Source organism: Acanthochromis polyacanthus, chromosome 17 (assembly GCF_021347895.1).
Source record: "Acanthochromis polyacanthus isolate Apoly-LR-REF ecotype Palm Island chromosome 17, KAUST_Apoly_ChrSc, whole genome shotgun sequence".
Lineage (NCBI taxonomy): Eukaryota > Metazoa > Chordata > Actinopteri > Pomacentridae > Acanthochromis > Acanthochromis polyacanthus.
In genome coordinates, this window is record NC_067129.1 from 19,236,260 (window position 1) to 19,342,295 (window position 106,036).

Sequence of the window (106,036 nt, forward strand, 5' to 3'; positions counted from 1 at the left end):
TAAAGAAACGTTTTTTGCACTTTTACATTTTTTAGTAACAACAACATGGCCAAGAAAACAGTTTCCACCCATGGGGACCTCATTTTAGGTCCCCACCGTGAGACGAGTCCCTGCCGAGATAGCAAATAGTCAGGTCAAAGTCCCCACCGGTATGTATAAACACGTACACACACACAAACACACACACACACAATGATTTTGCACATTACTGATTGATCTCAGATAAAATAAAGTTAAAGTTTAAAGTGATTCTACATCAGTCAAAAAAAAAAAGACTATACTTGATTCTACATGCTTGCTTGAGGCAGACAGGACCGACCAGAGATGCTGTGTTTTCTCACCCTTTGTGTTTTCGTGCTTCATAAAGGCTAAAGCGGTGTGGCCCCGAGGGTGCTCTACAAACAAAACTAGAACAGGCAACTTGAGGATCTGAAGAGTTGTCTAAATGTGAAGTGACAGGAGAGAGCCGTGGGACACAGGCAACCCGGCACCCAGACCACCTTAATTAACAGAATAATAGTTCCTCCGTGAAGCAGCAGACGGTTAGACTACAACTCAGAAATTATACTGAAAATAGCAGAAATAATAATAAGAATATTGAAAGGTAGACAAATCTATCATTGTTTAGTATTAATTCTACATTTCATTTCTAATCTAAATGGTTGCACAAAGACTACAGCATGATAGCTACTAATTGTACCCTATTATTATCACTATTATGTTACAAATAAACAAAACGTTTCACCGAAACATAAAGGAGGGCTCCGTGAAGTATTCATTTATGCTATACTGTATAGGCCTCTATGTTATTTATGCATACTGACCCGGTGTGGCCCTAAAATCCAGCGATCTCCCTGCAGTTTAGGTGGCTGAAACCCCGCCCAGTGCTCGGTCATTGGTAGGGACAGTGAGGCGCTTTCAAAGAACTTTGTCTCATTAGTGCAGGATACTATGTGTAGAGGAGGGCAGACATGCAAGCACCGTCTCTCTTCCTCCCTCTGTCCTCACTACATGTGCCATTGCAGTTGATCTTCAGGCTTACGCATGGTGCCAAAGGGCGCAGCCCCCCTCGGTTGGTCGACCGGCGGATCCTCGCCTCTGCTCCAAAATCTGGAAATTTGCATTTTCTGTGAAGACCTGTTTTTTCCTCATGCTACACGTCAAAAAGTAGTTGCAGCTTGGATGTAGACGCCCATGCGCCTGCAGCAAGTGGGTTAATTGAGGGCTTGCCTGATCGGATGCACTGATGAGAGATCCAGTTGGCACGGCGGCTCCCATGGCTTACCATCCTCTCCGACCGGGCGCCCTGTCCCTGTCTGCCTTCCTCACCACCGCTCAGCCCTCGTTTTTCCCTGCGCTGACTTTCCCGGACGTCTCCTCCCTCTCCGAGCCTCTGTCGGGGCAGGCTGCTTCTGACGGGGGGGTGCATGCAGCTCTGGGACGCCAGAATCGCTCCTTGAGGAACTTGCAGCCCGAAGAGTGGCTGGATGATGACCCGAAAGTTACACTGGAGGGAGAGAATTTATGGAATGAATTTCACAAAATGGGAACGGAGATGGTCATCACGAAATCAGGAAGGCAAGTTATAAAAATGCGTAATTAGACTACCACAGAAGTGCCAATACTGGACTCGTGTTGTTTTGAAATTACATTTATTTGTATCTTTCAAAGTGATATCACGACTTTTTTTTAAGTAGGCAATTTATGTTAACAACTATACAAACTTTGTACTCCTTAAATTAAACTGACACCACTTCTATCTATTGCAAACATAATGGTACCAAACATGTTGTTTTTGAATTCACATTTTTACAGTAAAATCATCTGATTCTGTTAATAATCTTAACAAATTCATACACCCGTGATGACCCAATCCAGTCATAATATTGCATCTCTGATATTATTAGACTTTTAAATCCTCCATTACGCATCTTTCTACTGCAGGCGTATTAAAACCTGCTCCAAACAAAATGCATCCATGCTCCCTGCTTGAATGAAGTCAGTTGTTTTGTTTTTTTTATGCCTATATATTTTTTCATTAATTAACTACTACAGGAGGATGTTTCCACCCTTCAAAGTGCGAGTAGACGGACTGGATGAAACTGCAAAGTACATCCTACTGATGGACATTGTTGCTGTGGATGACTGCCGCTACAAGTTCCACAACTCCCGCTGGATGGTGGCTGGAAAAGCGGACCCGGAGATGCCAAAGCGCATGTACATCCACCCAGACAGTCCGTCCAAAGGGGAGCAGTGGATGAGCAAACCCGTTGCTTTTCATAAGCTCAAACTCACCAACAATATTTCGGACAAACATGGATTTGTGAGTCATCGAAAATTGTAGCCTACTGTCATTTGCGCATGACTTGCTGGGGCCTCCTGCCAGGTCATCATTGTAAATGAGAAATTGATCTCAACTGAGCTTACCTGGCAAAATAAAGAATTAAAAAAAATACATTTGAGCTCAACCAGCTTGAATTTTTTAAAAAAAAAAAGTTCAACCAAGTCAGTTTACAGTGTAGTAATGTACTTATGCTCCATCATTATTTCGCAGAAATACTTTTAACAGTTGACTAATTGTGTTTTTATTGGTTATCCAACAACATCCAACTGTTCTGTCTTTATTTTTCAGACCATTTTGAACTCCATGCATAAATACCAGCCCAGGTTTCATATTGTGAGAGCCAACGACATAATGAAGCTTCCATACAGCACCTTCCGGACTTATGTTTTCCCTGAGACGGAGTTCATTGCTGTCACTGCCTATCAGAACGAAAAGGTACCTCCATCCTCCACACCTTTTTGCCCACAGGAAGCCTAACTTATGGTGGAAATTTCACAGCTCGCGCTAGATGGAGAGTTTGCTTGGAGGCCTGTGGAAAATAAAAAAGCAGCTGTCTGGCTTCTGCTGAGCTGGCTTGAGAGGCATATTTTGGGACATTGAAAGATGCTACAAAATGGGACTGGATTATTTCCACATCATTTTACGAGTGTTGCCCATTTTCTTCCACGTCTAACAGATTTCCCTTCTTTCCGTTAAGATTACGCAGCTAAAAATCGACAACAATCCCTTTGCCAAAGGATTCAGAGACACAGGGAACGGGAGACGAGAAAAGAGGTATTTATTTTAAGCTCAGGACGCTTAAACTAACTACTCATCATCTTCATTACTTTGCCCTTTAAAGCAACCCCAACTATTTCTAGTTTACACACCAAACTGTACTTCTGTGTTAAAACAGGCATCTAAATTATCAGTCCATTCATTTGCTTATTTCATTCATATTCTGTTTTGCATTCAGTATATGCGGAATTTATTTTGTTAGTGTATAAATGTTTTGCTTGAGCTTTTATTCGCAACTGACACTTGCCCAACACACTAGAGGGATTCTGATCAAAGTGTTCAGACACACTTGTAGAGGGTTATATCTACTTTCAATCCTCAGGAATAAACTGTTTGACACGTCTCCTCTGCACGAGAACCAAAGAAAAGCAGACCAGGACTGTGCTGATTCTGATGACTCATGTGAACAACCCGGCACCAGCGAGCCTTTTCATTCCCCTCAGGTACTGCTGACCAGCCCTCTGATGTCCATGTCAGCCTGTCCAGGTGGGTTAAACAACAGTATCAGTGATTACTGCATGTTGTGCATGAAACATAGTGTTGATCTAACTTAATATGCACATAATGTTCACTACAGACAGGAAATTTTATGTTTTTTGAACAGCATTTTACCAGCTGATTTGCAGCTTAAATGTTTAAAATTGTTCAGAATATTCAGGGACTGTTAGAAAATGTCTAAGGTGCAGGAAATCGTATATTTAATGTGTTTGAAACTCCATTTTTTGAAAATCAAATTAAGCATGAATTAAGTTTGCTCATACAGCACACTTTAAAACTACCCGAGTTGACCGAAGTGCTGAGCATGCTGTAAGACAGGGAACAAAGATATGTGCAAAAAGGCAATACAGAGAATAGGATAAAAGCTTTTAAAATCAGTACAAAACACCAAAATAAGAAGGAAAATAAGAGAACAACTTGTAACATCCAGTCCTAAAATAAATTGAAAATACCAAAACATTAATAATACTAAGACAAACCAAAAGTCTTTGTGAATTTCTGTCGTTGAGCATTTTCTTATAAGTGCCACTAAAAGATAAGAGGTAACATTTAGTGTGACAGATGGTCATTTGCAACTATTTGTCTGTATAAATTTCCTTTTATTTAAATAGTCCCACATAGGAAAGCTGTGATTTTGAATTTCATGTATTCAAAACTAAAAAAAAAAAGAAAAAAAAGAGTACACTCCCCTCAGCTTAATGAACAATACATAACCAATGCATTAAAAAAATCCCACGCTATTAATTTGTCTGCAGTGTCTTAAATTGCTGTTTCACTTTGATAAAAAAAATAACTAGAGCAGAATGTCAAACCTGTATTTATTTGTAATGCTTAAAGCTAGTTCTAAACAAAAATATTGTATAATGCCAATTTCAAGTGCATATTTAGTTTTCACTTTTTTCTTTGTTCTCTTTAAAATAGGGCCTGTGAAAATTTCAACTTGTTTTAGCAGGTTAAAAGCAAAGGTGTCACTAATACCGCTAATGATGGCTCAGCTCATTGTGAACACAGTGATCCATGACGGTGTCACTGTAAGCCTGTGTGCTCAATGCCAAACCCCTCATACTGAGGCAGTGAAACGGAATTCAGCCATTCTACGTTTCATTATTTACGCCCATGATTTTCCCATCTATGGAATTTCAGATTGTTTACATTTCATCAGTGTGATTCATGCAGACAGACAAAACTGCTCCACTTTAATGGATCAGCGGATTCTGTCGCTTTGTTGTTAGTTGCACATGAAATGTTTCATGTATAGCTCAAGATGTTTGCACAAAGTATTCTCCTTTAATTTTTTCTTTTTTTTTTTTACCATTGCCATCATTATATTATTTCCCACAGATGAGCACGCTAGTGATCCAGATGTTGATCTGAAAGACGATGGCCTATCTGAAGCCAGCTGTTCTGGGATGAGTCTGAAGAGCAAGGAGACGCTGCAGAACATGTCTGAGCTCCGAAAGAACGAAAACAATCAGCAAGCAACGAAAGAAAGAGTAATGTTCAGAACGCCAGACGATGAGTATTCTGTAGAGATGGACTCTTCAGATGGGCAGATGAAGGAAATCAAAGATTGGGTCCTGCCTGCGATGTTGCAGCCACAGAGCTCATCATCCCTCAGTGCTGGTCAATGTCAGACTTTGGATTTCTCAAGTGCGCACCACCAGACGTTTACTAAGCTCGGCGCACCTTTTTTGTTTCATCCTGGACAGCTGTCAAAGAAACCAGAAGCTTTTTCCACTTCGGGTGTGGGACATGTATTTTCCTCTTTGCCTGGAGTAAGTGACTTAGAAAACGGAGGCCTATCGTCCAGGAGCAATCTCTCTTCATCTCCCTTCATGTTTCATCTGTCACAGCACATGCTGGCATCTCAGGTACACTTGAACAGGAGCACTGCATTCTAATGTTACACTGATCCAAACAACACATTGTGAATAGATATAGTAAGCTGATTCTGTTGGCTCCTCAAAAGAGTTCGCCCACGTATAAGAGCACTGCACATATTTTCTCTTCTCACAGAAACATCTGCCACCACTCTGGAGTGAATAGAATTTCATTTCTGCTCATAAAACTACTGAAAAAAAGCACTCTGAAAGTATCTTTCCAGAAAAAAGTCTTGTCAATATGATCTCTTGACCTCTTTGTCAAAAAACTTTTTTAGGATTATTTATTTGGCAAAAGGCAAGTTTCTAGTGCAAAGCGTTCACAGTTAGATCCCTGGATTAAACACAGTAACTCTTTAAAAATACTTTGAGCACAAAACAAAAAATCACATATCACTGAACAGTGGAATCGTCAGAGCGGTCATCTCAAACTGAGCTAATAAAACTGAAATCAGCTACATGGCTTGTGCCATGAATGATTCTTTAAAAAAAAAAAAAAGTATCTTTAAATGTTATAGCAACATACCAGCATCCTACCATAGCCATAATATCATGTTTTTAATCGACTCTTCACATTTTCGGCAGTGGGTACACAGCTTATGGAAAGAAATGTGTGCATGTATAAGATGACACCATAGAATTAGTTATTAAAGTGGTCTAAAGTGGGTTTGGGTCCCTCACAAGGGACCGTAAGTTGATTAATGGGGCAGGGAATCTGTTGCAAAAAAAAAAAAAAATTCTGCACATTTTTCTGACTTGTTGCCAATGTAAAGCAACACCTCACCCCAACTGATAACAACTCATAGCTCCTACTTTGTTTTAAGGTATCAGAAGCAGAAGAGATTCCTCAATGCGTATGTCAAACAGCCATTCAGTTGGTGGTATATCATTCCCACTTCCCCTATAAAGAATGAATCAAATTTGGACTTTTTGTCAGCATGTTCTTTTTCATGGAATTTTGTTAACAGCAGCTTTATATAAAACTTGAATGATTCAACCTCAAAATGAGTCTATATGAAGGCCAGTGTACAGTAAAACATCGCTGTTAAAGCCTCACAACTTAATGAGATTTGACCTTTCACGATGTCATTTCCTAATGCCTTGGAAAATGAAGGCCATCTATATAAATGTTAGGAGATCAGAAGATCTATGGTGTTGTATTGCTGTATGTTAACAACCTGACTTTCTTGTGTAGGGAATCTCGCTGTCACCTTTTGGAGGACTGCTCTCGTATCCGTACTGCTACATGGCAGCGCCGGGGGCGACTGCTCCAGCTCTTCCCGCCTGCTCTGCAACGGCGTCGCTCACCAGAAACCACCGTTACAGCAACTCTCGGCCTTGGTTGCGATTCAGCCCTTATCAGATCCCCACATCTGTCGCCTCGCGCCAAAATCTGCAAGCAGCCAGATTGCTTGGCAGGTCACGTTCACAGTCTGAGCTGTCCAAACCTGGGAGCACGGAGTCAAGTCCAGCATCTCTCAATCACGGTTACAAAACCAAAGTGAAGCAGATGACTGCTCCACCAAAAACCATTGCTACGGGTTCCACCGATGAACTGGAAAACAGTTGGAGGACTTGATAAACCACTTCCTCTACAATAGTTGTTTTTATTGTACACTTGGTAAATACCGGAAGATAGTTACACAGGCAAGTTCATGAAGTTGCACATAATATTCACCTGAAATAAGTAGTTTGTCAAAAAAATGTATGGGTTGCTGCTATTTAGCCCCTTCCAAAAGAGAAACTTGAACTGGGACCAGAAATGATCTATAACAAAAACACAACTGCTGCCATTTTTCAGAAACTACCCAGCATGGCACACTGACTGAAGGTTGCCCGGTACTGCTATGACTAAGATGGATGTAGTGTTATTCTGCATAGTTTCAGTTGGAATTAAATTTGGTGCCGATGTTTCAGAGCAGGTTCCATTACATTGGTGACTCATTGGTAAAAGACAAATATTTACTCTCCAAATCTCTTTTCTGGAGTCCTTCAAATCCCACTCTGGTCTGAAGATAAAGAGAAATACTGAATCTCAAAACTCATCCAAGTGTCCCTTATCCATAGAGGCCAAGGTTGTTCATTTGGCCTTACAGTTTGGCACCCGTCACTGACTAAAGTTGTGTGGGTGGGAGATGTTCAGGTGGAAATTTTAAACATTGTCGAGGGTTTATTGGGTTGACTTGTCAGTAGTTCCATAAGGCTGCCTATTAAAACACCAATTTAGTGATTTGCGGGTTAAATGACACCCATGTTAAAACACAGTCATTTAGATGCCTTTAAAGTTGCGGTTATACATACAGTGTATAGGTCTAAAAAGAACAGAAAATCCTTTTACTTTCTTAACCAAATTTATCCCAATTTTAATCGATACTTACATGTCTGTTCATCTGCAAAAACACCAAATCAGGGCTTCCTACAAGTTAGATATTTATTAACATCGATGAAAATGAAATGTGCTCATTGGACTATCCACAAAATGAGCTATGCAAATGTCAACGTCCAGAGTAGGATATCAATGTGCTTTAAACACGGTTAAAACATTTTTTTATTTCTTTCTTCCGTGTATGTGTGTAAATATTTTTCTCTTGTCATTTCACATACTGTAAGAAAAATGAAGCCTTTTGAGACTGACAACTGATCACTATTACACCTGCCAATGAGACAAGAGGAAAGCATTTACCAACTGTTTCACATTTCGTTAATGTACCAAAGTTGCACCGCGCACTTGAAAGGAAAAACTCAGGATTTTATTTTCTTTCTTTTGACGCAGCACTTAAACAAAGTGTCTTCAGAAAACATAATCTGAAATGTTGTCAGCCAGATTATTCAGGTTAACAGGTTTTTTCACAATTTAAATAAAGATGTTGTTCACATTTCCTGCAGTTGTCTTGTTTTAAATTTTCCATGTAATTTTGATTTTTTTTTTTTTTTGTAAAGTTGCTGTAAATTGCACTCCAAAAGATGGCTTTAAAACTTTCCTAGATATTCAGCCCTATTCTCAGACTTCGGAAATGCTAATATCCTGTTATATGTAATGCAGAGACATGTGGATTTTAAAATGCTAGGAGCTGAACTGGATTCAAAAGGTGGGCTGTTAAAAAAATAACTCACGATTCTATCAAACAAAATTACAACTAGTTGCATTAAAAGGTGAAGAGAAAATAGGACAACTAACTAAACATTATCATCAGCAGCTATAATCCAGTGTAATGAAATAATGACAGAACAGAATTGAATTCCATTACTGTCAATGCACATTATACATCAGAATTAAACAACAATTCTACCAGTGCATTCACACAGACAATTTTGAAAGTGCAATGAGAGATGTGCAAAAACAATATACAGTATAGAAGAAAAAACTAGTATGTGCAGGTCTATCTACGAAAACAGCAGGATGGCTTACTCTTACAGAAAAAGAGGATATTGCATAAAGTAGTAGTTAAGTTGCTTGTATGATGCTAGCATACTACATCTCCTGGCAGGTAAATCTTTGATCAGTGTTTTATTAAAAAGAATAAAAACTAAATTTTGTTGTTTTTCCGCCATGTTAATTCACTGCAACACCGTTTCTTGTTGAGCTACTAGCGCTGCACTAAAAAGAAAGTCAGCTCTCTCTCAAGGGTACAATTGATCTGAAAAGCTCTCCCTCTGTGCTGGGCTCCTCTCAAACCTCTGCTTCGTGCATTTTCTCCTTGGCTGAGCGCAGCTTCATACTGAAAGAGCATCTCCACCAGCTCAAAAATGTGGAGGGGAGGTCAGCTGCGAAGTTTTACAGTCAGCAGAAAACTTCCCTACCTCTCCTACTGTTGTGAAGCGTCAAACGGGACTGGCGAGAGAAGACGCCTTGAGCACAAATAGGAAAGGAGAGGATTCCGCTGTCAACAACATCCTGCCTCACCTCTATAGGCCCGTGTGACAGGAAAGAAACTGTACGGACATGGCACTGAAAGCAGCCATCTCACACTTTATACTGTGAACACTTACTCAAAGACAATTACAAATGATAGAATATTCTAACCTCACCGTGTCGAGTAAAGGCAATGCGCTTCTTCATGTCTGTACAGCTCAGGTGGGATTTTTAAATTAAACATTATCCGTTGCATGACATAGTGTCAAAGCAACGTGGTGCATCAAGGGGAACATATTCCTAGATGCTGGTAGAAGGCTCTCTGGTACTCTAAATCTCCTCTGCAAGTAAGTGCTGAGATAAAAATGTCAACACAGATGGCTTAAAGAGATGAGACAGTCATCTGTAGCATACATTATGAATAATTCACCTAACAGAAGTACCATCTAAAAGCCGGCGTTCCTGTGAATAAAGCACTGCGGTGTATCTTGATGTTAGAGCGAAGACGCAGAAAGGTGTGCAGACGTCTCGGGAGTCCCGTGAATCCGACCATAAAAATATAACAAGTGGGCACACTGATGATTCTGTGTAAATGACGTTAAGTTGGGGGCAAAATAAATGCCCTCTGGATCACCTCGTCAGAATATAGGAATGGAATATGGTGAGTTACCGTTTAGTAAAACCAAAAACGCAAGGATTTAATTTTCATGTTAAGTTTTATGGCTGATTTGAGAAAATGTTTTGTGTCATTTGTGTAATTAACAGATTGTCCTTCAAAAGCCAAATTGATATAAAACAGGCACGAAGTGTTAAACATAACAATAATAATGTAATTTAAAACCAAGGAACAAAGAGGCACCGTTGAGTAACAGAAAAGACATCTTGCCTTTGCGTTCACAATTGGCAAACTAAAGGCCTGTGAAGCCATCTAGTGGATTACAACCGCAATATCAAATTTATCCTCCTTCTTTGACAAAAACTGGGCGTGACATGTCATTTCACTAAATGAAACTCTTTAGGAAATTAATCTGGTTTAATTTCAGTTTTGGGTTCACGTCTTTGTAGTTCCGACAGCAATTGAAAATGTACCTTAAATGCAACAGAGCGTCTTCTGAACTACACAAAACTGAAACTAGTAGTGTGTGAAAACATTAATAAGACTCAGAGGTAGACACGTGCACATACATAACAGAGTCTTCATCAGAAACTAAAAGAAGCAATCAGGAGACAGAAGGTGCATTAATGGCTCCTCATGCATATCCCTCAATTAGCTGAAATTGTTTACTTAGCCCTATGAAAACGCACTAGCTAAGACGTGTTTGTGCAACACTGTGAGTGAAAAAAAGCTGTATTTGTGAGAGATATAATAAACATGACGAGCTGGAATCTCTGGATTCTGAACCAGATGACTTGCATTCACACCTCAGTGCCAACAGGAACACCAGCTAGGAACAGAGCGTCTGCGTTCTACAGCCAAATCTACTGTCTACCTTTCTGCCCTACACCAGAAAGGAAACTTCAGGTTCAAATTAATTGTTAATTATCAACATTAGTTTTGAATATTACTTGAAAAACACAATACTGATTTGTAGCAGCAAACTTATTAACAGAAACACAGAGCAAGTTTGTTCAGAATTTTTAGTATAATACGTATTGCTGAATTATATATTGATGGGTGTCTTTAGTGAAAATGACTTTGTTTTTTTATGCTTCTGAACATATCCGCTTGGCATTATGTAGACATTAGAAGATATCATGAACAAAATAAGCAGTAAACACCATGGCTGAGCATTTCTACCTTCAAACTGCAGTGACAATCTCAAAAACCACAAATTCAGGCTGTAAAAAAATGTAACTGAGCCATTTTAAGGCAAGGTGGTACTACTTGCATGAAATAAAAAACCCTAAATATGTGACTCTGATACAGGGGTTTGTACATGGGGTTTAAACGACGATGAGAAAGGGACTTTAATTGTTGTGATCTTTGGGAATTGGCTTAAAAACAATAAGGCTGCAGAAAAATACCTTTGAATGCCAGTTTTGTTTTGGTTTTTTGCAAATCATCTAAGCATCTTAGCCTTCAGGCTGCATGCCTGCAAAATGGATTGTGTCTGCTTCAAATATGTGATAAGCTGAGGTTGTGGTGCAATGCCTGAAATGCTAATTTGCCTGAGCAAAGGTCAAGAAACAGCATATGAAATCACATTTCTGTTAGGTATTAACATATGTTATGTATAATATGACCATTGTCACTTATTATATAATCCCTACGGCCATAGTGCACTTGAGAGTGAACATAACTTTCAATGTGAACACCTTGAGTCATTGAGCATAATGATGTTTGACAAGACATTAGTCGGTGTTTGTAGTAACTGAACTGGTGGAGATGTAAACTCACAGGCTGCTTACTTTGCTGTCGTCCTGGCGGGGGTGTAGATTTAAGAGCGGTCTAAGTGTGTTCACTACTGGCTTCTACCACCAGTCGTTCACTCGGGATTAAAAACACTCTGGACCATTTTTGTTTCTTGTAAATTACCGGCTATGCTCCACACGTCCGCACGTGTTGCTACAGCACACGCGGAACATGCACGATAACGAGCCTCCTCTTCCGATCCCCGCCTCCCCGCTGGTTACACCCTAAACCCGCCCACTGAAATTCCAGAAATTTCATTGGTCCTTCGCGAATGACCTCTCCCTAGATCTAGTCGCAATAGATAGACAATGCTTATCGTTAATCTTCTCTGTAACACCTGCTTCTGTTCAATAGACCAGTGATAATATTGAATGCTTATCATTCTCAGACTGGATAAGAAGCCTTCACCTGGAATTTTGCACTTAAAGTCATAATAGTAAAAGAACAAACAACATGGTGGCCCTCAAGGAAGTGGATGTTGAAATTACAAAATTCTTGTTTAGATATGCAAACTTAAAACAATATTATGATAGGCAAATATTTGGTAATACTTAGTGATTTTTAACTTCAAGTACACAAACAAAACCTACAGATTGACAGTAAAATAGTAAAGTGCACAAAGAACAAAAAAATACAAAAAAATGCAACAAATATACAAGAATGAATTTAAATAAGCACACATTAAAACCACTCAGGAGAATAATTAACATTGAGCTGCATGGTGACATTTTATTTCGATTTCTATGTACTTTTAGATGTATATTTTAGTGGTGTATAATTGCTGCTTATTTTTTATTGTTGTATTGTATATTTTGCTGCTGTCTCCGTTTTAAGTCACTGCATTGTTTTAAATGTATTATCTTGTTTTCACTGTGAAGCTCTTTGGTCACCCTTTAAACTTTGAGTAATTGATTGATTGAAAAGGCCTTAAATAGTCGTTTCAAAAAGGAGAATTTTCAGTAATATTTCAGACAAAGAATGCCATTTTAAAATCTTCTAAGAGAGATTTCCATATTTAGGGAGCACAGGGTAAGATTCAGGAACGGTCTCATAAGGAGTTAAAATATCACAAATGGAAATGGGTGTTTGGCCATTTAAGGCTGTTAAAAAAAAAAGCAATAATATCTGAATTATTTTTGAAACCAACAGGTAACCAATTAATGTTTCCCTGACTGATACTGAAGTAAAATGGATGCTTTAAAAATATAATAAAAACATACAGAAATGGTCAATTAATTTGTAAGAGAATTGGGGAAAATTATACTAATCTCAGCATATTATTTTGTTAAAAAATTGAATTTGTGTTTACTTCTAACTTAACTACCTGCACATTTTTTAACACATGAAAAAAAATTAATTTACATTTTTTAAATTAAAAGTAATTTATTATATGCAGTCAGTAGCTATTTTTAACTGTACTTCCTACACATTACTTGCAGGCTTGTTGCGTCTCTTCTACCGGATGTACTTCTATGTCGGAAGCTACAGTCAGAGGTCAACGTCCAGGAGTAACCTCCCTGCGCATCATCACATCACCCCACTGTCTGCTGTTGGAGAGTCTGTCGGAGCTGTGTGACCTCAGCATGATGTGATTTTTTTTCGTCACCACTGGAAACAGAGATGTCCGACAGACATTTTTAATTTATCGATCTCGTTCACTGAACTTTTCCAGGATTTCGTGTCGATTTTTCTCCACCGGTAAGTCAGCTAGCATGATAACGTGTTTATCTCAGATTATGCTACTGTAGCCGGTAGCGCCCATGCTGCGGTACAACACACCGGTACAGTCAGCGCTACTGTAGCAGAGCTGTTACCGAGGCATTATAATTGTATTAGCCGCTGCCGGTAAGCTAGCTTTATTAGCATCCGCGCCGCAGCTTAGCCGTGGCTGCTGTGTGGGCAGCTAGCTTGACAGGTAACCAGCCGACTCAGCGTTTACTCAGAAAGGCAGCTAAAGTAATGATATTGAATAAAATGATCTGCATCAGAAGTTTCGCTGTGTTTACAAGCTAATGCTGCCGTGCGTTGGTGTCGTTCTGCCATGCTGCCCTGGCTCACCTTTGCCGTGTGTCTGACGGCAGTGCTCGGCTTGTTTTTCTGGTCCCGCAAGCAGCTATCGATAGGTAAGGTGTGCCTTTCTGTGAGTGTACTCTTTCCGCAACGGTCTGACAGGTGGAAAAGCCGTAGCAACTTCACAGGTAGGTTGACAGCAGCATTGCAGGTTAATGTCATCTTTTGTTTCTCCGGTCTCGTTACTTAACGTTGTATCCGTTAATGGCAGCAAAACGTGCTTTAAAATGAATGTATGCAACGTACAGATGTAGCCATGCAGCTGTCTCCACTGTTCACTACATTTCCTGAAAGTGTCTGTTTTGTTCGCAGCTGTTTTAAGTCACCAGTTAATGAGAGTGCACAATTTAGAACACATGCCTTTTCAAATAGATGCCACGAGATGTGTGATTGCTGGTAACAGTGTGGCCGACCATCATTTCATGTAAATTGCTCCAGGGTAACAGGTTTGAATATCCTAAATGTTTTTTTCTGACCGATGGTGGCGATTTAATGCACAATATATTTCTTTAAAGTTAGCCTTCAGTTCAAAACTCACTGTCTCGTAGATTTAATTTAACACAGTGAGGGGAAGTGATGGAGAATCGCCACATGAGATGACATCAAACAAATGAATTTGTGAACCTATTGACATAACCGTCTAAAACCCTGGATCACAGGCAGAGCAGTACATATGTACAGCCTAAATTGCAGCCTTTGCAGCTTGCTTCTTGCATTATTTTAAACTGCAATTTTGATTTGAAACTAATGTAAATATCATAATTTCATCATCCCTGGATTGTTATCTACCCCTATTTTGGGACATTCAATATTGCTGCTTTTTCAGAGCCTTGATATAATGTACTGAGGGTCTCAGTACAAGTCCAAGTGTTGCAATATTGTCTGTATTACAAACAGTATTAAGTTCATGTAACCCAATTTTGCAATACGACAAACAGCATCACGTTCCAGCCAAGCCAATCTTGTGTCACAGTGTGCGCTGACATTTGGACCCTCTACCTCCTTTATAACAGCTGCTGTCCATGTTCTGTTCCTTATCAGTGATCGCAGCCTGCTCGTGTCGTCCAGCCATGGCACAGCAGGACGGTGCTGCCAAGAAGAGCCCCGCTGTTGCGGCGTTGCACTCTCACTTCATGGTGGGATCAGTGTCGGAGGAGAACTCGGAAGATGAAAACCAAGGGAAGCAAGACATCCAGCTGGAGGAAAAGGAGACTCGCTCCTGTTCCCCGTCCTCTTGTAGCTCCGACAGCACCTTTGAGATGGGATTTGACCACATTGATGGCCCCTCGCACAATCTAAGGTTAGAATGCAAATCTGATCTGTCTATTCGTGTTCAGTTACAGCTTTTCTTCGCAATAATACCGCTAAACTGCACTGCATTTCCACTGAATAATTTCATTCTGATATGTTGGTTATAAATTGATACACATTCCAAAGATATTCTGTCTTTAGGAAGCAGCTCTTTCCGAACCTAAAAAAAAAACTATCAGCTTCTTTTTTGTGTTGCTGTCAATAGTCCCTGTTATTATCCTTTTTACTTTTATTCAGGGATTAATCAAAGCTGTGTTTAGTTAACATATTATGATAACATTACATAGGGTCTAAAACTGCAAACTTTACGTTCTTTCTTTATTAACATCTGATGCCAACAGTCCTGTGGTCCGAAATGGAGCCTGCTCTGTTCAGACTGTGTGCTTTTCCTCCGTGTCGCCCCTTTCTGCAGCACTTGTGAAAAATGCGGTTTCTCCAGTTGCACCCTGTTAAAGGGCTTCTCTGTGTCCTGGACTGCAGGCACGGACTTCAGAACGGTGGTTTGGGAAAGTTGTAAACTGTTCGCACACAGAAATTCCTTATCCTGAAGGACCTATTCAGCACTAATAGAACTTTGTTAAATGCCTGCAGCAGCCTTTAGTCTCTCTGCCAACCCCGAGTCGTTCACTGGGCTCCCTCGGTTTCTCAGTTTTGCCACTGTGTAAATGACATTTTTCTCTTAAGACTGATGTAAAAATTGAAGTGTCGGGACTTGAAATTGAATTTCAGTGAACTCTCTGATGCAGATATCAACCTACAGAATATGCTCCTTACAATTACTCGCTTGTTTGTTTTCACATGTGTTAAATAAATATTGTCACAACACGCAACAAGTCTCGAAGACGGGGATGCTGTTTGCCTCCTGGCTCACTGTGTGCAATAGTCAGGGAGCTCTTTTGTATTTCCAACTTGCTATTTTAGGATTTGCCCGATCTCAATAGTTAGGTTTTGTGTGATCTTCAAAGAAAAAGAAGGTGAGAGACGTTGGGGGTACTAAATGTAGATGAGACGGCATTTTTTAAAACTAGAAATACTGGCTCAGGATGTCTGCCTTCTCCACCGTTACAATGTCCTCCATCATTTATCAGAGCCAACTCTTAAAGTTCTACAGCTGGATTGAAATGACTAGAAACTCATTTGCCTTGTGCTGGTGCAGTGATGCAACAACCCAGTGTCAGGCCATAGAAGCCAGCCAGCCAGCCAAATGAGACCAGTCTCTGTCACACCCTGCAGCTGACAGCCATGCCCCTCCCCCTGCGCTATACACTTCCCTGATGGTTGCTGTTGGGGTGGAGCTTGACTCACAGCACTTGTCTAAACACGCTTGTAGACTTGTGCACAATACGCTCTGCTCTTTTCGTAGGTACGCTAAAAGCAGACTGCTTTATTCTCAGCTCTCATATTGTTCACCCTTTGCCATTGTGCTATTCTTTTACATATGCCCAAACCTTTATCGATTTTCCTCCCGTTATTTGTTTTTTAGGTACTGTTTGACATAAACTTCTGTCATAGATTGTAATTCATGGATAGAAGGTTCAGGCCATTTCTGTATCTCACTGACAAGCTATCAAGTTTAAGATAAGAAACAGTGGTCAAATACTTAGCTACTGTGGCGATAGGCTTCCTATCAGTGTGAGGTGATATCAGGGCCATTTTATCCCCTTGGCTGTAAACATCAACTGATTTTTTTTAAGGCCCCATATGGTGAAATTCCATTCTTGTGAGGTTCTATGGTTGTCCTACATTTTCAGGTGTAAAATGAAAGCTGTTAAAATATGAAGGTGTTGACTTCTGCAGTTTGTCAGCTTTCCAGCTTTACAAGCCAATAAAAATTTGACCCAGGTGCTATTTATCACCTAACTAACCAGTAGCCATCCAGCTCTATGCTGTCAGTCACAGACACAGACCGCGTGTTCTTCATGAAGGAGGCAGGAACAGCAGCAGTTCATTTTGGTTTTCGGAGCAAAACAGCACAATCAGAACAGCTCTAAAACCAGGAGTTATAAAGTCATGGTGAGCTGGACTATCACTGCAGTATTTTGATCTCAAAAATGGAAAGACACACTGTGGGGACACTTGGATTCATGAGCGTAAAGGCGCACAGGATTAAAACTCTACTGATCTTCATGTCAGACAGTTTGCTTCCACCACTTTAAAAGCTAACCATTTATATTCCAATACTGGACATGTTATAAAACACCATTTTTGGCATTTGTATGTCTTCAAACAGATCAAGCATGTCAGGGCTGCACTTGGTGAAACAAGGCAGAGATCGCAGGCGAATTGATCTCCAGAGGGACTTCACCGTCGCTTCACCTGCTGAATTTGTCACCCGCTTCGGTGGTAACAAGGTCATTGAAAAGGTAACGGATTTTATTTGTTGCCCTCCTTTAAAAGATACTGAAAGTGCTTCTGACAAAGTAAACCCTGTCATGTTTGGAAGTGAATTTCAATGTTACATACTAATGAGAATTTTAAAAAAAAACATATTAATAAAGAATTCTTAAAAAACTCCCCACAGCCAAGAGAAATAATGATTTGCACAGCATAATATTATCACACATATAGACAGAGCAGCGCCTAACTGTTCTATTGAGCAAATGTGACAAAATGTCCCATTTCGAAATTGACCAATCCAGTTCAAAGATCTGACATCTGTAGTGAAAACCATTAGAAACTGATGGACAACTTGTGCAGCCACAAAAATGAAAAGGCACAGTATATTTGCATGCCACGACTTTACTGATGTGATATGAATAGACCAAAGCAGCATTACTATCTCGCCTATTTTGTTTACACAGGTGCTTATTGCAAATAATGGCATTGCAGCAGTTAAATGCATGCGCTCCATCCGCCGCTGGGCCTATGAGATGTTTCGCAATGAAAGGGCAATTCGTTTTGTTGTCATGGTGACCCCTGAAGACCTGAAAGCCAATGCAGGTGAGCTTTAGCACGATGTCTGTCACTCCTGAGTAAGTAGAACCCAACTAGAATTCCTGAGACTCACATGGAAACACTGGAGAGTTGATGTTTTTTAGCTCTTGTTCAAAAGACAATGCCCTGGCACACATTATATTGGAGAAAGATATGTATGTTTGAAGAGTAAAATTGCTTTCTCTCAGCGTTGGCAGTCACTTTTCAATCTAATCATGTTGTTCGACACATAGAGGGGGTAAAGTCAACATATTAAACTACCTGGTAGGAAGTTAGTGAAGCAAGGTCATTAATCTGTATGTTTCATGATTTCTTCTTTTTTTGTTTGTTTGTTTCACAGAGTACATCAAAATGGCAGATCATTATGTTCCTGTGCCAGGAGGGACTAATAACAACAACTATGCCAATGTGGAGCTTATTCTGGACATTGCTAAGCGGATACCTGTTCAGGTACCATCAAGCTCTTAATTTGTTTAAAGGTTTCCGCTGTAATTAATGACTTTTGATTGAATGTCTGCTGTTCTATTGTTGTAAATATTATAGGCAGTGTGGGCTGGATGGGGCCACGCCTCAGAGAACCCCAAACTCCCAGAGCTCCTTCAAAAGAACGGCATTGCTTTCATGGGTAAGGAAAGTCGGTCGTCTTGTTTGCATTTTATGTGTCTTTCCCACATTAGGCCATTTTATTTAATTTAATTGTTCTGTCTTTTCCCAGGTCCCCCAAGTCAGGCTATGTGGGCTCTCGGAGACAAGATTGCTTCATCAATCGTGGCTCAGACAGCCGGCATACCAACTCTGCCCTGGAGTGGAACAGGTAGATCATTGATTGTGAGCTGTTTAGGATTTGCTTTAGAAAAAGCATTTCCTTTATTATTCGTCAGTCCATATTTCCTGCATTCCTGCTGACTTGCATGTTTATGTAGCTGGTGTTGGTTTAAATATGTCTCTTAAACATGTTCCTATACCTTTGTTGTAAATGTCTGATGTTTCAGGTCAAATTTCTGAGATTTCAAATGGAGAAAAAATAAACCACACAAATGAACTGAGAAGCTTATTTGCTGAATATATTATGTATTTGTTTTTCCTCAGGTCTGACAGTAGAATGGACCGAGAACAACCAAAAGAAGAAACTCATCAACGTTCCCCATGACTTGTACGAGCTCGGTTGCATCCAGGACGTAGAGGACGGCCTGAAAGTAAGCAAGTCATCAAGCTGGCAGTTCATACTGTCAAATGAACGCTGCACATGCTTTGGTATAGTGTGCATACTGACATGTATAAACCTGTATGTTTACATGGCAGGCAGCAGAGAACATTGGCTTCCCTGTGATGGTGAAGGCCTCTGAAGGTGGTGGAGGAAAAGGGATCCGCAAAGTGAACTGCGCTGATGACTTCCCTAATCTCTTCAGACAGGTAGGTGCAAATTTGTATATCTAATCTATAGCATTGCAAAATGTTCTATGCATTTGCTGACTGCAAGAATTGGTTTTCTTTTCGTGCTGTAGGTCCAAGCAGAGGTTCCAGGATCACCCATTTTTGTCATGCAGCTAGCCAAGCATGCCCGCCACTTGGAGGTTCAGATTTTGGCTGATCAATATGGCAACGCTATTTCCCTGTTTGGCAGAGACTGCTCTGTGCAGCGACGTCACCAGAAAATTATAGAGGAGGCTCCTGCCACCATTGCCACTTCTGACGTGTTTGAGGATATGGAAAGGGTATAGGCTCCTCTAGCAATGTTTGTGATTACATAGCTGATAAATGGAGAGCAAACCCAAGAACTTTCAGGACTGATTTGATTTGAGCTCTTCTCTCGCTTCAGTGTGCAGTAAAGCTGGCGAAGATGGTGGGTTACGTCAGTGCAGGCACAGTGGAGTACCTCTATAGCCAGGACGGCAGCTTCTACTTCCTCGAGCTCAACCCTCGCCTGCAGGTGGAACACCCCTGCACTGAGATGGTGGCTGACGTCAACTTGCCTGCAGCCCAAATGCAGGTCAGTCTCACTCACGTGCTTCAGCTGCTTCCAAAAGCTCACTGTTACATCACGTATGGTGTGTTTGGGTCTGTGGCTGTCCTGTAGGAGACAAAGTTAGCACGCTTCAACGGCGTCACCGTTCTGAAGGGCCCCTGTCTCCATGGCAACAGATTGCAAAAAAAAAAAAAGGAGGAGAAACATTGTAGTACATCCATGGGTTGTTGCTCCGATTGGTCACATGGTCTGCTCTGCAGTGTTTAGGATTGTGTGCAAATAGGTCAGTGGCAGTCAAGCTGAAGGGCTGGGAAAGCTTTGCAAGCAAGCTGATTGGGTGTTACCGATGGAGTGACACAGGATGAGGAGGAGAATGAGGTGATCCCTTTCAGTGCAGCGACAATCTCAGCAAAGTGTCGTCAAAAAAGCAAAAAATATAATGTGTGAAACCATAAGATAAGCATGCCAGTGAAAATGTGAGGGGTTCATTCAAAGGAGAAACATCACATGCATAAATGTGTTGTGCTGTTCCCTCTGTCTTTTGTCAGATTGCTATGGGTATTCCTCTTCACCGAATCAAGGACATCAGGATGCTGTATGGGGTCCAGCCCTGGGGAGACAGTCCCATAGATTTCGAGCGTCTGTCAACTACCCCCTCCCCTCGAGGCCATGTCATTGCAGCTCGTATCACCAGTGAAAATCCAGATGAGGTATGATGCACTCGAGTGCGTTAAATATTACCTCTTCTCTTACTGTTCCTTTTATTGTGACTTTTCATTTGGTGGTGAGGCTGTTGTACATTAAGTAAAGACTATTGTTATTACTCCTAAATGTCACCTTAGTCTAAATGTCAAATTAGCTGTTTATGGTTAAGATCAAATCTAGTGTGTGTGTTTTGTGTAAATTCAGGGTTTTAAGCCAAGTTCTGGGACGGTGCAAGAGCTGAATTTCCGCAGCAATAAGAACGTGTGGGGCTACTTCAGTGTTGCAGCCGCTGGAGGGCTGCACGAGTTTGCAGACTCCCAGTTTGGACACTGTTTCTCTTGGGGAGAAAATCGTGAAGAAGCAATCTCGTGAGTAAATTCAGTGTGAACACGCTGCTGTGTCAGAAAGCTCACTGAAAACATTTCTTTTTTACCATATATGTATTTTCCACATGAGCCCATTCCTGTGCCATTGTATAATCAGAGGTTATGTCTCTTCCTAGCAACATGGTGGTCGCTCTTAAGGAGCTGTCTATTAGGGGAGACTTCAGGACCACAGTGGAATACCTCATTAAGCTACTGGAGACTGAAAGCTTTCAGCACAACAGCATCGACACAGGCTGGCTGGATAGGCTTATCTCAGAGAAGATGCAGGTAACGTATGTAGAGGTGTTCCAGCTGTAGCCACTAAATGCACTTCAAGAAATCTATGACGGAATGTCTGACATACTGACTCATAATATCATGTATTCAGCAAAATACTCTGTATTCAAATACTGAGATAATAGCGGGACCGTTTGGTTAATCCTCGTCACATCACACATTTCGTATTTGCGCCTGAATGTATGATTTTCTTTTTGGCTAAGTAGTACAGTGTCTGTTGCATGCAGGCGGAGCGTCCTGACACGATGCTGGGAATTGTGAGCGGTGCTCTGCATGTGGCCGATGTCAATCTGAGGAACAGTGTGTCTAACTTTCTGCATTCTTTGGAAAGGTAAAAATATGACTTGTCATTGTAATCCATTTCAAACGTGCTTGGGATAGAAAACATGAAACACTTTCGACTCTCTAACTAGGGGCCAGGTGCTGCCAGCACACACACTGCTCAACACTGTGGATGTGGAGCTGATCTATGAAGGCACTAAGTATGTCCTGACAGTGACGCGCCAGTCTCCAAACTCCTACGTGGTCATCATGAACAGTTCTTCTGCTGAGGTTGATGTCCATCGACTCAGTGATGGAGGTCTTTTGCTTTCTTATGATGGAAGCAGCTACACTACCTACATGAAAGAAGAGGTGGACAGGTAAGATGCTAGCCTAGCCATGCTAGACAACCCACGGCAACGAATTTAATTCTCTGCCAGGGTGGGTCTAGTTACCCTCCATAAGGCTCGAGGTTGGATGCTCCTAAAACTGGCCGGACCAATCACCATGAAGTGTAGAGTCAGAAGGCAGGCGTAACTAAGTGACGACAGAGGCGCGACGATTCTGACAGAAACAACCGGAAACAACTAGCCTAGCCGTGCTGGACAACCCACGGCAACAAATTTAATTCTCTGCCAGGGTCGACAACAAAAACGACAACAGTCGTTGAGCTCCATGAGCACCGACTCTGAATAATCTTTCTGTTAACGTGTCTGTAATATACTTGAGCTTCACCCATTGACTGTATAAATAAGGCTTCACCGAACTACCGCATCCTCTGATTTCCGGCGCTCTAGGAGCCTATTCGTTGTGCTGATTGGTTGTATACCTACCCAATTGCTGCAGAGTGATTTGAAAGACAACCTTTTAGCCCGCCTCCCTCCCTGTCGAGCGTGCCTCGACCCTTGCGTCTTCAGAGCATGGGTCTAGCACGGCTAGGCTAGTAAGATGCTACAAAGTTTTATGAAATGATCATTACTGTTTAACTTCACCACACAACAGAATAAAAAGTAAAATAAAATGTCATTGAATTGTATAAATTATATGTCTTTGCTTATATGTAGTTTAAAATGTCTTGACTCAGTTGAAAGCATTGCAGATATATAAATATATATATATATGTGTGTGTGTGTGTGTGTGATGCATTTAATCTTTTGATTTCTGATTCTGTTAAGACTAATTATCTTTTTTTTTTTTTTACAGGTATCGCATCACAATTGGGAACAAGACCTGTGTGTTTGAAAAGGAGAATGATCCCTCGCTACTGCGATCTCCTTCAGCAGGAAAACTCATTCAGTACACGGTGGAGGATGGTGGGCATGTGTTTTCTGGCCAGTGCTACGCTGAAATCGAGGTACAAGCTTATTCATATGCTGTCCACAAGAAAGATGGAATGATTTCAGATGTACTTTATTTTTATTACTAAATGTGTGCTGTGTTGTAAATTACAGGTCATGAAGATGGTAATGACTCTAACCGCTGCAGAGTCGGGCTGTATTCACTATGTGAAAAGAGCTGGGGCAGCACTGGAACCTGGCTGTGTCATTGCCAAACTGCAACTCGATGACCCAAGCAGAGTCCAACAGGTACTTTCAAAATATATATATGTGGCATATGTGCTATACCAAGTAGGATTTTTCTTTCTGCTTGCTGCAGAATGAACCATGGTGTTTCTTTGTCCATTCCAAAATGTTCATTTGCAGTCTCAGTTGCAACATGAATTTTTGCTTTAAGCTCGTTTGATCACAAAAAGTTGCTGTCTGAATGAAAAAGGACTGCATTTTTCACATAAAAGATCCGCACTCTGCTGCACTCTGTTAGCACTGTGTATTAGTTGTTTGGATGCGTGCTTATGACAAATCACTTTATGGAGTCAAAACATCAACGAGGCAGGAAATTGCGGCTGCCAGCGAAGATGATGGCTCAATTATTTGAGGGGAAGAGATGCGTGTGAGTCAGCAGTCATCTGGGCCAGGCTAATGCAGGAAAATTGCACGGCAGAATTGATGGAGGAGAAGACACCCACTGCTGGCAAATCTGCTGCTAGTGGTTAGCCAACAATAACTAGAACAAGGCACAAAATACAAACTGGCAAACTTCGTGCAGCAGACATTATCATAAGTATACCCTCCGCGTTATACTAGACCTTGATCTTTGATTTATGCTCAACAATTGCGTTCTATAGGCAGAGCTGCACACAGGAGCCCTGCCTTCTATCCAGGCAGTAGCTCTGAGGGGAGAAAAGCTACACAGAGTCTTCCACAACACACTGGATCATCTCGTTCACATAATGAGTGGTTACTGTCTCCCCGAGCCTTTCTTCAGTGCTAAGGTAAGAATTCATACACAGCTGGGTCATACTAACATTAGCTCTTCTAGCTGTAAGCAGCTTCTGACAAATGCGTTCTTTTGTCCGTCCCAGCTGAAAGAGTGGGTGGAAAGGTTAATGAAAACCATGCGCGATCCCTCGTTGCCACTGTTGGAGCTTCAAGACATCATGACTAGTGTGTCGGGTCGTATCCCCCCTGCTGTGGAGAAGGCCATCAAGAAGGAGATGGCTCAGTACGCCAGCAACATAACCTCTGTGCTCTGCCAGTTCCCCAGCCAGCAGGTGCCCCACCAACACACACATTGTTCTTCCACGCTGCTCACTGTTTATTTCTCTTTGCCAACAGTAATATTGTTCGGTTTCCATGGTAACTCGTGTTCTCGGAAAACAAAGCAGTTGGTTTTCTATAGACATATAGAAAATATGTTTATATACTGGCAGTATTTGAGGGTGCCGCCTTTGATAATTAGTGAAAGAATATTAATGTAAATATGTTGTATTCATTTTTAGTGCTTCGTGTTTTTTTTAAGTAATTTAGTTGAACAGTAGGATTTCTCAACTGTTGAATTGCACTCTCACACTGTGTCCACTGTGAGTTTCTTACGCAAACAGATAATTTCAAAATATGTGTCCAAGTGGCTGTATTTTTGTCTAAGAAAGCAGAATGCAAGTATTGTATTTGTCTGTGTGTGTGTGTATAAAGTATTCTGTTTTTGCATATAGCAGCTAACTTTTCTCTGATTTCTAATCTTTATAATTCCCCTAATGAACAAAGATGTCTGACCTCCAAGGATTTGTTGGGATTATTTGAATATGCTGGATCCAATATGCTATTTCTTGTGAAACATGTTGGACTTCTGCATTTGCATTCATGTTTTATGAATTTGCTATTCATGCATAGATTATGAAGAGCAACGAATGGCCTTTGCACTAATATAAGTAGTATTAAAAGTGTTTTATGGCATTCCTCTAACAATATTTAGCTCTAGTTTTAGTTAAAATGCCATTGCCAGGGTTTTCCCTTCTCTGTTGGTCAGATACAACACAAACACGTTAAGTGAGGGGTCATCAGTGTCATTGGGATTAAATGCTTATGAGTCTCAACTGCTGCTGGGATTAAATGCTTATATTGTCTATCTCCTTTGTTTCCAGATTGCAAACATCCTGGACAGCCATGCTGCTACTCTTAACAAGAAGTCAGAGAGAGAAGTCTTCTTTATGAACACACAAAGCATTGTTCAACTGGTGCAAAAGTGAGCAACATTTATTTCTCAATATGTTGATTTTTTTTAATTTTTATAATTGATATCTCACTTTTAAAATTTTGTCCATAAACCTATGTAATACAATAGCTGCCGTTTGTTTTGCACAAGACTAGCCTGTCTTTGTGTCCAACAGGTATCGAAGTGGCATCCGAGGTCACATGAAGGCAGTGGTGATGGATTTGCTTAGACAGTATCTGAAAGTAGAGATCCAGTTCCAGAATGGTAATGAACAGCGACTGCACACTTTATTACTGGTTTCAAGTCTTCATTGTGGTGACATGTTCCCACATGCAGGAGTAAAATAAATCTAGTTGTGCTGTGCTGAATTTTTTTCACAAAGATTGCATTGACTTTTTCTCTCCATTTGGTGGTGCTCTTTCACCTCAGTTCTCCTGTGCTGTATTTTACAAAGCTTCTGTGTATTATCCCATTAACAGGACACTATGACAAGTGTGTGTTTACACTGCGTGAGGAAAACAAAGGCGACATGGCCAATGTGCTCAACTACATCTTCTCCCATGCTCAAGTCACTAAGAAGAACCTGCTGGTTACCATGCTGATTGTAAGTATCCTGGTCAGAAAAATCTATATTAAACACTGCTCAAGACAAATTCACACCTTTAGCATATCAATTTTAATAATTCGGTCTTATTTCAAGTCTAATTAAGGATGTACTGATATTTCAGTGAGCCACTGATTGTCTGTTTACTGTATGTAAGACAGTATGTCTTGTATATCATGTAACTCTGAACATAAATGTATTCAGGAAAGGTAAAGGCTGTAAGTTTGCACATGCACTAGTAATGTGCCAGATTAGCTGCTCAGTTATGAAGGTAATCCATTACTAATTGTTTACTACACTCCCTAACTTTTTATGGCATTGAATTACTCTTCATTTAGTGAGTAAAATAACTCAGTAATGCAACATTTATCAGAGTAGTGATGTAATTCCTGAATAATACAGCTTCTAAAAAGTGGATCATAACATGTTAAACCTCACCATTTAGTAAAACGTACTACATAGTCTGTGTATAATACACTAAGGTGTCTAAGACATCTATCTGATGATTTTTCTATTATGTTTTCTTTTGTGTCTAGGATCAGCTCTGTGGCCGTGATCCCACACTGACAGATGAACTGATGGCCATTTTGACTGAACTTACCCAGCTCAGCAAGACAACCAATGCTAAGGTGGCACTACGTGCTCGGCAGGTCAGAGGCCAACTCTTCATTTTCATTACAGAAATTGTTTTATGTTGTATTGAAATGACTCATAAATGCATCAGATATCTCCTACATGGCAACATGTGTTGTAAGCAGAAAAAAATGATTTGAAAGTGTGCTGGTTTAACTTAAAATCTGGAAGAAAAAAAAACATATTTCTGTGTAGTGGCTAAAGCTGGGAATGGGCTCAGTGTTAGCCATATTTCATGGTGACTGCTTCCCCACCAGATGTCACTGTGTCCACTCCACTAAAGACTGAAGGAAAGTTGATAGAGACATTCTTTTTTAATGGAAATTAGAAACAGCAAGAAAATCTAGAATAGTAGATGTTTAATAAAACATTAAAGAATGTGAACAAATTCTTTCGCTGAAATTTTATGGAGATTGACACTAACAAATATGAAGGACTAAGAGGAGAACTACTGTGTGCTTGTGCCAAAAAAACAACAACTCATAAATCTCCTTTACGCAGGTATTGATAGCATCTCATCTTCCCTCTTATGAGCTACGACACAACCAGGTGGAGTCCATCTTCCTCTCTGCCATTGATATGTATGGACACCAGTTCTGCATTGAGAACCTGCAGGTAGGCATTAGAGACAGGATCAGCAGTTCTAGCATCATTGTTTAATCTGTCAATGGACTATGTGCTCAAAGCTAATGATTGTTGTTGATTTTTTTTGTTTTTTTATTTAGAAACTGATCCTTTCAGAGACATCCATCTTTGATGTTCTGCCCAACTTCTTTTACCACAGTAATCAGGTTGTCAGGATGGCTGCCCTAGAGGTGAGAGAAATGATGATATCAGTTTGGTCTAATTTAATTTAAAACACAGTCACTTTACATATCTGACCTCCATTGTCTTTGGTTTCATCTCTACTAATCTCAGGTGTACGTACGCAGAGCATACATTGCCTACGAGCTCAACAGTGTTCAGCATCGACAACTGAAGGACAACACGTGTATAGTAGAGTTCCAGTTCATGCTTCCCACCTCACATCCCAACAGGTATCACTCTTGAAAATGCCTGCAACACTTAAATGCTGTGTGTTACTTTTCCGCTCTCCTACTTTTCCCTTCCACGGCACCGTGGAGTCGATATTTTAATAGTTTTCTAATAATGAATTTTCCATTAGTGGCACAGATGCTGACAAATTGACAGCACCACCATACATTTGGCCACAGCTTTATATTAATGTATATCTTAATGACAACACCTACAACCATCCACTCCTGTCTCTCAGGGTTATCAACATGATTCGGTGGCTGCCTGTATTTTTATGTCTGTCTTTTTAACTACAGACTGCTGCATCATTCTCTTATTTAGGTGTTTGTAGCGTAGGTGGATGTGTGCTGTGACTACATGAAACATATTACTCAAAAGCCAAGAAATTGCTGAATATTATTAGATGAATATCAAAGGCACCAGTGATGAATTTTTTTTTAATCTACTTGATGTCATCCATGGTGCCACAATTCCTTCCCAACATTCCCAGCTATGTCATTGTTTATCGTTGTTCTCCATGTAAATGCTCCTCATGTGCAAAAGAAGGCATTTTGCAAGACTGACAATATTTTTATTGGTTTGTCAAAAGTGTGAGGGCCACGAGCACCAAACTCCCGGCCTCGAGAGGCTCGTGTCAGCTGCTCGTCCTTGTGAGTTCCAAGAAAACCACAAGTTCCTAAAAACATGTAAAGATGCCATGTGAGGCCAGAGAATCAGCCAAATTAAAACCAAATCAAGATAAAGTCAGGATTTATCATGTACATGCTCAGCATTTGAGAAACCTTGTAGCAGATACAGTACTGCAGCGTTTCTGTTTCACTCATGTTTTGTATTCTATCTACGGTTTTGTTCAGTTTGTCTGTGCGTGGTTGTGTGTGTGTGTGTTGGTGTATTTTCTTTCTGTCCCTATGCCGTGCTTGTCTTTGATGTGTTGGTTTCAGTTTTTTTTTTATGCCGTTAGTTATCGAAATACTGCGAATGCCACCATGTACTCATTCTGTTGCATGCTTGTGATTTACTGTGTCTAGATTAACCTTCATGTTTGGCTCATTAATGTCAAAACTAGTCTGCATGAGAGTTTGAAGTGATCCTGTCTTTGTCCAAAGCATATATCAGGACAAGGACATCTTAGGATCTCATGATGCATGTTGTAAAAGGAGCAGTCAGGAAGTGAAATGTGTGTTTAGAACTGCAAATGTAGTTTTAACAGTTACTTCATCCTTCATTTTTTACATTTGTTGCATTCATTTAGATATTAAGAAGCGCAAAAACAAATGTTAAGACACACACAAACTCTGTTTCTCACACTGACGTTCAGTTACACACACATTGCTACACTTTGACTGTCTTCCTCTTCTGATGCCTGACACTAACCACTTAGTAATCAATGTTGTTTGATTGCAGAGGGAACATCCCCACTCTAAACAGGTATTGTAAAAATTCTTTTCATTGGGTAAACTGCTGATGACTATTGATTAGCTAGTTGCATGGTCAAAGCCATAATTGAAGTTGAATTTAATTCGTCATCAAGTTGTTGCATATGCAACTGTTTGTTGCTTTGAAATCTCCTAAAATGAAACTGATTTAGTAACTCAAGTTTAGTCTGGTTGATAAGTGAAGCATTTCTTAATTTTACTGACAACAGCATGGCCTGTGGCATTCAACCTTTGTGTCAAATATTTTGTTTGTGTGTTTGCGTCCTGTGAAACTGTGTGTATGTGTTTCGGTATTGGGGAGATTTGTAATAACGTGGGATGTAAAACAGTGTACAATGATCAGATTATGTGTCGGGAGAAATGTTGTACAACATTGCAAAACTCCAGAACTGAAACCTCTGACTGTCCTGCCAGGAAAATGTCCGCTCCAATCCTGGACATTGCAAAAGCCGCGGCCACTAAATTACAAGAAAGTAAACCCCAGGACCTTAAAGCACGAGATAGTGAATCTAAGGATGGTATTGCTGAGAAGAAAAATGCCTCAGATTTGGAATCTGTGGACAGGTTTGACTCACAAAACCTCTTTGGTGCTTACAATGGGTGTAACCTATGGGACGTCTTCTCACAATCAAAGGACTAACACCCGACAAAACGAAACATGCGCATTGAAAGGATCTTTCTGGTGGTTTTATGGTTGCTTGTTCCTGCGAAAGGAATATTTCCTTTGTTTTAATTTGACTAACGTGATCTTTTAAAAATCCATACAGTGTAGCTGCTTTTACTGTGTACACATGCCATGGTGGAGTTTTTTTTTTTCCCTTTTTTTTTTTTTTTTTACTACTTGCTTTTAATTTTTGAACCTCATTCAGTTTTTAAACAGTCCCCCAGAATTAACCTGAAACTTTCAAGCGATTTCGTACAATTAGTCTATCTCGGTAAACTGCTGAAAAGCTGAAGGATCAAAACTGTTGTGAGGTTCTAAAAGGTGAATTGGGGAAATCGGCACAAACTCAGCCTAGTAGTACAGCAGAATTCTCGATTGTAACTGCTCTGTCTGCACCTTAGGATGTCATTCTCATCCAACCTGAATCACTACGGCATGGTGCATGTGGCCAGCGTGAGTGATGTTCTGCTTGACACCTCGTTCACACCACCTTGCCAGCGCATGGGAGCCATGGTCTCCTTCCGCTCATTTCAGGAGTTCAAAAGGTCCGTACCTGTTTCCAAGAATTCTATGCTTGATCTTTTCCATTTGTATTTAAATGGAGTATTAAAAATGTGCCTGACAGATAGTGTGATTTTCTTTATTTACAGAAACATACCAGATGTGTTGAGCTGCTTCTCTGACTCTCCCCCTCCAAGTCCGACCTTCCCAGAAGGAGGCAATCCCGTCCTGTATGGTGAAGAGGACAACAAGGTGACGGGAGCAGACCTACGCCAGTCACAGGCCTGTCATTCATCTGTATGACTGTAACTTAGAATAAAATTTGTGTTTGCCCTGTCATCCAGAGTGTCCAGGATGAGCCTATCCATATCCTGAATGTGGCTATTAAGACTGACAGTGACATGGACGACGATGGCCTGGCAGCCATGTTCCGGGAGTTCACTCAGTCAAAGGTGGGACCTTGTCTGCAACAACGCCTTTGTTTCTGTTGATTTCTAAAGAGAGATTTCGATTCTTGAGAGGGCTTAGAACGATCCCACCACACTGACATTTCGCATTTTTCCTCTACAGAAATCCCTCCTGTTTGAACATGGCATCCGAAGGCTAACTTTCCTCGTAGCTCAGAAGGTGAGGGTTCTAATTAATCTTTCCTGAGACAACTATCTGTCTTCACAATGTGCTGCCTCGCATGTCACCAATTCAGCAGTTCTGAACCGCATGTACATAAATGTTACAATTGAATCTTGCGTCTTTCTTTTTGTACTGACTAATATTTCATTAGTATTCATATGGAATGACGTGACTGTGGTAATTGTAATAATGATTTGCATAATTTGAAATTCAGCTTGTTTTCCTGTCTGTCTCTGTAACTCTTTCTGCATGCCTTGCTTTTGCTGCATTTCTAATAACAGGATTTCAGGAAGCAAGTCAACTGTGAGGTGGACCAAAGATTTCATGTAAGTAGCGGAAGACAAATGAAATCTGGACAAGAATCACTGCATTTGTTTGAAAACGGTTCAAACACTCCCTACCAAAAAAATAACACGAGTTATCCTTGTTTTGAAATTTTCAAACGGTCTGCAGGAGGTGGATTAATTAGATCAAACAGTGCATTAATATGCCTGCATCGATTTTATCCAGGAGTGACTGCTTGATCTTTGCCTTAAAATCTGTGCTTGAACTTTTTTTTTTTTTACATAGACTTTATTGATTATAAATGGCCTGCAGTAATGTGAGCACACATTTTATCTTTGATAGCCAGTCAGAAATTCTTGGCATTTTTGTGATGTTCCCTCCTACTGTGCTGTGAAACCGAGGACAGCGTTTATCTTTCCAAGTTTGACCCAGGGTAGAAAGAAAAGCCTCTAACATTAGGACGACAATAATGACAGGGATTTAGGGCAGGATTAGTTTTTGAGAAATGCCCAAATCTTTTACGACTGCTTGTCATTTCAACAATAGGCTTTGATTTTTCTTTTGTGGCACCCTAGTCTCTGATGAGAGCTAATCATGCTAACTAATGTCCCCATCATTATGCAGCCCCTGTTACATGAAGGGGTTTTTGCACCATTGTGTAAGCTCACCCTGTAAAGACTTTTCCTCAGTTCACTATATATTGGAGGCTGAACAAGATATGCAATCACAGTGTCAAATCATGGCTGTGGAGGTTTCCAGTGTGTGTATTACTGCAGCTCACTCATTATCGTGTGGGCTGTGAGTTGATGAGAGCATCTCCAATTGGTCTGGCATTGTTTTGGCAAGTGGTGTCACTTCATCTGAAGACGTCAAACAGGGCTCCCAGGCATTATTCAGATGATCACATGTCTGTGGGAAAAAAAAGAGATGTTTCATTCATTAGCATAGTGAGCGGTGCTTGTATATGTAGTCTGTTACTATTATTGTGTTGGCGTGCTGTTGTGGTGAATACATGGTGATTCCTTGATGGATAAATTACACCAGTAAAGGACCACATCGCTTCTACGACAAGGTCCTGATCATCATAGCCTAATCCCCCTAAGTTGCATGCTGAGACCAGAATAGCTCGTATTCATCTGTTGTAATTAGGTTTATAGTGGTGCATGTCTAACTGACTTGTCTATCTTGATGCGGTGATGCTATTTTTGCTGCCGAGGTTTTTGTTATGATCCTTTAATGTTTCTTCCTCTTTGCCTTCGTTATTCACAGAGGGAATTCCCCAAGTTTTTCACATTCCGTGCCAGAGACAAGGTACATGTTGACATATGACGTTTCTTAAATCATCACTGTGACTTTAAATGTCTATTTTAAAAATGTTATCCAAATTGGTCATGGCCCATGCAAAAATTACCATATATTGGTGCGTCTGATTATTGTGGCATTGAAATGAAACCCACAAATCTGAAAACAAAACGGACAGACCAGCAGCCTTCAGCGCTGCATGTCCTTCCATCACAATCAGTGATGGCTCTTCTTCTCTGCCTCCTCTGATGGTTTCACTACAATGACGCCACTAAAACCCATTAAAGTAATGAACTCTTTAATTATGTCTCCCATTTAAGAGAAATGACACCCATTAGCAGCTTCCTGAGATTGAGATTGGCTGTGATTTCATTTACTTAATACAGTGTGTGGCTCACAGGCATCTGTCTAAGCTGCACCAACTCAGTACTCATGAAATTGCCAATTTTCACTACCTCTGTTAATGTAAGAGATGCTGGCAGGAAAGTGAGTGAAAAAGTTCTACGGGAAAATTTCAAAATAAACTCACTTTGTGTTGCTGTTTGACTTTTTCGTTTGTACCTCTTTGTCAATAGTTTGAGGAGGACAGGATCTACCGTCATCTGGAGCCAGCTTTGGCGTTCCAGTTGGAGCTCAACCGCATGCGTAATTTTGCCCTAACTGCCATCCCATGCGCCAATCACAAGATGCACTTATACCTGGGTGCAGCCCGTGTGGAAGTGGGCACAGAAGTTACAGACTACCGATTCTTTGTCCGAGCCATTATCCGCCACTCTGATTTGGTCACAAAGGTGAGAACACAAAAGAACAAGGATATTTTTTTCTGAGTAATGGACTTTTGCTTTGTATTTCTGATACTGCTCTTTTTTCAGTATATTTTTCCACAAAGTTCTTTATGTACTTCCATCCACAAAATCAATCATAGCAGCTGCTCATGACAGTTATTTTCTTCTGCTCCTTCAACAGGAGGCCTCCTTTGAATACCTTCACAATGAAGCAGAGCGTCTGCTGCTGGAAGCCATGGATGAACTGGAGGTGGCTTTCAACAACACGACTGTACGAACAGACTGTAACCACATCTTCCTCAATTTTGTCCCCACAGTCATCATGGACCCATCAAAGGTTTGTCAAACAATCACATACACAGATCTGACACTCAGAGCACAGTATTGTCACAGAGTTTGCCTCTTACTAATCCTTCCTACAAACTTCAGATTGAGGAGTCTGTGCGCTCCATGGTGATGCGTTACGGCAGTCGTCTGTGGAAGCTGCGCGTCCTGCAGGCTGAGCTGAAAATTAACATCCGGCTGACTCCAACAGGAAAGCAGATTCCCATCCGCCTCTTCCTTACTAATGAATCAGGTTATTACCTGGACATCAGCCTGTACAAGGAGGTCACTGATTCCCGAACGGGACAGGTGGGGCCCAAAGACCGACAGGTGGGGCACTCATACATCTTCCATCTCATCTGCTTATTGTCCACTCATTGGCAAAAGGCTTAAGCTCCCTCCTGGAAACCTCAGCTCCTACAGTGCAATTTGCCAGACTCTCTTGTAAAACTAAAACGAGAAACGAGAAATTTGTCATTTTTACACATTGGAGGCTTTAAGATTTGTCAGTTTGGAGTAGAGATCCAGTATGGCGTTATGTCTGTTGCCTAGTGGACAGTTCCTTTGGTAATGTGTTTCTTCTCGCAGCAGATCAGGTAAGATATTCATCCATCCATCCATCTCTTTATCATCACTCCCATCCATTCAATAGTGAATGAATGTTGAGTAAATAAAAAAATTCATGAAGAACTAAAGGAAAAAACTGAATACATAAGCATCCATTTCATTTGTTTTTATTCTTTTGCTGGGTGGTTGCTTTATTAGTTCCATTATAAGAAACATGAGAGGTGTCTAGTTTGTTTTCTGTTTAATGACCGTAGACATGATTGAGAAGGAAGTGGTGGCGTTTCCTACAGCTATTATACAATAAAATCATTCCATTTCAGGAAGATCATGAGCAATGTTGGGAGGGTAGAAAGAGCCAACGAAAACAACTTTTTGCAATGCTGCTGGCCTCATTCAATAAAATATATCTGATTGGAGGTGCTTGCTAAAGACATCCCTATCCTTACAGCACTGTTGCACATAGAATCTGATGGATGCATTCAGTTACAATGTGTCAGTGGCTGTCGCACTGTTCATAATCATCGCGACCATCATGCTAAAAATCATGATTTTTGTTATCTTACTGCCACAGTTGTCAGTGTTTTTGTAAAGTGACTCCCTTCATTTCTTTCCAGATTATGTTCCAAGCATACGGAGACAAGCAAGGTCCCTTACATGGTATGCTCATCAATACACCCTATGTCACCAAGGACCTGTTGCAATCGAAGCGCTTCCAGGCACAGTCTCTGGGCACCACCTATGTCTATGACTTTCCAGAAATGTTCAGACAGGTGCCGTATAAAAACTTGCTTGTGGTCTTAGCGTTTGCTCAGATATGCTAGGCAGTAAATAATTTAATTGTGACTATTTTATCTTCCAGGCCCTGAAAAAGCTGTGGCACTCTAGTCAGGCCTATGCCCACTTACCCAAATGCCCTCTTCCCTCTGAGCTGCTCACCTTCACAGAGCTGGTCCTCGACGCCCAAGGTCAGCTGGTGCAGATGAACCGACTGCCAGGAGGCAACGAAGTGGGTCTTTTAAGCATTATGCATGAATACAGACGTTGAAAAATTGACATTATACCCATTTGCTTCGACATGACCTTTTTCTTTATCTGCCCACTTCCTATTTCAAAATGTGCAATTTCCCCTTTAGTCTGTAGGTGTCTCTGTGTTCCCTTGGCTTTGCTGTTGAGTGTTTGTTAAGGTGCTTCTTTATAGCAAAGCCTAAGTGTGTGTTAAGATGTAATGCCTGTATGTAAAAAAACAAAATGGTTCATCATGTATCAGCCACAGAGCATCGCAAAATGAAAAACCTGACACTTAGATAGAATTCCCGGTGATACTTTCGCTGTCAAAATCATAAAAGCACGTTCAACACTGAAGTATTTTCTGTGTATGTATTGTGCAGTTTTGTACGGTATTTATTTTGCTCAAACTCCTCTATTTTGTAATTCCAGATTGGTATGGTGGCCTGGCGGATGACCCTGCGAACCCCAGAGTATCCAGCGGGACGTGAGATCATCGTCATAAGTAACGACATCACACACAAGATAGGTTCCTTCGGACCGCAGGAGGACGTGTTGTTCCTGCGAGCCTCAGAGATGGCGCGAGAGAGCGGCATCCCTCGAATCTACATCGCAGCCAACAGTGGTGCTCGCATTGGCCTGGCAGAGGAAATCCGACACATGTTCCACGTGGCCTGGCAAGATCCAGCTGACCCTTATAAGGTCAGTCAGCAAGTCTGTCACATAATACTGTATTTGAGGGTTTTTTTTTTTTTTTAATGTATGCAATTGTTGTAGGTTTTGTTACCTGAAGTCCATTAGTCTCAATCATTTTGTTTTGATAATACCTTAGAAATTTACCTGGTGATATGTACATGCATATTAATGTGTTTCTTTTCATGGGATGTGTCGCACAAAAACTGCAGTTTTTTTTCTTTTATGCCTTCTAGAACATTTATTGACTATTTGTCTTCTGTTTCATTGTCTGTTGTGATTAAGCTCTCCTTGCTGTATCCCCTACAGGGTTTCAAGTATCTCTACCTCACACCTCAGGATTACAAGAAGGTTTCAGCCCTCAACTCTGTGCACTGCGAACACGTCGAGGATGAGGGAGAATCCAGGTACCTTTTTAATACATATTAGTACTCACCTGTGTATTTTAGGGGAATTAATCTTTAAGCTGCTGGAATATCAGTCAAGTGCGTATTCCTTTGTTGCAACCTCGTCAGCTTCGTATAGCAGAGGTGACGAGTAGAAAGCGATATGGGGGGTCACAGCTGGCTTGGGGTGAAGATATGTGTTGCCATGCAGGTACAAGATCACTGACATTATAGGAAAAGATGAAGGCTTGGGTGTGGAGAATCTGAAGGGGTCTGGAATGATTGCTGGAGAGTCTTCCCTGGCTTATGAGGAGATCATCACCATGAATCTGGTAAGACTGCCCTCGTATTCAAAAGCACAATTATACATGCAGTCTGCTCGCCTTGAACAGTACGCTTGAGTGAGTGATCTTCAAGAACAAAGACTTGCTCTATTCAAAGAGTTGATAAGCTGGGTTGCAGTTGCATTACACGTATCTGAAGCTTTAAGATGATTGCCTTGTCCTACAGGTCACATGTCGAGCCATAGGTATCGGGGCCTATCTGGTGAGACTTGGACAGAGAACCATCCAAGTGGACAACTCTCACATTATCCTGACTGGAGCTGGAGCCCTCAACAAGGTGAAACAATTTTTTTAAAATTTCAGCGCGATATTTGTTGTTCTGGTGTTTTAAATTGAAAACAAGATTCTATTATATGCATCTGCACTCTGCTCCCGCTGTGATACAGAATGAGCACCAAATGAGCTGTCTCTAAATTCACACAATTAATGCATCTGCATTTTAATGAGAAGATCTCTCAAAAATATTCATTAGTTGGCCATTAGAATTTTCAGCTAATGTAGGGGGAAGGTCAAACGGATATGCCCGAGTAAAACAAAAATTCACAACTGTTTTTCTGTTCTTTTTTTTTCTATGAACAAATACAAAATTGTAGCTTTTGTACAAAGAATTGAGAGGCGAATGATGTGCGCGTATATGAAGGAAACAAAATTATAAAAGTGTACTGTGATTTTTGAAGCTTGTTCCAACTCGCTGATCAGGCAATTTTGAAGCCCGTTCCTTCTGCCTTTCTCTGTTCAACTAGGATTCCCGTTCCGATCCCAGCCACAGGCCTGTCTGCCACTCAAACTGGAATAATTGAAAGCGAACCATGAAGTTATATTTGCATAGAAATAGAGTGACATGCCAGAGGCTGCAGTGCAGGACACCCATATCATTTGTTTTTAATCAAAATGAAAAGTTTTGCTGATGCAGATTGTTTTGTGCGTACACTTGATTGGTGTGTGTGTGTGTGTGTATATGTGCCTGTGTGCTTGCACGCCTCACTACCTCTTCTTTTCTTGCTTTCCATTCTCTGTCCTTGTCAGTGCATTAAGATGACTCCATTTGAAATTAGATGACAGATCGCAACATGACAAACCATGCAAATAGCCCCATGATGGCACACCTATTTGCTGGCAGCTCAATTGTTTTTCGATGGCCTCACTGTTGAGCTCCATTTGTGGGAGCAGAGTCATAGTAATGGTTACTGACAAATGTCCACAATGAGGATGTGATAGACTGTAGTATATCATTTGTTGGCAAATAATTGTTTTCATTAGAAACAAACAAAAAAAATACCCCACATTTTAACGACCTACACAGGAAATATGTGGGGTAGTTTTTCTCTGCTCATTTGTCATGTGGTTTCCTGGCTATTAACTGAAACTTAATGGAGAGCAGGAGGCTGCCACCCAGAGATCATCATTTCATTAGCTGCTGGAAAGTGCTCATATTTTCATGGGGACCGGATAGTAACTACTAGCACAAATGCCCCAGTGAGCTGTTACTACCAGTTGGCCCCTCGTTTTTTTTCCTCCCAGTCATCTCCCTCTGTTCCTTCTCCTATATCTCCTCCTCTTCTTTCTGCTGTGGAATCTTAATGAATCCGGCGATGGCCGCAGGCATAGGGGTTTTGTGTATGTCAAGGTGACTGCAATGTTTCCTGGGGCTGCCGGCTTTCCTGACAGCTTTAGGAGAGTGCCCTAGATTTGTAGCCAGATACATAACCATTAATGGTAATAAAGAAAGTAAATGATGGCTGAAAAGGTGAGAGCTGAGGGTAGGGATTGAGCTCCTCTCTTATTTTTATGGAACCATGTTAGGGCCCTGCCACCTGTTCTCGGCTGCTTATGAAAATAGGGTGGGCTGGCAGTGAGACTTTATGACTTCAGCTTGGCATAGGAACAACATGAAGGGAAAAAAAGAAGTTTGGTGGCTTCTGTTTTATGCTGATGGATTATTCAGAATACGTGACAACAAAAATTAATGCAAGTCAGTTAAGTGAATGAAATCTTACATTGAAATTAGTGTTTTAGTTTTAGGCCATATGTTAATGCACGTTGTCTGGTAGAAAATTTCCCAGGAAGAGAAGCAGGTGGCGCCTCCAAGCTGTGACTGTTGTGATACATGAGTGTCTGGCTGCTGATCACCTGTATTGACAATCTTTGTGTGGTCTTATTGAGCCCAGCTACACAGTCTTGCCTCCTGTTGTCAGTTAGCTTTGCCCAACGTTGTTTTGTCTTAATTGAAGAACAGAGAGAGGAGAGTTTTTAAAGACTACATCTACATTCAGTTAAACTGAGAAGTGAACTGCTGTCCCAATGTTTTTAGCAGGTTGTAAGAGCAAGTGTAGATTAGTCAGTGTTGTTTACCCTTTAAAACGTTGCTTACTTCCTTGGTGCAGTTTTATAAATCCACATTCAAAGTGCAGACAGACTGACATTGAACAGAGGACAATATTACTTTAGCACCTTTTTTTTCCCTGATATAAAACTCACACTTTTGTCTTTTTCTTATGATAGGTCCTGGGTCGAGAAGTGTACACATCGAACAACCAACTTGGTGGAATTCAGATCATGCACAACAATGGTGTAACCCACACTACTGTTTGTGATGACTTTGAGGGAGTCTTCAATATTTTGCAGTGGCTGTCCTACATGCCCATGGTAACATCTAGCTGCTGTGGTTAAAATGCTGCTTAAAATCTGTTATTATACATTTGTTATTAAGAAAAAATAAAATCTTTTTTTTTGCAGTGTAAATCGAGTCCAGTTCCCATCCTTCAAGCCAAGGATCCCATTGATCGGCTGATAGAGTTTGTGCCTACCAAGGCTCCTTATGACCCTCGCTGGATGTTAGCAGGACGTCCCAGCCAGAGTGAGTAACCGGTTTGGATAAACAGAGAAACTCATTGATTATTTTTGAGAACATTTTGCCATTATGCAAAAACAGATTACTAGAAATGGAACACCTTGCTCAGGTTCATAATTGTGTAGCAGATTAACGGCTCTGATAGTTTCTGATAGACTGGTAGCTATATAACAGCAGATTTTTGTCAAGTCAATAAATACTAAACATTTTGTAGCTCTAATTAATTCATTTCTAACTACTTTGACCAATTTTTGAAAAACATGTTAAATAGCACAGCGATATACCACATTTCTCTCACATTCTACTGGTACAGAATTAATAGTTCAATAAAAGGAGAACAGTTTTTTTTATAACCAGTTAATTGTCAGAGGTATTTCTTAAGCAAAAAACACCAAACACTTGCTGGTTCTACTGTCTAAAATTTCAAGATTCCCTGATTTTCCATTTTACTCTAAATTCAACATCTTTACATTTTGATTGGACAAAACAGGTTGGTTAGTTGGATAAAGCAAGCAATAGTGAGATGTCAAATTGAGATCTGGGAAATGGACCTGCATTTTTCTTAATTTTTTTTACCAATTTTTTTTTTTTTTTGGACACAATGATCAGGGTTGATAGAAAGGCTGAAGCGATTCGTGGAGTTATTCGAGTATTTCTGTCGCTAAAATTCTCTGAATCGAGGTTCGTTTAATCCACTACATACTAGACCCCAGGTCACTAACTGGCAGACATCATCGTATACGAACCCGGACCTACAATTAGTAAATTATGAGGGGATTTTAAATTGGACAGGACGCTTCTCTTTTAACCGACGTAGCTTTTCTAGTGTTTACACCGTTGGTTTAGCAGATCAGAGGACTGAACTACAAAGGCAGTTTGACATAGTCAGGTTTTCTTTGTGTAAGTCGGATTGACAAAAGCTAAAACCTCAGTCAGACTTAGCAGGTATGAAAGTGGCTTTCAACATTCTTTAACACAGACTTGCTGCTTCAAACTCGTCCACACAAACAGGAGCGTTCAACCCCTCATTTGACTCGTTTTCCGCACAAAATGAACCGATTGCAAACAGATTGTTTTGATAGAGAAAAATAAGGAACATAAAAATTTATGTTGGTAAAAAGCGCTGTGATTGCAAGTTATGATAGACAGAAATGCTGGTAGAAAACTGTTAAACGTGCGCAATGTGTTTATTTTACCGATCAATGCAGCTGATTATTCTCTGTAATAAATAATAATATACTAATCAGTTTTCTTGTTTGTCTTCTATCAGCTGCAGTTTAAACGGACCAAATATAGAAACATGTTTATGTGATTTCTGCATCACCAACTAAATACATGTGGGGTTCACATGGCTTTGAGTTTTAGTTAAACACCTCTGTACTATATATGTACAATACCCATGTACTATACTGCATATGTACAGTGTATGATCAGTCTGCCCGTCTTCCGCCAGGACGCTTCTTTCTGTTACACAGCACACTCGCTTCCACTTTTGATGCTGTAACACACATGCCAAGTGCAGAATCTCATCACACAGTTGATTGCCAGAATAATTGATGAAATACTTGATTACTAAAATATTTGATAACGAGTTGATAATTACATAATCATCACATTATTCACTTAATACTGCTGACGTTGTAGCGCTCTTCTCTGTACCCATACATCCAAACCATTCTGTACCAGTTCTGACTTAAGATTTTAAAAAAAGATATTTCTTTATATAACATTTAAGCGTTGACTATGAAGATAATTTATACACTTTCCCTTTTACTCTACAAACCATCAATAATACTTTAACAGTGGCTGTTAAAAGTCACGCTGCCATTTTTGTTTGTTATTTAAAGTAAATACAAAGATTTATTATTTCAGCCTGATATTTCAAGAGTTAAAGGTTGAAATAATTCATTACAGGAGAGAGGCTATTAAAAAAACTAGGAAAGAAACAGTGAAGCTTAACGTCATGCCGCTAAAGGCAAGATCAGCACCAGAATTGATGCAGTGTGTTTCACACTGCAGGTCAGGACTGAGGAGGTTCCACATCAGTGTAATTACAGCTTGGGATGGCAAAGAGATCAGGGGGACTGTGTGGGAAGCCAGTCGACGTCTCTGATAGTGATGAGTGGCGAGGCTTAATTGAATGGTAACCTCAAAGGCTGAGCATGTTCCTCAGAGTGTGCAGGCAGAAAAAGAGCTGAGCAAGCCTGCTTATACAGTCATCCATCACGGTTGCTGCCAAGATTACAGATTCGGAAGAAAAAAAAATTCCACAAGCTCAGGCAGTGTACACAAGAAAGCCAGGGATTCTAAAAACAGCATGGGGAGAGAGAATTGTTTCTGAAAATAGATTCAATTGGATTTTTAACTTGCACTAAATCACCCCAAATTTTTCCTCCTATGCTCTTTTTTTTTTAAGCGTTTTACATTCTCTTTCTTACCATTTTATATAAAGCTCCGAAGGGTTCCTGTCAGAGTGGTTTCTTTGACCATGGCTCTTTCATGGAGATCATGCAGCCTTGGGCTCAGAGCGTGGTGGTAGGCCGAGCCAGGTAAGTTCCACATAAAACTATAAACCGGATCACAAATGAATCTGTTATCTCATAGATGAACAGCTTTTTAAATTTCTTAAGATAGTGTGTAGACATCAGCATTGAATGGACTCTCTTTACAGACTGGGTGGGATACCTACTGGAGTGGTTGCTGTGGAGACCAGGTCAGTGGAGCTGTCAATCCCAGCTGATCCAGCCAATTTGGACTCCGAGGCAAAGGTACTGGTAGCATAAGGTGTATATATTTAAATGTGAACATTAATAGGATATTTTTTTGGTGTGTATGGACTTATGCAGATTTTCCCTTTTTTGTCTTCAGATCATCCAGCAGGCAGGACAGGTGTGGTTCCCAGATTCTGCCTTTAAAACAGCCCAGGCTATTAAGGATCTGAACCGCGAAGGCTTACCTCTCATTGTATTTTCCAACTGGAGGGGCTTTTCTGGAGGAATGAAAGGTACGTTTATCTTTGCGGCAATCAATCGATGTAGGATTGAACCCGTTCTTCATGTTATAATAATCATAGGGAATTATTCTTTTCAGATATGTACGACCAGGTGCTGAAGTTTGGGGCCTACATTGTGGATGGACTGAGGGAGTACAAGCAGCCAGTGCTAGTCTATATCCCCCCTCAGGCTGAGCTGAGAGGAGGCTCCTGGGTGGTCATAGATCCAACCATCAACCCCCGTCACATGGAGATGTACGCCGACAAGGACAGCCGGTGAGTTTGACAGATAAAAAGCAGATTAAGCGTTGTTATTGTAAAACCAGCTGGGCTCACTTACATCATGCCTCTCTTCAGAGGTGGAGTGTTGGAGCCTGAAGGAACAGTGGAGATCAAGTTTAGAAGGAAGGATCTGGTGAAGACCATGAGGAGAGTAGATCCGATCTACACGAGTCTGGCTGAAAGACTGGGTGAGTCACACACTGATATTCTTCAGTTACAACTCATTACAGGTATCTTTGACCCTTTTCGGCCGTGTCCTCATTTTAGTGAGGAGCAATAGATCAGCTGGGAGCATGCGCGCTTTTATTGTCGTTCTTTATTTGGTGTTGATTGTGTCATCTTCACTGGAATCCCCGAGGAGACGTGTCAGTCACAGCCTCCTCGGATCAATCACAAGCTCTCCTGTCTCTCCTGCGCAGACTATTGATTTTCCTTTGGTCCAATGCTGCATTGGCTTGGCGCTTTGGGCAAGCTAGTGGAATTGAGGTTTACTGCGGTGGGTTTGAGAGCTTACAGATTGGAATTAACAGAAATCAGTCTTAGGTGACAGCAGCAAGGGGTTTGGGGGGAGCTCCAAAGCAAAATGTTGTAGGCAGGAGTTAATTCTCAGCTGCATTCTCATGTAGAACCTAAATTGATGGTAATGGAATACAAGCAACCCACATATGAAAAGCATTTGAGGATAGGATTTCAGATTTTCACACCAAAACTCTGAAGGACACCGTGTGTCCTTTCAGTTTCTTTCCCATGTACTCGGGTTGTCATCAAAACTTCTGCATTTGGTTTTGGGGGTTTTTTTGCAAATAATTTGGAAGCCGTGTTTAATGATGTTATTTGAAACTCCAACAGGAACCCCAGAGCTGAGCCCGCCTGATCGAAAAGAGCTGGAGACCAAGCTTAAGGAGCGTGAGGAGTTCCTGTTACCCATCTACCATCAGGTGGCTGTGCAGTTTGCAGATCTTCATGACACTCCAGGTCGCATGCAAGAGAAGGGCGTTATAACGGTGAGAACGAATTTTTACAATATGAATGTGCAGTACGTGGACAACCTGAAAAAGCCTGCAGGGGAGAATCAGTCTAGCTGCTGCACCTGCCTAGTGAATAATGTTTGGTCTCACCAGGCTGCGAGACTCGTCCTCATAATTATCTTCTGATGACCCTGGTCAATCACCTAGACAACTACAGAGCAGCCTCAGGCAGGCCCCGTCTCATTCTGTGCCTTCAGTCCCATCTTTCACACACACACACACACACACACACACACACACACACACACACACACACACACACACACACACACACACACACACACACACACACACTTGGCTCACATGACCAGAAGGGTGTTTCACAGATGGAATGGTTGTCTGCGTGTTTTTTACACACAGTATGTGCTGGAGAGGGTTACTAACTGCACTGGTCTGATAAGAAGCTGCGATAAGATGGAAGCCATTTACCAGACCATGGATGACCTCAAGACCTGAAGTTCACCAGCCAAAAAATGTGTTCTAGTGGGTTCTGTAGTAACATCCTCAAAGCTTCAGTTCACCCTGTTTACTTAGTTTAGAGAGTTGCACATTTCTGTGTCATGTATTATTCTACTTTAAAAGTGGTACACTGACATTCAGAAATTCACACAATAAGTAACTTTTTGCATCCACAGAGCTATATCTTGGAGCTATGTAATCAGTGTGAGAAAATAAAGAGTCAAATCTGCAACATACACCTTTTTACCGAGTGTGACATCTTATGAAGGGGTTGGGATTGGCTGAAAATGACTGATATTTGAAAAAATATATATACATTTACATGTTGGCATTTAATGTAATTTAAAACTTGTGAGACACCTTTTTTTTTTTTTTTTAAGGATATCCTGGAATGGCAGACGTCTCGTCAGTTCTTCTACTGGCGCCTGCGACGTCTGCTGCTAGAGGACACCGTGAAGAGGAAGATCCAAGCGGCCAACAGTGAGCTGACAGACGGCCAGATCCAGGCAATGCTGCGCCGCTGGTTTGTGGAGGCTGAAGGGGCTGTTAAGGTAAAACCCACAGCACCCATTTTAGTATTTTTTTTTTTCTCGTCTATGGCCTCCCAATCTCTCTATTCAGTGACTCTGAGTGGAAAGTGCCAGAGAAAACCATAATTGATATCTAATAGGGTTTGGCTGTTTATAAAGTGATGGTTAACTTTGAGGACTTTAGAAAGAAAGAGAGAGAATGAGGATTAGGATGAAATTAATTGTGAGAATTTGTGAAGCTTGCTGTTATTTTACACTAGAGGTCAGCCAACATGTTTCTTTTTTAATTGCAGGCAGAGGTAGTGATTATAAGTAATGAAACCCAATAACTGATGGTTGACTGTTGATTAGCTACTAATCATGACGTGTAGCCAATCAGATCATGCTGTAGGCGGGACATTGCTTTAAACCAGTGGATAAAGAGAGATGCCTGCAACAGAGCCAAAGTAGCAAATCTGTAGGTTAGTTTATTTTACTGGGAATCACTTGAAAACGATAACAATACCGATAATCGTAAAAATGCTGACTCTCAGACCTGATAATCAACCGCCCAACAGTTCATTGACCCATATTTTAAAGGTTCCGGGAATTTTAAAAATACTAAATTGTGTAATTTGGTACTTTACCTAATGTCTGCTACAATACCTTGTACAAGTCTATGCGAAGCAGCTAATGACAATATCAGTCTTTCTCAGTAAAACTATAGTGGCCAGTTCTGTTGAGTTCCAGTAATCAAAAATAAGCATAAAATTATTCAAAGAAATACTTTGCATTCTAAAATCCAATTGCCGTAAAAAGAAAGAGATTGAATTTGGACTAAATACCACACTCCTGGACTATACCTTTTCATAATCTCATATGCCAGAGTTATTGACTAGGTCTGAACTAATATCTCTCTTTTTTTTTTTTTTTTTAGTAAAGTGTGTAGCTGCACTAAAGTAAACCCCATATTAGCCCCTGGCTGGGGTAATGAATACAGAGGGAGGTTTGTTTTTTTTCCTGAAACGCTCATCTCTTGTCCACAAGGTGTACTAGATTAAAAGGTAGTAAATATTCCTATTAAATCATCCTGATTAAATACAGATGAACTGATTAAGTGGTAGTCAGTGAAAATAAACATCCCTCAGAGACACATAGCTGTGGTTCTTCTTGGCCCAGCCACATGCTCAGGAGACCAGCTGCAGGGGTGACGGGAGCCCTCTCAATGCTTGAGATTTCTTTTCGAAGTGGCCTTCTTGTTCGCTAATACATTACCCCAATCAGGACTGGCTGTCTTAAGCCACAATTAATCACAGCCCTGGCACGTGCAGATAGGAGAGCAACATGCTGTTTCTTAATTAAAAGCAAACAGATTAAAAATGATTAATAAGGGCATTAAATGTTCTTGTGGACCTCAAGCAGGACTGTTCATAAAAAGGCAAGCCCCCATTAAACCCCTCTACCCTCAAATCTTTGCTAAGCCCTCCAGCCTGGCTTTGTTAGGGATCAGAAATACCAGCACTCATGAATACTAATTTCCCTATCAGGTCCACTCAACAAGACATCAGACTCCCACTTTGTTCCTGCCCAGCTCTTTTGTTGTCATCGATATTTATTTTGAAGTCAAGATGTTTTTTTTTATCTTGACTGTTTATTTGTTTTGTGAGTCTGAACTACCCCCTGGGATGTTTTTATTCCTCTTGACATTTATTCACACTCGCATCATAAGAAAAGCAGGATCTCCAGGCATTATTTAACCGTAACTACTCACAACGATTCACCTTCTGCTCTTTAACGTAACAATGTTGTGCAGGCTTATCTGTGGGATAACAATGAAGAGGTGGTGGCATGGCTGGAGAGGCAACTAGCTGAAGAAGAAGGCGCGAGGTCCGTCATCGATGAGAACATCAAGTACATCCGCCGGGATCACATCCTCAAGCAGATTCGCAGGTGATAATTCTCAACAGTGCAGCTTCACTGTGGTGAACAGTTATACAGTGCAAACTACTGCAGTTAATTAGCTCTTTTTCACCTGTCTTTACTTCCATCTGTCCACCTGAAGAGCTCATGTTTTCTTTTGTCTCCCCGTTCTCATATCCAGCCTTGTTCAAGCCAATCCAGAGGTTGCCATGGATTCCATTGTGCACATGACCCAGCACATCTCACCCACACAGAGAGCTGAGGTGGTGCGTATCCTGTCCACTATGGAGACGTCAACCTCCTCCTAGCGGGAGCCTGGCCTCTCCCCCCCCCGCCTGGCTGAAGCACTGCTCAAGCCACAACCACAGCCAAAGCAGCCTGGTTCAGCCGGATCTGCTCCTAACTGTGGCCTGGGCTGGAAACTCAGACTGGAGGAGCCAACGTGATGGCCCTTGGCAGCTGCCAGGTTACTGATGAACCGTTGGCAATGATTCTCACTTAGCACGAGTTTAGGTGTTTGACATCAGTTATAACATTTTGTAAACTGACTTACATGTAGGTTAACGTTTAGAAAAATTGATGTATTTTGTATTAAAGTGCAATTAACAAATGTCAATGTAGACATATCTAGTCACTAATATTTAATAATGTGTTTGGAGTTTACACAGTTGGCTCAAGAGGATGTTTATGCTTCCATGATAATCAGTGGCCTCCATCCTTTTGAGCTGGAGTGTGCACAACAGTTAATTAATGTTGTTGTCCTGTTAAAATGCACCTTGGTTTGTGACATATGCTTGTTAAGATTTGCAAGTGTTTTGATGACCAGCTTGACAATGACAATACATAGGAGGGAGCTGGCAAAAAAAGGGGGTTTTACACTCCCAAATAAGGAGCACTCAGTTACTGAACAAAGGTGGGGAGCACTGTAACAGATTTGGACAGGGCCAGCCCAGCAGGGAGCAGGGACAAGGTCCCTTTTAGACCCCGACTGTTTCACAGTTACCCTGCAGTGAGCAATGGGCAGCTCGCCTCACAACAAAACCACAGCTGTCCCTTCTGTTCTCACCCACAGTACATGCTGCTTTAGAGGCACTTTAGTGCTTACTGTTCCCTTACATGGCACCTTGAATCAAATCTGCACAGTTTTCACTGTTGCACCTAGTATGCAAACATGCACACGCACACAGTGACACATGCATGTGGAGTGGATAATGGAGAACTGAGCACAGTACTCACACAGAGTGAATAATAGCATGCTTGTTTAGAATGATGTTCTTTGCTCCCTTTGGTTATTTTTGACAGCTGTTGTGTTGCTCTTAAAAGCAGCTGTGTGCTTTTTAACTAAAGAAATACACTTGAGTTAGAAAGCCAAATCATTACGTGTCTGCTGACAGAACAAAGGGTACTGTTCGCCTGATCTACACGTTACATGTTGGATATGGTGTCTAATTTTAGCTGTAGTCCTCAGACTCTGTTCTATTTAAAGTTTGTATGTCATGTATATGAAAAGTTACTTATTTTTATTAATTTTTGAACAGTTTGAATCACATCCAACTTCTCTTGACTACTTGAGTTTGTTACTAATAGACAGGGAAATTCTGCAAACTGTATCATGAAGAGAAGAGTACTTAATGATGGCAAAACAGCAGCATACTGTTGAATTCCATCTTTGAGATCATTGTGTCATGTGCTCTGCTGACAAAACAACAACAATGTGAAATGGCTTCATGGTCAGTGCTGTGCCTTTCATGTGCCCGTATTGACATGTTGTCCAGTTGCTTCATAAGTAACTGGTTGTTTCCTTGTACAGGGATGAAGAATATTTACTGATATGAGCTTTAAATGTGTCTGCAGATTTAATAAAGCTTACTCAACTTACTTTAAAGTGTGTTTGTTTCAAAAATCTCCAATAAAAAAGTCAAAATGTGCTTCTTAACAAAATGTAAGCTTCCAGGAATTTTCTCTAATTTAATTTGTCAATTATTTTTATATATTGATGATCCTGGAGACAGATAATCACATCACTGGAAGCCTCATTAATTTTAGCAGTCAGAACAAAGTCTATTACTCTGGAGAGACATTTTCTGATTACTTGAAAATGATAGTCTTCCCATTCCTCAATCCACAAATGATTAAAATGGCATTTTCTTTTCGGGTTTTTAAACTTCAACAGTATTAAGGAGGATGAAGCACATCAAACAAATATTGAGGGATCCATCTCATCCTTCTTTTTTTTTTTTTTTTGTCTCATTCTTTCATATCATCCCCTTGGCTCTGTCAACTCTATTACCATCCTACCAACAAATATGTAAGACAAATTGAGTTGCATGCACCCAATACCCACCACAATTATAGAAGGCCCAATAAGAAAATGAGTCATTTGGCAGTATAATTGGAAATGTGCCTTGCTTGGTCTCTCTGGCCTCCCAGAGGGTTTTGCTCATTTGTGGTGGCATGCTAGGCTGGCTAATTCTGCTTTTAATCACTGACAAACTGCAGAATCAGATTCCTCCTCAACCACTGAAGTGGAGGGAAGAGGACTGATTGGTGAAACTTGTAGGAAACTGCTTAATGTCCTTTTCTGTAGTTAACAGTGTGGACTGGACTTGCTGATTTCTGATAGAACACATTTAGTCACATCAAGAGTTCAGATAGGCTATGTTGGCCTTTTGTTGGTCCAAAGAAGCGACTGCTGGTTTCAGGCAGAACTGAAAAAAACAAACAAAAAAAAAAAACCATGAGGGAACAGCAAGAAATGTAAATGGGGAAAAAAAGAGAAAATCAGAGTCTGTGATGAGACTGAAATGGAGGCATTAAGATGGCGCAGAGGGGAGGCTCAATCATGCATCTGAGGCAACCATAATTCCACATTCACGCGTCTCAATGACTTGACAGCACTTGAGAGACAATGCCTGTGACCCAGTTGCAGAATTCCAATTAGCAGGGTGTATGCAACAGTTGAGATGAAAAGAGAACAGGGTCTTTACAGAGCCCCAGGGCTGTCTGATTACTGCCTGAAAACAAGAGTCCTTTGCCTGTGACAAAGAGTAGGCCGACATAGAGGGAGCGGCAGGCCCCAGCTGTTCTCCTTCTTTCCAGGCTGAGGATTTTGAAGAGCTCATCTCATCTCCGCCTGCCTGCCTGCCTGCCTTTTTACATTTCAAACATACGGCAAGTGTATAGCAGCCCAGTCACAATGAGATGCTATTCAGATGTGTCTTATGAGTTCAGTAACTCCTAGAATTTTCCTGCCAGTCTGGGATGGAAATAGTTGACCTCTGGTTCAAAACCTGACCTCTCTTTCCTCAAGGCATTTTCAGAATATCTAATGTTTGACACAATCATAATTATGACTGTATAGCTACTTTTAGAATCTTTTTAATCCACAAATATAGAAAATGGTTCACAAATTTACTGCCCCAACAGAAAATGTACATTTGCACATTTCAAATATAGTATTATCTGCAGTAATGTGAGCAAACTTGCGGTAAATTTCTTACAATTATATTAAAGGACCTTTTTTAATTTAACAAAACTATGAGTAAATTAGTGTAGTGTACTGTTTGTCATTTTATATGTGTAACTGAATTTGGATTTGACTTGTACTGTATTTTGAATACCTATTATTAATGTAGTGAAATAAAAAAATATATTGTTCTTAACTGTAAGCTAGGTTCAGTATTTTTATTCTCAATTAGTGTATCACATATTGAAATTACAATCACAATCATATTTAACTTAGAGTGTCAGATTTTCAAGAAATTTTTTGTTTTTGTGTTTTTAAAACTGCTATATTTGTGCATTTTGTTGCTTTTATAGAGTTCACAGAACACTAACTAAGCACATAAATCAGAAGTATAAAATCCTTGTAAGAATTTGTAAAGACTGATATGGGTTGTGGAACAAAAGAGGCTTATATCAACATTTCCAATATACATTACAAGCAACTTACTTCATTGTGAACCACAAAGGTATGGTAAGCATAAAAGCAGCAGTTTCCTATTAAATTTAGCACCCAGAACAATGCAGCCATATATAGTAGTTTGATCAAATACGACATGAATCCCAGTCCAGCTGAAGTGAAGCTGAACCTCGAATGGGAAGTAAAACACTGCTGTCACACTACAGGTTTTGTTTGAATTTACTTTTATGAAGGTGGTGCTCGAGTGAGATTTCCCCATGCGTTTCAGGCCTCTCATGATTTATGTTGTTTGATAGACTTATATAATGAAGGGCAATGTGAATCTCTGAAAAAGCCATTTCCCTGTATAGATCAGAAATTTAAATAAATGATGCATTGTGTCTTTAATGCAACGAGTGCAGAGTTATAGTTAATCTCCCCGGGGGCAGGAAGGCAGCCTGTCAGCCAGCCGCAGGGCGTCAAAGATTACAACACCCTGTGATCATCACCACATAATGCATACATTTTCATTCTGCCAGAGCTTGGTAAATATTGGCTGAACACTGGGCTGTGGTAGAGAAACGCACGTTAACCTTCTGCAGACAGAATGAGGAGGAAGGCATCGAAACAAGACGCAAAGTTATTTTTCACAAAATAAAAAAGCCCGTCATCATGTCGTGTCTTCAAAAGGGAGTCGAGAAAACAACAACTAGCTTATGATTCTAATGCTGCGGCTCAGGCACCTGACAGGATTTGTTACATATATTCAAACAAAGGAAACATAGATTGGCCAATATAAACCATAACATGCATAAAAGCCTCTTATGGCTGGGTACTGCAGACCAGGTGAAGCTGCTCTCTGTAGCATGCAGCTCACCGCCTCCCTTCTCCTTCCTCCCCCTCCATCGCAGCATTAACATTCATGGAGCCAGTGGAGTGTGGCGAGCCACGTACATCGAGCCAACTACGAGATGCAGGATGAGGATGGGGATGGGGGCGGTGGTGGTAGAGGCCCCCACTGAAAAAGGCTGGTGGAAGAAGGGGAGGTGTGATGGTGTGATGGTGAAGGTTGCCCAGTATGGGATTGTGGAAAGGTCAGCAACCAAAGTGCCACACCTTTGGTCATACATCACAATTATTACCGTAGGTCACTGAGTGGTATAGGAATTATAGGAGCGGTGACAGGCATGGTTGAAGAGTGGGCAAGGCCGGGTTAGCAAGAATTCCCTGCCTACTGTTACCTGGTAAATGTGGAAATAGAGTTTCAGCCACACTGGCAACGTGGCTGCAGGGATGACAAACTGTTGGGCCACCACTTTGGGCTATCCTGAAATATCTCAACAACACCTGGGGCAACAGCAATTGGATTTTGTTCGTGATCTCGAGAGAATGAATTCCCCTGACTTTTCCTTTACTGAAAGCATCAGATTGACATTTGTGCTTATAATAACATATCTTTACAACCGAGGCCTCGAGCAGTTTCCCTTCCTCCAGGAGCGCTGGAGGACAACAGTGGTGATGATTGGCCTGACCCTTCTCTGTGGCCCGGAACTGAAGAAGTGATTGAGCATTCTCCAGTCACACAAACAGTGCTGAGCACGTTGGAGAAATTAATGGCTGACCTTCAGGTCATAAAGGACCAAGTCTATGGCCAGTAGAGCACACTGTCACCAGCATCAGAGCTGCACCGAAGACAGTAGCTATTTATTATTTCCCTTTTTTGTTGCTTCTGTAGGACCACACACACAAATAATTACTCTACCAGTGCCCACCCATCCTCTTTATTAACAAATCTACAATAAAAAGGACAGAAAATGGCCAGTGTCTTTAGTCTCCATTCTGACAGTTCGAGCGAGTGTCAAACACCAACCATCTTACATTAAATGTGTGATTGCACACCTACAACAACAACTGAACAAATGAAAACAACATGAAAGTTGGTAAAAATATTTAAGATCTTAAAATGACTTTTCCTTTCCCACCATGTGACCCACAAGTCTGGAGGAGTGCCAGTGAATCTGTAGGCAGCCCCCAGGAGATGAACTGTCATCATTTTGTGAACTTTTAAACATGATGATGCAAAGAAATGCTGTGGCTCAGACTCACATTGCTGCTGGCATTACCTGTGGATTCTTGCATATGCAAAAATTGTTTGGGTTTAAACTATTCATTTAAGATCCTCTCTGGTGAAAATCAGGTTGTTTTCTTTTTTACCTTAACATGTCTATATGGAGGGTTTTTTTAAAAAATGTAACTTAGTCTAAAAATGGTATTTTCAACCACGCTAGTTAAATCCAAATGAAGTCAATTGAATAAATATGCAATTAATAAATAAGAAACGTGGTTGTAAACGTCATAAAATGTACATAGATATATTTGCTATCTCATTGATATAGTTAAAATGTTTTAAGCCAACACAAAGTTTTTGTCCTACTTGTGATAAAAGTTCATTGAAGCAAGTTTGTTGGAAATTTACTAGTTTTCTGTTCACTGCATAAATGTTCATGTCAATGTTTTATTTTCTGTAATTCCATTGAATGCTGTACCTTTGATATGCGCGTATTCCAACATTGACCATGTCACGTGAGAAATCTCTGCGCAGTCAGCTGTGAAGGAAGCAGATGCTATGAGGACTATGTCAGTCTGGTAAAAAAAAAAAAAAAAAAGCCTGTAAAAGAAGTGGATGCAGAGCGTATTGGTTCGTTTTGGATGGTTCCAAACAGATGTAAAGTGAGTACTTGATGTATTTTTTTTTGTGCTAGAACGGAATGTTTCGTACAGAAATGTAAAATGCTAATCGTGTTTAGTGACGTAGCATGCTAACGCTAAGGCTAGCTTGTGTTTTACTCTGGTATGCACAGTACGGAGGTATAAACTCGATTTTAAAACTAAAGAGAGACTTTCAAATGTACGGCAGACTAGGGACACTCTCTTTGGACCCTGCTGTGGATGAGAAGTCCCTTTTGTCGGCTGGGCTGTCCTTCGGTCCAGCTGCTCCCGTGAAGCCTGCTGTCGGCCGCCGCCATCAAGCTCATGGACGTGGTCACTTCTCATGCTGCCGGCTGGCCCTGTCGCCATAGCTACCGATTGAACTAAGGATTCGTGAGTACCATTATAACAGGTGCACGTGCAAATTGGTATTTTGGATTGCATTGGGAGTGAAGCGGCCACGTGGTGTTTAAAGGCCACAACGCACCCAAGCTAGTGTAGCCGCGCTAGACAACCCACGGCAACGAATTTAATTCTCTGCCAGGGAGGGTCTAGTTACCCATAGATATATACAAACACTAGATGTCTCATGAGCGCTGTCAGCCTATGGGGAGCAACGTCGCCACATGGCGGCCATCTTGGGACAGGGCTGCTCGATCACTCATAACATTAAAGTCAATGGAGCATGGATTTTAAAATCACTGTAGATTGCTCAATTTTCAATCGATTTTACAACAGCTTGGTTTGTTATAAACGTCAGAGATGTACTTGTTTACTGCTTACATAAGAATAATTAAAACCATTGAATTCATATAATAATGAACACAGATATCATCTTTTTTCAGCATAAATGGATGTAAATGTAATTTTATTATTTAGCTTTGCACTTCTTTATTACTATCAGCTTTCTAATGCACAGATAAAAACAAAGCTCAACCAAAATCAATGCACAACAAACAGAGATGTTGTCTTTTCTTTTCATGAACCTGGTGCCTCCATTACCCACAATGCATTTCGGCTGCAGGCTAACTAATCCAGGCATAGATGTATACAAACAATAAGTCTAAGGTCTCAATCAAAGTCTCTTAACAAGCAAATAAATACAACCACAACCACAAAGAATGTAATTTCACCTAAAGATTAGGTTCTCAAAAAACGTTGGTCTCAGGAAAACCTAATAATTGAAAATCAGATTGTGAGTAACACCATCTTCAATGTGAGTAGCCAGGCAGAAAAGACACACAACTATGCCGCATTTTTCAAAACGAAATGCTGCGATTTCGGAATTGAGCCCGAATCATAGCCACGTTAATAAGGCTTGTAATAAACTAAACCGTTTGTAAATCAATCAAGAATTGAGCGAGTTCTGAGTGTTAAAGTGAGGAAATCATCCACCTTACCATTGACTACAGTACAGTGCGCCAGAGCAGTCCCCTGTCCTAAGATGGCCGCCAAGTGACGACGCTGCCGACTCCGTCTTGAGACATCTAGTGTTTGTATATATCTATGTAGTTACCCTCCATAAGGCTCGAGGCTGGATTCTCCTAAAACTGGCCGGACCAATCACCATGAAGTGTAGAGTCAGAAGGCGGGCATAACGATTCTGACAGAAACAACCGGCGCACAATAAACAGTTATCTTTCGACTCGGCTTTGGCCACAGCCCTTAAAGATTTGAAGCTAAAATTCAACTTGAAAGATAAACAAAGGACGGCACTGAAGTGTTTCATTGAGAAGAAAGACATATTTGGACTTATGCCGACGGGATACGGCAAATCCTTAATCTACCAGTTGGCTCCGCGGCTCCGCTGGTTGGGAAGCTAATGGGACTTAGCCACAATCCGCCGGTGCTCTCGGAACTACGTCAGCCTATTCGTTGCGTTGATTGGTTGTATACCTACCCAATTGCTGCAGAGGGATTTGATAGACAACCTTTTAGCCCGCCTCCCTCCCTGTCGAGCTTCCCTAGACCCTTGTGCCGTCAGAAACATGGGTGTAGCATGGCTAGGCTACACCCAAGCAACATCAGGCCTGCAATGACATCAAACAGAACTGAGAGTAATTGGGTAACAAAAGGAAAAGGTTACAAATTGCACTGGACTCTAAGACGGGGATCTTGAAATCGAATGTAAAAATGAAAAAATTACATTACATTCTATTTACAAAACATCTACTGTTTTGCATTTAATTTACCAGGTATGTGTCTTACCTGTCTTTAAAAAGAGAAGGTTACAGTGAGAGGAATAGGTTGATAAGCTAAATTTAATTACTCTTAGTGGGATTTAAAAGGAGTTTATTTGCCATTTTCCTACTAAGCGAAGGCACCGTCAAATCATAATTTACATCAAAATTTGAGGATAACTCTGTTGTATCTACTGTTTAACAAGGTTTATTTATTAGTTAGTAAAACTAGGACCCTGCCCATTGTACTACTACCACATTAACAAGAGTGTTTATACTTTAACTACATGGGATGGGTGTTACATTTATATGCTAGAAGACACATTATGATCGAAAAAAACAAAAAAACATTGAAACTGTGGCTGAGTGTTCCCACCACAAAACTGTAGTGTCTCTATGATGGTCATAAAAACATGAACATAGTTTCATATGTAGCAAACCAAAGAACCAGTCCTGTAATTTTGCAGACTGGGACTTTCCCTGTTTTGGCTCTGGTTCAAAATTTGTTTCCAATTGATAATTTCATCCAAATCCATTTTTCTGTTTTTGAATAATGTTGCGCAAAGGAAGACAGACTAACAGATGGACAAACATACGCCGATCGTCTTTTAACTCCGCCGGAGATCAAATCTGATTGACTGATGTCTTGAAGAGAGGACAGACCGTGCCAAAGAAGTCTTCTCATCACAAATGCACATGTACGCATTATGACTACAAGTGTTTAGTTGGATGCAAACATCAGTCCAACAGTGACCTATTTTGCAAAGTGTGCCATTTTATAATGCATGCATTACTGGCTTATCAGTTAAGCATGCAGGGCTAACTCCACATAGAACTGTTGGTTTACTGCCTCACATAGTGCCTGTGAAACGGCTGGGTTTCTGACCACTGTCCTCTGGCTCTGAAGGACAAAGGCAGCCAGGGAGATCACTGGGCTTGACCGTATAGCTTATACCAGTGCCATGTAATACCACTGGTTTACAACATCTCAATGCGACAGCAGAGAGATGAAAAATCTTTTGAGTTCTAAAGAATGTGTCCCAGTTTCAGAGGGATGCTGGAGCAGGTAAAGACTGAAAAAGAAAGTCAGAAAAGACTAGATTGTGACATTTATTGACTGCAAAGTATTGATGAGCACAGCTGTGGTCTTACAGGGTCGCCCAAACTGCAAATGGTGCAGCGTTGGGTTGGATTTCAGGTGAACATGCTTCCAAAGAAGCTCCTAAATGTGTTTAGATGCAGTTTAACTACTAGAGCAAATGTATGTCTTCACTTAAAGCTTGTTGCCTCTGACTAAAACAAGCTGGAAGTAGTCAGTCACTAGTTTGGCAGTGACGAATATGGCTTTCACCATTCCATCATGTATTTATCATGGTAGCACAAAGAAAAAGACCATCGGAGTACAAAGCAGCGGAGGTGTGGACTACAGCTGCTGAGCCCCCCTCTACCTTCACCTCCACCCTCCTCGTGCACCCCATTACACACACATGCACACATACATTTTGCAGAGGAGAGCTTTTTTTTTTTCCACGCTTGAACATTACATGCTTGACTGCAAATGAGAAAAGCATCAACCTTCTGCGTGTCATGTCTTTGTCTCAGTGTTCCTGCTGCCAAATACAAAGTGGTCTGAAGGAATTCAGTGTGGAAAATGTGCAAAAACCTGATTATTTTCCATGTAGGCTTTTAGAATTTTTTTTTCACTCCAATGTAAAGCGCATGAGTGAAAAGAAAGAAGATAAAATTATACATTTCATGGTTCGGCAATGATATTTCACCACATTGGAAGCATGATATCTTGTTATTATGAGCAATGCTAGTAACTGTTTGTCAAATGTGTTACAATTTTCTCAAAATTATATCAAAATAAATGTTAATCCAAGTGAAAAAATAAGATCCCACAATAAAATGATAAATCAAAAATGAATTGTGCTGTAGGTACTTTCACCAACAATAAAACAAAGTGAAACATTGATTGCAATCTTAACAAGCAAATCGACCTTGATTTTTGTGAATGGATGAGTATCTATAACTGGAATCTTCTCGGCTCTTGGCCTCACAGATTAAGCACTGCAGGAAAAGAAAGTAGGTGGGGAACACTCATGATTCTGTCCTCTTCAACTTTAATCAAAAGTACACTGAGGCGCTGCAGCCCCCTCCATGTCTTTCATAATAATGGGCCGCTAAAAATTCAGGAGGCAGGCTCCACATCAATCACTCGCCAGATTTGAGTCCAATGCAATAAATATGTAAATGAGGAGAAGCCAATGTCTCGTAGCTTTGAGATCAGCGCAAGAAGGGGGGAAAAACGAAGAGGGGGGGACTGTATTAATTGCCCATGGCCAGAGGAATCCTATTACTGTGGGCATTGATTATAAAATTGTATGTGTGAATGATTTTCATGCAGAAAGTGGACTACCAAGCCTGGAGCAAAAAGTGAAGAAAGAGTCAAATTAGCGAATTGGGCCAGATTGTGCAAAGGACTAAAAGGAAGCAGCAACCACAAAACAGCCAAATCTAAGTTCAAATAAGATTTAGATTAGACAGTGAAAGGCTTAGATCTCAAATGACAGTAGAGAATTACAGTGATTTGTGTGATTGTATTTTCTCAGTTTTTCGATGTTCAGTTCACAATGTGGTCTTGAAGAATGAGACACAGGGCACCAAATGCTATTAATTCAATTGCAGTAGATTGCATGTTGTCATGATGCAGTGACAAAAAGGTCATACAATAGTGTGTTCATAGTTTGTTATGCTTACACTTCAAGATCAGTCAAATGATATTCTATTTAAACCTGGCAGCACTGCAAACAATATTTATTGTTTTAGAAATTGGTATGAGAAACTGCACTTTTCTCAGTTTAAGAGACCCAGTGTCGTCATAGTAGGCAATATGTCCATCTAACCACTTAGTGGTAGTCATCTGATTAGTGGTCAGTTGTCAGAAAGTTGTCTTTTTACTTCATTTGACAAAAAGCTCTTATAGTTGAGTGTTAAATGTGCAGAAGAGATACAACATAGCATGAATTTCCCGAAAATATTTGCTTGATTTCCTGTTTTATTGGCCTCAGTGCACAGTTTTGTGAGCAATTGAATGGGTTGTGTGATGTGTACAAATCTCTCCTCAGTGGACAAATAACCTTTGTTATTTCATGGTTTGTCCAGCAGTTGCTGTAACGACAGTCAGCTGGATTTAAATTGATTTGCCGGCTTCATGTTTGACTTGCAAATCTCTCTCTTCATCAAGGCATTTTGTTCAGATAAACAGGGATTACATTAGCAGCATAGCATTATCTCCTGCAGAGTATGGGATGTTTAAACATTGTAGGCTTCAGCTCATTTACAGAGTAAATATCAAATTTGAAAATTCATTTCTAAACATTATTTTAAACAATATTTCAAAGCTAAACTTAATACCACTGTTTCACCACAAAGACAGTCAACTATCCAGCATCAGGCAGAATGAAGATGAGGAAGCAGCAGCATTTTTTTTTCTTGTTCCTGGTTTATTTTTCTTAACTGTGGTTCATTTTTCCAATCTACAGTTCTGCAAGTCTGTGGAAACAGAACAACAGGAAGAAGAAGAAGAAGAGAGAACTTCAAAATGTCCTGTGCAACAAACTTGAAATGCCATTCAGCATAAAGCAAGAAAAAACAATGAAAGTTGAATTTGAATTTTAGGGCTCAGTTGATGGAGCAGCTTATCCACCAATCATAAGGTTGCTCTGCCACAGTTACAAAAATGTTTTATAAAAATTGAAAGTAAACGTACCCTTTTCCAAGTGCTCACAAAGTTCAGCGTTACTGGAGAAAAATGTTGGCTGTACATGTTATATTTTACTGCTTACATTTTTACTGCTTCTACTCTGTACATCAGTACTAGAAACAATTTTCATCAGCTGTACCTAATAAAGTGACCAGTGTGTCTGTAAAATAAATAAATTCACGGATGCATACAGAAAAACCACAAGTCAGACATTAATAATAAACGGATTTTCCTGTAAATTTAATGTTAAAGTTACATTTTAGTAATTTTTCTAAACTGTGAGTCAAAAAATCCATCTCTAACATTAATATGAAATGTTAAACCAATAAGACGTCGTCAGCTATGAGAAGCTGTAAACAAACTATCAAACTGTGATGTAATGCTATGATGTAATAATCAATTATCAAACTGTGATGTAATATTTAATTGACAGAAACCGTCTCACTTCTTACAAAGCTGCTGTCAGATTCATCCCAAAGGCCACTCCGATCAGACCGAGCAGGGTCAGAGAGAAGGAGCCTATCGTCAGCTCCAGTTAGAATCAGTTACAACTAGTCAGAACCAGTCAAAACCAGTCAGAACCTGTTCTATTCAGTGGTCCTAACCGGTCCTGACTGGTTGTAAGTGGTTCTAACAAATTCTAATTGGTTCTAACTGGTTATGACTGGTGTTAACTGGTTCCAATGGCAGGTGTGAGTGTGGACAGTGCGTCTCTGATCCTCTCTCGACCAGTCAATCCTGCAACTGCTCCTTGCAAACTGCTTCCTGTTTGGCGTAAAACCAGAAGGTGTGTAACAGGTGAGAGTTCTGTGAGTGTGGAGCATGCTAATGCTCCAATCCAAAGTTTAGAGGGCCGACCTGCAAGGATTGTCCTTTCTGCCTGGGCAGGTGTACGGAGCTCTTCAACTCTATGGAGTGTTGGGTGTCAGTGTTGGGACCCAACAGGTGACATCGGATATAGATTTACCCCAGCCTGTACATTGTACCGCTACACAACACTTTCAGGGATTAACTAGTTTGTGTGCACCATAATTTACAACAAGAAGTCAAAGATAAAGAAACACATTAACCCTATGAACCCCAAAACCTAGTTGTGGGTTTGAAAGGCATTTTAACTTTAAAGAAAAAAACTAGACCATGAAATTTCATCAGAGCCTGTAAAAGACTGGGCATATTGACACATTGACAAACAAGTGATTCAGCTGCTTCAGTCACATGACAAAAAAATCAGGGACTATTTGGCTGAACTGCAGGCAGTGTTTACCCAGAGCAGATAGGACGAGATTATGGAAACAAATCAAAGACTGAAAGGAAAACAAAACATGTTTTCAGCAGTAAAATAAATGCAGCATAGCTCAGTAACACGTCATGTCGGAAGATGCATTTAGCATCAAACATTATTTTAAAGCTAAACTTCTTACCACTGTTTGTTTTTAAGTTACAATTCAGTGAAAACTGACATTGGTCCTAAACGGTACATCCCTGACACTCTCTGGCTACCTCCAGGGTGAAAGTAAGATAAGATTCTTGCAGGAACTGTGCAACTCAAAAAAAAAAAAATTTAGTTTGTGCGCAAAGCGTGCGAGCATCGTACAAGACAGATGTTGATAAATCCTGCTCTTTTCTGACTCCTGTCCACATCCTTGAGTGCATAATGTAAGATGTTAGACACATAATTTAATATATGGCAAAACATTTATTTTCTTTAGGGGAAGTCGGGAGATAACATTAGAACAATAATAACATTATTAGTAGTGCAGTAGCACTACTCTGTGACACCAGCAGGTGATAGTGCTAACCAATGTTTTCCCTGGCCTTTATCTGTTATTTGCACACAAAATAACAGATTGTTGCATTTACGGCACTGTGCCTCATAAATGATAACATGGGAAATGGAATTACAGAGATTTCCACATTTTCCACAGAGGGCTGTAGTAGTTGACTTCCTTTTCTTTATAGTGGCAAGCCATGCCTGGAGTTGAGATGGCTGCTTTCCTTCCCTTGGCCAGCCAAGTCTTCACATAAGGCATCGGACCCCAATGTCAGAGTTATTAGCCTGCTAAAATTAGACTTCTGGCCTATTTAACACATTTATACAAAAAAAGCAGAAAAAATAGTTTTATGTAAAATTTTAACAGCAGTGTTTGTTAGTGGCTTTTTTGGCCTTAATTGTATGAAAGGGAGAAAAAGATAAAATCTGATGGTACACAAAAACTAACAATGCATCAAAGTCAGTTTTGTTACAAATCTTTGTTATATCCAACACTGTGATGACAGGTAAAAAAATTCCCAGGCTCCAATAATTTTTTATATTGAAAATCAGTCATTTTGTGTGTTTTTCCCAAAATCAGTGACACCACTTATAAAATTGGCATTTAAAATATTTAAATTAAAAAAATCCAATTAATGTTTAGTTTGATCAGAACTGCAGTAAATTAACACATTTACGCAAAACAGAGAAAAAATATTTATCTTATATATTTTCACGGCAGTTTTTGTTCGTGGCTGTTTCTGGCCCTAAAGAAAGGATGGGAATTGGAACAGTACTCAAGGGTTAATTCAGTGTTACAAAAAAATGTAGGCTATCTCATGCTGCAGCAGGTTAGCTGAGAGCTGCACAGCTGGCTTACAGTCTAGGCCCACAGTAAATGTAGGCTACACAAAAAAAAATAAAAAATCTTACAGCCTACTTTTGTGTTCTAGTCTATTAACATTGTCAGCCATTTTTGACAGAATGATAGATTTCATGGTCCCTCTCTGGTCTACTGCATAGCCTACCTGCTCCATGTGCTTCCTCTGCACTTTCCACTCTCTTTTCCTCAACCTGCCTGTCATACCTCTTCCTCTTGAAAATATCGTCAATTTTTCTTTGCATTTTTGACCTGTCCTGGTTGTCTCGGGAGGCGGGGACGGGGGGGGGGGGGGGTACTTTCATCACCTAGGCAACCAGCCATCCAATGAAAAGAACGCATTGAGTTTACCTCACTTCCACGTGTGCTTGTTTGCTGAAGGAGTGATGCTGCTCGCATGACAGAGAGATGGAGAGTATTTCACGACGCATGAAACTTCACAATTTATTACTTGTGGATTTATGTTTTGTTTATTTTGCAAAAATGACTACCCTGTTCTCTGCAAAAAACACACAACAGTGGACATTGGATTAACGTTACACTACAGCGAGTGACTGCCTACTACAAGCTGCAACCTATCACGGTAAGCGAGTACTGTATCGTACATATGATAGCCTAGTGCTCGTCAGGCGCATTAACCTTGTTCAACACGTCACAGAAGATGTAGTCTGGAGATGAGTTTTATTTATTCATCAATTTTACACTTATTTCGGTAAAATGTTGCTTGAAAAAAGAAAGGGCTCGCATTGTATGCATGAGCGAAAGTTGCTTTTCAGAGGCGTTCCGGTAGAAGAGGCCAGTATATTTCTTACCGGCACGGCGTTCCGGTGCGTTCCGGCTTACTTTCACCTATGGCTACCTCACAGGACAAGCTCAAACCAACTCCAGTCACAAATCATCAGCTAACTTAACAAGACAGGTAGGCTGTTTTACCTCTTTTTGGTCAATATATTTCCTTTTTTTTTTAGTTGTTGGTGTCGACCAGCAATGAAGAATTGTTGTTTGTCCTTTTCGCGCTCTTTTCATTTCTTCACGGCTCTGCTGTCTCCATCCATGCCAAATATACAGGGTCAGGGAAAAGTGAACGTTACGTCGAGGAGGCGCCGCGGGTTGGGTGATACCAAGTATTCGGTGGGGATGTGGGGGGGGTTGATGATTAAACTTGCTACTGTTTTGTTGGCAAATGATATTAATAATAAAAATCAACAAGATAATTAATGATTTTATTACATTGGAAAAATGTGATTATATTGTGGGGGTTACATTAGCTGAACGTGATTTTTGCGGGGGTCATGACCCCTGTATCCCCGGTGCAAATTACCCCCTTGATTATATGTGTATAAAGACAAGTAAAGCACTCTATTCTATTCTATTCTATTCTAAAACAACTACACGTTGTTATTGTTGCTATGGAGTGGGTAAAATGATTTTTGTTCAAAGGTAAACAACATTGCTATGGATTCTATGTTTTCATTTGGTGACTTGAGCATCGTTAGCCATTCTGCGACTGAACTCAGAGAGAGAGCAGCTATTTGATCAAGAACGAAGGAAAACCAGAGCAACCTACAGGACTACGATTTCTTTTTGCTACCAAGACATGGACAAGGTAAGAATATTAATCACTGATAACATTTAAATGTATTTCATTTATTTGCTGTTTAAGATTTCAACTTGTTTGTATGCTATCTGCTCGTTAGCATAGACTGTAATGCTCTTTGGCCAACTTGTTAGTGTTAGCTAGCTAAAATATAAAATTCTCCCTGAGTCCAAAATGCACATTTATGTGTAATTATTATTATATAATTATTATTTTTGCATTAAGTTGTCTTTAATAATTAAGATACAGTCCACAGTAATGTTATTTTTAATTTTTTAAAGATATGTAGTAGCTTTAATCACATTTCAAATAGTCTCTTTTGCTGTCTGATTTTTTTTTATTATTCTGTTGAATTTAATCTTGATAATACAGTGCTTAATACAGAGTTTTTTTTAACTGTTTAAGGTATTTTGTAGTATTAATCACGTTTCAAATGATCCCTTTTGCTATGTTGTTTTATTCTGTTGTCTTTAATATTTAAGATATAGTCCTCAATAATGTTATTTTTAAAGCTTTTCTGAAATTTATTTCTGGCATTAATCCCATGTTGACTTGTTCCTTTTATTATCTTTTTTCCTGTTATTTTTCATATCTAAGATATTGTACTCAATAATGTTATTGTTCAAATTTTTTAAGGTATTGTGTAATGTATTGTAATCACATTTCAAATTGTTGCTTTTACTAGCTGTTTTTTTTGTCTGTTGAACTCAATTTTTATAATATAGTCTTTAATATTGTTTTTTAAAGTTTTAAGTTATTTTGCAGCATTCTCACAGTTCAGTCAGAATATAGGACTAAAGTCACTTTCTGACAAGTGAAGAAGTGCATTATATGATTTGAATTGGTGATGTAAAGCTTTTTAAACAGGTAAAAAAAATGGACTGGTTCAAATTTAGGGCACAGGGCAGATCAAACAATGCAGAGACATCGCCTAAGGACAGCCACAAAAGAGAAGACTTCTTTCTCACCGTTTTACTCAGATAAAAGTAGTTGTATGTGTATATGAACTGGGTAATCAGTTTATAAAAGATTTACTCTTTTAACTCAACACCCTAATAGAAAATGATCAATAATCACAGTCATGCTTTATTTCTACATCATGTTTAATAACAGAGTTGTAAAAAGTGTGAAATCAAAAATATGTAATATGAAGATGTTGAAACAGGAAAATGTTTTAAATGCCACAGAAATCCTTCTGTGAAGCACCACCTGCTGTCATGGTTTGATCTGAGCTTTTGCTCCCCAGATATGTGTCGTTTAATGATGTAATTTGAATGTCGTTATGTTTGTGTTAATGGTACTGAAGGTTGTTGTTTTGAAAATTAACACTTTTTTCCTGATAAACTGTCTCCCTCTGTTGCTCTGAGACAGACTGCTGACCTGTCCAGGGTGAACCCTCACCCTGATTCAGCTGAGATAGACTCCAGCCCCCCACGATCCAACAGAGGATTGAGTGGTTTATAGATTATGCATAGATGGATGGAATTCTTGATTATTTCAAGAAAAATGCACAAGTTTTTGCTGACCATTAAATAGATTTGAATAGTAAAACATGGAATGCATTGCTATTATATTTGGATTGGATTTAGTAATGTAACAGATTTGTGGAATATCTTTTTCATTTTAGTCTAATACATCTAATGTATACATTTTTTGACAAACAAACCTTTTGTGCTTGAAATGAAATGACAAATTTCCTCCAATTTCTCCCTTTCTTCCTCTCTCAACTCTCTAACCAGCGAAAGCGGGACAGCAGCCCAGCAGCCCAGCAGCCCCCCAGGAGCCTCCAGCCCAGCGGCCCTGCACCACCTCTGGCTCTCAGCGTGGAGGCGAGGAACCATCCCGGCCGGAGGTCAGTCGTCCTAAACACTCTGCTGAAATGTGTTTTCACAGACAGCTGCCTCCTGTGAGGATAGCTTACCGTAACTGTAATAAATACAACAAATGACCAAATGAAATCACCAGTCAGTCAGCATTTTTAGACAACAGTGTTTGACCACAAGTTATCTGTCACAGGTACACACTGCCCAGCCACAAAGGAGCACCAGCCCCCAGCCGTCCACGTCTGGCTCACTGCACTACCCTCCAGACCCTCAGATAAGTTTCATCCCCCTACCGGACACCTCAGAATCAGATTCAGACTATTGTTCTGATTCTGATGTAGAGGGATATGTGGATACTGACTCTGACTCTGATTTCCAGGACGAGAGCAGCTCCAGCCCCCCGATGTCCAACTCTGCTGTGCAGGTGTACCAGCAAGCGAGGACGTCCCAGCGAACCTCCACCCCGGGGGAGGTCAGTAGCACACTGAAATGTCTACTTTGAGACAAGTGAATTTTGTCAAGTTAGTCTATAGTCATTTTTAAAAATACAGGAAAGGACTATTTGAAGAGTGCAATCAGGCTTTTTGAGAGCACAGTGTGTTACAGTCACCACTCGATGGTGTCAGTGACGTTTGCAAGTCATCGTAAATGTGTGTGAAATGTAAAATGTATTCAGGAGCACATGTGTAAATAAGAAGTGCTACAAAATTCAGACCAAGCTGCCTCAGTTACGATGTTGTGTTCACTGATCCGAACCAGCGTTCCCCCAAAACTGCCCTAAGAATTCAGCTCAAACCCTTTCCATCTTGTACACACTCTGCCTCCGTTTGCCAGTTTGGACGAAGAAACCGAAAGAGTGTCTTTTAAAAGAACCAACCTGAAGCGGGAGTAGATTATAAAGCCCTCCAGCACTCAGTCTGTATTGATGCAGGTTTTCTGACCACACTCCTCACAAATACAGCGTCTGTTGTTTCCCACAATGGAGGTCCTCCTCTTAATGATTTCAGATTCATGATATGTGTTTGAAAGCAGCATCTATGGAGTAATGTTTTGTTAGAATTGGTGAAATGACAGCAGGGTTATTTTGATACTAAAAGAGCTGGTGAGTCTTTCTGTCTTTAACACAGCAGCCACAGACCGAGAAAAGTGTCACCTAAATAAATTCTTCTCCAAGTAAAATGATGAATTTACAAACAGTTTACAAGTTGGCCTACAGTAAAATAATGTCATCTTATTTGTTCTCTGTATTGTATTATCTTCATCTACCACCAGTCTGAAGCAGAAATAATTCAACAAAATAGTGTAGCGTTTGTATGTAAATAGATTTTGATTGCACATTGTTTGATACATTTTCAGTGGGCTCCTAAAGGTTTTTGCTTATTTTTCAACTTAGTAACACTTGTGCTCATTAAGGAAAAACATCCCTGACAACAAACTGTCCCTCACAGGAACCTCCAGGCCAGCCAGGGACGCGCTCCAGACCTGAGCCACCCCCCCCTGGTGTGCAGGATGACAGCCCGCTGGTGGTCAGTATTCCACGCTGAACACTGAAAATGTTTCTGCACAGTGAACTGATTTCTGTAAAGGTTTTTAAAATGCGGGAAATAACAGGTTAAAGCACAGCAGTTAACAACAAGCTCCGTGGAAGTTTTTATTGCCTCAAGAAAATATGGGTCATGATGTTTCTGCTAGAAAAGCGACACCACGACCTCTCTCCATACAAATGACACATTTTTCAGTGTGAAGCAGCTGAACCCGTTTCTTCCTTTGACCTCTCTGCTCATCTCTCCACAGGATCCATTCAGTCTGTTCAGCCGCTACGGTGTTCGGGTCGAGGAGACAGGAGGCATGCCCATCGTGCACGTCCCATCTCGATTTTCACCCGCCCAGGCTGTTGAGGTACTGTTCTTTGTTCGGACGCTTTGGACTACTTCTCCTTTTAGACCTGAGATGTAGCCTTCCTTTCAGTGTCTAGCTGGTCAGGCATAGTGCACTTAGTGGCATATTCCATCGCCACACACCTTTTACTGTTAGTTTATAGTACTTTCTTCCCCTCTTTATTAGAAATCGCATGTAGAAGTTGTAATGATAAGTTTAGAATCTTTCATGTTAAGGATAGCTCTTACTTTTCCTCCTTTGAAAAAACAAAAAAGACCAAAAAAAAATCTTTACACTGTAGAAACTGTAATGTTAAGGTTAGGACTCTGTAAGTTAAGGATTTCTAAATCTTTCTGCACAGCTCTTCATTTTCCTCCTTTTAAAAACAAAAAAAGACCAAAAAAAAACCCTTTACTCTGTAGAAACACTAATGATAAGGTTAGGACTCTGTAAGTTAAGGATTTCTAAATCTTTCTGCACAGCTCTTCATTTTCCTCCTTTTAAAAACAAAAAAAGACCAAAAAACCTTTACTCTGTAGAAACACTAATGATAAGGTTGGGACTCTGTAATTTAAGGATTTCTAAATCTTTCTGTGCAGCTCTTTCTTTTCCTGCTTTTAAAATAAGCAGTTTGAAAGTTTGAAAACAGATGGAAAGAGCTTGAAGAGGGTCTTCAGAAATGTTCCATTCAAATCCATTTAAAGCTGTGTTTAGTTTTATTATATTGACTGAAGCACAGAAGGAGAAATTCTTCCATAATCCTCATTTCTAATATTAATTTTACTGTTTCCATCTCCATTTACGATGTGATGAGAAATTAAATTTAAAAATAAGAATTCATAGACCACTTTATACTGTTAGTGTTATGTTTGCATGGAACATTTCAAAAGGGTCAGGGTTCTTCTGCTGCTCCACTGAACATCTAACATGATGGATTGATTGCTTTTTCCGTGTGTGGCTACACCTGTAGCACATTCAGGGATGGTTGTGTTTTTAGTTTCCGGACCCAGCACAGCCCTAGAAAATTTGAAGTTGTTCACTAAAATATCTGTTTGATGCAAACAGTCATTTCCTCTATTTATGAGCCATTTCTTTGTAAAATGTACTTGCAAGCCTTGTGCAAAAAAAATCTGCAAATGTTCGAGGTTCAGTGCAGCAGCAGAGACAGGGTAGGGTGGACCCTCTTCAAGCCCTTTACATCTGAGAAGATTGTAAAAGCAGGATAGACTTTAGGAGGGTCTTCAGGAAATGCTCCATCCAAATCACTTTTTCATTGTTATTATTGTAATTCTTGAAATTACACTTTCAACAACTAATGTATTTTTAACATGTAAACAATGAGAGTCATATTAGGATGGAGCATTTCCAAAGGGTTGAGGTTAGGGAGGATCAGACCCTCCTAAAGTCTTTATCCTCTGTTACTCCTGTTACTGTTACTGAGTGATCTACAGAAAATTACAAACAAGTGTTCAGTTTAAATAATTTCTGTAAACATTTGTAGACACTGAAGAAAATTCATCCAGATCCTAGAAAATAGAGCAAAGTTTAAAATGTTCCTCGGTAACTGTAACAAATTTTTCTGTGACTATTCAGCAAAGAAATTCTAGTACATATCTGAAGAGATTGTAAAAGCAGGATAGACTTTAGGAGGGTCTTCAGGAAATGCTCCATCCAAATAATTTTTCATTGTTAGTATCCTATTTCTTTAAATGACATTTACAATATTTGATTGATTTTTAACATGTAAACAATGAGAGTCATATTAGCATGGAGCATTTCCAAAGGGTTGAGGTTAGGAGGGTCTGACCCTCCCTAACCTCAACCCTTTTTTGTCACAATTTTTGTCACAAAATCTTCAAGGAAAAAACGTGTCAATATACCTCAGACAAAAACAAACAAAAAAACAATGACAAATGTTTCAGATGTTGCTCAGTAATGATAGTTTTAGAATGATTTTTTCTGTGCCTCTTTCACAATTTAACTAACAAACATATTTAGATACAAGGAGTATAAAAGCAGGAGATGACTTTAGGAGGGTCTTCAGGAAATGCTCCATCCAAATCACTTTTTCATTGTTATTATTGTAATTCTACAAATTACATTTTCAACAATTACTCTATTTTTAACATGTAAACAATGAGAGTCATATTAGGATGGAGCATTTCCAAAGGGTTGAGGTTAGGGAGGGTCAGACCCTCCTAAAGTCTTTATCCTCTGTTACTCCTGTTACTGAGTGATCTACAGAAAATTACAAACAAGTGTTCAGTTTAAATAATTTCTGTAAACATTTGTAGACACTCAAGAAAATTCATCCAGATCCTAGAAAATAGAGCAAAGTTTAAAATGTTCCTCAGTAACTGTAATAAATTTTTCTGTGACTATTCAGCAAAGGAATTCTAGTACATATCTGAAGAGATTGTAAAAGCAGGATAGACTTTAGGAGGGTCTTCAGGAAATGCTCCATCCAAATAATTTTTCATTGTTAGTATCGTATTTCTTCAAATGACATTTACAATATTTGATTGATTTTTAACATGTAAACAATGAGAGTCATATTAGCATGGAGCATTTCCAAAGGGTTGGGTTAGGGAGGGTCAGACCCTCCTAAAGTCTTTATCCTCTTTTACAAATGTTTCTGTTTGATGACATTATTGTTCATAATAAGTCTTTTCTTGCAGTTGATTGTAATTTTTGTCACAAAATCTTAAAGGAAAAAACGTGTCAATATACCTCAGACAAAAACAAACAAAAAACAATGACAAATGTTTCAGATGTTGCTCAGTAATGACAGTTTTAGAATATTTTTTTCTGTGCCTCTTTCACAATTTAACTAACAAACATATTTAGATACAAGGAGTATAAAAGCAGGAGATGACTTTAGGAGGGTCTTCAGGAAATGCTCCATCCAAATCACTTTTTCATTGTTGTTATTGTAATTCAACAAATTACATTTTCAACAACTAATTTATTTTGAACATGTAAACAATGAGAGTCATCTTAGGATGGAGCATTTCCAAAGGGTTGAGGTTAGGGAGGGTCAGACCCTCCTAAAGTCTTTATCCTCTGTTACTCCTGTTACTGAGTGATCTACAGAAAATTACAAACAAGTGTTCAGATTAAATAATTTCTGTAAACATTTGTAGACACTGAGAAAAATTCATCCAGATCCTAGAAAATAGAGCAAAGTTTAAAATGTTCCTCAGTAACTGTAACACATTTTTCTGTGACTATTCAGCAAAGGAATTCTAGTACATATCTGAAGAGATTGTAAAAGCAGGATAGACTTTAGGAGGGTCTTCAGGAAATGCTCCATCCAAGTCACTTTTTCATTGTTATTGTAATTCTACAAATTACATTTTCAACAATTAATCTATTTTTAACATGTCAACAATGAGAGTCATATTTGTGTGACTTGTTATGATTCACTCTATTAACTGGTGAGATCTAGAAACTATTTTCTGAAATGAAAACTAATTGTCTAAACAGTAAGAGTCATCTTAGGATGGAGCATTTCCAAAGGGTTGAGGTTAGGGAGGGTCAGACCCTCCTAAAGTCTCTATGGTCTTTTACAAATGTTATTACTAGATTTCATCAATGTTAATGATTATTCTTTCTGATGTTTTAACTTCTATAAAGAAAAGAATACAGAAAAATTGACAAATGGTGAGGATTTCCTGTTATGTTTTGGGTTTGGTTTGGTTCGGTCCGTCTCTCGTTTTTCTCTTCTCTCTGGTTTCCTTTCAGTGTGATCCTGAAGACGTGGCTCATCTCCCTGCAGCTCATTCCAGATCATCAGCTCCTCCATAAAACCTGGACTTTTCTCTTCTCTGGTCCCAGATTGTTCTTCGCGTTTGGTACAACTGCAACTCTCCTGCTTCTCCGGTCATTCAACTGAGTATTCTCCTTTTAGTGACTCAGAGATTCCTATTTTCCTGACAGTTTGTGCTCTCCTGTGTAGATACTACCTGCTGCTACCTCAGTCCTCCAGAGCTCCAGTGTTTCCTGCGCTCGGCCTTCAGCTCTACCTCCATCACTCCAGCCGTCCACCCCCAAACCAGCCAGTCGTCAACCTCCACTTAACTTTTGTTCAAATAAATCACTCTTTTTACCTTACACCCCTCCATGTTCTCATGTCCACCTTAACTAATGTACATATTTTGATAACAGGACTGTTGAAGCAAGAGATGAGGAGAAGTGCCCAACTGAAATTATGTTTTTATTTTTAAGTTTGTCATTGCAAAGCATTGAAACACACTGATTAGACTGATTACTGCTCCTCGGGATTATGCTTACGGATTCTTCTGACACGATTTTCAGCAACAATCTCATGCCACAGCGTTGAGAATGCTCATACAAATGAAATATCAATTCAGTTAGGGTTTGTAAATATACTGGCTTTTCAAAATAAAATGTACTTCTGTAAATTCCACCTTATGCATGATTATTAGCCGGACATATCAGCCGCAGGGTCCAAAGTGTGAGAAAAAAGTAGCGGCTTATAGTCCGGAAATTACGGTACTATCTACAACTTTTAAGTTGTTTGGAATAAATTTAACATACAAGTGGATTTTAAACAGCTGAATGAAACCAATAATACAAGGGTTTTCTCTAAATTCCACACAAAATGTTAGATTTCCTGTGGGATTTAAATCCTTCAACTACCAATACCACTCCAGAATATTCTAGGATGTCTTGGGAAACCCAGCCTTAGTAGACAATGTGATAAGCATGGTCTTGTTGCTGGAAAGCCAAATGTCGTCCCCAAGCATCATCTTATTCAATGTCAGCATGAAATTAGCTTCTGAGATGATCAAATTCATCTAGTTTTCTACTTATTATAGTTTTACAGTACCTGATGAAGCCAAGAACAGCATTCAGCCACCGACATGCCTTACTGTAGATAGGGTGTATTGTCGTCTTCCATCTCCAGCCATATATACTGATAAATCACAGGCCTACAGAAGTTCTTATTTTCTTTCAACGCTTTGGAAAATATGATTACAAAACAGCTATGGATTATGTAAATGGTTTTAAGAAATTTTGAGCCGATTTTTATGCGTTTGCTGTGGATCAATAGAGGTTCCCATCTTTGAGTACCTGAAGAAGCCCTTTGGTGTGAAGTTGTATCTTACTGTACCAACTAAATATCAGTTACTGATTAGTTCCTGATGTCAGAATATCTCATTGTAGCTCTTTTATAGTCACTCAAGCTATTTTGCCACTTGTCTCCATAGAAATCTGGTGGTAGTGGTGGTTAAGTTGTTCTTTCTCCCTGGTCAGGTAGTGTGGCCACTTTATGTAAACCTATTAACTAGCGAACTGCGCTTTCAAAAATATCCTTCGAACAATTTAGTGCACATGCTACCTTTTTGGATCCATTTCATTGCTTATGCTTGGACATTGCCATTTTTCTTATTTTTAGGGTGTTCTTGACTTTGATATGTTCAATTATACAATATTAAACTATAAGATGCAAATCCAAGCATGAAGAAAAGAGAATTTGCAACTGTAGTACTAATGTTAGCTTTCACGCACGTTATTTATTAACAAATACAAGTACAGTTGAATAATCTTTTCAGGCTAGTGTCAATCAATAATGTACAGTAAATACATACTACCAGTAATATATTACCAGTTATAAAAGAGCCATAAATGACTAAATAAGTGGATGATCTTATTGGTGTCTTTCAGGAAAATACCTGGCCGACAACTGACCCATGCTACTGAGAGCAGCACTGTTCAACAAAACGACTGCAATGGAACGAGTTCGACACCGAGGACAGAGGACAGACCGACAAGAGACAGAACCTCCAGTAACCTTTTCTGAACCCACACGACAGGTCCGCAGCCTACCCAGCAGTATTGTATAACCTGCATATAGCATTGTGGAACTGTTTTTGGTCATGTAATTATCGTATTTGTATTCATTTCATAACATCTGAATTGCTGCAGTTAGACAACTGGGTTCTTCTCTCCTCTAAAGTCTGTGCCACTGTCTCCATCCTCCTCTGTGTGGTGGTGTTTTTAAAAGTTTCACTGCAGCTGCCTGACCCAAGCCGTGGACGGAAAGAGTAACGGACAGATTTATCTCTGGATGACCTGTTGTATGTTGTCCTCAGTCTAGAAAATGTGGGCCATAAATCCCGGAATACGATCTTTGCGGTCAGACATGCAGCTCAGCCTCTGACACGTTCAAAGTTAGATTATGTAGAGCTGAGGCGGCACCCACGACAATACATAGCAAGTTCTACACCTTTATTAGCACATAAGAAATCACTGGGTTCCGGGCTCGAAGCCTGAGACAGCTGTGCTTACTGTTTTGCACTGACGGCAGCCATCTGTGTGACAAGTAACTGCTTAAGCCGACACACAAACTCTTGTCACAAAGTGTTAAATCAAAGTTGGTGTTTCTTGTCGGTGCTTATGTGCGATCACACGAAACACAGAATCAAGTAGCTACGTTCAACTGGATTTTTCAAGCATCACCTACTGGTACTACAGGGTCACATGACTTTGGATGGCATCCTTTTTACTATAAATGCACCGCTCAGTCGATCAAACTGCTATTTTATTTCTCTATACACACACGTGGAGAGGTTTTCAGCACGTTAGGCAGCTGCAATGACAAGTCAGTTCACTGGTTGCAAAATAAGAACATATGTTTTCCCGTCAGAACAAAAGAAGTGTACAAAGTGACATTTTAAATCAATAATATGTATCTTAAAGGGCGTTTGGTGTTTTCCTCGTATCGTCAAATAGCCTTTCTGTTGTTCCCAGGACAGCAGTCTTAGACTCCAGACTACATGACAGCATTCTATTTTTATTTATTGATGACAATGATTTGTTGTATAAAACATGTGATTCTGTATATGAATAGAATTTGAATGGTATCACACAACTCAGAACCCTTAAAGGTATAAATATTTGAATTCTCTCTCATTTTTATCTGTGGAGTTGGGTAACCTGTGTACAGTATAAGGTATAATTTTTTAATTTATTTCAGATATAATTTTTTAACTCAAGTGCAACAGAAGAATTGAGCTATATATGCAGGGCTGTGCGGCCCAATAGGCAGAATAGTCAAATGGTAGGGGCGCAAGCCAGCCGAGGGGGCGGCACCGCAGGGTTTTTTGTTGTTGTTGTTGTTGTTGTTTTTAGATTAAGAAGAAGAAAATAGGCACCGGTAGATCCGTGTTGACAGTGACGGATACACCGAACTTCCAAAATGAAGAGGCAAAAGTATGGAGTTAGAACAGTCTCATAATTCACAAATGCACACAGAAGAATTCACAAATGTAAACTGCAATCCACAAATGCACACAGAAGAATTCACACATGTGAACTGGGATTCACAAATGTAAACTGCAATCCACAAATAAATTAAGAAAGTTCACAAATGTATTTCTGCATTCACAAACTGCTTTTGTGTGTGAATCTTTTTTGAGACTGCTCTGCCGTCAGCTCCAACCACAAATGCATTTTTTTCAACACGGAAGTTTCTGTAGCCAATCAGATGTCTCCCTGCTTTCAGCCAATCACAAAAACTCACCCCACGTGGGGGTGGGTGTACTGTATTTCCTTTAAAACGACCTATTCGTGGATTTTATACCGACTTCAAGACATGTTTTGGACAAAATAGTTTACTGGCTTGTGTCGTCTGGATGACCAAGGTTGGATTATGGCCGTTTTTTGTGGAATATTTTCATCTGTGTGTAATAATGAACCCGGAAATGTCAGTCGCCCTGTGTACGTTAAAGCCGTGTACAGAGAAAGGATGGATGGATATTCATTGTTTGTCGGACAAATGTGTTTATATTATCCGCTGTGGTAATCACATCTGAAAGTGGTTTATACCGGCGGATTCATGAGAATCTAAGCTTTCCATCGGCGTATAATGTATATATAATCGCGTTTGCAGCCTTCGGACATTCTTTAAATTCCTATGCAAATTAGTAAGTGTACCGCCGGCGGTACACTGAAGCTTAACGGGTTAAAAATGCTCGAGTTTGCGCTGCAAACTCCCAGCGCAAACTAAATACTCCCAGTCCCGCTTGACTTCTCGCTCAGCTTTTGCCTCCAGCATAAGCCCCGGCCACAAAAAACGTCACAATGTTTGTAAACAAATAAAGGGTCTATTGTCCCCATCAGACGCCATGGTCTCTCCGACGGGCAGCTTCACTCTTCAGCCCAATGACACGGTCAAGTATAACGCTGTGCGGAGGCGTTCATATGATTGGCTGAACAGTACACCCACCCCCATGTGGGGTGAGTTTTTGTGATTGGCTGAAAGGAGGGAGACATCTGATTGGCTACAGAAACTTCCGTGTTGAAAAAAAACGCATTTGTGGATGGAGCTGACGGCAGAGCAGTCTCAAAAAAGATTCACACACAAAAGCAGTTTGTGAATGCAGAAATACATTTGTGAACTTTCTTAATTTATTTGTGGATTGCAGTTTACATTTGTGAATCCCAGTTCACATGTGTGAATTCTTCTGTGTGCATTTGTGGATTGCAGTTCACATGTGTGAATTCTTCTGTGTGCATTTGTGGATTGCAGTTTACATTTGTGAATTCTTCTGTGTGCATTTGTGAATTATGAGACTGTTCTAACTCCATACAAAAGCCCTCTGGAGCTCATTTCAGAAAAAAGTGTAAAGAAGATGAGGAGAAGCAAGAAAGAAGTCGAGGTATGGTGCCATGAAATATTTTGTTAGAAACTGCATGAACACACAGCCGCATATCGGCTAGCTCGTAGCTCGTAACGTTAGCCCTCGTAGTGACAGTACTGTTAGTGCTGCTTTGTTAGCTCAATTTCAGTATGATAAAGTTACTTCTGTGTTGAAGTATCAAAGACAGTGATGTACGAAATGCACGTAGTGATGACATTGCTGATAGAAATCGTTTCTTTTAAAGTTTGTTCTCTGACGCACTGACAGTCTCGTACCGTTGCCTGTGTGTAGGCGATCCTACCGTCATTGAACTTCACTAACTGGCTTCAATTTATTTTAATCCATTAAAATAAATGATCAACTTAAACACAAGTTTAAGAATATTTACATATTTATATGAATGGAAACATGACTCCATACGTCCCAGACGGCCGTACAACAGGAGGGGATTGCATCGTCTTTATCAGACACGTCATTACCAGTGTATCACATTTAATTAGAACAGGTGTACTGAAGCTGTTGTTCCACATACAGTAATTATTTACATGTTACAATTTTGAGATGTTTATATTGACATTAGCTTGCTGCTGTGTTTCGGATGTCCTAGGTCAGGGATGTTATTATGTCAGGTGTTACCATGTATTTACCTTCCCATGTAAACACCCGGTTAATCAGTTACCTTACTGTCTGTTTTTAGATTCACTTCTGAAATATTTATCTTCCACTCCTGCCACTACTGGATCAACAGCAGCCTCCACATCCACCTTGGTACCCAGTGATGGAGGGCTCTCTGACACCCAACCTGGAAGCAGTGAAAACATACCCACAGTCCCCTCTACATCAGACCAGCCTGTTAATCAAATAGGTACACCTTCCTCTATCCCCACCCCAGTGCTGCCTGGCTTCAAAGAGGTAAGACAACCTGTCCCATTCACTTCAGGACAGCTTCAGGATATATCAGCTCCAGCAACAGACCCGGCAGACTAATATTATTTCAATATTTATTTAAGCTATTTAATGTGTGTGTGTTTTTTTAAGTGTGTAATTTATGTTCAATAAAGTGAAAAATGTTTAAAGTTAGTTTATACGTATTTTTTTAAATGTCTTTTTTTGGGCGGGGGGCGTTGGGAGGGTCTCGCCAAGGGTGCCAAATGAGTCAGGAACGGCCCTGTATATATGGGTGGGGAGGAGGGGGAGAGGGGTAATTTAATGAAAAAGATAAATATCTTCCTGGATGCTGTGTTATGCTTTGTGAAAGCAGTGTTGACGTAGAGTTAGCTATACCATGGACAAGGATCACACTCAAAAGAATCAGTTTGACATTTTGGAAGGTGCTCCAGAGATCTGTTATATCCACATTGAGACGGTTAGCTTAGCATAAACACTGGGAACTGTTAGCCTGGCTGTGATTGACACTTATCAGCGCCTCTAAAAATCTCTGATTATACGCTGTGTTTGTTTGGTCTGTACAAGGGTCTGACTGTATAGATTCCAGACTATAACCTATTAATGGAGCTCTGATGGCCATTGCTACCCTCCCACCACCATGGTGTCATTTTCCCCTTTAAATGGATTATGTGGACAAGCAGAAGTGACATGGAAGAGTTTTAACAGAGGAAACTAAATCCTCTATTCACTGGCAACAGGAAAGAAAAAAGTACAGAACAAATTTGTTTAATGTAGTTCTTCAAATGATCACAATATTATCCATCCATCCATTCTCTACACACCGCTTCATCCTCACTAGGGTTGCGGGGGTGCTGGAGCCTATCCCAGCTGACTCGGGCGAAGGCAGATCACAATATTATCTGTGGTAAAAAAAAACAAACACTATGTCGAATTCCATGTTGTTTTAATATTTTGATTTAAGCCTTTGCATATATGTTACTGTAGGGTGAGCTGGTTTTACTGCTTTACTTAAACCTAAAAAGCCATTTGTTTTGTCCTACTTGGTCTGACTTTAGTTACCTGGTCTAACAATTAACATGCAATGTTATGCCAAAGAACGATCACACTCGATTGACTCCAAAATGTAAATTTGCTACTTACTTTGAGAAAAGAAGCTGAATGATGATCACTCTTACCCGGTCAAATTTGGGAAGTTGTAAGGCAACAAGCTAAAAGCTTTCTTGCTGTCGTTTTCAGTTTTTTTCACGAGATTTGAATGAATGTAGGCTTGAGTGAAATGGACCTTTCTTTTCCAACATCAGCTCCACCCATGCTTGCCTCCCTCTCGCCACATTTGCTATATTGTTGCCAAGTGATAAGACAGTAATCTCTAACCGTCTTTGAAAAACATGCCTCTATAAACCTATAGGAAGAATTAGAGATCCACGTCCCTGTTTTCCTGCAGTTGATGGTTCGTGACCCTCCTCGTCTCCTCTACCCCTCCCCCAATCAGCTTCTGCTTCACTGCTCACTGATCCGATATTCAGCGTCGTTCTGTCCTCCTTTCTGCTGCTCTCACCTTCCCCTCATTCACTGGCCTCTTCTCCACTTACAGAAATGCCTCGATATATGACTTAGTGCTGACATTTTTAGAAAAGCTTATTGTTTGCACATCCAAACGTGTGCTTGCAGCAGTGTTTCCCAAACAACTCAGAAAATACAGAGTAAATGGACAAATAGATGACAATGGTCCTCTGCTTGAATCTAATATACATATGCACCAAAACACCCAACCATACAATTTCTGACGTGAATTGATAACTTTCCAACTGAGGAGATTATATAGATTGATTTGGAAGTATATTTTAAGCTGTGATTAGTGCAAATTTGGATCTAAATTTCTGGACGTTTTATTTTTTAAGATTAGCCAAGACAGTCAGCAACACTCCAATAAGCAGGCCTAGTTTTTTTCACACTGGAAAAACAGGAAAATGTATCCATGGAACTGCATTTACAGCCATACATCTCCTCATTTAGCAGTCTGTATCAATAGTAGATAATGTTACAAAAAATACAGTAAATGAAGGACTATTAAGAGCTTTTCATCAAAAATGAATTGCTATTTTTCATATTCTTTATCAGAGCCTACTTATCTTTATTTATCTTTGCTGTTTTACAATATTTCAAGATGCTACCACTGGGTTCCTTAGATTCTAGAAGAGGATAATCACAAAAGAAAAACACCGTTAAATGCATATTTGTTTCCCCAAAAGGTCTCCACAAGTAGTCCTATTTGCCTATTTAAAAACCACATAGAAATATCAGGTGTACCTCAGCAAAACCCTGTTCATTATGCATTCACAAAGTCAAGGAACCCTGAAGGACAATTACTGTATTCCACCCCCCCAAAGTGATTAACCAACAATACTTAATTTGTATTTTAGCATACAGTGAATGGTCATGATGTTGGTCTCGTACACCTAATTGGAGCAGATATATGTCATGAAGTAACTGCTGTTCCTAGCGATGTAGAAAACAGTCAATATAAATAAATTGACATTATAAAGACAAAAACAGTTTGTCGTAGCTAAATGTTTTGCATCCCAGATAATCTCAGAGAATTAGAAAAAATGGACACTTAAAAATGTTGCTCACACAACTAAAAGCGCAGGATTCGAGCTGTGCTTTCATTTGGCAGCGGTTTATTAGTTGTTGTTTTTTTTAATGAGGACATAATACAAACTAGCACAGTGAGTGACCACATAAATAAAACAGCTACAAAATTTTGGTTTCTTTGCATTAAATGGTTTGTCCATCAGGATGATGAGGTTTATTTCAGCTGAAATTCAACCCCCTGAACACTGGAGCCTGAAGTAAACAATTGACTCTTCTGTACATTATTGTCCATTGTTATATATAAGCCTGGACTCAAAGTCAAATCATTTTCTCTGACATATAAAATATTCCGATATAAAGATACTGTTCTGAAGGCAAAATTGTTGGACAGCAAATAATGAAGAAACAGTGTAACAAATAAAAAATAATAATAATAATGTTTCAGCAGTCCTGAGATGTTTTTTGGTCAGATGTATTTAACATCACAATCATAATCTGTTATCAAGTGATAAACTCTGGTATTACACATGAAGTCATGGATGGAGATTGCTGTTTGTCAGCATGTGTAGAACACCCAAAGGTGAAAAAAAAATACTGTCATGAAAATTTTAAGGACAATTATGTCATATACAGTGCTGCGCAAAATTTAAGTACTAAAGGTAAAGTGATTTTTTTAGTAATTTTTATTTTTCAATTAACTTTATACAAAGTGCACTTAACAGAAAACATGTCAAACAAGGGAACATTTAGCGTGACCACAGCCTTTTAACATGCATTTTTCAGGATATGTGGCAGTTAATTTCCAGTTATCCTGAAGAATTTGAAAGTTCTTCTGTGGATTTAGGTTCTCGGTTGCTTTATCTAACCCCGGACTGAATTAATGATGCTGAGATCAGGGCTTTGTGGAGGCCAAACCATCTGATTCAGAACTCCTTGTCCTACCAGTCACTGGAGGTTGTTCATCATGAATCTGACTGGATGTTTGAGCTTATATCTGGGACTGATCACAACCCTCTTTGATGTTATTTAATGATGTAAAAACATGTAAAGTGCCTCAAACTTTTGCACAGTACTGTATGCAGCACGGGGGGAAAAACACTTTGTGCAGCCTATAAATGTATTTGTTTATTGCTTGATCAGTGAGGTCCAGCACTGTGAATGTATGAACGAATTCACATTCACAGAGTTTTAAAAGTATTGATTGGCTAGTCAATAAACAGCTGACATACGAATATAGAGATTTATAAATAGTTAAAATGAAAGCAACAGCAACACAAATAAATAGATAAATAAATAAATAAATAAATAATACATTTTTGAAAATCTAACAAAAAAACCGCATAGATTTGACTTCGAAATCCAATTTGTGCCTTACAGTTCGGCGTTGCCTGGGTCTACCAGACAGTACCTTCGCTCATTTCTGAGGAGGGTTGTGACAGCTGGTTGGTGTATCCGTTGTCACTGAGAGTCACAGTGGTGAAGGGCGTGCTGGGGCCACACATTTCACTGGATATGCTGTGAATGGAACCGGGTCCTCCGGGCTCCGGGCTGGGTGAGTCCGCAGGATGGTGGGACATAGTGTCAGGGAAACACTGGACCTCTCCGGGACAGTGGTGCCCCGGATGGTGGTGGTCTATGGCTCCTAATGGGGTGCCAGCGGGGACCGTGGAGGGCACAAAGCCCAGGTCTGCTGGAGTCTGAGCCTGGGACGATGGTGGGCCTTGGAAGTACTCATAATTCCCTCCTGAGCCATAGTATTCACCAGGATAATCTGCAATCACATGGACATTTGGATTAGAGCAAGACTTGCTTGAAGATTTTAAGAAAATAAGAACCCAATCTTAAACATTTTCTTTCTCTTGAGTTTTTAAATTGCAGCCAAAAAAGGATAACAAACTGCAGAGTGTAAATATTTTTGAGTGGGATATAAACCTGCTCTTCATCAAATATAAATTAAAATTCAAAATCCTTATTATAACAGAGCAAAGCTCACCTCCATAGTAAGAGAAGTGTCCCAGCTCTCCTGGTTCCAGCCTCTCACCCAGAGCTCTCATCCTCCTCGGGCTGCGGAAAAACACGTGTCTCCTAGAGCTCAGAGCGCTCAGCTGCTTCATGCGTCTCTCTTTAGACCTCCGATTTTGGAACCAAACCTTCACGACAAAGCAATAAAAGAAGAAATCAAAAATGAAGAAGGAAATAAAAAAAGATCAGCGTGCATGACACAAGCGGGAAGGCACAGCAGATACAGGCCTAATGCTTTGCAGGGATCATTTCTGGGTTCCTTCTTGCATAATATTTATATTTTATTGTGATATTTGATTGAAACGCACACCTTAAGGATTTTGAAACGGTAAATAAACTGAATTGAAGTGAAAAATACTTGCAGATTCTTTAAAACTTGAAGTAATAGTTTATGCGTAAAAGCATGCGTAAAAACTAATTTGGAGCGTGGAAATTGGTGACCCCCCTCTCAAAAGCTATTCACCATTAATGCATTTCAAAGTCACAAAAGATGCATCAGACCACCAGGACATTTTATCCAGGGAGCTTTTTATATATGCTCATGGACATCTGCGCTAAGTGGGTCCTGCTTTTAAAGGTTTTAGGGGCGCGATGGGAGTAAAGATTAAGATTAAAATCCAGAATTGGGTTTATAGACCTCATCCGAAAAAAAAAAGAAAGAGAGGGTGAAAAGGAAAATCAACGGAGCGGACAAATCCTCTAAGGATGTGCAGGCTGCAAATTATAAGATCCATCAGCCACACATGTTTTCTTTAGTGTACACAACAGCTCGTCAAGGAGTTTGGTTGCGCATAATTTACGCACGCGTCTTTATTCACTGTCACGTTAGTCCTTTAGGAATTGCGTAATGGGCAGGGTGTATGGACTGAAGCGTCCGTTAATGGATGAGCCATTCTGTGAGGAGCAGCTTAAACATCTCGATTTTTTTTTTCTTCCCCCCTTATTTTTCCCTCCTCCTTGCGCTTTTTACCTGGATGACTCTCATGCTGAGGCCGGTCTCCCGTGACAGCTGCTCTCTGATGTGTCTGGTGGGCTTCGGTGTAGCCGCGAAAGCCGCTTTCAGTGTCTCCAGCTGCTTGGCTTTTATGGTGGTCCGAGGCCCGCGTCTCTTCCCGACGGCGCTCTGCTCGTCGTTCTCGTTGCTGCAAGCGTCTTTATCAGATAAATGTCCGCTTTCTGAGTCCTTCCCGTCGTCCTGCGGGTCCTGGGAGTCCGGGGACATGCTGGGGTCGCTGCACGTCGTTACTGTCATGAGATAAACAGAGCAGGTTCATGTATAATGACCCAACACTTTACAGCACTGGGAATAAATGGCAGGAATATCATGTAAAACGCACAGAGCAGTTTGGATTATAATTTAAAGAGAATTATTGGAGCTAATAATGTTTTTTTTCTTTATTAATCACAAACATGACATTACCTGAAAGGAGGATTGTGTCCTTCCCGTTGTTGTTCTGATAGTCCTCTTTACAAACGAACTTGAATTCGTCCAGGATGTAGAGCTCCTCTCCGGTGGACAGCTGTTTGTTGCACATCACACAGGTGAAACAGTTCAGGTGAAACACTTTGCTCTTGGCTCTGCGGACAAGATCGCTGGGTAAAATCCCCTGAGCGCAGCCGCCACATTTGGTGCCAAATCTCCTGTTCGAGAGGGAGAAGAAAAGTCAGGGGAAAGTTTCAATATGGATTTAATAGCCAACAGAAATGCCACAGACGAGGGTCATAGGATGTTGTATTCAGCTGAAGTTTTCTACACTCTCTTAGAAAAAAGGCAAATAAACTACGAATTTGGTTAACTGTGCTGAATGAGTGAAAAATGAAGCTATTTTTACGGTGTTAAATAGTTTCCTTATTCCATAGAGCATTGCAAAATATTCTAAGGTGCGTTTGTAATCATCATCATGCTTCCTTCATAAAAATCACAGCTACTATTTGCAGCTGCTATTATAATGTGTGAGAAAAAAGGGTCTTCCTTATCTACTATAAACAAAAAGAAATTCTAACACATTTTGTTAGATTTTTTGTAACATACACAAAACTAAACAATAAAATAAAAAATAAAGTAAAGGGTATAAATAAATAAAATGTAAACACGGACTAAATAGAACGTCCATCACTGTAGATTAACGTCCATAGTTTTTAGCAAAACCATTTTCCTTGTTTTTGGAACTTACCTTGGATTGTCAATTTCCATATATCTCCAATTTAACCTCCCTCAAAAAGAATATTTTGACAACACACATTCCTTTTTTTCCTCTTTTTGTGTGCATAATCACCAAACCGCCAACACTTCGATGCTTACCTAAAGAAGTCATTCTTACAGTACAGTCTTCCCTCTCGTGAAAAGCACTTCTCTGTCAAACTACATTTGCACTCGCAGCACTGGACACATTTAATGTGCCACGGTCTGTCCAAAACTTTGAGCAAGAACCTATCAAGAATAGGTTTCTCACAATTGGCACACTGCAGCATCGTCTTGCCTGGACTTATTCCCAAGTCCAGCTTGTGAGAAATAAACTCTTTCTTTCTCTCCAACGTCCCTCGACACTGACTCTACTGAGCGTTCTTATATGATCCAGGAAATCCACTGTATCCAAACGGGTCTGAGTGGCACCATCCGTGAGACTAAAGGCAGGACTTCTGTTCCACAGAACAACAATCCACATGCGGCTCCGAACCGCACATTAATTGCGCACAAGAACTATCAGACTGCATTTCTGAAACTGGGACTGGAGATCAGAGGGCCCGCTGAGATGATCCGACGCTGTAATGGGACAGAAAAATGAGCTGCCCATTAGTGTCTGCTGAATCAAAATATCCTCAGTGTTGTCTAAAGCAGGGAAAAATAACAGGAAAAGCTGTCAGTACGCTCAGCATTGTCATTTGTGTTCCATGTTTTCCTCTGACGAGCTCTCGGTGTGAGAGAAGCGCAGTAATGAGCGCACCTTGTGGAGCTCAGCCTATTGCCTATTAACACAGCTCTGACGTCAGACCCAGAATAAACCAATCAGTAGTCTTTGTATTTCACTCCACCACATGTCGGCTACTACCGTTTTATGTAAATGGCTATAAAAATAATAGCAATTCTGATATACAGCAGTGCCAAAAAAAAATAAAAAATACTAAACCGGTCAGGACGAAAAACTAGAAGGAAATCTTTTAACTGTAACCCCAGAGTAAACTTTTTGGTGTTGTGTGAAAACACAGCAGGAAAAGAGAAACATGCAACTAATATTAGGCTTACGAGTTCAGTAGAAATCTTATGCAAGCAGATTTTAATGCAAGATCATTGAAAACAAAAACTCCCTTCTTGATGAAAAGCGCAATTTAGTCTGAGAGGCTGCATTTATAAGAAACAGCACGAACAAATAAATAATAATATCAGTATTCCGTTTTCCCCCTTTGTGTCGCATCATATCAACTTCCCAGCCTGCTGAGAGTCAATGATGATGTCATATGAATAAATGATTTCCTGCAGAATAAGACTGAATCAGTGGCAGGTGACAAACGATCAGCAGGTCTGTCCCTGCGCAAGATGGGAAGAGGACAGATGAACGCGCTGAACACCGGCTCTCCACGCAGATTAATGTTGTGGCCCGGCATTATTCTTCATCCCACTGAAAGGACAAGGATCACTAATGGTTATAATCTGAGACGATAGGCTGTCTCTCACAGATCTTATCTCGCCGTGTTGGCGCGCTGGAGACGCTGATAGCGCGTTTCCACCATACAGTCGCTCAGCTCTGTTAGTCCCTGATATCTAAAGTCCCCAAGGTGTCAAATTCAACGTGAGCTGAGTGGCAAAACATCTAATATTTAAGCTTTAGATTTGTTTCCTCTATATTATTATTATTATTAGAGGCCTGATGTTATATAAAAAATACTTAAAAAACAAATGCCTGAGGTATAATTTTTATTACGTGCTGACAATCTCTTAAATAAAAACACTGCATTGTGCTGATTTCCAGTGTGCCCTCTTCACTTCTTTAATTCTTGTCTTTTAAATTTTATTCTCGAAACAGCAGCTACTGTGAATATTCACAACCATCCAATCAATCAAACAAAATCATTGAAGGGGGATAAGAGGTTATTGATTTACTGAACCTGTGTCTTATCTCAACATTTGATTCATGGATTCATTTCCTTTATGAATGAGAACATGAAAAAACGAACCTCAATACAAAGCTTTGATTAATAGTAATAAATGAAGAGAGCTGCAAATCTTACACAAAATTTCAAATCATTTTTTGCACACAAGTTCTTGTGTTTATGCTAATAATTAGTCGACCAGTTGGCTCAACTATCCTAAAATCTAATCATTGTTATTATTATTTGAAAGCGTACAATAGTAGGATTACTTTGCGAGAATGCATTTTAAAGCTTTCATTAATTTGTAAAGTATTGCTTCAGGTGAACTTCAAACAGTAATAATACATAAAATCTGGCAAGACACATGTTCATTTACACTGTAAGAAGGGTAAGAATCTGCTGTCATTTCAGAAAGACAGAAATGTAGTTGTACAAATTAGCCAAGATTTGCTTTTCTAAAAGAAAAAAATGAGTAATAAATCATATTAATACCTCTGTCAAGTTAGGCAACATTTATTGCTGCAATTTTTCCCTCACACTTAGATTAGTTACTTGCAATTTATTTAGTTTATTGCATTTATTCAATGCTAAATAAAGCTGTTATGCCTATAATTTCTAAATTGTCTCTGCACTGCACTGGAGATACAAAAACTTTTGGGTTTTGGGCTGCTCTGATTAGTGCAAGTGAATGATGAATGCTTTTTTTTTACTGTTTTTGTATGTTTTTTTTTAAACTTTGTAAAGTGTGTTTGAATAGCCACAAAGCTAGTTCAAGCAATAAATGTGATGCTTTCAGCACAGAGCTTTAACTACAAACCACTAAGAGTACAGAATAAAGACTTCTCATACATTCATCCTGTTCATAAACCTGATCGCAGATGTCTAAGTCTAACAGTGGGAGACAAAGAAAAGGCCAGAGGGGAAAACAATGATCTCCAAGGTGTGACTGTGAGCTGGATAAGCACCTCCTTAGTGAGTTTGTGTTTCTCTGTGAGAGGTGTTGATTAGAGGCCTGGCCCCCAGCTCCACTCGCACACAAGAGGTCTCGGTGCAGCACTGGAATCTGGCAGGGTGCACGCTGTTTGTTTTGGAATGAAAAAGGCATGTCATTAGTGTTTGTTAATTGCAGCTAATTGGCCCTAACGAGATGAACAAGGCCACCCACTGGGACCATTCATACAAATAATTTGTCGAAAACAAAATTAATTACTAGATGCTAATTAAAGTCAATTAAAACTGATTAGGCAGTAGTGGAATGAGAAAGTTCTAGACAGTGGGAAAACACCTGGCAACACACAATACGGCATCTGGCAGCTTATGGAGCTTCCTACTGTGAAACAGGATGAATTTCCCTCTTCAGTCCCTATGCTGAAAGGGGCTTAGCTGTCACCATTGTTCCATCAGGATAACACCTTAGAAAAGTGACAACATGACAAGTGTGCGGCCTAAAGACTGGGATGAGGATTACACTTGGCAAAAGTTCAATCAAGAAGACTCAGATGTTGTAAGCCAAACTAAAACTGCTATTTGCACCTTGTTGTACCTCCTTTACCTTTTCTCTATTTCTGCTTAGTCAAGCAGATTTGGAGTATATATCAGTTGAAATTTGTGAAGAGAACCTGATGGACAGTGGATTTGTTTCCACAAAGTTATTCACAGAAAAAAAAATCTCTGAGCACATAACCTGTGTAGGGAGCCATATCTTTTCGATTAGAGGATTTTCTTTTTTACGAATTTATTTTTTTGGCCTTAAGTTAGTAGGGAGAAGACCTGCAGCAAAGGGCCATCTTTGACATGAACCCAAGCTACTGCATTGGGGACTGTTTATGGGTCATCTGCACAACTTGTTGAGCTATCTGGGCAGCCCGAGAGGGTTTTCTAAACAGAATTACACAGATATACTTCAGCGTGTCCACAGTTGAATGTATAATTTGGAATTCTGTTATTTTGTTTGAATACGAGTCAATAATTTTCAGCGTATCACATAAAACGGATCCATCACACAACTCCCAAAACAGGAATGAGCACGTCTGATCTAGCTCTAAAAAGAGAGTTTCACACGTTTGATATGGTGTTTTGAAAGAATGCTGATCAGATTTCAGTTGTTTTTGGTCATTTCAGCTGTTTGGTAGAAGTCCTAAGTGGATTTTCATGCATTCACTGGAAAAAATAAATAAAAAAAGAAAAGAATAATCTAATAAAGTAGGCTGGATTATTCTAACACATCTTGCAGTAGTCGATCATTAAATGTTTGTCTTATTGACATATTAAACATTAAACTCCCCTCATTATAACACAGTGCGATTCAGCAGCACCACAAGCTACACACTGCAAAATGACCTTAGAACTTGCTCAACACACCTTTAAAACAGGAGACAGTAGATATGTTGATGCCCTGTTCTATCAGATTGTATTAATTTCTAGTTTTACCTCTTTGATGAGCAGGATGGTGAACAAATGACAAAATCTGGGACAGAAAAATTAAGCAAACATGAGAACATGAAGCTGGTCACTTGAAGCTGATTCCAAAAGCAAATCGATCCATGTTAAAATGTCCAACTTTATAACAGAAATAAACATGTTTATAGCTAATAGCTAATTATCCCCCATTTAAAACAACTGTACAGAGGACGGATATTTATATAACTCTTTGCCTAAATTTTATTAAAGCTTAAAGTTATGCATTAGTGACTAAGGGATATTTGCATGGCCCATTGCAGTTTCACTCTACAACAGAGTCCATCCATCCATCCATTCTCTATACACCGCTTTATCCTCACTAGGGTCGCGGGGGGTGCTGGAGCCTATCTCAGCTGACTCGGGCGAAGGCAGGGGACACCCAGGACAGGTCACCAGTCTGTCGCAAGGATACATATATAGACAAACAATCACACCTACGGACAATTTAGAGTAATCAATTAACCTCAGCATATTTTTGGACTGTGGGAGGAAGCCAGACTGCCCGGAGAACATGCAAACTCCATGCAGAAAGATCCCAGGGCCACCCCGGGATTTGAACCGGGGAACTTCTTGCTGCAAGGTGAAAGTGTTAACCCCTGCCCCACTGTTCAGCCCCCACAACAGAGTGCTTCAGGAAATCTTTGGGTGGCATCGCAGAGGGTTCCTTCATCTTTATTTACAGTCAGAGGCAGTGAAGCACTGATATCTGTAAACAGTTTTTAAATATTGTTCTATTCTGGCAAAGGGCCATACCATCTGTACCTTCTCCTCTCTGAGCCAACTGACCTCAAAGCCCTAATATTTTTCATAAAGCTGAGAAGTGGAACAGCTCGGCATGACATTTGAAGCAGTCAATATACAAAAGACAGATGCTGTCTTTGAACAGCCAACTCGTGAACGATGATACTGGTTGCACAGAGAAATGAAAGCAACTACAGTGGTGCGGTCACTATAAGCTTGAAAACAGTTCCTTTAAACGTGTTGATTCCCTGAACAGTATCTAACAACAATATGTAAATGTGGTAGTGCATTTCAGAGGTAACAAAGCATATATTCTGCCAGAGAGGTTGCACCTTCAAACTCAAAAATCAGCACTACTAGAGCAGGATAACCTTTCAGTGCCAAAGAGAGAGGAGTACCCATATCGACCAACTTTAAACTGATCTGCCAAATCACATTAGGGATTTTCTCTCAACATTATTAGTGTAACAACTATGAATTTATATAACTGATGGTTTGCACTGACATTGTCCACAGGACATCAGTATCCATAGTGACACAGGCAGAAATGGATGTAGTTCTTCCATACTACACTGTAAAGCCTCCTACAGAGAGCAGTCTATATTAAGTAAAAACTCCCATGTGTGTAATCAAACAGCTACTGTGGATAGAGAGAAATCAATTCTGCAGATAATGGGTCTTTTCTCTTTGAATACAGAACACCCTGAGAAATCATTCTCAGCCAGACCTGTACTGAAGAGGTAAAATGGTTATTTCATGCACAATACTTGATCATCAAAAGCGGGTGAAATCATAGTGCCGTCGAGTGCTGGGGTTCAAGCAGTGCCACTTTGGCTGCTTGAGTGATCGTGAGGTAGAGTCAGCGAGCGCCGAGTGGGAGGCCGACCCTCCGTGAGGCGAGAGAGGGACGGAGCGATCTGCCTGAGGGGCCGTTCAGTGAGAGGGCCCAGGGGACCGAGTGCCCACGGCCCTGGTGATGATGGTGATTGATGCAGGCACAATTCAGACACCCCAGACGCTGCAGCAAATTAAAAGGCTATTTTGTAAAGTTGTAAAGGAGCAGAATGGCAGAGGGGAGCGACCCCCTCCGCCTCCCCCCAGCTCCTCTGTCATACCATCAGCTTCTGTTTGGTTTCCTTGGTGTCATCCGTCCCCCTGGGAGGAAAGCTATTACAAGCCCTTCACGCTCACTCATACTGGATACAGCACTGATGCTGCTTATGCGCATATGGGAGTGTGTATGAGTGTGTGGCAGGAGGGTGGATGACCACTCCTTGAAACTCCTCTTTTATTCCTTGTTATTGATCATATTTGTGCTTCTAATGTTTAAAGACTTCCTCCGGTGCAAGTCAAGGTTTTTTGTTTTTTTTTGCCTTGTTAATCTTGTCAGTTTCCAAAGTATAAAATTCTGTATCATTAATCTTTGCCTAAATTGGCAACCTGTATGTTTAATCCAGATTAATCCACTGAATCAACCCAGTATGACAATTTCCCATTGTGTTGCATAAAGTAGTTCTACAGAGTGTGAACATAATTGTAGGTGAGCTGGTGTGCTTGAGCAGGATTAAGTAGAGAGGGGTGCATGCAGAGACATGCAGGGATGTCAAAGATCTTTACATTCAAGAAAAGCAACATTCTCTATTAAAGGCCATTTGACGGTTTCTGCATAACTGATGTGAGCATTGAAAGACGTGCACAGAGTTCTATTCATACTACAACAGGCACACTTCAGTCTGCCATACAGGTGGTTGTCTTGCCTCTTATGCTGAACACAGAAATACAGACAAAGCTACAAGAAGGTGCCGTGTGACTTCCAGCTTTTCACAGGACATAGCACCTATTTACTGACTGGGCTTTGGCACCATGTCAGGGATGGTGAGGACAGTGGACGGATGTAGCGCGGGATATCTGGAAAATTTAGAGCTACCCATTGTCGATGTAAAGCATGTACAAGTCTAAGCACCTCCAAAGTGCAGCTACTTCAACTTTTGTAATGATAAATATAGAAGTGTAAATAATAGAGAATCTCCTCAACTTGCCTTCCTCGTAAGAAACATTTGTTTCAGGCACGATTTGTTTTCCTGGCACGTGTCTCTCATGTCTTGTCAGTTCGCTTGCAGTGCAGACAGTTTGTGTGGTCACAAATTTTGGGTTGCTGTAGGACGTTCCCAAAAGGGTCTGCCTGGACCCTCGCAAACTTGGATGCTTGACAAAATTATCATGCATCACGTCTGGTCTTACAGACCGTTGCACGCTCATTGCTTAAGACTAAATCATTTTAAGGCAGGAAGGGAATATTTTCAGGTTGAAAAAATCCTAAATGTGTAACTTTGATGCAGTGATGAGTTTTCAGGGACTTTAAATTTTACAGAGCTACTTACTTATTGTGAGTAAGCAGATAAAAGTGAACTAGCAAATACTGTGTCAGCGGATGCTTGATATGAATTTTAGATGAAGTTCTCAACTGAAAAAAGTGAAAGCAGGCGTGCTGCCTCAGTTGTTCAGCCACACATTAGCTCCTTATCTGTACATGATTTACAAACCATTTATCCTCAGTTTGAATTTAATTGACCTGGCTGACCTCAGGATGCACCCGTTGCAGGGCGTGTGTCCTGCCGGGGAGCGATGTGTGTGGGGAGAGGAGATAGACAGACAGACTGTGTCAGACTAAAGGCAGAGCAGCCTTCGGGGAGGACAACTCGCATGCCAGAGGTCAAACCTGTGTCAAGTGGGGAGCGAGGCCAGCTGAGCTGCTTTGGCCCACTCATTGTGCTCATCAATGCAGCTGCTGTCAGTTATCAGGAGTGTGGGCTGGGGCTGGGGGTGCAGGCGGCTTGATAGAAAGGAGCGTGCTTGTGTGCAAGTTTCGGGGAAGTGGATGGGGGATTGTTGGAGCTTGGGGGCATATGGGCAGACACGAGGAAGAGGGCTCTTTTCCACACAACACATGCCTAGTCTCTCACAAGCAGGTCACCTGCCTCACATCTCTAGATGACTCAGAAGAAAAAAAAAACATTTTTCTTCCACTATTGTTTTGTCCTAAAATTTCGACAAAAGATTCTGAAGATACAGAAGCATTTTTTTTTAAATTTCCCGTTTAAAAAAGTAAAAAAACAAACAAACATCAAAGTACTGTTAGATTAAAATAGAAAACAAGTAATAGATTTTTAATGCTCAGGATAGTCAACAGTACAGATTTTGTGATTATACTAAAAATAGTAAGAGAACAATGACTGGAGAAAAACATACAAGAATTGAACATAATGCATTAGAATTAAACACATACTGTATATTGAATGCAGAAGACATTTTTGGAAAATGAAATTAAGAAAGAATTTTCATTTTCGTTGTTCTGTTTACTCTCCGGTTTTATTGCCTCCTGTATGGCTGCTGTGCTTTCAGTCAGGGGTGATATGTATCAGGCTGGGGTGTAGAGGCTTGATTCCCAGCTCTGGGTAAGATATAATCAGCCTTACTGCAGTAGGGTCACGACTCTTGCAGGAACGGTTTGACTGGCCTGTAGCAGCTTATCATCTGGTCCCACGCTGCCCGGCACAACCAATGAATACTGGCAACAAGGACGGGGGAGCCAGCAATATGAATCGACCTGCGCTCACATGGATATGTCCCGCTAAGAGGTCACCAAGGCTGGGTAATATGTACACTGTCAAGTCAATAGGAAAATATTAGCTAAACAGCTTAACAGAGAGGGAGAGAACACAGACACTGCATGCATGAAAGGTTGGATGCATGCATGTGTCAGACATCCCAGTCTGCTCCCCCTGGTGCATCTGTCAGTCTCTGATCTCTGAGTTGTATGCAAGCAGGGGAGTCGTAGATGCTGCATTAGAATAAGAGTGGACTGCAGGAGTGCCTTAGACAGACTGTGTCCTGATGCGGCCGCCCACCCTTGTCTTTTCAGCTGGGCCTTCTCATACTCGGCCCTTTCATTCCAGCAGCTCTGAGGGACCGGACTCGTCCCAATGCACTAAACAGATGGGCGTCTCACAAAGGGCTACGCTTCTTGGCAAGCTGGTGTCCTACATGGCTGATTACACTTAAATACCAAACCCAGAATTGATACAGTGGCTCACGGTCACATTATGCAATGTGGCCTGCAGGGTGGACAGAAAAAAAACAAATATAGGAGGAAACCTGTCGGTATTGTCTGAAATTCATAATCACTGCTTTCTTTTTGACTTAAGGAGCTGCTGACAAAACACCACATACTTGCAAATAAAAAAAAACAAACAATGCATAGTTAATATAAACAAACATTGTGTTCAAATTTCATAAAGAGAATTCTATGTAAACAGTGCTATCTTTACCTGCTGAGATAGTGGATATCTTATCTGTTTTCTGTGTACAGCTAGTGGAAATTTTACATTGTCCATCTCATGCACCACAAAGCTATTAAAAACATGTAAACAAAGCAGGTAAAATGAGGTTTTAGGAAGGAAAACAGACAGAGAAAGAGAGAGAGATAAAATGAGGAATGTAAAGATTACATTTTCTCAGAAGGATAAATCCAACCAAGTGTGTCCGTCCTTTAAGTTCAGAGAGCCCCAAATCAATCATCAGCCACTCAGCATCACATAGTGAGAGGAGACATTGCCATTGTCATAACTCTCTGTTGCAATAGTTACTCCTCAGTGCTGCCATTCTTGATGCTATGTCCACCAGTTTATTGTACAGTATTTTGACTTTTTAGTGCTATTAGTATGTTTTGAATATAGCTGTTGGTGTAAAATAAACACACACACACACACACACACACACACACACACACACACACACACACACACACACACACACACACACACACACACACACACACACACAGGTGCCTGATCCCTAGTGGGGTGTGAGCAGTTTTTTCTCTGTCAAATCCAGTGTTTCCCTTCTTGATTTCACCAGCTTTCCCTGTGACAGAGTGTTGTCAGCGTGGTGTGTGTGTTTGTGTACAACCGTGTGTCCATTCTCATTCCATGTTGTGTATGTGCACATAAGATAGAGAGGAACAGAAAGAGGGGAGTGAGTACATGCCTGTAGCCAGACTATCCGCGTTTTTCATCGACATGAAAAAAATAAATAAAAAAATCGAGGCTCCTTATCAGCAGCTGTGTCCTTTCCTTCCTCTCAGACTGCCCTCCCATCCCTGTCTGGCCTCCCAGATATGCTAATCGCTATGTAAGAATATCCTGTTGGATAATTACCATACATTACCCTGTGCTCATCTCCGGATTAATTCTTCATGTGCATAATCGCATTTGGGCCTCTTTTCCAGCCCGGTGTTAAAGGTGAAACGTGGGTAAATACAATTTACACTGGTCGAACATTCTTGTGTGGAATGTGTTGGCAGCTCCTACCTCCAGGATATTGTCTGCAGACTGAGATGGCTGAATGAAGAGGATTATCTCTTCAGTCAGAAACTGTCCAGGCGGCTGGATCTTAGAGAGTTGTAATACCGCCACCCAAGGCTGTTTTCAGCGGTGGATATCCTTGCATTATCTTTTGTGTTTTGATGGTTTTGTATTCATTTGTATATTAATGTCTTTGTATTGATCTCATACAGAGTAACTGCACAAAATCCCTTCATTACAGCACGAGTTAAGCTTTCTCTGGCAGCACCACTGACATTTATGGATCCGAATTTTTGAATTTTCTTCATAAGGTAGAGCTGTGGGACATTTAATGAGAAGCAGTTTTCTAATCTTTTTGTCTCAGAATCTGAAAGTTGCCTGAAATCACAGATTCTACATTATTCTGATCACACTAAATTATGTGGTAAGAATAATGTATATTTCAAACCTGAAATTCTTTGTTATTCCACTTAAAGTACATCAGTCATTTAGAAATTGCAATTTTGATTGAGGTGTAAGAACAAAGTCATCACAGAACACTGCAAAATTTTAAAAAAAAATTACATTTTCTACATCATGTAGGTGTTTCAAATACGAAATGTGGAACTTTCTCGTAAGCTAATCAATGCATTCTTGTCACGTGGTGCTGCAACTGGAACCATCCCTGTACTGATGGCCCCTCCCCTATTTTTATATCTCATTTGAATATATTGAGTGGGCCATCTGTAAGCTATTTATCTACATCAAAAAGCCGTTAGAATCGCCTACTCCTCCCTCTGGTCCTTCCTCCAGCCCAGTCGACACATACAAATCAACACAGGCATACACACATATGTTGCCTCATGCAAGCAAAGATGCATCCAAAATGTACAGTTACTCTTATATGCAAAAAATTAAACATATTTTTTTATCACCATATTTACACACAAACATTTTCACTGCTGCCTTTTCACCAGCGTTCCTTCAGATCTTGCAGTTCTGCAACAGACTCTGCAGATTCCTGCTTGGCCCATCATCACAGCTTCATGCACGGACACAGGAGGATGGTAATGTGATCCTCCTGACAACTGATGCCCACGTCTCTGTCTGCAGACCTTTCAGCAAAGCTCTGCTGTGGTGGCTGCACATATGACCCTTACGAACAAACCATAAAAGCACTATTACAAGAGTAATGACCAAATTTAACAGTTTGCCTCAGCACACCTGGGTTCCAGACAATGACTGTATATTTCCTCTGACAGTCCCAACATCTCTGAGGAGCGCGGCCAACCAGAACGCAACTGGCAAGGTCAATATCCCTGGAGAGAGAGGAGAAGTAGTTTAAAGATGTGGTGCGTTTGTGGGCTCTCATTTGTGGCGGCCTAAAGGCCTAGACAGCAGAGCAGTGGACAACTGAGATAGCTCTCTGTTAATTCTTACAGTGGAATGAGACAGTTAATGGCAGTGCAAGTGTGTGTGTCAGAAAGGAGTTTTACCTAACTGGGCAAGCAAGGTGGGTGGTTTTGTGGATTTTAAGAGTTTCAGGCTTCATAGTAACATGTAAATGAAGTCAGAGGGGGGAAAAAAGAGCCGGATAATTGTCTGCTCATGTCAGTGAGCAGCAGTTGCTTTAATCTCCAGCAAACCTTCGGGCAAAACTAGGGGTCTTCATTCAGTGCTAATGTGCTAATCTGTTTTCTCCCAGCATGCCCTTGGGCTTTACACAGCATTTAGACCACAAAATAGCCCTTTCCTCAAATTAGCTAATTGGTCACAGGATAGAGAGACACCCATGTTAAAATAGAGCCATATTCACTATATTATTAAAGAGATAGAGTACTATATTGTAGATCTACTACATCTTATAATATATTATCACACCTGCTCATCCTTTGGCCTGCCAGAGTGCCATAGTCATCAAGGCAGTGAGTAGTGAGAGTCAGGGGAGCACACAGAGAAAAGTGCTAATGGACTGACAGTGTAGAACAGCTGATCACAGCTCCGAGCGTCTGCCCAGCCCTAAATAATACATATGCTCACAACAAGATACATCTGAGACCAACTCTGGCAGCCACATGGCTGTTTATTCAAACCACCTGCAGTCCCCTGGTTCAGACTCACACAATTACTACACACTTTGCCCTGCCGGTACAACACCTATAAGTAGGAGATGATGGCAGGGGACTGTGATCCGTTGCTTTCTCACAACCCGACACAGACTGGCGTGACACAACACAGAATCACTATCTAATCTCTTCAAATCTCTTCGCAGAGTTGGATGTGGAGCCCAAAAGCAGCCATTTCATAGCCAAAGCACTGGACATATTTTGCACATTGGATAATATAGAATGTCATAAACTATAAATGAAAACGTAAAAAAATGAAAAACATTAAATAGCAGTACTCTCACTATGTTTTATTCCATTCTCTAAAATGCATTGTCTTCATTAATTATGATAATGTTCTAAAATTTCCCACTTGGAAGCTAGAGTTATTTACAAAAGTAAATAATCACATTCTGCTAATCAGTCAAATAGCAATTGTTTTTGATGAAGAACCATTTTAACCCATGATGTAACAAGTGCATTTTAAAAAGATAATAAGACCGATTTACAACATGAGATGGGAATTGTTCTAAATAATTGACACAGAGTTGATAACTTTGCTCTCAAATAGAAATCATTCATATGCTGTTTATTGTACCAAAACATTTTTTTCATGATCTAGTTGTTTTGTTTTAATAGTTTAATTAGCTTAAGGAAGTGTGATGATTTCTTTTTGAATTACTAGAGCGACACTTCATCTTTCAGTTTCACCAAATCACCACATTTTGAGTTGAAGTGTTTTCTTTAGCCACCCACAAACATGTAAATACACAATCTTATGTCACTGTGATTCAAATCCATAATGATCATACACTGTATCTGACACTACTTCACATGGCCACCACTGTTATATTACCATTCCAGCTATTTGTCCAAACAGCCTCATCAATGCAGATGTAACATTTATCATGTCAATAAAGCTATTTGCAGGCGATTGATCAGTGGCACCCTCCTGGTTCCCATGAGGGATGAGTGAGAATTAAAGAGAGCGGCAGGAAAAAGGAGTGAGAAAGGCTGATTCCTTACATCTGACCTCAGATAATAACACAGGACCTGTGATCAACTCCTCACAGTGCCTGGTAGCAGCTCACCTACTGGCTCGACTCTCTGGAGAGAGTGAGAGATAAAAGACACTGGACCCCAACCCCCTGTCAGGAGTTGTCACAGATCAGCGTCAAAACTACCCTGCAGAGAATGGAGAGTCTCCACAGAGAAACCAGTTTCTGAAAATTGCAGAGTTGATACAAGAGAAGATCTACTTTTTGGCATTTTCCTCAACAATAGTAGTGTGTGGAATTATTCAGTTTTTTGTTCCTGCTCAAACAGGTAATCAAGCAGATCATTGCATTCCCGCTTACCCAGAATGCTTCAGGGTATTGCCTTGAGAGAAAAGAGAAGGAAGACATATCTGTCAGTTGAACAAAGCATGTTTTTTTTTCTTTCTTAAAGTAGAGGGAAGATCAATGACCATCTCCGGTTTGTGGAGACACAATCAATTCTGTGCGGGTCTTATCCCCTCCATGAACATGAGGGAACAATAACAGAATATGGTCACTTCAGGGTCACAGCAGATTTGGAAAGCAACCCTTTGCTTGAGGTGTTTGTGTTGGATCCTGAGTGTTTTGTTGCGTATTGATTTTTTTTCTTCCTCTGTGTCTCCAAGAACCTGGCCTCTTTCACACAGAGACCAGGCAAGTCACTCATTCGTGGCTGTTCAACTTTGTGTCTGTGGAAATCTCAATTTGCTGCTCACATCACTGTGACTTATGCAAAGGAAGATTCCAAATGTGTTTGATCACTTTGGAATGCTGCTTTTTCAAACTGAAAGGAATCTGAATGAATCTTGAAGTCACTTCAGGAACACAGAAATATTCCTGATCATAATGATTTTATATTTTCCATTTAATCATATGCATGTTTTGTCATTTATAATAAACGAATATGTATGTGATTAAGCTCTAGATGCCAGTACAGATAGTTTGATGCTACATAAAGAAAGTACAAATGCCTCAATGAGACACAGTAAAAGATTAATGTTAAATGTCTTGATAATAGCAAAGTATATTACATGTTAGAAGATTTCCATTCTAATTTTTTATTAATCCCCTAAGATAGTTCTTAATTCTATCTCTCACCTAAAGGATTAGGCTGCTTTATTCTACTACATCTCCTGTTTACCTTCCACGATCCTGCCTGCAACCTAAAACTAAGAAGACTCTCTCTACCGCGCAGTCACGGTTTCTCTTTTTGAACTCCACATAATCCATGATTGGCGTGGTACGATCCTCTAAAATATGATGTGGAGAGATCTTTGAAATGACTCTTTGTATAGATTAGTCTTACAAATCACAGCTTTGTTCCAGTGCATTCAATGATACTCCTGGTTCAGAATCAGATACGACAACGTGTGTGTCATAATATCGTTTGAAGCGAAAATCTATTTTCCACTTGAGGCAGACACAGTGACCACGGAGAATGCTGACCAATATCATCCTGTACTCTAAATTAACCACCATTCACCACTGATTACTTTTCTGCTTTTTCAGGCTTTGCCTTTATCACTCAATGGGCATCGGTAAAGAGAGACAGGAAAGTGAGGGACAGAGAGAGAAGACATGCAGGAGAGGGCCCAGGATGGAATCAAACCCAGGTTAGACCTCACCCTCTGGTAGACATGGACAGACAAACTATTTTTTTTAACCAATTATATTTTTTAACCAATTAACATTTAGTTTTTTTTCTTTTAACCTCTAAACCCTGAGCAGTTTCAAGGTATTCTGTTGCCCTTGTCTAATTTTTACCTTTACACCTTTCACTGCAGTCCTGCATCTCTATGGAAACATCCCAGACCTGGCTAGAAGTAGAGGGATATCAGAAATGTCTTTTGTGTAGCATGACATCATTATAATGCCATATATATCATTAAAAGGAAAAGATGAAAGATGAATTTCTTTGGGTATTTATCTTACAAAGAAAAAAAATGGAATCAGCATGTACAACATTTAGCCAGGCCCTCATGTGTTAACAATACTGGGGGAAGAAGAGCAGCTCCATACAATAGAGACATTTATCTACCTGGTTTTCATTACTATAGGCAATTTTCGCACTCTGCATCAACTCTGTAGCATCACTACATCCACCTTGCTGAATGTTTCCTCCAACATCTTGCTGACAACGTGCTCCACTGTATACAGTTTTGAACCATCTATTTTGTTGAGCAAGTAGTTTTTTTTCCCAGTCAGTTGCTCAGATTTGTTTCTATGCTTATATCCTTTTTGCTTTGTGCAAACACAGCCTGCAGTTCAGTTGAGTTTAGCTGAACAGTCTCTCAATTTTTTGTAACTTAACTGTTGGTCACCGCCAAATCAGTCATGGCTTTTTGGTTGTGCTGAGAAGAGGAGATTTATTAATTTATTTATCCTCTACAGAAATTGGTGAGCATGATTCATTTTTGAAGAATGTTTTTATGAGATATAGAATGAACAGAGTTTAGACTCATATTTGGGTATTTTTCCCCGACGTAATTGCACACGACACAATTACAGCTGTCTGAGTTTTGAAACAAATATTGTAATTTGGGAGATTTTTATTTTAAAGATAGCAGACCTTTCAAATCATTCAACAGATTTTGGGGTTCAGGGCTAGATCAGCTAGCAAGATGCAAAATCAGTGCAAAATAGTTTCAAACCATCTGTTTTATAGCACGGTATATCTGCTCATTGTTCTGATTATACCCATCATCTCCACACAATTTAACAACGGGTCTTAATGTTAAGTGAAGTAAAACCATTTCTAAAAAACTTCCATTGTTTTCATCACACATTGGTGTACAGCTTCTCTAACTGCAGTTTAGGATTGGTCCAAAACTTTCAAAGACACAGATTGTGGTTTTTTGTTTTTTTTAAGAGAAAGTAGGCATTGGCTTCAAGAAGAGAGTAAATCAACTTGTTGAGAATGTAGAGCATTAATGAGCTGAGGGACACAGTACAGAAAAATGGAAAATGAGAGCTGGGACCATCTGTCAGTTGCTGTGATGAATGAAAATGGACCTCTCTTCTCCATCCCTAGCGCTCTTGTATTTTCCACTACCTTGGATGACATTTTTCTCATCAGTCATGTTTTGTACATTTGCTGCAAATTACTCCATCACACATTGCCGGCACCTGTCTGTCCGACAAAGGGGAGGCTTGATGTCTCGCAGACAGGTGAGTGACAAGGACGAGGAAACCGAGCAGAGGCAGCAGGGAGAAAGAACAGAGGGGGAAGAAGAGAGTGAAGGATGAGAAAAGCCAGTGACTCCTTTGAACACAAGTTCCCCTGGGTAAAGCAGTATCAGTCAATCTGGGGCTAATTCATGTCAGAGTGTGTATGCTATCTCCTTGAGAGGGCAGCAGAAGGTTGATAAAATTCAAGAGGAATTGAAGTTGGTTGCACAGGTGGAGCGATATAACATCAGTGGAGAGAGCAAACCCTTGTGCTGATCGTCTGACTTTCACTGATAGTTATCTGATGAACCCAATTCTGAGCTGTACTTTCTGCTTTCATTTGGAAAAGCCTCCTTATCATAAATAGTTAACATAGATGGATATACTTGACAAGTCAATAAACAGCAATAAAATAAAATAAAAATCAGGCTACTGGAAAAAGTACACGTCTGTCTAGCCATCTACTCATCAGAAGCACCGAATACTCTGTCCTCCCCATAAAAAGAATAGTAATCAGGATTATGAAAACTTTCAAATGCACAGGTTCTTATGTGTTATCTCTAATTTAAAACTCTGTCCAAGGTAAGAAGGACAAAATGAATTTGCTGAAAATTTAAAGTTTGTTTACTCAGGCCATTTAGTCGTCAAAAAAGTTCTGCACCACATTTTTTCCAAAACCATGGACAGACAAAGCACATACACAGTTTCATGAGAAGCCTTATACAAAGATAAGTCATCTTTAAGTATGTTGAATGTTACAAAAATTAAGTTGCATCTTGTTTTGAGAAAAACTTGAAACAAAAATCAAAGAGAAGCACTAAGAATGAAACAACGGTGAAGACTAAAAGATGAATTTATCTGCACTCTATGTCAGACTTTGATCTTTGAAACACATCCTAATCTTTTCTTATCTAGTTTTAAATCATCAGAATCATCTAAACCTACCTCAATAAACAATAAACTGAAATTACAAAGTCTTCACAATATTTTTATGTCAAGTGATTGTAGCAAGTTAGCAAAAATGAAAATAAATTCAAAATTATAACCTCTAAAAAGTCAGAAATACAGATGAACAAAATGAGATATAGGAGCTTTGGGCTGTCAGTCAGAAGCAGGTGAGAAACTAGAGCAGATGGTGACGTTGGGCCTCTGTGTCGAGTGCATAATGTGCCCCGGGGAAGCAATGTCTAAATTAATATGATTTGTCCACCTTTGATATTTAAGAGGATTATACCTTATGTTCAAACACACACTTGTGAATGGCATTAGATGAAAAGTGACACAGAGCAGAATAGAATTAGAGACTCCTGAAGGACTTCTTCATTCATTGTTAACTTCTTGCCTAATCCTTATTAGGATGTACAGGTCTGAGGGAGCTGGCCGTGGCTAAGGGGACATGTGCCCCTATTGTGTGTCTGATGGTTAATTGTGCTGTCATGGCAGGAGGAGGGGAGAGCAAATGGAAAGAGAATAAGGGATCAAGAAAATGCATAAAGGCCCCCTGCTTATTATGGGTGTTACTCAGTCTGGCTCAGCTCTCAGGCTCACTGGTGCTCGGTGTGAAGTGCAGAACACAGTCACAGGCTCCCAGCATGACCACATAGGGTATATCGCATATGCGTTCACAGTCATAAATCTGCAAATTACATGCTGCACTAAGGAAAAACAGCAAGTGCTATTTGAACATCAGAAAATTCCCCATCACAAAGCACTAGTTTTCTTCATTAAATTCATTTCACAGCTTTGATTTCAGGTCTCATCTAAACACATCAGGCTGTGCTAGGACGTATAAAACAGCTCCTTTTATTCTGAATTACACTGGCAGTGCATTTCGTGTTGTGCATGTAGTTATGTATTGTTACATAATTAGAGTAACTGCACTATAGAAAGTAATTCGAGGGACCTAACCCACCACTTAATTAAATGCACAGTTGCATTATAAAATATCAAACTTAGTAATTTTGACTACGTATTCACGTAAGAAAACATTATTTTGATGGGTTGGGTTGACAGAATAATGTTAGCAATTGCTTTAACTTAAACTCAAATTTCTGCATTTATCAAACTAAAAATAAATTCAAGTTGAGGTAACTTGGCTTGACACCCTGTCTTAAAGGCATTATGGAGGATGTTTTTTTTGTTTAATTTGCCTGATTCACATAAAATGAATATACTGACCTTCAGTGGACTTGTATGTATGGTTTCTAAAAAAATAAAAATTTTTTAAAAAATAACTGTGGACATGGCAGGACCTGAAAAACATCAGCCAATCAATGTGCTCGGACCAAGGTGTTTGTTTTGCTCCCTTTCCTGTCAATCAAAAATCTTCCGGCTCAGGCCTAGTTACGTAGATTACGTACGCCTTGGACTTACGTGTTTTCTGTATGTGTTGCTTTGGTATAGCTTCGTAGTTAGCTGGCGACTTGTTTTGGTCTTTTTTTTTTTTACATAATGGCAGATAAAGAGCGAGGGGGACCCAGCCGTAAAAGACAACTTCACGAGTCCTACGCAAGTTTCTGGAGGGGGGCGTTTCTTTGTAAATGTTAAGAGGGGGGAGGTTAGAGGGGGGTGAGGGAGAGGTTGTATGTGCGCATGCGCATGCTACGTTCAAAGTCGTAGGAAATTAAATCTCCTCTAATGCCTTTAACATCCATCCATCCATCCATTATCTATACACCGCTTAATCCTCATTAGGATCGCGGGAGGACTGGACTTGGGCTGAAGGCAGGGGACACCCTAGACAAGTCGCCAGTCTATTGCAGGGCTACATATACAGACAAACAATCACACACACATTCACACTTATGGACAATTTAGAGTCACCAATTAACCTGAGCAGATTTTGGACTGTGAGAGGAAGCCGGAGTTCCCCCATGCAAACTCCATGCACAAAGATCCCAGGAAGGCCAGGATGAGAACCATAGACCTTCCAGCTGCAAAGTTCTAATCACCAAGCCATTGTGTAGGTCCTGTCTCAACATTAGCTTGAACAATTTCAGAAAGCTGAGACTGGTCATCTAAAATGCCTTTAATTGTAGTGAAAAACCTAATCCCCTTGACTCAGCATAGTTTGTTGGTTGAACACAATTTCATGAGAAATTGTTACAATTCAAATAGATTGATGCAAACTATTACGTTATTTTATGTACTTTGTTGAACCCAAACACTGTTTTTTTTTTTTTTTAATGGTGTGGTGTATAAATACATTTCAGAGTTTTTAAAATAAGCAGAATTTTCCAGGTGCTGAAAAGGTGGAATTTATTCAGGGATCTCCCCCGGTGGTATTTTATCTCTGACTATGTCACTGTATGAATTGAACCATGGGCCTACCCACAGTAATATGTTAAGGCATCCTGTATGCAGATTATCTCAGCACATTTTTAGTGTAAACTATAGTGTAATCCATTGTGGCAAATAATTGGCTACAATGTGCAATCGCCTTGTATCTATGCATTAGAAATTAAACATATTTATACTGCCGTTACACATTTGTCTGTCAGTTTCATCCAACATTGTCCAGACTACAGCCCTGTCTTTGTACAGCACTCTGCATCATGTCCTCTCTTCTTAGATAAGGAAGCTGGGTCGCATGAATGTTTTCGGTTATTTGTATTCCTCAGGGTGTGCAACATTCCCCCTCCACCCCTACTCTCCCAAACACCACCATCACCACCAATGTTCCTCCATCTAATGCCACAGTGTGCTCCTTTGACCCCAGCATGCTCACGGAGACAAAACTATCATGTAAATGAAGTCAGGCTCATTCCACGTGCCTTTGGGAGACCACTGGTTTATCAGAAACATGCCTGCCAGAGCAGCTCCATATTGTCCATTCACACCGGTGCACAGATAGCATGTGGGAGTCATATTCACAGCCCAAAGGTCAACATCAGTACTAATGCACACTGAGCTGCATGCATAAAGAGTTTGGGATGTTGCTAGCTATTGTTGTTGTCATGCCATAAAGGTTTACTCTCTAATTCTTAATGATGACAAGAGGACATGAATTTACATGTCAAACCCAGCATATTTTTTATTCCATTTGAAAAAACAATCAGGAACTCCCTCCTCATATCCTCTTTTGTACATTTGGCATTTCTCAAAAACAAAAATGTCAGTAGTGTTTGAAGATAATAGATTGTTGAAAATGGAAATCAAACAGATTCGGAGGATGAAAAAAAAGGTAACACTAGATTATGTATTAAATTGAATCCAGTTCAATATCTGCACTCTCCTAATATAGCAAACAGTGCATGACACTGACAGCAATGTACCCTCTTGGTTATTCTTACGCTTTCAGCTCACCATCAAAATGTAATTAAATTATGAACCGATACTCATCGAGCCCGTCACGCTTATTTGTTTATCCATTGTTAGAGGTAGAGAGCTTTCATCCTGTCAATAAGAAACAAGGCAGACTCCTGTATGAGCTGCACAAGGGCAGAAAAAAAATGAATTTAACCCATTGTTTGATGAACTGCTCTGAATGGAAACACTCAAATAATAAGTGTCTTGTTTGCACAGAGTGCCAAAATATGAACACCTCCATCTAAATGAACTTACAAGCTGCCATATTTGACTTAATTTTGTGATAAATGTAAGGAGAAAGAATATTTCCTCGAGTTCAAATTCATGAACATAACACACAAAGACCCTTTCCAAACACACAACTGACATTTTAACCCTTTAGTTGCTTTTAAAAATGACCTTTCACAAGACGACTGGCAACACTCTTGCGATAATCAATTTTCGCGTTGCTGGCTTTTGTTCACTTGCTTGTTCGCTGCTTTTGCCAGGAGTGAAACATTTGCCCTGCTTTTTGTTTACACACACAAAATTGGAGACACCTCGTGCTTTGAGGGCGAAATTCGCTGCGAACTTGAGCAACAATTCAACCACAGCCTTTGTTCAGCGACCATTACAAGTTATAATGAGAGATATTGTTCGTTCCCATTTAATATACTGTATGTCTAAAAAAAATAAATGGCATAATTGTAGTCGTTAGAGCAAATTATGACACTTGTGGTTGCGGGTAAACGCTCTGTAAACTGCCATTAGAGGTGAGGAGGCTGTCTGTGCACTATAAAGCAGCACAGAGAGCAGGTGGAGAGGCAACAGGCTTTAGCCTCCACAATCTGCCATAATAACCCTTCCATTTACTGTACTAACATCTCCCATCTCCCATTCTTCTGTGTGATTGAAGTACTTTGACAGTTTCAGCAGTCAGACGGCCAACTGTATCAGCATTATTTTTTGTGTACTACTAAGGATGAAATGTTTTTTAAGGTCTACATAATTCTGATGTAATCAAAAGTTGTTACGTTTTTGCTGTTAAACTCAATCAAGTGATTTAGGTATTTACAGTAACATACGTTTTCCAAGCTTTTAAATCCTCGAAATAGTCCAGTTATATTTTAATCACCATTTCAGGTAAGTGAACATGGATTCTGTGCACATGCACTGTACAAAGTCATAAGGTGAATTTGTCCCTAATTGACAGTAAGAGCTCTTCATTTCAAGAGTCTCATATTTTTCATGGTCACTCCTCTCAGGTGTGGTACAATTACAACAATTACACAAGCAAAGTGGCACTCTGTTCTCATAGAGCAGAAGTGTGTAATGTGACTGTCTGGCTGATTACCATTTCCACTAAACTACAGCCATGATGACAGTGGAGTGCAGACTGTGCTGAGGTTATGAACTCTAGCTGGACTTCTGATGTAGTGGTATTCATTACTCTGTTGATGTTCCCTGATGTGATAATGATCCACTTACGTCTGCTTTGGAAACCCCTCTCCTTAATCATCACATAAAATGAATGTACATGTATTCATTACTGCTCTCACTGGTGGAATTTTAATGATAACACTGTACTGTGAAGGGGACCGTAGTGTGCCACGAAAATCCCCCACACATTTACACCACCATGACTGGCCTGAATTACTGATGCAAGG

The 106,036-nt window shown here is 40.1% G+C and overlaps 3 protein-coding genes and 1 long non-coding RNA gene across 7 annotated transcripts; 3 read left to right on the forward strand and 1 right to left on the reverse strand.

Moving 5' to 3' along the window:
- Positions 1 to 673: 673 nt before the first annotated feature.
- LOC110959616 (T-box transcription factor TBX2b-like) lies at positions 674 to 8,375 on the forward strand. Its single transcript, XM_022206545.2, has 7 exons — positions 674 to 1,578; positions 2,056 to 2,323; positions 2,633 to 2,779; positions 3,042 to 3,118; positions 3,444 to 3,607; positions 4,961 to 5,490; positions 6,695 to 8,375. The coding sequence occupies exons 1-7, from the start codon at positions 1,247 to 1,249 to the stop codon at positions 7,076 to 7,078; spliced, it is 1,902 nt and encodes a 633-aa protein (XP_022062237.2). The 5' UTR covers positions 674 to 1,246; the 3' UTR covers positions 7,079 to 8,375.
- Positions 8,376 to 13,266: 4,891 nt separating this feature from the next.
- Positions 13,267 to 48,339, forward strand: acaca (acetyl-CoA carboxylase alpha). 4 transcript variants are annotated; one of them, XM_022206537.2, is made up of 54 exons: positions 13,267 to 13,463; positions 14,877 to 15,135; positions 17,377 to 17,509; positions 17,948 to 18,086; positions 18,421 to 18,530; positions 18,624 to 18,705; positions 18,796 to 18,894; positions 19,170 to 19,276; positions 19,383 to 19,493; positions 19,586 to 19,795; positions 19,900 to 20,070; positions 20,595 to 20,756; positions 20,956 to 21,119; positions 21,254 to 21,404; positions 21,641 to 21,744; positions 21,827 to 22,054; positions 22,878 to 23,028; positions 23,126 to 23,260; positions 23,860 to 24,006; positions 24,097 to 24,285; positions 25,156 to 25,256; positions 25,402 to 25,490; positions 25,706 to 25,830; positions 26,367 to 26,480; positions 26,965 to 27,078; positions 27,189 to 27,278; positions 27,382 to 27,500; positions 28,903 to 28,926; positions 30,000 to 30,143; positions 30,249 to 30,351; positions 30,444 to 30,551; positions 30,670 to 30,726; positions 31,011 to 31,055; positions 32,284 to 32,325; positions 32,892 to 33,107; positions 33,283 to 33,438; positions 33,531 to 33,734; positions 34,607 to 34,762; positions 34,852 to 34,998; positions 35,430 to 35,699; positions 36,000 to 36,097; positions 36,288 to 36,408; positions 36,587 to 36,697; positions 38,923 to 39,066; positions 39,157 to 39,277; positions 41,724 to 41,820; positions 41,943 to 42,039; positions 42,140 to 42,275; positions 42,362 to 42,539; positions 42,621 to 42,733; positions 43,395 to 43,549; positions 44,413 to 44,583; positions 46,355 to 46,491; positions 46,643 to 48,339. In XM_022206537.2, the coding sequence occupies exons 2-54, from the start codon at positions 14,906 to 14,908 to the stop codon at positions 46,767 to 46,769; spliced, it is 7,053 nt and encodes a 2,350-aa protein (XP_022062229.1). In that variant the 5' UTR covers positions 13,267 to 13,463; positions 14,877 to 14,905; the 3' UTR covers positions 46,770 to 48,339. The 4 variants fall into 4 exon arrangements, with proteins under 4 accessions (XP_022062229.1, XP_022062231.1, XP_022062228.1 ...); XM_022206536.2 differs by having other exon boundaries at positions 13,268 to 13,463; positions 33,531 to 33,755; XM_022206539.2 differs by lacking the exon at positions 31,011 to 31,055.
- A 20,391-nt stretch (positions 48,340 to 68,730) lies between these two features.
- On the forward strand, positions 68,731 to 71,058 carry LOC127530534 (uncharacterized). Its single transcript, XR_007937118.1, has 2 exons — positions 68,731 to 70,799; positions 70,904 to 71,058. It is a non-coding gene; the product is annotated as an uncharacterized LOC127530534 (long non-coding RNA).
- Positions 71,059 to 79,182: 8,124 nt separating this feature from the next.
- LOC110961031 (LIM/homeobox protein Lhx1-like) lies at positions 79,183 to 84,069 on the reverse strand. The gene is made up of 5 exons (XM_022208481.2): positions 83,443 to 84,069; positions 82,561 to 82,781; positions 82,111 to 82,385; positions 81,112 to 81,268; positions 79,183 to 80,889 (listed from the first exon to the last, which is right to left on the reverse strand). Exons 1-5 carry the CDS (start codon positions 83,610 to 83,612, stop codon positions 80,513 to 80,515), a joined length of 1,200 nt encoding a protein of 399 aa, XP_022064173.1. The 5' UTR covers positions 83,613 to 84,069; the 3' UTR covers positions 79,183 to 80,512.
- Positions 84,070 to 106,036: the final 21,967 nt, after the last annotated feature.

Bases quoted from the DNA above. Each gene is read 5' to 3' on its own strand.
- LOC110959616 (XM_022206545.2), top strand. From the start codon at position 1,247: ATGAGAGATCCAGTTGGCACGGCGGCTCCCATGGCTTACCATCCTCTC. The intron at 1,579-2,055 runs GCAAGTTATAAA...TAACTACTACAG, and splicing joins GTCATCACGAAATCAGGAAG to GAGGATGTTTCCACCCTTCA. The intron at 2,780-3,041 runs GTACCTCCATCC...CTTTCCGTTAAG, and splicing joins CTGCCTATCAGAACGAAAAG to ATTACGCAGCTAAAAATCGA.
- acaca (XM_022206536.2), top strand. From the start codon at position 14,906: ATGGCACAGCAGGACGGTGCTGCCAAGAAGAGCCCCGCTGTTGCGGCG. The intron at 25,831-26,366 runs GTAAGTATCCTG...TTTTGTGTCTAG, and splicing joins TGCTGGTTACCATGCTGATT to GATCAGCTCTGTGGCCGTGA. The intron at 26,481-26,964 runs GTCAGAGGCCAA...TCCTTTACGCAG, and splicing joins TGGCACTACGTGCTCGGCAG to GTATTGATAGCATCTCATCT.
- LOC110961031 (XM_022208481.2), bottom strand. From the start codon at position 83,612: ATGCTGCAGTGTGCCAATTGTGAGAAACCTATTCTTGATAGGTTCTTG. The intron at 82,782-83,442 runs GTAAGCATCGAA...CCTCTCGAACAG, and splicing joins TGTAAGAATGACTTCTTTAG to GAGATTTGGCACCAAATGTG. The intron at 82,386-82,560 runs GTAATGTCATGT...ATCTCATGACAG, and splicing joins GGACACAATCCTCCTTTCAG to TAACGACGTGCAGCGACCCC.